The following is a 130915-nucleotide window of genomic DNA, read 5'->3' as shown; positions in this document are numbered from 1 at the left end:
GGGAACACAAGCAGGGGGAGTGGGAGAGGGAGAAGCAGGCTTCCCGCCGAGCAGGGAGCCTGATGCGGGGCTCAATCCCAGGACCCTGGGACCACGACCCGAGCCGAAGGCAGACACTTAACGACTGAGCCACCCAGGCGCCCCAGCTACCGGGGACCTGTCGAATCCTGCATTTTAAAACTTTCTTGGAAAATGTCACCGTAATGGCTGTGCCTTATATTTTTCTTGATTTCTAGCCTTCTTTATTGGCTTTCAGATTGCCAGGATTGGGACTTGAAAGTAAGCGACCTTTTGGTGGTGATGGTGATGGTGGGGGTGGTTCCGCCAGAGCGAGCTGTTAAGATGGTAGAAATGGCTGCATTTTCCTTAATAGCGTCATCTGTGTGGCACAGAGGGACTTGGGAAAGGTCCGGGTCCGCTGTCCCCGTGCGCTCCCTCGGTGCCGCCGCGTTCTGGCAGCGTGGCGTGTGCTGACCAGGTTCGAGTCTTCTGCTGTGTGACCAGATTACTGCACCCTGTTTCATCTGAAGATGGGGCATTTAGCTACTTCATGGGGTGGTTGTGTGGATGAAGCAGAGAATGTGCATAGGTTCCCCCCCCCCGCCCCACCCCCAGCACCGTGGGGATGGTAGTGAGCTCTTCAGGGGCAGAAATAGGGGTGGTCTGTTTTTGTTCCCTTAATGTTCCTAACTTTTTTTGGTACTTTTTTATATAAACCATGCTGGAATGCAGTTCAGTTTATTTTAGTCTGAAGTTTATTTCTGCTTTCAACACCATGTCCTTAGAAGATGTTAATTAGGTACTAAGCAAAAAAAAAAAAAAAAAAAGTGGGGGATGAGGTTCCAGGGTCAAATAAATTTTGCAAATAACAAAGACTGAAAACTTCTGTCTTAAAGGAACTATTTAATTGTACTTGATCCAGTGATTTTTGAGGCGTCACTTTGCAGTAGAATGGCCCCATCTCCCAGGATGCCAGTTTGGAAGTGAGAACTTGCAGAGTCTGAGCAGCGGTCCCACCCCGCTGCCCCTGCCCACCCCACCCCTTCACAGGGCAGCAGGGTCCGCCTCTCCTCCTTGCCCCCCCCCCCCCAACGGCAGTGCTGTCCCTGCTGCATTCCTGATCCCCGCCCCTCCGTGTCCCCACTGGGTCGCTTACATCTTTGCCTTTCTCCCAGGGCGGTTTTGTGAGCATTTTCACATGCATGAGTTTTCCACATCTAAGAGTTTTCCCCCCTTCCCTCAATCCCACTTCTCTTTCAGACGCCACCCTCTGCCTCCCCTCCCCCAACTCAAGGGCCTTGGCTCTGATGGGGAATGGGAGTTGGTCCGTTTTTTTGCTCTCTACACCCGCTGGCCCTAGTTTCCGGCCTCACCAAACTGCTGACGTGGGGCTGTGAGTTCCCCGCCACCACCGCCAACTGGCCCCACGGCACTCATCTCGGGGGGCTCCTCGCCTGGCCGCCTCCGCTGCCTTCTTGGGGGCTCCTCTGCCTCTCTCATCCCTTCGGTGTTGCTTTCCTCCATCTGCATTTTCTCTCAGGGTCATTCTCTTCAGTCCCACAGTTTACTCACCACTGAACTCAACTGACTCCTGAACTTGTCCACTTTCAACTCCCGTCAGCACCCATAAACCCTTTCTTCACTCCTTCCACTAACTTTTTAAGTCATGCTGGTATTATAATTCATCCAGAGAATTATGGGTGAGAAATACGGCTGTCATGCCTGATTTTTCTCTTCCTTAACACCTAATACTCGAACTTGTCACTAAGGTCTATCAATTATGCCTCCTTAATTGCCCAAATCTACCTGCTTTTCTCTCCTTCCAGTCTCCCACCCCAGTCCAGGCAGTAGCTTCTCCCATTGACCACCTTGCCTTTAATTTTGTTCCCTTCCAGTTCATTCTCTGTACTAGACTTTTAAAGCATAAACCTGTTCTGTGACTCTCCAGCTAAAAACCAGCCAGTGTCTTAAAGTCTAAATTCTAAGCTTATATATAGGGTCCTTTATGAGCTGACCTCTACCATGTTACGTTTTATGTTCTATGTTAACATATTCTGTAGTTGTCTCTTATTGGTGGCCTGTTGCCTTCTAGTATGTTCTCTCCTCCACAAAACAAAGTCCAGTCTTCCTGCCCGTTCTTCAGGGCTTTCTTTTCTGGAAAACTTTCACTGGTCTTCCCAATCGGAGCACCTCCACCACTTTGTGCTGGTAGCAAGCATTTACCGAATGAATACTGTGTTCCTGGCGCTGAGTAAAAGCACCGAGGACACAGTGGAGAAGAAGGCAGGCAGGATCTGTAGAGTCAAGACTTGCCTCGTTTCCCCAGAATAGCAGGCACTACCCGAGGGAAGAGATGTCTAGGTGGAGTCTCAAAAGCACTTGTCACTTGAGAGCTAAATATCACCTGTGACTGAAGCGTGACAACTGCTGAAAGGCTGTATGAGGTTATTTTGATCTGAGAAATGTTTCTGCTACTTTTAGCTCTGTTCCTAGATATAACTGGAGCATATTCCTTCAAGCAGCTATTAACTTTTCATAAATTATACACTTGAATTTTTAGAACCGGTTTAAGGCTTTGTTGTTGTTGATCTCCATTTTCAGTGACTAACAGTTCTCAGGTAACTGTTTTAACTGCTTTTAAATTAACCTTAGCTATGCTTGCTTCCAGGACCCGTATGGTGTAGCAGTGGGTGGGACAGTGGGCCACTGCTTATGCACTGGATTGGCAGTGATTGGAGGAAGAATGATCGCACAAAAAATCTCTGTCAGAACTGGTAAGTCTTTGGGGTTTTTTTCTTTTTTTAAAATTTCATTATTATTTCTTTTTAAGTAGGCTCCACACCCAGCATGGAGCCCAAGTCAGGGCTTGAACTCACCCTGAGATCAAGAGGTGAGCTGAGTTCAAGAATCAGATGCTTAACTGACAGAGCCATCCAGGCACCCCTTTTATTTTTTAAATTACAAAGAAAATACCATTTGTTTCAACTTCGAGAATTACTAAGAGATTAGAGAAAGGGGAGTTCGTTCTAAGTTTTTACTTCTGGAGTACACTTGGTCTCTGCAGTGATCTCTTAGAGGTCTAGTTCATTGCTGCTGCTATTGCAAACATGGACTGTTTTTCACATGCATAGATGTTAGTAAAATACAAATTCATCTAAAAGCCTTGCTGGATTTATAGTCGCTTTTTATCAGTGTATTTAAGTAAAAAAAAATCATCACGTTGGAAATAAAATTTCTGGCCTTAAAAGTGCGTTTTGTAAGATGGGGATCTGTAGGTGGAGACCGTTTATGGATTCCACTGAAAATTTCCTGTGTAGCTGGGAGGGCCTAAAAATGGAATAAAAAAGTCTCTTGTCAGAGGCTGTTGAACATTCTTTTTAATAACTGGGTTTTAAGAGGAGTTATAGTTCTATTGTTGCTTGTCAGCACTGTCTCAATTTTAATATAATTCTGTCATTTCTTGAAACAGCGCTGGAGAAGCAATGGATTATTACTGTACAGTCAAGTGTATTAAGTATTCTTTGCTGTGGAAGAGGGGTTTGAGTGTTTCTAAATTTCTTTTCAAGGTTAGCTCACCAGATTGGAAGAATAATGGGCAATCTCTTCGCTCCCTCATAGAGGAAGTTTGCCTTATTTCACTTTTTTTCTCTTCTCTTACAGTGACAATCATAGGAGGCATCGTATTTTTGGCGTTTGCATTTTCTGCACTGTTTATAAGTCCCGATTCTGGTTTTTAACAAGCCGTTTGCTCATTTGTATTTCGTTAAGATAGGTAACTCTTGTGTTTATATATACATAGTGTACATTGTAACTAAAAGTGACAGAAAAGACTGTATTTTGTAGCATTGATTTGCGAGTTTGACCCATAATGAAAGTATTATGTCCAGAAGAAATAATCATTTATTCTTTTGCAACATGGATTTTTAAAAGAAACCTGATATCCAAGTGTGGATTTTTCTTTTCTCCAGCACAATTATGTTAGTATGATCACTGTTTTTTTCTTTTAGTATTTGTGGGGTTTTTTTGGTGGGAGAGGGTATATACATAGAACCACTGTACAGTGGGGTCTAGCCTTGATTTTCTTTCAGCACTGACCTCTTTAATGAGGAAGATATATTTTCTCCTGGATTTGCCTTAAAATTTTTCTTGGGGGTGGAATGATTTTTTAGCTTTTAAAATATTAAGCCAGAAAGCAGTGTAATCACAAGTCTTTAAAAAAAAAATTTTTTTTTTTTAAAGAATAATGTATTACTGTTATAACATGACGGGAATTGTTTGCCAGGTCCATTCTCCCTCCCTTTTTTTTTTTTTTTAAATTGGGTAAGAAACCCAATATAAAAACAGTCAATATTTGACAATGTGGAATTACTAAATTAAAAGAGAATACTATGAGTGTATTCATATTTTTTCTATATTGAATAAACCATGTAACATAGATACAGTGTAAATAAAAGTGGTATGACCAGAGCTTGTTTTCCCTTGTGCATTTTATAAGTGAGTTTGTAACAATAATTTACCAAAGTAGTATTAATATTTATAGACCAGTTTCTAAAGTTGATGTTAAAAAACAGGAGCCAGGCATCTTCTAAAGCCTGTCTTACTTTAACCCTCAGACAGCTCTGGGACACAGTAGGTACTAACAAGGTTTAAAAAAAAAGTTTTATGGTAGAGCAGTGCATCAAACCACACAGTTTCATTCTAGAACCCATAACCACCGATCATGATAAGGCTACCTCATTTTATCACACTAACTTCAGTAATCACGGTCCTGTCTATTCAACTATTTTATCCAACAGCATCACTGCTTCTCCCAGCCTGCTATGTTCTGTTCCCACGTGCAGTAATTCTATTTAATAGTCTCTTAAAAGTAGCAACAGCACATATTGATGAAAAAGTGATTTTGGGAAACTTTTAAGGAGTTCTCTAGCCACCATAACAAGTGCAGTTACAGGGCAGTAAATACAGTGCCCAGTGTGAAAATAAAACACTTCAGAGAAATTTCAGGCTAAGACCCCAGACTACACCATTACTCCCCTAATATAGAGCCAACAAGTAATTACATCTTTTGCAAGAACAGAGAGGATAATTCCTTGTTTCGAAAGTAGCTGGTCCCATCACAGCCCGGACTCAGCAGTGCAGACAGCCTGGCCCAAGAACGAGCTGATACTTGAGTAGCAGCATAGCTTTCTGAGGCACCACAATCTTGTATCAGGGCAGAACTACTCACAGAACTTGGTAGCTCAGACTTGAAGCTACAAGGTAAAAACTGCTAATACTGTTAGACTGCATTGCTGAATAAAAGAAAAGAAAATGTCATTGTTATTGATTTTAAAATATTTAATAGTCTTCCTTTAAAATCCAAAATAATGTGATTCTTACAAGTTATGTGCCACATAAAGCAGGTGTTATTTTTTGAGAAATGCAGGTGATACCGAAAAACATAGCACTGAGGTATTTTTTTTATTTTTAAAATTGAATAAGGAAACAAAGTCTGGATCTAATTTTACATTTACAAAAGAAAAAAACCACCAATGCTACTGCTTGGCTCTTCTGCTATGATTTTAGGTTCTGAATACAATTACAAAAGTCTATGGGAAAGAGCATTATAATTATAGTACATGTAGTTTTAAAAAACTGTGCACATCATAACCTGGAGAAATGATCATACACCAAGAGGCCTGAGTGGAGGTAGGCTAATAAAACATTTACCTCTTCTCAAAGGACAGCTCTGAAAAACAAGTGTAACCAATTGTAACACCAATTTGAAGTGGCAATCAATAGTTAAGTTGGTAACAGAATGATTCACATTTTATATAATATTGTACTTCCAAACATAACTCATACAAATCATCAGAGAACCTAATGTAGCACCGTGGAAACCATTCATTATCCCCTCGTGCTTCTCTGCAATTTAGGATTTGGGCAGAAAACAATACCTAGGAAATGTCAGTCTCATTTTTGTAAATCAGTTTGGATTTCAGTTAAATGTTTGCTTTGGGAAAGTAGGTATTCTTAAGATCTTAGCCATTTATAGCTCTACCCTTCTGGAAGTGAAGAACAATGGGCTACATCTAATTTTTACTTGAAACCAAGAGCCAAGCAGGAAGGACAGCAATGTCAAGAGTAACACACCAAGAAACCACACAGAACATTAGGAAGAATTTGGTGTATGTTTTTACAGCTAATAACTGATGTTAACATAAATTGACAAAGATAGAACTTTTTTTGCACTAACTGGTTTCAATACAGCACTGAATGTGACTCATCTTTGGGCTTCAATCTCTACATAGAGTGAGTGTCAGCAAGTGCCATACTGAGGCCCTTCCCCAACTTACGCCCTAGTAAAAGAGATTTCAAAATCATTCTAGAATGGTCTAAGAATTACAGCTGTTCTGGCTGACATGAAGGGAAAAAAAAAAAAAAGGACATTTCCTGGCCAACTGGTTTTGCTTGATTGTCTAGTTACATAATGCGTCCGTCTACGGCTAATCTAGCTTTCCCTCCATTTTAACTCTTCGGCCCTGGCACAGCCACTGCCAGCAGTGAATCTGCACGGTACAGACCGACTCAAAACACACATACAGTATCTGAACGTCATTTTTAAAGCGATGTCACAGTTTGTTTCCTCAGAAATTTAAAAGCATACATTTGAAAACACATTTTCAATGTGACCCTCAGAGTTAACACTTTTTACCTCAGTTAAATCCAACTTGTGGTTGACTTGCTTTCATTACCATTCTTGAAGGGGTCCCAAAAGCTAGACAGGGTACCCTGCCCCTCCACTCGGGGAGCCCCTAACATGGAGAACTGTGTTCCAATGCATACTAGGGAAGAAACAGCCTCCGAATTTCTAGGCTTCAAATGCTCAAACACTACTTCCAGTGGACAGTGCCGTGTATGAAGGATTTTTGTTTTTAAAGGACCAAGCAACAGTCACTACATAAAAATGGCCAACATTTTTTGTTAGAATACAGTGCACATACATTGTTCCACCTATATTTAAGGACTTTAAATGGACTGTAATATGGATATGATGGTGATGGCCATGAGAAGATGCTGATCGTCTTACTGACATTTCCCCAAACGGGCAAAACACAGGCACTGTGTGCCATCGGTTGTGTCATACTGGCCTTTGGCTGCGCTGGGGAAGTAATCATATAAAAAGTACCCATAAAATAGAAAAGGCAGCAAGTGAAACTAGAAAAAGGTTGGAGCTATACAGAGCAGATTCGGAAGGAGTTACCTTTATTCTTTCTTAATTGAGTTGAGAACAGGCGGGAAGTGCAAGGGCATCTGGCTTTGGGCCCTCCACTGCCGTTCTGAAGTAACACAGATTTGGATTGGCCCAGGGAGAGTCCTCATGAGGGCCTGAGACTGCGCCCCACATAAGAAGAGTCAGTTCTTTACATAAAAGATTACGAAGCAAAACAAAACAAAACCACAAATTAAATACATGACACTGTGAAATCACTTTGATGAGAAAACAACACAAAGATATTTTAAAATATAAATAAATACATTTAGCCATTTTCATTCAAGAAATCCAGAGAACTGCTTTCAAAGCAAATGCGTCTTTAAAATCACTTTCTGAATTCTTCCATAAATACTCACTATTTTGATTGTCACTTAATGCAGCACCTCAGTGTTTGCTGGTGGTGGTGATGGAATTCCACTTAAACAGTCTCTTCATAAACTAGATCCTATTTCACTAAAGACCGTTTCCCTAGGAAAACCCAGTCAGCTTACAAAATATTGTTAAATACTCAAAGCAGAACCTGCAAAGTATTATTTTATTTATGAAAAACAAGGAATGTAGTGTTAAATTACGACAAGGGGAAAAATATGCAAAAACAGTCACATGGAAAGAAAGTTTTAATTTTTAAATGTCCACGTTTGCTTAATTTCTTGTGAGCTGTTCAATACTGCTTTAAATATCCTGAATTAATAACTATACCAACAAAATGCATCCCCAGTGTTTCCACAGGAGACATATTTAAAATAAGACCAAATTATACTTTTCTTCAACCGAAGTAGTCTTTTTCTCAGTCCTTTTTGTGCAAAAATATTACAAGAGCAATTCAAATGGAAACGCTGAAATGACATGCCAACATTTCAGAGCACATTTAAAACACCCAGAATAATTCTTGAAATTTTTATCGTATTCTAAAATATTACTACCAATCACTTTTAGGTTAGTTCTATACATCTATTCACACTGATGCAATTTTCCTAGACCTCTGAAAATAAACAGGCTCATTGGTCTCTTTTGGTGTCCACACAATAGGCAAGATAGGTTTACAATAGTGTCGAAATGGAACTAGGCATCTACAATCTCCTGACTCCAGCACATTCAAAACCAAAGTCAAAATTCATTTGGCTACCTTGAAATCACTCCCATAAACCTGCTACGGTTCACTGGATCTAAACATTTCTCAGAAATGTGTCATTTTTAAATTTCACCTAAGTGATGATTTGGGGATCCTTTAGAAATGGTAATGCCTAAGATAATAAACTTTATCAAAATGAAGAGTTGCAATAAAGTGCTTGTTAATTTCAAAATGATGCTTTCAGACTGTGGTACGTTATTTGAAGAGTGTGTGCTCGTCCTACAGAAAGGATCCCCGGGCGTGAGAGGTGGGTCCTCTCACCGGTCTCCGAAAGCAGCACTATCTTTTGGTAGGCTGGCAATAGGCACGTTACCCATGCGGATGAGGCTCCTACTAGTGCTATGGCAGAAGGGGGAGTAAATTAGAAAAGTGGGAGGCATGTGGAGGGTTCCTACATATTCATAGTTATATACAAATATATTAAATATGCTATAAAAATAGTCGACTCTTTTCCTTTGCATTTATTTCAGAAGCTCCTTTCAGAGGAATGCTCACCCAACCCAAACAAACTTACAAGGGTCTCTCTCTCCAATTGCTAGTAAAATGGCAAGTGCCTTTGTGCTGTTTCTTTTCCACCATTTGGAAATTCCAATCCGCTTACTCCTGGCTAGACTCACTCAGCAATAGTAAAGTAATATCCAGTGTTTATACCTTACAACATCGACTCCCAAGGGACGAAGAGTAGGGTCACAGATATTGGAAAGATTATAGATAGACTTGAATGAGTTTTACACAAATGTTCACCAACAAACTTTCGCTCAGCAAAGAACCAGAGAAAAAGGGAGAAATGAGCAATACTAGAGTAAAATGCTATTTGCATTCCACCTTAAAAAAAAAAAAAAAAAAAGGTTTACCTCACTGTAGTGGAAACATCAGAAAACAAGTTGAGTTAATACCCAGTTTAAAATAATTTTCACCTGTGTGGAGCCAGAGAAAGAGTACTACTTGAAGGGGCCCCTTTCTAAGGCTTCTCGAACAAAGATTCCCCTCCCTTCAGCACGATGCCCTGCACAGGGCTGCACTCCTCCACACCCTGAACTAACTGCAAGCAGACCACTTTAAGGCAATGACCAAAAACTCTAGTGCTTCGGAAAAATCCAAATCACATTTTCACGATTCTGCACTGAGTATTCTATAACCAACTATTCAAAGTCACTGGCATCCTCTTATTTCTAGTACATTCCTAAACCAAATTTAAGTGACAAAGCAGAGCATGGGATGCAAATGACCCCCTCAGCTTAGGACAAAGTTTGGAGACTGAAAGGTAGTATTTGCTCACGTGCGATCCCCATCCCTCATACTTGCTTTTTCTCCAATATATTCTATCCAAAAATCGGAGTAACTTTTGAGTGTCTAGGTTCTGGTTTGACACCACTCTTAGCAGCAACCTGATTGATCCTCGCAGTCCTCACTTGAGTTGTCCAAAGCAGGGTGACTGCAGAGCAGCTAACATTTCCCCATGGCTTCAACAGTTTCTTACCTAAAAAGTGCCACCCAGAATAAAACGTTTTTAAGAAAAATCGAATCTCTCTGAGAGTACAGCAGAGGGAAGAATCTAATGACTTTTAAGTAGCTGAAAGGTGTCTCTATTTGGTATTTTTTCATTACGCAGATTTGGGATTTTAAGGAACAACTTTGGCTACAGAAATGAAGAACAGGCGACTGCCGAATCTTCATCAGACGTTCGCTCAAGTCTCAATGATGGGGGGTGCAGGGGAGGGAAGGGACCGCTCTGCAACCCAAGTTCAAGGAAAGCAGGAGGAAAACAGAAGGAGCTGAGGCGGCTGATGCTCACTAGCTCTTCGACAACACCTATTGACAGCAGAGGGAAAGCAGCTGGCTGTTCCTTTAGACAATCCATTCTAAGGGCAAAAATGAGCTGTGAGGAACAACAGGAATTCTAAAACATTTTATCTAATTCTCCTTCCCAAATGTTGACAAGGATGGAAAATATTGAAGGAACTGGTAGAGGAGACTGTGAATAGTCTACAGATTTACCTGGTGGCTTGTCTTATGCTTTGCCTTTGTTAACCTAAGTACACAGTACTCACAGTTGACCATCTTTCCGTGTAAGTATGGTTATTTAGAGCATAAATCTTAATCTAACAGTTCTTCGTATCTTGCTACCCATACCACTAGATATTGCCAGTAAACAAATGAGGCACAACTCAGATATATATGGAATGGCATAAGGTTGAGAAAGGCAATTTGAAAGGGGAGAAAATTAATACTGTTGCCATATTCTACAACATCAAGTTCATCTATGTGTACCTATGCTCAAGTTACACACACACACTGACAACTATTCTTGACATTCATGAGAAAGTCAGAAATCTCTTCATCCAGATCATTTAGCTAGAAGAGGAGCTTCTTGATATGTTAATTATTGATTGGTATCTAGTGACACTTCTTTTGTAGAAGGGTAGGTACCAACTTTCTTTGGTTATTTTCTTTTTCAATATAACTTTCTAATTTAAGTGTGGCCAAGTACAGTTGTCTACAGAAAGACAAAGTATATCCCTTCGGGATGAGAGCAAAGTGGAGGACAGAAAAGTCTTAAAGAACTGAGCTTAAGAGCAATTCTGTAGTAGGTTATTTTCATTGCTCAAAACCTTCTTCTGTTTAACAGCCTCAGTTCTGTTATACATTTTCTTTTAAGGTCAATTTTGATATATTACAGCTTGCTATCCTCCCTTTCCTCAGTAATAATTTTTGATATTCTAATAAGGTATTTCCATTAATTTTCCTTTGCTCTATAGTTGTAAATTTATTTATTAGTACCATAAAAATCTATAAAATGTTTTATGTAATTTCTGTTGGAATTTATTACCTTTAGAATCTAATATTGCCAAATGAAATCTTAGTTCATGTTCAGAAAGCATGTGAGTTACAATATTCTAGTGTTATAGTGAAGGCAAAGCCAATTCCTACCCTTTCTTTTTTCTTTGTAGGAATATAAAGATCATATTGAGAAAATATTTACAGGTAATTCTTAACTGACTGTTTAGCTTGAAAGGAAGATGTTGATTTAGGAAAACAATTTTGTGATCACACCAATGACTCTGATAGTGTTAGGATGTCACCTTTTTTTTCCCTAAGTTACTTGTACCTCTAGTCCAAGAGACTCAAAGTAGTCTTCCTGGGAACTTAGGAGAATCATAATGGCACTGACACCCACATGCTGTTAAAAATGTACTAAGGTTTCAAAACTGCTACTGAAACCAGACAATGAGTTTAAGATGGTGAGTTATCACCTGAATCAAAATCAAGGCACTATGGGTTTTTTTTTTTTCTCTCAAATAACCCTGAATCATTTCTGACTAAAAGAAGCATTGAAATTGTGAAGGATAATAAAAAGATTCCAACAAATCCTAGAAGTTAAAATTCCCACCAGTGAGAATGTTAAAAAGTGCCTAAAATCTTTTGTGTGCAAATTTTACTCCTATAACTGGAACATTCTTGAAATGACTTTCAGGCTTATTGAAAGCCGTTTACACAACTATTTCCAACTATGAACTATATCAAAATATGCGACCAAAACTTCCAACCATCTAAAATAAAGCAGTGCAAATCCTATTTTCAAACATAAATGAAAAATAATGAAATGAGGGATATTTCTGAGTAACTTGAAAATCCTGTTGCTTCAATAATTTAACCTGGAAAAAAATATCCATTCCCAGCAGCACATCATACCTCACTGAACAAACTGTGACATCACAGCCAAAGTATGAACAAAAAGCCTTGTGCCCCGGAAAAGTGAATAGAACACTACCGTGTTGTAAACAAAAGGGGAAACAGAACGTACTAGTTTGCACATGGTGTCAATCTAAGGAAATACACCTAGGAGTAGATAACGCTTTCATGCAGCTTACAAAATGTTTTGCTCTCTCTCCTTTTATCTAGACATATACATAATTTTTTACAGCATCTGTACATAGAGAATTTGAACGACACAACATTCTGAAATTAATTACTATCCAATCATTATCTGAAAAGGGAGAGGGAATGGGGAAGGGGGCCTATTGGGTCTACCGGACCCTGTCTTCATGGCATCATTGTAAGCCACCCCTGACATGACAGTGGTGTGGCCTCTGTAACACTTGAAAACAGGCACAGGACCACTAAAAGTTACTAACATTGTTAGTGCCTTTCTGATTGACTGGAGGCCATGTTTCATAGCTGAGCTTCTTAACATTTGGCAATATACTCTTTCCATCGAAAAAATAGCTGGGCAAGTAAAACACTGTCAGAATTGACTATGGCCCCGTGATCATCTCCTGCTGGCTGGTATTTCATGTACATCTGTAGCACTAGGCAGCATTTTCCCTGCTAACTAATTCCAGAAACTACAACACTCAGCACTGCATCTTGTGAAACTGCTGGAACGTTTCCTTCTAGCCTCAGATCATCTGAGCAACTGCTATGGACAACCCCTACCTCCCCTGAGGTCAGAGAGGAGTCGTGTGTGCTACTGTGGTTGAACCTTGGAAGGATCGGTCAAACTGTCAGTCCTGGGCCGACTCAGCTGCTGCTGTTGCGGAGACTGGTGGTGCTGGTGATGTGACTGAGAGAAAGTGCTCTGTTGTAGTGGGAAGGCAGCAGAGAGGATAAGCGGAGTTGAAGGATTCCCGTGGAGCAACCTTGAAGTCTAAAAGACAAATGCATTATGCAACACTGCTTTACCCCTGTTACACTGTCTACATCAAGATTTACTCAAGTTTTTACTCTAGATAGGGACAGAATCCTTAGATTCCACATAATCTACATCTTTTATCTTCTCATTTAAAAGTAGTATTTGGAAAATGTTTATGAAGTTTCCCTTCTTTTTGAAAATATAGCAGAATTTTTTTTGTTTATTTATTTTTTAAGGAATCTGAGCTAGAGATTTCTTGGTATAGAAAGCAATCTATGTCTTGAGACAAACCATACGTACTCTTTCCTTTTACAGATCCTAAAGGCCACAATTTTAAACAGACAGTAAAATGTAAGCATAGCTGAGAACACATGAAACACAAATACTCTGAAGTCAAACAGACAATGCCTCCTGCCCAGGCTCATTCCGTTGGGTAGAGCAGCACTTCAGTAGCCAAGAGCATGGGCCACTGGGTTCAAACTCTAGCTAAGCCATTTCCCAGACTGTGTGACTTGTTCCAACTATTTACTTCTCTGGGACTCAGTTTCTCCATTTACAAAATGAAGACAAAGTGCCTCCACACTGGGATTTTATGAAGATTAAATATTAACATTAATATTATTATTTAGAAGTACCACAAAAATGAGGGCAAAGCTAGAGACAAGTCCTATATATGTAGCAGTGTGGTGTAAAAAACCAAACCAAGCCAAACAAGGGCACAGGACGTGAATCCAGAAGCCCAGAAGCCCTGGATTTGAGCTGTGCTTTGCCATTTACCACCTGTGTGACCCTGGGCAAGTCTCACTGTCATTGAGCCTGTTTCTTTCACCTGATTCTGATTTCTGGTGATACAAAGAAAGTGAATTTTTACAATGAATGTTTTTCCTCACTGCTGACAACACAACTTGATGCAGGGCTCATAATCAAAACATGGGGCTGTGATAGCCAATCTTTGCAAACGTACAGAAAGGGCACACGCACACGCGCACCCACATAAAAATACACACACAAGGACAGATCCTTGAGCCTTAAGCTTTGCCAAAGACCTGGAAAAACTTCTTTTTCTGTCACTTAGGAAAAGCTTTTGTAACATAAAGAACTCAGGATATTTGTGAGCCTTACAGGATTACAACAGAGGCATATTTTGGAACTAGATGTTATATAATCAGAAAGCCAAACTGTATATTAACTATCTACAAAGAAGTGTATTTCTAAACGATATTATCCATCTTCTTTCCTCAGGGGTCCCATGTCTGTGGAATTATTTTTTCAGAAGTGAGGGAGAAGAGAGTGCTTGTTTTTTTAAGGGCCCTTATTCCCTGATTTAGAAGATTAAGATCTTAAGGCAAGTTCTCTCCTTTTTTAAGGTTTTGCTCAATTCTCATTGAGTATTATAATGAGATAATAGTTTATAACCTATTATAAATTCTTGTTATTAATTCATTTATAACAACAGCTAACCTAGCTGCAACATAGGCTTCAGGTCTAAGATGCTGTCAGTGGGACTCTCAGAGGTATTTAGGCAACTAACCTGTTTTAGTTTTCCGTTATCACCAAGTTAAGAGCTCTATCTGCACCATAACACTAAGGGTGATAAGTTAATGACGTATTTATGCCTGAGTATACAGTCTAATACTGAAATTTTTTTATTATTTTTTAAAGATTTTATTTATTCATTTGAGATACAGAGAGAGAGAGAGCATGAGCAGGGGTAGAGGGAGAAGGAGAAGCAGGTTCCCTGCTGAGCCAGGAGCCCGATGTGGGGCTCCATCCCAGAACCCTGGGATCATAACCTGAGCTAAAGGCAGACACTTAACCATCTGAGCCACCCAGGCGCCCCTAACACTGAATTTTCTAATCATACCATCTGTTGTGTAACTCTTACAACTGATTATATGATATGTATGTGGCTGGTGTACATGGAATGGTCTCCAAATAACTCCAGGCTAGCCTGTATTCAAAATTGCTTCCTGTAGACCAGAAGGGAAAAATCTGGATTTCCAGATGTCATAACCTGCTACTGTGCACTCCAGTGAGGGTACTAAGGTCCAGAAATGTATCCTGCTGAATTCCTAGCTGAGGATCCCAACCTAGGTAACTTTCTTCTGTATCCTTTAAGTAGATCCAGTCTACTGAGATATGGGAGATATGTGATGAAATATGTGTCTGCATTCTGGCTAATCTGAGGGTTTACTCCATTAATCAAGACAGGGCTCATAAATGATAGCTAGTTCCGTGCCTTGTAACTATGTTCAGTGATTTACACGCATTGTTTACCCATGAGGTATGAACTATTAGCACCTCCATATGAGAGATGAAGAAACTGAATTTTAGTAAGTAACCTGCCAAAGATCACACAGTATGTGGTAGAGCAGTGACTCGATCTCAGGGCAGCCTGACTTTGGAGCCCATGCTCTCACCCATGACAATACACAGCCCGCCACAGTAGTTCTCCTCTGACATTAACTTTTAACCAAACAATCATTATAAAATTTAATGCAACACAATAATTTAAGATAACGCTATAACTAATTTGTCCAAAAATTCCTTTTGATACCCCTGCCCTGTAGGAGCGTGCATTTGATGGGCCACTGCAAGGAAGACAGGGTTTGAATTCCAGAAACTCCAGTCAGAGAGAGCTGTATATAAAGTACCTTGCTGTGGACTGCAAGTAGCTACTTATTCTATCCAGTAGTTCAGATAACTGGGTATGTCGGTGGCAGAGCTGAAAGTCTTCCAAAGACCAAACAAGGGAAGAAAAACCAGCTAACCGGGACAAACGTTCTGCCCTTCCAGAAATTTAACTTGCACAACAAGCTTTTATGGATTTTTTTTTTTTTTTTTTTTTTTTGATGCCTAATTTCACTACATCAAAGGAAATGGGCTGGAGAGAGCTGCCCCCGGGGGAGAAGTACCTGCAGAAACTGCTGCGGTGGCTGGGTCAGCGGAGCCTGAGGCGGCTGCTGAACTGAAGGGAGCTGCTGTTCCCGGGAGCTCTGCGGCGGCCGCGTGACTGACGGTGCCTGGGACGGCTGCTGTTGCGGGGCAAAGGTAGGGTAGGCGGTCACCACCGGACCCATGAGCATTGTGCTAGGTACCATGACCGCCCCACAAGCTACAGGAGCAGTTACTAATTTGGTCACAAGTTGCTGACCTTGAGAAAATCTGTGAAGAGGAAAGAAAGAGAAGAAGGGGAGTCAGAAGTACAAGGTATACATTACAAAAGGCAGTGGGCTGGACACTTCTCTAAGATAACACCCAGTGGTATTGCTGGTTTAGTTTTTAAAAGCGGCACTATTTTAATATTCCCACCAGCAGTGTATGTTGCAATTTCTCCGTATCTTCACCAACACTACTTTCTTTCTGTTTCTTTTATAATAGCCATCCTGATGGGTGTGATGTGGTAGCTCATTGTGGTTTTGGTCCGCATTTCCCTAATGATAGGTGATGTTGAGCATCTTTTCATTTGCTTATTGACCATTTGTATATCTTCTTTAGAAAAACATCTATTCAAGACCCTTGCGCATTTTTTAATCAGATTGTTTATTATTGACTTATAGGATTGTTTTATATAATCTGTATCAGATATATGTGATTTGCAGATAATTTCTCCCACTCTGTGCGTTTCTCTTTCCTTGTGCTGATAGTGTCCTTTGATATACAAAAGTTTTTTGTTTGTTTGTTTTTTAAAGATTTTATTTATTTGACAGAGAGAGAGAGAGAGATAATGAGAGCAGGAACACAAGCAGGGGGAGTGGGAGAGGGAGAAGCAGACTCCCCGCTGAGCAGGGAGCCCAATTCGGGACTCGATCCCAGGGCCCTGGGATCATGACCTGAGCTGAAGGCAGACGCTTAATGACTGAGCCATCCAGGCACCCCTATATACAAGTTTTTAATTTTGATGTCCAGTTTATCTATTTTTTCTTTAGTTGCCTGTATTTTCCAAGAAATCACTGCCAATCCAGTGTCATGAAACTTCCCCCGTTTTTTTCTAAGAGTTTCATAGTTGTAGCTCTTATGTTTAGTGCTTTAATCCATTCCGAGTTAATTTTTGTATGTGGTGAATGGTAAAGGTCCAGCTTCATTCTTTTGCATATGGATATCCAAAGAATTTATATTTTTGTTTGTGATTTCATTTTGCTACATACATTTTTGTTTTACTGGTATTCCCGAAGGAATCTTTAAAAACATGAAACATGAAACAAAATTGGAACGTACAGCTTTTAAAAACTGTTCCTCAAAAAATTAAATACAGAATTACCATGATCCACCAATTCCATTTCTGGATATATACTCAAAAAGAATTGAAAGCAGGATCTCAGATACTTGTACACTCATGTTCATAGCAACATGATCCACAATAGCCAAAAGATGGATGCAACCCAAGTGTCCATCAATGAACGAATAAACTGGTGTATTCACAATATGAATGTGTGAAATGTGAAACTGGTATATTCACACAATGAAGTATTATTCAGCCTTAAAAAGGAATAAAATTGAGGCACCTGGGTGGCTCAGTAGGTTAAGCATCCAACTCTTGATTTCGGCTCAGGTCATGATCTCAGGGTCCGGAGATCAAGCCCCACATTGGGCTCTGAACGTGGAGCCTGCTTAAGATTCTCTCCCTCTCCCTCTGTCCCTCCCCACTCTCACTCTCTAAATGAATGAATGAATGAACGAATGACTGAATAAATAAATACCTTAAAATAAAAGGAATAAAATTCTGACACATGCCACAACATGGACAGACCTTGAGAACACTGTGCCAAGTGAAATAAGCCAGTCACAAAAGACACACATATTATACAATTCCATTTGTATCTAGAGTAGTCAAATTCATAGACTTACGTGCTTAGAAAGCAGAATGGTGGCTTCCAGGACTTAGAGGGGAGGAGGAATGGGGAATTATTGTTCAATGGGCATGGAGTTTCAGTTTGGGACTAAGAAAAAAGTTCTGGAGATTGATGGTAGTGATGGTCCCAACAGTATAAATGTACTCAATGTCAATGAAATGCACATGTTGAAATAGGTTTTAACACGGTAAATTTCATGTATATTTTATCACGGGGGGGGGGGGGGGGGAGTTTTAAATCTGTTAAAAAATATCTTCTTTTTATAATATTCTAGGTACTTGGGGAGTCAGCTATATGTGGCATGTGTTCATTTTGCTAATCATGAATAAAGTTAAAGCTATCATAAGGGATTTTTAAAAACCTCTACGTTTTACAAGAAGATACTTACACTGCAAGTTGTATCTTATAAACATAATTCAAAATTAAATGACCTTCTAGCAGTGAATAAAAGTACCCTCAATTTATAAATTCATTGATATAGCACAGTACCCACTGTGTTAGAATTCACTAATATTCGCTCCCTCCCCACCTTCCTTCTTCTATCTTAATTAAAAAAATAACAAAAAATGGTAACTGTTCAGGGAACAATATTATTTCTATTTGCCTTTTCTGTGAGTTAGTTTCTAACACTGGCCATTACAGAGCTATGACTCCACTGTGAATGGAGCACAACATAACTGCAGTTATAAACTGTGTCAAGTACATAGTGGTGTTAAAGTTAGGAGAAATGCACTTTATTATTTATGTGGTCCAAAAGACAAAGTAAATCTATTTTTGAATCCACACCAAATCTTGAAAATAAAATAGGCTATTTTATACACTTCAGGACTGAATGCATTATTTAATGCAAAAAATATGTATAGAAGAATTTAAAAATTCACATATGAAGAATAATGCCCAAAGAAAAGTAACATTTACAAAGTGGCTTGGGCACAGAAATACTAAATGCTCATTTATCTGTAATCTTAAAAGAAACTGCCCCAACTGCTCACTGGTAAAATGTGATGAGAATACTTCATCCATCTCTGGCACCAAGAGACATTCTTCAGTCTACTTAATGCTTAACTTTCACTTCTGTGACTTTGTATATACTATTCCCTCTGTTTAGAACACCCTTCTGAGACTCCCTGTCACATGAAAAAGTCTAGCTCTTTAAGACTCAGGCCAAGGACCTCCTCTGTGAAACCTGGCCTTGACCACACTCCTCTCTTCACCTCTTTGCCTCAACCCATAAAACTGCTCACTTCCTTTTTTTAAAGACCTAGGAAGAAGTATTTATCATGCCAAATAATACTGATTTGTTTAACCTTCTACGGCTTACGAGTCTGATTATTCTCTTGGGACAAAGAATGTGCCATACTCACTTAAGTAGGCACTCCAATATTTGCTGAAATATGTATTTTCCCCTCAAAAAAAAAAAGAGGTCCACAAATAGTTGCTAAGTTGTATCCTCCAAAATGTACATCAGCATTCTAGATTAATGACGTCTTCCTCAGGTTTTAAAAGTAATCCTCTACATTTCTATGGAGCACATTCATAATACCTCCTTTTAGAATTCAGAGCGAAAAGTTGGACTTCACTTGAGGAACTGAGTTCCAAAGAGAAGCAATGAGTTCTCCATGCTCTCATTGCCTCTGTGATCCTGCAGCTTCTTTACTCTCTGGAAATTAATAGGATTTTAATAAAACCTACCAAGCAGTTTGATACAACAAAATTGTATTATAAAAGCAGTAGCCTACTTGTATTGCAGTAAAATAAGTAAAAACTAAAAAATTTTTAAAATACAAGTTTTAAGACCATAGAGATCCTGTAGTTGTTAAAAGCTTCCCAAAATATGAAATAATGGCATTTCTTCAGAATATTTGTTTCTATGTCAGCTATTTGGACTGCCCACTAAAATAAGTCATAAATGGTTGTTTTTCTAGAATGGCCCACAAAAGTTTAGTGTACTATAAATTTAAGCACTTGAGTTTTGAAATCAGATACCTAGGCTTAAATTTAGAAACTACTCATCACCCCCTTAACTACCTATAAGCCCCTAACCAAATTACTATAAACTCACTCTTTTCTTATCTGGGAAATAAAAGACCCAACACATATTTAAAAAAAAAAAGAAAGAAAGAATTAAATGAGATAGTGTATTTTGAGCACCTAGTACAGTACTCAACAAACTCAAGAAAGGTAAGTTACTTTTATTCCATAAGCTATATAAACTATGGTAGTATAAACCTTAATCACGGTTACTGGATGAAAACTCATCAACATCTGTATTAAAACAAAGTTTCACAGTCATACAAAGCCTGTCCTAAAACTCCTGTAACAGTATGCTATGGATATTGGATTCTATAATATTTGGTAGAACATTTTTGGACAGGAATTCTTTTACTATAACGTCCTTAAACAATGGACATATTCTGCATTTTTCTTTTCCCATTTGAGAGAGCGAGAAAGAGAAAAAAAGCAAGAGAGAGCACAAGCAGGGAGGAGAGGGAGAAGCAGGCTCCCCACTGAGCAGGGAGCCCAATGTGGGGCTCAATCCCAGGACCCTGGGATCACGACCCAAGCCGAAGGCAGATGCTTAACCAACTGAGCCACCCAGACACCCTTCTGCATTTTTATTTCTAATTCAAGAATGCTGGCGGGAGTTAGCTACAAACTAAAATCATATTTTTAAAAATCAAATTACTGTTTAATTAATCAATTTTTACAGCTTTGGAATGACTACCGAAATATGACAACCACCTGATCTGTCTGTCCTGAGTGAACGTAGTTACTGCAGCACTCTGGGTACTGTTCTGTGGCATGCTAGACGGAATCTGGACCATGCTTCCAGCTGCCGGCTGCGAGATCACCATAGTGTTATACAGTGGGGCTGTGAGAGTGCTCTGTGTCTGACTGGGAAGAGATGTTTGTTGACTGTGCCCACTCAGTACATTTTGTTGACTCTGCTAGAAAACAGAAGATATTACAGATGAATTAAATGAAAAAAATTTTTTTCAGGAAATATGCATCCACTATTCATCACTCTAACAATAGTTGACGTGACCAAAAAAGAAGCAGGACATTACTCTGGGAGAAATCTAACTACAAAGGAAAAAGATTTGTAGTAATTGCGAATGAATCAGTCTTCAATATATTGCTGGAATATAAGCTATGAACTTTAGAACTTCTGTTAAATGCCCAAAGTGAGTGACTGACATTAGACATCTTTATAGATTTCACTTGAAGTCTTGGGATTTACAGTCACCGATATATACCAATTACCTGCATCAAATTTCCTGAAATTTACATGAAATTTCCTAGAATACTGACTAAACTATCACTATCGTTAACAGTTTATTCTTCACATATAGTAACATGTTTCCTGGTCAGTCTCTTTTGTAAGTCAAACCTTTTTAACATACAGAAGTACTCTGCATGTTCATTTTAAATGAACTGCAAAATTTTTAAATGTCGGGATACTGAAAGCATTTATAACATTAGCAATTTAACAATTTTGCACAAAATATTTTAATGGTCACCCTCAAAACTAAACTTCTGATTATTACTATTCAAGGTTAAAATATGGAATTTTCTACAATAGTATACATTTCAATCACTCAACACTCCAGAGCCCACCGCACTTAATACTGTTACCTGACTTGATGTACTCTGTAAAGTCTGCTGTGGTATCATATGCTGAGTTGTGCCAATGTGTCCAGTATTCATTCCACTTTGAATTTGGTTAGTTTGAACGACCTGTCCCTGCATATTTATAGGTGTGAGTTGCTGGATGTTAGATGAATTTCCAGAAGAAAGTTGAACAGAACCAAAACTCAAACCAGGGGTTGACTGTTGTAAAAACATCTGTAAAAATAAAGATTACATTAAAATGAGCTTTGTAGATTAAAAACAAAGAAGAATGAGAGCAATTTAAAAAAAGAAAGCAAAAACAAGCTACAAATTAAGTTTAAAAAGCAAGTAACAGGATGGCTAAGTCATTCTGAGTGAACAATTAGCAATAAACAATTACTGGATAAAATATAATTCTTATTTGTTCTTCCAGTCATCCTAACCTTATCATGTTTCCAACTGTCAGAAAAAGGGTGATAAATTTCAAAACCTCTACTTGTTTGAATATTTTACATGTTGGGCATTGTTTGTTCTACCAGCTAGCATTACTCAAACTCAAGTGCTACTCAAAGGTCTGTGGACTGGCAGTTCTGCATCACTCATTGTTTATAATGTATGGATTAGATAGAAGTAGCTTTTTTTTTTTTTTTCCACTTAAAGTTTCCCTTCTCCAAAATCTTAGTCTCTTCTGAGAGATACAATTTTAGTGGCCCCGTCCACTGATCAAATAAGACTAATTCGAATCATATCTACTGGAAGTTTACTAAAACAATGATTGATGATTGATTTATAAACTCTGTACCTACATATACCTAAAAGTCTATAATAAAATACTGTATTATCGGTTTAAGTTTACTAAAAATTAGACTGCTAAAAGAGGACTCTAATCTGGAGAAACAAGGATTTTGATGGAAATACTCTTAGGAATGAATCAGACTGTAAATGCAATCATACTGAGTAGGTAATCAATGAGTATTTACTGAACTAAACTGATGAAATGTTAGCTCTTGCTTCTCATTTTTAATTAAGAAAAGTCAATTTTCCTAAGAAACCAAAATGTGAACGACATATTTTGCTTGTATTCAAATATAATAGCTTACCTGCAGCCCTTGACCATGGACCATTTGAAGTTGTTCTTGAATTTTTCTTAGTTCTTCTTGTTGTCGATGAATATTTGCCTCTATCATCCGTGTCCGTTGCTCTAATTGGTCTTTTAGATGCTGCATGGCTCCTAATTGAGCTGAAAACTGAAACTGAAGTACCATGTATGGGAAAAGTGTAACATATTTTAGAATCACTTTACTCTTCATAATTATGCAATGTGAAAAATAAGCAGTATATATCATGAGCTAAGAATGTTATGCCAGTTTTCAATGTATTGCCTCTCAGCTCCTAATTCACCCACCTTTGCTTGGCTTTGTGCTACTGGAGCTGGACCCTATAAATATTTCTCCTTTGTCAGCAGACACAAACTTAGTCATGTCAGTAGATGGAGCTGGAGGGATACTGCAAAAGGAGGTGGCTTTCCAGCAAGTCTTACTGGCATCCTTATGGGAAGCTCCCCTGCAAATTTTGCTGGTACCCCAGCAGGTGGCTTCCTGCTCTCCAGCCCTGGTCTGTGGCACCTCAGTGAACCTCTCTCTCATCCAGTGGCTGCAGCCACACCAGCCCCAATGGGAACTGAGTTTCAACCTGGCCTGGAGGAAGAAGAGTTTAGGAGGGCTGGGGGAGTTTTCCAAGTTGCTCCTTCTTTGCATACTATACTCTCCCTCTCACAGTTAGTGGATGCTCTCTACATCCATTATCCCTGTATTATTTAGGATTCCCTGTTAATAACTTTATTATTACCCCTATTTCAAATTTCTGATATTATTTCTGACTTCTGACCAGATCTTGACTGATTTCAAGTACACATTGGCATTCGAAGACCAGAGCTCAGTTGGTTAAGCCTGCAACTCTTGATTTTGGCTCAGGTCATAGTCTCCAGGTCCTGAGATTGAGCCCTGCATCAGGCTCTGCACTCAACACAAAGTCTGCTTGAGATTCTCTTTCTCTCTCTCCCTCTGCCCCACCCCTGCCCACTTGCTCTCTCTAAAATAAATAATAACAATAACAACAAAAAGACCAGAGCTTATATTGTGGCTCTACCATTTCCTAGAACAAGTTACTTAATTTCTATCATTTAATAAATGAAAAAGTAGCCTGCTCCTAGAGTTATTCATATCAAATTCTGTCATCCTTAGAATGTCTTCTTTGTACACATCATTAGAAGGTTATAAAAATCTAACAGATAACTAACCATATTTTTAATCATATTTTCAACTGAAACTGTTCTCAAACAAGCATGAAATGTAGGCTTTTAAAGACTAAGCAATTATGAATGAATAAATGCATACATGAATGAAAACAGTTATTCTACTTCCAGGATTTTCAATCTTATTTCACGGTTTCACTTGAGTCATAAACAGCTTCTATTTACTACTGCTTGAAATTTAGCCACACTTAGTGATTCATTACTTAAGTGTATACATGCTCATTTAATTATTTCCATGAATATTTAGCACAGGATATAGTATAGCAGAAAGAATTCCAATTTATTGGAAATGTGTCTTAATCTTAAAATAGTCCTACAGGGGCGCCTGGGTGGCTCAGTCAATTAAGTGTCTGCCTTTGGCTCAGGTCAAGATCCCAGGATTCTGGGATTGAGCCCCACACTGGGTTCCCTGCTCAGCAGGGAGTCTGCTTTTCCCACTGTCTCTGCTCCTCCCTGCAACTCATAATCTCTCTCAAATAAATAAAATCTAAAAAAAAAAAAAAAGTCTCCTATAGTGAACTACATCTAAAAGTGAGCAATGCCCTCCCAAAAGCTTTTTTTCTCTATCTTCAAAAGTTTCTGTTGAGGATACTGAATATAACCTTTCAAAAAGTATAGAACTCTGACTTCTGAAGTTAACAATCATCAGATCATATATTAGATTACACTAAGTATGAGAACACATTACAAATTTTGTACCTCAGCTCCCTCATGTCCTTAAAAAATATTCAAAGTGTTGTATTTTATCCTAACAAAAGTTATTTATACCTTTGGGTAAACATTACATTGTCATCACTTAAAGGATTTCTACTAAATGCAAATAACAGATACAAATACAGAAGGCAGAATAACAGGAAATAAAATTATAGAACTAAGAGCCAAGTATTTGGCTTTATCACTCAATGAAATATGATATCTGAATACTTACTAACATTTTTGACATAGTAGATGTTAATTTCATGAAAATATCCCTTTAAAATGTTAATACTCATTCAGTATCTTGAGATTAGTAAACTAATAATTGAAAGTATGTCTAATATTTACATTAAAAAATCTGTTAACCTTCAGAACAAATGTTGATAAAAACTATTACAACTACAGGTAATATTTAAGCACCTTACATGATCATTTGTTGCTGGAAGTAAAGATTATGATGTTTGGGTAATTTACAACATTGTCAATATGCTTGTACAGGTGTCAGATAATGGCTAAAATTATGTATGTATAATTTAAATAATAACCATATAAGACAAAGGTATTTTTAGAAAACCATTTTTACCTATTGTTAACTATCATATTTGAAATACTGCTAAGTCAAGGTATACTGAACTAAACAAAACAGTTTGGATTATTTTTACCACTACCTAGTATTTTTTAATGTGTTTGAGGCTCTGAATGAATGCAGAGTCATAAATTCCAAATTGGGAAGTTATAATCAAAAGTTAACTTAGTGTCACTTTTGTTAACACCTCTCCTTTCTCCTGCTAATGTCTGTATTTAGGACTCAGCCCAAGCAACAATTCTTCCAGAAAGTTTTCCTTCACTTAGGCTGAATTAGGGGCCCATCTAAACTGCTCACATATCAGCCTATATACATTGAGCCTATATACCTTGAGCACAGACTATATAATACCGCATTGTAGTTCTAGGTCATTCCTTCTAGATGTAATAAAGTCTCATAGTTTACATGTATTTGTATTGCCGGCACCTGTAATAACTCAAGTATCTCAATAAATGTCCCATATATGAATGAATGAATATATGAATAAAATTACTTGATTCTTCCAATATTCACAGGAAGAACAAAAAGAAGAGCTATATTTCATCTTTAATAGCTTTCTGTCTGCAGTGTCTCTCAGTTGGGGGTGTTATAGCATATAAACCGGGATAATTCTTTGTTGTGCAAAACTGTCATGCATCCTGAAAGACAACTAGCATCCCTGGCCCTTGCCTATTAAGGGCCAGTGATACTCCACAATCACTGACAATCAAAAATATCCCCCAGAGATTATAAATGCCAACAGGTGAGATTCACCGCACTAAAAGTATGTATTTTTAAAAATCTCTATTAGCTTAAAACAATTTATCATTTTAAAATACTCAACTCAAACAAACAAACAAAAAATACCTGGGACATGCCTTGTGGAATTGGTAAATTTGCAGCTTGAGACATCACTGGCTGTGTTAACAATTGACCAACAGACTGGGAATTTATGGACTAGGAAGCAAAATAAAAAATAACACTGGAGTGATGATTATCCCCAACCATAAGTACTTCCACCAGAAATTCCACCATGATATCTTTATAACTGAACTACAATTTGCCTCATAACATTTTTAGCTGAGTACAGGCAGGCATGTCTCCCCCTCTACACTGGACATGCCTTATTCCCTACTTATCCTTTTATCTTCGAAGTCATCTGCCACATTACCTTGCATGGGCTCTCAATAAAAGCTAAATGGACATAACTGAAAGTGACTGGTATTTGAAATTGGATATGAAATGGCTCTAAATTAATAACTTTCCTTAATTAAAAGAAATATCTAACATTTTACCTGAAAAATAATCAAAAGGAATTATGTCTGAGAACTACTTCACAAAAAAGGAAAGATCTCGAGTGTTATTTATCAACAGCTATTTTGATCTTTATAGAAAGGGGTAATGAATTAATGAATTTTTAAAGATTTACATGATCTCCCCCCCTTTTAATAAATCTTTATTCAGAAGAATACTACCTAGATAAAGTTTACCTGACTACTAAATGATGCCCTCCTTGGCGCCATCTTTTCATGAGCTGGTAAATGTGGTCTGGGAGGAGTGCTAGTGTCCGTTGGGATCTTTGTTGGTGTTGCTGAGGTTCGTCAACAAAAATGAAATAGTGTTAGTACTTTATAAAATATAATTTGCAAAGATTAATCTCAAAATGGATTTCAATGAATAAAAATAATCTTTTAATTATTTTTCTAAATTATTTCATAAAAGTGAAGTCTATGACAATAAGAGGATTCATTTTAATTCTTTCTTAAGGACAAAGAAAATATCTGAAATAAGAAAACGTCAAATTTAAAAGTGGTTACTACTCCTAGAGATCAATAGTAAAAAAAAAACTAATAACTCAATTTAAAAATGGCCTACAGACTTGAAAAGACATTTCTCCAAGAAGATACACAAATGGCCACCTAGAATATGAAAAAATGTTCAAGGTCACTCATCATCAGGGAAATGCAAATCAAAACCACAATGGGACACAACTTCACACCTGACAAGATGGCTATTATCAAAAAAACAAGGAGTGTTGCTGAGAATGTAAAGAAATTGGAACCCTTCCACACAAAATTGGTGCGGATATGAAATGGTGTAGCCACTGTGGGAAACCATAATGGAGGTTTCTAAAAAAATTAAAAACAGAATTACCACATGTGATCCAGCAATTCCACTTCTGGGTATTTATCCAAAAGAATTGAAATCAGGATCTCAGAGAGATATTAGCACTACTATGGTCACTGCAGCACTATTCTTAATATCCAAGATGTGGAACAACCAAAATGTCTACTGACAGATGAATGGAAAAACAAAATGTGGTAATATGTATACAATGAAATACTATTCCACCTTTAAAAAGAATGAAATTTTGTGAGATACGACAACATGGATTAATCCTGAGGACATTATGCTATGTAAAAAAAGCCAATGATGGAAAGACAAGTACTGCATGACTCCCTTGTATGAGGTATCTAAAATAGAGAAATTCATTGAATCTGAGTAGACTGGTGATTGACAAGGGCTGGGGAGACAGAGGAAAATAAGGAGTTAATAATCAATGGGCATAACATTTCCATTAAATACGACGAAAAAGCTCTAGAGATCTGCACAACATTGTACCTATAGCCAACAATGATGTATTGTAAGCTTAAAAATTTAACAGGATAGATCTCATTTGAAGTATTCTTACCACAGTAAAATAAAATGTATAAAAAGAGACATAGCTACAAGGGGGAAACTTTTTCCCCTAATATTTAAGAAATTTTATGTTTAACACTTCTTTAATGGTCTACCCATGGTGTTGAGTGGTTCCAACAACCTCCTTTTTCCTTACACAGATATAATACCCTGGGAAGTGAAACTGCTAAACCCTTTAAACAAAAAAAGGTTACTAATTGAATGATAATTATGCAAGTCTTCATTGAAAATAAGAACTAAAAATAACTTTCAGGAGATAGTCCAAGATAGCGGAGGAGTAGGAAACCTTAGTTTTTGTCTGGCCCCAAGAATTCAGCTAGACAGCTATCAAATCATTCTGGACACCTGTGAACTCAAGTGGAGATCTAAGAAAAGAATAGCTGCAACTCTACAAATAGAAAAGCGACCACTTTCTGTAAGATAGGAGGTGCAGAGAAGTGAATCTGAGGCCATATGTCTGAAGATTAACTGCGGGGGAGGGAGCCTCCATAAGCCGGATACTGGAAAGTGACATAGCAGTGGAGCGCAAAATCAGAACTTTTTAGAAGTCTGCTCAGGTGAGAGATGTCCCTGCATGAAAGGTGCTCAGGTGGCAAAGCAGGGCAGAAAACTAAGTGAGACAGTGTGGTCTCAGGATCCCCAGGGTCACAGGAAGACTGGGAGTGCCTGAGTGCGGCGGAGTTCCCAGGCATCAGAGCAGGGAAGCCGGCTGTAATCACTGAGCCCAGGAATTGGTTCCCAGCTTGTTGTGCTATATACTACAAACCGGGGCACAGCAGAACCCCTGCAAGACCCCCCACCCCCACCCCAGGAGGATCGGCGTGAGTGTGCGCTGCAGGAGTCTTCACGGTTTGGAGACTCGAAATGGGGTCACGTGACCAAGATAGAACTGCTGGGTCATAGGCCAGGTGAGCACGGAGTGCAGCCGGAGACAAGAGAGACCGTAGTGATTGACTGCTTTTCCCTGAGGGTGCACTGAGGAGTGGGGCGCCGAGTTCTTGGCTCCGCTGGACATTGGGAAGCTGCCACTGCAGCGCGGAAATCCTTCAGGGAATAAAAGCCACAGGAGCAATCAGGTGCAGGTTACTTAGCCTGGCCCCCTGGCAAGGACAGTGCAATTCCTCCTGGGGCAAAGACACTTGAGAATCAACGCAACATGCCCCTCCCCCAGAAGATCAGCAAGACCAAGTTTACCGTTCATAGAGAACTGCAAAACTCAAGCACTAGGGGAAAACAGTTGATAGAATTAAAGGTCTTTCCCCACGATTCTTTCGTCTTTCAATTTTAATTTTTTCCTCTGTTTTCAACCAATTTCTTACTTTATGAACTTTAAAAAATTTTTTTAATTTTCACTTTTACATTTTATCCTTCCATTGTACTTAATTTTATTTTTGTATATATATAAAAGTTTTTCTCTTTGCAATTTTGGGTTGCAGTTTCTTTTAACAAACAGACCAAAATACACCCAAAATCTAGTGTATGGATCTGTTCTCTTCACCTGTCTGATCATATTCTCTCTCTTTTTTTTTTTTGTTAAAGTCTTTAATTTTCATCTTTACAGTTACATTCTATCCTTTCAATGTATTTAATTTTATTTTTGTGTAAGGTTTTCTTTCTTTACAATAACGAAATGTAGTTTCCTTTTAACAAACTGACCAAAATACACTCAGGATATAGTGTATTGCTCTGTTCTGTTCTGTTCACCTGTTTACATTCCTTTGTTTTTTGTCTTTTAATTTTCAATTTTACAGTTACACTCTATCCTTTCATTGTACTTAATTTTATTTTTGTACATATGGTTTTCTTTTTCTTTACAATTTTGGGATCTGGTTTTCTAACAAACAGACCAAAATACACACAGCATCCAGTGTATTGCTCTTTTCTGTTCACCTGTCTGATTACAGTATTTTTTTTTTTTTTAAATTCAGTTTTGGGTCTTTTCTGATTTGTTTAGTGTATATTTCTCTGGAGTCATTGTTGCCATTTTAGTATTTTGTTCTCTCATTCACCTACTCTCTGGATAGAATGACAAGATAGAAAAACTCACCTCAAAAAAGAGAACAACAGGCAGTATTGACTACCAGGGACCTAATCAGTATGGATATAAAAGTAAGATGTTGGAAATACAGTTCAGAATAACGATTATAAAGATACTATCTGGGCTTGGAAAAAACATAGAAGACACAAGAGAATCTCCTTCTGGATAAATAAAAAAACTAAATCCCTTTCTGGAGAAATAAAAGAACTAAAATCTAATCAAGTCAAAATAAAAAAGGCTATTAATGAGATGCAATAAAAAATGGAGGCCCTAACTGCTAGGATGAGGCAGAAGAGAATAAATGATACAGAAGACAATATGATCAAGTATAAAGAAGCTGAGAAAGAGATAAACAACTACTGGATCATGAGGGGAGAATTCAAGAGATAAATGATACCATAAAATGAAATAATATTAGAGTAATTGGGATCCCAAAAGAAGAAGATGGGGTGCGGGGGGGCACAGAAGGTATAATGGAGCAAATTATAGTGGAGAACAGGGCAGATACAATAGATTGGCAGCAGACCTATCCACAGAGACATGACAGGCCAGAAAGAACTGGCATAATACATTCAGGGTGCAAAATGAGAAAAATATGCAGCCAAGAATACATTATCCAGCTAGGATGTCATTCAAAATAGAAGGAGAGATAAAAAGCTTCCAGAACAAACAGAAACTAAAAGAATTTGTGATCATTAAACCAGCCCTGCAAGAAAAATTAGAAGGGATCCTTTGAGCGAAGACAGAACTCAAAAGTAACATAGACCACAAAGGAACAGAGATACAGTAACAGTAACTTTATAGGTAATAAAATGGCACTAAATTTGTATCTTTCAATAGTTACTCTGAAGGTAAATGGGCTAAATGCCCCAATCAAAAGACATATAAGGTATCAGACTGGATAAAAAAGCAAAACCCATGGATATGCTGTCTGCAAGAGACTCATTTTAGACCCAAAGACACCTCCAGATTGAAAGTAGGGGGAGGGGTGTAAAACCATTTATCATGCTAATGGACATCAAAAGAAAGCTGGGGTGGCAATCCTTATATCAGACAAATTAGATTTTAAACCAAAGACTATAGTAAGAGATGAGGAAGGACACTGTATCATACTTAAAGGGTCTATCCAACAAGAAGATCTAACAATTGTAAATATTTATGCCCTTAACATGGGAGTAGCCAATCATATAAACCAATTAATAACAAAATTAAAGAAACATATCAGTAACAATACAATAATAGTAGGGGACTTTAACATCCCCCCCACTGCAATGGACACAATATCTAAGCAGAAGATCAACAAGGAAACAAGGGCATGGAATGACACACTGGACCAGATGGACTTCACAGATATATTCACAGCATTCCATCCTAAAGCAAGAGAATACATTCTTCTCGAGTGCACATGGTAACATTCTCCAGAATAGATCACATCCTGGGTTACAAATCAGGACTCAACTGGTACCAAAAGACTGAGATCATTCCCTGCATATTTTTGGACCACAGTGCTTTGAAACTGGAACTTAATCACAAGAGGAAAATTGGAAATAACCTGATCAAATACATGGAGGCTAATGACCATCCTACTAAAGAATGAATGGGTCAACCAGGAAATTAAGGAAGAAAAAAAATTCAAGGAAACAAATGAAAATGAAAACACAACTGTTCAAAACCTTTGGTAGGCAGGAAAGGCAGCCCTAATTCGGAAATATATAGCATTACAAGCCTCTCTCAAGAAAAAAGAAAGGTCTCAAATACACAACCTAATCTTATACCTAAAGGAGCTGGAGAAAGAACAGCAAATAATGCCTAAACACAGCAGGAGGAGAGAAATAATAAAGATTGAGCAGATATCAATGAAACAGAAACCAAAAGAACAGTAGAACAGACCAACGAAACTAGGAGCTGGTTCTGTGAAAGAATTAATAAGACTGATAAACCCCTGGCCAGACTTATCCAAAAGAAAAGAGTAAGGACCCAAAGAAACCATGAATGAAAGAGAAGAGATTACAACAAACACCGAAGAAATACAAACAATTATAACATATCATGAGCAACTATATGCCAACAAATCAGACAATCTGGAAGAAATGGATGCATTCCCAGAGACGTATAAACTACCAAAACTGAAACAGAAAGAAACAGAAAACCTGAACGGACCCATAACCAGCAAGGAAATTGAAGCAGTAATCAAAAATCTCCCAACACACGAGAGTCCAGGGCTGGATGGCTTCCCAGAGGAACTCTACCAAACATTTAAAGAAGAATTAATACCTATTCTGAAGATGTTTCAAAAAATCAAAATGGAAGAAGGAAAACTTCCAAACTCTTTCTATGAGGCCAGCATTACCTTGATCCCAAAACCAACAAAGACCCCACCAAAAAGGAGAATTACAGACCAATATCCCTGATGAACATGGATGCCAAAAATCTCACCAAGATACTAGGCAATAGGATCCAATAGTACGTTAAAAGGATTATTCACCACGACCAAGTGGGATTTATTCCTGAGCTGCAAGGTTGGTTCAACATCTGCAAATCAATCAATGTGATACACCACATTAATAAAAGAAAGGACAAGAACCATATGATCCTCTCAATAGATGCAGAAAAAGCATTGGACAAAGTACTGCATCCTTTCTTGATTAAAACTCTTCACAGTGTAGGGACAGAGGCAACATACTTCAATATCATAAAAGCCATATGCGAAAAGCCCACAGCGAATATCATTCTCAATGGGGAAAAACTGAGCGCTTTTCCCTTAAGGTCAGGAACACGGCACGGATGTCCACTCTCACCACTGTTGTTCAGCATAGTACTAGAAATCCTAGCCTCAGCAATCAGACAACAACAATGTCTTTTATTCAGAAATAAAAGGCATCTGAAATTGGCAAAGAAGTCAAACTCTCACTCTTCACAGATGACATGATACTCTGTGGAAAACCCAAAAGACTCCACCCCAAAATTGCCAGAACTCATACAGGAATTCAGCAAAGTGGCAGGATATAAAATCGATGCTCAGAAATCAGTTGCATCTCTATACACCAACAATGAGACCGAAGAAAGAATTTAAGGAGTCAATCCCATTTACAACTGCACCAAAAACCGTAAGATACCTAGGAATAAACCTAACCCAAGAGGCAAAGGATCTGTACTCAGAAACTATAGAACACTCATGAAAGAAATTGAGGAAGACACAATGAAATGGAAAAACATTCCATGCTCATGGATTAGAAGGACAAATATTGTTAAAATGTCTATGCTACCTAGAGCAATCTACACATTCAATGCAATCAATATCAAAATACCATCAACTTTTTTCACAGAGCTGGAACAAATAATCCTAAAATTTGTATGGAACCAGAAAAGACCCCAAATAGCCAAAGGAATGTTGAAAAAGAAAACCAAAGCTGGTGGTATCACAATTCCAGACTTCAAGCTCTACTACAAAGGTAAAATCATCAAGACAGTATGTTACTTGCACAAAAACAGACACAGAGATCAATGGAACAGAATAGAGACCCCAGAAATGGACCCTCAACTCTATGGTCAACTAATCTTCAACAAGGCAGGAAAGAATATCCAATGGAAAAAAGTCTCTTCAACAAATGGTATTGGACAGCCACATGCAGAAGAATGAAACTGGACCATTTTCTTACACCATACACAAAAATAGACTCAAAATGGATGAAAGACCTAAATGAGAGACAGGAATGTATCAAACTCCTACAACAGAACATAGGCAGCAACCTCTGTGACCTCGGCCACAGCAACTTCTTGCTAGACATGTCTCCAAAGGCAAAGAAAACAAAGGCAAAAATGAAATATTGAGACTTCATCAAGATAAAAAGCTTTTGCACAACAAAGGAAACAGTCGACAAAATCAAAAGACAACTGACAGAATGGGAGAAATTATTTCCAAATGTCTTATTAGGTAAAGGGTTGTCTCCAAAATCGATAAAGAACTTATCAAACTCAACACCCAAAGAACAAATAATCCAATCAAGAAATGGGCAGAAGACATGAACAGACATTTCTCCAAAGAAGAGATCAAATGGCTAACAGACACATGAAAAAGTGCTCCACATCACTTGGCATCAGGGAAATCCAAATCAAAACCACAATGAGATACCACCTCACACACTAGTCAGAATGGCTAAAATTAACAAGTCAGGAAATGACAGATGTTGGTGAGGATATGGAAAAAGGGGAATCCTCTTACAATGTTGGTGGACATGCAAGGTGGTGCAGCCACTCTGGAAAACAGGATGTACATTCCTCAAAAAGTTGAAAATGGAGCAACCCTACAACCTAGCAACTGCACTACTGGTTATTTACCCCAAAGATACAAATGTAGTGATCTGAAGGGGCACCTACACCCCAATGTTTATAGCAGCAATGTCCACAATAGCCAAACTATGGAAAGAGCCCAGATGTCCATCAATAGATGAATGGATAAAGAAGATGTGGTGTATATATACAATAGAATACTACTCAGCCATAAAAAAAAATGAAATCTTGCCATTTGCAATGACATGGATGGAACTAGAGGGTATTATACTAAGTGAAATAAGTCAGTCAGAGAAAGACAATTATCATATGATCTCACTCATGTGGAATTTAAGAAACAAAACAGAGCATAGGGGAATGGAGGGAAAAATAAAACAAGACAAAATCAGAGAGAGACAAATCATTTGAGACTTAATTATAGGAAACGAACTGAGGGTTGCTGGAGGGGAGGGGGGTGGAGGGATGGGGTAACTGGGTGATGGACATTAAGGAGGGCATGTGATGTAATGAGCACTGGGTACTGACCTCTACCTCTGAAACTAATAATACATTATGTTAATTAACTGAATTTAAATAAAAATTACAAAAACAATAAATAAATGTTACATTATGTTAATTAACTGAATTTAAATAAAAATTACAAAAACAATAAATAGAATTAAAAAAAATTAGCATTGTTGCAAAGGAAATAAAAACTAATCTGGGAAAAAAAAAAACTTTCAGGAAGCAACCTTAAAACGGGCACCTGGGTGACTCAGTCGGTTTCAGTTAAGCATCTGCCTTCTGCTCAGATCATGATCTCAGGGTCCTGGGATCAAGCCACTCATCAGGCTCCCTGCTCAGTGGGGAATCTGCTTCTCCATCTCCCTCTGCCCCCACCCCCCAACTGGCTCACTCCCTTTCTCTCTCTCAAATAAAATCTTAAAAAAAAAAAAAAAAAGCCAGCTTAAAGAACAGACTGGTTCTACCGTAAAAAAGGAATAAACAGTTTTTTTTTTTTTAAGGGATGATTAAAAGCAACTTAATAATACCAACACTACTACCTAAATATTTTATACACTACTTTATAAACTTAATTCTTTGTTAAATGTGAGCAACATGGCTTTTGCTCATTGGAAAGGTTAGTATATTTCAGAAATGTAAAAATTTATCATTTTGAAGTAGCATTTCACCCATCTTCCCACCCACCTCCCCTCTGGCAACGAACCATTCTGTTTTCTGTATTTAAGAGTCTGGTTTTTTTGTCTTTTTCTTTGTTCATTTGTTTCTTAAATTGGTGAAGGGATTAAGAGTACACTTATCATCGTGATGAGCACTATGTATAGAATTGTTAAGTCATTATATTGCACACCTGACGCTAACGCTGTATGTTATACTTCAACTAAAAAAAATAAAAAACTTAAAAACAGTGTTTCTAACTTTTTAAAGTAAGCAGTACTACAGTAAACCTTTTCATGTAAAAAAATAAAGTAGCATTTGATGAAAAATGCTGATACCAGTAACATAATTTAGAAGCACTCTCGAGAGAAAGTGCTTTCAAGCTAGGGTACTCACAGGAAGGGTCTGAGACTGCCGTGTGAGATGATTTTCTTGAACTCCGGGAGGAAGCAGAAGGTGTTGGGCTGTGATCAAACCTTTCCAAAGCTTCCTTGAGACTGACTGTGTTTATACGATTATCAGACCCAGAATCTTGGCTCTAAGGAGACAGAGTAAAATAAATGTTTTCTTGTGGTTCAGTTCAGAGATCCCAAATTAGCGATATAGCCTGCTAACCCTTCTTCCCCAAAATCAGTTTTAACCCACAACAAGGCAAAGGTACCTGTGTAATATTTACCTGTATAATATTAGGTAAGGAAATAAAAATTTCTTTTCTATAGCCAGAAAACATTGGCTTCATTCTCTATTTACAGAAACAGATGCAAAAGAATGAAGCTGGACTCTTAGTTTATACCATATACAAAGATTAAGTCAAATGGATCAAAGACCTAAACATAAGAACTAAAACTATAGAACTTTTAGAAGAAAAGGGGAAAAGCTTTATGACACTGGATCGGGCAATGACTTCTTGGATGTGACACTGAAAGCAAAGGCAGCAAAAGTGCAGCAAACAACACTATAAACAGTGGAAAGGCAGCCCACAGGATGGGAGATAACATTTGCAAACCGCATATCTGATAAGGGATTAACACCCAGAATATATAAAGAATCCAATTTAAAAACAGACAAAAGTCTTGCATATATAAATGGCCAATAAAACACATTGAAAACATCCTCAATGTCAGTAATCATTAGGGAAATGCATATCAAAGCTATGAGATACACCACTTCAAACCCATCAGGATGACTATTACTTAAAACAAAACAAAAAAAAAACAGAAAAATCACCAGGGTTGACAAGGATAAATTGGAACTTTTGTACACTCCTGGTAGGAATATAAAATAGTGAACCTACTATAGAAAACAGTATGATGGTTCCTCAAAAAATTAAATATAAAATTACTACATGATCCAGTAATTCCATTTCTAGGTAAATACTCAAAAGAATTGAAAGCAGAGACTCAAACAAGCATTTGTACACCCATGTTCATAGCAGCATGATTCACAATAGCCAAAAGATGTATGAAACCCAAGTGTCCATCACTTGATGAATGGATAAACAAAATGCGGTATAACCATACAATGGAATATTACTCTAGTATCCATAATCAGCAAAATCTCCTACTCTCAACCTCACCTCTGAACATCCATTTGCTGGCTTGCTCTAAAACCCAGATGTCTCCCGAAAATACCACTTCCTTACAGGTCTTTTAAGTGGTGGCTATTTTCTATCTCACAACCTTCAGAGCCCTGCTCTCTGGAGAGGAACAAAAGTCCTTCTACTGCTCTTTCCAGAACTTTTCCCTTTCCTCTTTCCCAAAACTCACAGCCAGAATCTCACATTATCACTATATGACTATCTCTCCTTGTTATAATAAGTCATCTACTGACCTTGTAGCCACTCCTCACTAAGCACCTGAATTCAAATTTCTGCTCCTGGCTCAGTCCCTCACTAATTCTTACTTCCATAGTTACCAATATCAGTTCAACATCATGACTTCTCTCTTCCTTGATGCCTTGATCTTGATTTCCACCTGTCCTCACTCATTCTTAGTCATACCCTAGACTTTGTCATTACCAGTAAGAATAAACCTTCCATAATCTCAATTTCAAACACTTTCCTCTCTGACCAGCATTTTCCATATTTCCTACTCATTTCTCTTTAGTTTCCCAACTCCAATAATCCTTTAGTAGAACATAAAAATACACTGATTCTACCACATTTTCACAATCACTCTCTCATTTTATGTCTTCTCTCCCTTCTTTACCCAGCTTAAATTCATGGTTAATCATAAGCACACCCTTGTGGGTATCATCAACTATCCTGCTCCTATCTCCCTTCACCACACTACCTTGGAAAAATCCCAATGCTCGTTAAACCAAATTTTTAATCTATTCAGAACATGGCTGAAGAAATACAACATGGTGACTGTTCTCTCTTTAAATTAATGGCCAAGAACCTCAAGCGGGCCCTTAATCCTTCCTGCTAGACTAGAATTACCTTGTCTGTTCACTTTCCTACTTTCCTAGAAAACAATTTAATCCTTGCTCCCCTCTTCTCAAACCTCCAGAACAAGTCCTCTCCTAACCCCACTCTTACTGGTTACTCTGCTTCCTGTTTCACTAGAGAGTGCTGCTGTAAGCTCCTATCATTATATCAGTCTACCTAGCAGCATCTGTACTCATATATTCTGCCTTTCTTCATGTCACCACAGATCAGGGATCAGCAGACACTCTCTGTGATGGTCAGAGTCGATACCATAGACGTTGAGGGCCACACACTCTCTGCTACAACTATTCAACTCTGCTGTTGCAGCACAAGAGCAACCACAGGCTATATATAAACAATTGAGTGTGTCACAAACATTATCCTTCTTTGGATTTTTTTCAATCACTTAAAAACATGTGGAAAACATATTTTTAGCTTGTGGGGGTTACAAAACCAGGCAGAGGACCAGATTTGGCCTAAAGCTCACAGTTTGCCAAACTCCTCTGTCACTGAATAATTTTTCCACTAGCTAAGCCCTATCTGTCCACTATGGACAGGGTCCCATCCTCTCTCATCTGTTCAAGAACACTGCTCTAGCATTTCTACCTCTATCTCGATCAGTAATTCTTCTCTTTCCAGCAGACCTTTCTCATCAGTATACAAACATGCTATAATTTCTCCCACCTTCAAAAGCAAAAACTTCTTTTAAGCCTACTTCTTCCTACTACTGCACCACTCCACTCTTTTTTGTAGGAAAACCTTCCCTACTCGCTGTCTCTAATTCCCCTTGTCGGATGTGATGTGAGGGCGATCTGGCTGTGACATCTGTCACCCCATTGATCGCCAGGTTTGATTCGGCTGATCTGGCTGGCTAGGCGGTGTCCCCTTCCTCCCTCACCGCTCCATGTGCATCCCTCCCGAAGCTGCGCGCTCGGTCGAAGAGGACGACCTTCCCCGATAGAGGAGGACCGTTCTTCGGTCAAGGGTATACGAGTAGCTGCGCTCCCCTGCTAGAACCTCCAAACAAGCTCTAATTCCCCTTGTCCCAGAAAATTCTCTCTTAAGCCCACCCTAATCAGGCTTTCACTCATATTACTATTCCATCCAATCTGCTCTTATTGATCAACGAATGCATGTTGTTAAACTCAGTGCTCACTTCTCAGTGCTCTTCTAATTTAATCTACTGTAGCCGAATATGACAAAGCTAATTGTTCACTCCTCATGGACATGCTTTTTCCTGGCTTCTAGGACAACTCAGTTTCCTGGTTTTATTCATACCTCACTGGGTATTTCCCTTGAGTCTCCTTCACGTCTTAATGATGGATTGTCCCAGTACTTAGCCCTTCATCATCCCCTCTCTCTCTCTCTCCATTCATTTCCTGGTGATCACATTTAGATTCATGACCTTAAAATCCATCCGCGCATTAAAAGTTTCTCAAAAATATACCTCTAACCTAATCTCCAGGAGGACTGTGGTAGTAAAAGTAAACACAGCTAAAGTAGACATAAGCAGAGTATATTTCGGAAGTAAGGCTAGTTGAATTTGCTAAGGATTGGTCACTGGCGTAAGAGAAAACAAAGCAAGGAGGAATGACCTCTGCATTACTTTAATTTATATAACTGTCCTCCCTCATTTCAAGGAACCCTAGATTTAAGCACTTTTCTCAGAAAATGTATTTTACTAAAACATACTGGATCTTCTTCCACTAAGCATACAAAGCCTCTTCGAAAAAATTCTTTCACGTGGGATCCATGATTGCAGAGAACTTCTCTGGGTTATTCACCAATGTATTCTGAGCATCTAGAGCCATGTCCAGGAAGTACTGGTTTGTGGAAAAACTTAATGATATCTCCCATATTGACCCTGGCAATGCTGCCTATTTAATTCATTTTTTATACAGATTCTTGATTCTTTTCATTCCACTTATTTTCTGCACGTCAAAAATAACTGTTATAGGCAACTTCTGACATAGCCCCCAATGATCCCCGCTTCCTGGTATTCACCACCTTGTATAATCCCTCCCCTATAGTAGAGGCTGAACCTAGTGATTTGCTTCTAATGAACAGAATCGATAGAAGTGATGGGATATTACTTCTGTGAATAGGTTACAAAAGACTCCGACTTTCATCTTGCTGTTGGTGTCTCTCCCCGGATCTTCTTACCTACTTGCTTGGATGGAAACAGCTACCTGGAAAGGAACTGAAGGCTGTCTCTGGCCACTAGCCAGCAAGAAATCAAGGCCCTCAGTCCAACTATTGCTGAGGAACCCCATCCTTCCAACAAGCACTGAGGAAGCTTAGAAACAGATTCTGCCCCAGTGGAACCTTCAGTTGACTGTGGCCCCCACTGACACCTTGATTACAGCCTTGTGAGAGACCCTGGGCTGACCCCTTGATTGCAGTCAATGACCAATTCTAAGCAGAGGGCCCATCTAAACTGTGCCTAGATCTCTGACCCACAGAAACTATGAGATAATAAATGTGTATTATTTTATATCATTAAGTTTTGTTACACAGCAACAGGTAACTAATATACTATACTTCCACCTGGAAGTTTCAAGCCATGTGTCTTTAGGGGAGATCCCCCCACCAAAGACTCAGTTTCAACATTTTCAAAACAGGGATATTACCCATGAGATAAGGATGTCTGAGGAATAAATGACACTTCACACTTCATATAAAGAACTTGCCAGAGCCTTGCACATCGCAGGCAATTAGTAAATGGTAGTTTGAATCTGAGATCATATGTCTCTCACTAAATAGGAGGCCCTTCAAATCTTTTTTGAAGCAGATAAGGTTTTAAAATATTAAATTTAAAAATAAAGGGGCGCCTGGGTGACTCAGTCAGTTAAGCGTCTGCCTTCGGCTCAGGTCATGATCCCAGAGTCCTGGGATCAAGCCCCACGTCGGGCTACATGCTCAGCAGGAAGCCTGCTTCTCCCTCTCCCTCTGCTGCTGCTCCCCCTGCTTGTGCTCTCTCTCTGTCTGACAAATAAATAAATAAAATATTTTTTAAAAAATAAAAAATAAAATAAAAATAAATAGTAAAATATAATTTATAACCCTGTCACAAGTGAGGCAATGAAATATTTGAAAAATACTTTTCCTATAAATTATTGAGTCTTGCCTTTCATTGGGAAGAAATAATTTTTTTTAAAACTCTAAGATACATACTTTGTCAGCAGCTGTCTCAGGAAGAGACTCTTCAATGCCAAGTTCTCGTCGTCTTTCAGCCCTAACTTCTGCATAACTACAAATGGAAAAAAAACAGAATTTTCATGCTTAATCATTCATTTAAAATACTGCAGAGATGTGTTCTGTGTTTGATATATGTCTTACTTGTTCATCATGGATTCCAGACTATTTGCTATGCACTACACAAACTTAGAACACATCTATAGTGTTCTATCTTAATCTAGGTATCCCAAAAGTTTTATATGCTACAGTAAATGATCTTTGACTACACAGTACTTAAGAGGACTTAAACAAAGGAAAAGTATGCTTATCTACTCCAGTGCTCCTTTTACATGATCGACTTTGGTACATAAAACACAGTCACAGCTTCTGCTCTAAACCATGATGTTTATGTCAAGAATTATATATGTATATGTACCTGCATTCTATTTCCATATAATGCCTGTAAGTAAATCTAATAATGCATTGAAAACATGTATCAAAAATTAGGAAAAAGATCACTGTAGCTCTTAACAAGTCATGCCTAAAAATTACATTGCCAAACTCACTATCAGTGTTTCTATAATTCAGAAATGGTGTAAAAGAATTATTACCTTACTACAGTGTGAGTACAAACAATAAACTCTGGCCTTGAATTCCACTGATGATAAGTGATGTAATAATGAGTCTGAAGCCAAATCCACTGTTGTCCCTTGGTGAGGAACCTATAATAACATGATTTGCCTTTCCCATATTGCATTACTAAGAAGAAAAGAGAAAAATATTTATTGATTCATATCATTAGTTATGAATCTGGTTTTTAGCCAAAGCTATAATTTACATTTAAATCTATATACATAATTCTTCTGGCTTTTCAATAACATATTATCAGTTATAAGAAAATGTTATTCTATAGAGATAGCTTAAGGTCCCAAGCAATTAACATATCTTCCACAGTGCCCAACTTAGAATCAGTGATTGCTAATCTCAGATACTTTTCACACACGATACATTTCCAAATACTTAAGAATGAAGTAGTCACGTATTGACTTCCTCCTACTAACAAGAACTGAGGATAACAGAATAAATAATCACATTTGAGGTTTTTTTTCCCACAGGTACCCTGGCAGGGACTGCATCTTTGGAGCATTTAATTCAAAACTTTAATGAAAATCAGAGTAAGTTAATTGTTTAAAGTAACTGGTAAGTACAGTGTTACCGAAAACATTCTCTGTAGATTATAAGTTCTGAAGTCTTATAACATATTAAGTAAAAAAAGAGTTCTGTAGTTAAATTAATTTGGGAAACAGTGTTAAACAGTTTTACTTGTCTTTCTTTTCAAAACTATGAGTATGCTAATTTATGTCATGATTCTGGGGGTGAGGAGGTGGTAGGGATTGATTACGAAGTGTTTCCCAGGTTTCCTTGACCATAAAATCTGTTTTTAATGGACTGGCATTCTGTGAAACAAACCTTAGGAAATGCTGGTCAGGAATCAATCTCTCTCTGTCTCTCTTCATGAGGAAACCAAGGTCTACAAACTCAATTGCTTGTCCAAAATTACCCAGCTAGTCAGAGAAGTGTACGATCTTGTCAGTACATCACAGAGCTTAGTGCTCCTATCACTTGGAGTGAATGCTTTTTTTTTTGTGCTGAAATAACTTTACTCTGAACTCTTCCATTTAGTTGATGCTGTCACATGGTTTATTTTTCATATAGAGGCTTACTAGACCAGCCTAAGACATCGTGAAAGTATCTTAAATATCTAATTAAGCTTTAGAGGATACTTCAAGAGGATAGGATTTGGGGAGGAGAATCGGAGAAGCAAATAAAATATCATTAAAACAAACTTCTGAAACAAAGAAAGAATAGCATGTGGTAAAGGGTCTAGATTCTAATCCTGTCTCTGCCACCCATGAGTTGTGGGATTGAGATTAAATTACTTGGCCTTACTGTGCCTCAGTTTACTCATGGAGATAATGCTGGTGATGAATAATGGAGATAATGTGCATAAATCGTTTAGAATAGTGTCAGCCAGGCACAAAGAGATGCTATTGTTCCTGCTGCTAATAACCATAACAGCAGGTAACATTAAGTACTCACTATGGGCTTTCTAAGAGTTTCTTTAAATGTGCACCTGCCTCCTGGGCAGACTTACATGCCTGGATATCAAAACTTATTAAATAGTGTTATATTTTGACATATACAATTTTCAAAGGAATCTACTTTTCTTACTCTGGATACAGAACTTACACACTTCAAAAACAAGGTTCATTATATATTATAAACCTGTACCTACTATTATAGATTAAAATATGTAAAACAGGAACAAGTTTAAGTTTGATCTAGGATTCCTACTGGTTTGGTTATAAAGTAAAATCTTCCAAAAAAGACAATCTTCCAGTATTTTTCAGAAATACAAAAATGGTTACAAGTCTGCATTTTATCACCTTCTATTAACACACTCGTTATTTACTTGACTAAAAGCAGTTATTATCACCAGAAATATTAAAATCTACTTACAGTGCTCATGACACTTTGCCAAATTTTCTAGGTCATCCACATGATAGTAATCATAGCCTGATGTTCCCAGAACTTCAAATGGCAAATATCCTATTATAGGTGGTGCCCTAAATTACATATAAAACAATCAATATTATAACTTTTCCCACAATAAGAAATACCTCAACTAGAAATCAGTTTTGGGGGGCACCTGGGTGGCTCAGCTGGTTGAGTGTCAGACTCTTGGTTTCAGCTCAGGTCATAATCTCAGGGTCGTGGGATCGAGCCCTGTGTCTTCGGGCTCCACAACTCTCTGGGGTGTCTGCTTGAGATGCTTTCTCTCCTTCTGCCTCCACCACCGCCCCCCTCAACTTGCACACACATGTGCACGCTCTCTCTCAAATAAATAAATTTAAAATATATATATATATCTTGGGGTGCCTGGGTGGCTCAGTCGGTTAAGAATCTGCCTTTGGCTCAGGTCATGATCCCGGAGTCCTGGGATCAAGCCTGCGGTTGGGCTCCTTGCTTAGCGGGGAGCCTGCTTCTCCCTCTCCCTCTGACCCTCCCCCCTGCTTGTGCTTTCGCTCCATCTCTCTCTCAGATGAATAAATTAAAAAAAAAAAAAAACTTTAAAAAATAAATCTTAGAAAAATCAGTTTTGGGAAGAATCTTTGGTTTTTGAAAAATGGATAATGGATTTGAACATGTGATTAGAAAACGTTTGTCACTAAAACCCATTAATTACATGACTTTTAGCTTTAAATGGAATTTAAAATGAAGTTACCTGTGATCTAGAAATAGGAACTTCCATTCTAAACTATGTCTAGATGTAAACTCTTCATTAGGTTCTTCAACAGTGCACATTTCCTACAAGCAAATTAATAATTAAAATTTAGAAATACTGTTCTGTGCCCTTAGAAGAATCCTAAATATTATTAGCCATGAAAGTCATTATTAATTTTTCCCTAATTTATTTTCTAATCACATTTTAATATTCTAGTATTAAAGAATGTGGCAATAAACAGATGCAGAATTCTGGGGGAGTATTTCTCACTCAACATATTTCTCTATTCACTCACATGCGTATAAAACCCTAATTCTAAATTCAGATCTCTCTCCTGAATTACAGTTCTATATTTCTGTCCAGATGTCCCCATGCATCACAAACTCAGTATGTCCTAAAATGAACTAAGTGCTTTACTCCTCATACTCACACAGTTCTGCCTCTTGTTACTGGAGGCATACCTGGTATTGTGCCATCAGTCTAGAAATCTGATAGTCACAAGACAATCTCATTTTCCCTTTTAAAAACCATCTAAATGGCTGTTACCAAATCGTTTCAATTTCACCTTCTAAGTTTAAAAAAAAAAAAAATCTATTTGATCCCATCCCTCTTCAGGGTCTTATTAGACTCTAGACTTGCCATCACTGGCTCACATTATTCCCATAGCTTCTCCCCAGACAAGTCTCCCTGTTCTTTAACTCATCTTCTATCCTGGCCACAGTTACCTTCTAATACACAAGTAAGATTATGACTTCCCTGCTTAAAACCTTCATGATTTCTCATTTGGTTTGGATAAGGTTTAAACTCTTAGCATGGAGAAACAACAAAGAAACACATTTCTGGACTCTGCTTGCTTTTCTAACCTCATCTCCCACCATCCCTACCCCCTCCACACACAGTAACCCTAGACCCTAGTCATACTCAGCAATGTATTCCAACCTCCTCTGTGTCCTTGAATGACCTTCTATAGCACAATGTAGTGAATTAAAAGCTTGGGCTTTTGAGAGAATGGGAATTATAATTAATCCCAGTTCTACCACTTAACAGCTGCAACTTTGGCACTTCCCAAAGCCTCAGTTTCCTTAATAATAAATATATATTATAATATATAAATAATAAAATGAGGATCATACTAGCAACTATCTTATAAAGTTATTACAAGAATTAAATGAGATAATACATGTGAATTATGCAGCGATCAGCAAATGTTAGCCCTTGCTATCATTTCCTAAGAACAGAACAAGCAGAGCAAGACTGGATTAAGATCCTCGAACTGCTATTTCAGTATTTTGTCCTAGAATATGGTATCTCCCTAAATTTAAAATCTTAGCCTGGCTTATTTCAAGCCACTTTCTAGTGGTTGAACTGTTTTCCCACTTGTCTACTAATCATCTACTTCTTGGGCCCCAGGGAATAAAATAAATTATCTAACTGAATTTTAAAATTGAAGAAGTAAATTATATGCAATAAAAGGCCACTTGCATATTTCAAAAGAAAATTTCAAAAGCAATCTTTAAAAATTACCTAGATTTTTGGCCTTTCCCCTTTAATGTAGATTGTGAACTATACAAAAGTACTCTAAAATTTTGCACAAAAGCAGGACAGGGGTGATACATAACCACTGGCTAACTGCAAAGGAGATATATTTTAAAATGAGTTATAATTTAATGAGTGCCTTGATAACTCATTTCCTTCAAAATAAAATAAGACGAAATCAGAGAGGGAGAGAAACCGTAAGAAACTCTTAACTCTAGGAAACAAACTGAGGGTTGCTGGAGGGCCGGGGGGCTGGGGAATGGGGTAACAGGGTGATGGGCATTAAGGAGGACACTTGATGTAATGAGCACTGGGTGTTACATGCAACTGATGAATCACTAAACTCTACCTCTGAAACTAATAATACAGTATATGTTAATTAGCTGATTTTAAATTAAAAAATTATCATGACCAGGTATATTTAATGACTCATGATCATTACGCTTTAATGTTTGTAAGAAATATCAGTTATTCTGGAAACAACAAAAAAATTACATAAAGATAGTTCTCATAATATGAGGTGAAATCCTCTTTGGAAAATAAAATTAGAAACATACCTTGATGAATTGAGGTGTAGCTAACCTCACAGTAGCTACAAAACAAACTCTATCATCATAAGAAGGTCTGTGTGTGCGTTGTATAGTTCCTTCAAAACCATTGTGTGCTGAAGTGGATACTAAAACAATAAGGAAATACGTATCATCAGTTACTCCAGTAAAATCTAGTTATTGATGTTCAAACATCTGTGTCTTTAAGAGTTTAAAGAAATACCAAGTTAAAATTCACTATATTTTTAACTCACCACTGTTTAAAGATTTGAAATTTCCTATGAATTTTACATATTCATAGGTAGACGGCTCCTTTGGGTCTATTGTTCCTCGAAGCATATGACAACAGAATTCTAACTGATTTTTTGCTGAAATGAGAAAAAAATGTGGTTTATCATAATGAATGATCTATAAGATGATAAAAGTTGTGTAAGTTTATAATCACTATTTTCTCCAACAGAAGTCCTCAAGGACATTTTATTTAGTCCATAAAAGTAGAATATCTTTAGGAGATGATCTCACCTTGTTCTTAACAGAGAAGACAGATCTTCTGATACAAGCAACTGTATGTTTCCCCACTTTTATCTGTCCTTCCTTCTCATTCTTCACTCTAATGTCAAAGAAAGGTTTTGCTTCCCATTACAAAGCTAATGCTTCTCTCTACTTGAAACAACCTTTCCTACCTTCTCTAGGACTAGGGGCACACCACTGTCATTCATTCCTCTAGAATCCATACATTCTCTTCTTTGGGCCCTTACTTTCCAATTTTAAATTTGTCCAGGTCTTTCCATCTTAAACAAAGAGTTTTGTATGCTATTCTTTTTAGTATCATAGATCTTCCTTTTTATTATGTACTCTAGTTTTCATAGATTCATCTCCCTTAACTTCATGAAATGTGGTGTTAGTCCTTACACTTCTGAAGAAATCTGTCTTCTGAAGATCACCAACATTTGTATTGTTAACTTAAATGATCTTTCCTTGTTGTTTCTACCTCTTTAAAACTTATTACATCTTCATCCCCATAACATGAAACTTACCTTCCTACCTTATTGACTATTTCTATAAACCCTCAGTCAATCTATTTTCAAACTATGGGCATTCGCAAATGTTCTTTTTAGGGGCGCCTGGGTGGCTCAGTCAGTTAAGCATCTGCCTTCAGCTCGGCTCGTGATCCCAGGGTCCTGGGATCGAGCTCCACGTCGGGCTCCTTGCTCAGCGGGAAGCCTGCTTCTCCCTCTCCCTCTGCCTGCCGCTCCCCCTGCTTGTGCTCTCTCTCACTCTCTCTCTGTGTCAAATAAATAAAATCTTAAAAAAAAAAAAAGTTCTCTGTATCTTTTACTATCCCTTATAAACGTATTGGCATTGGTAAATTTATTTACTCCTAAATCTCTCTCCCTAACATTTTATGTAAGACCAAATCTCATATCACTATTTGCTTTAGGACATTTCTACTTGATTGTCCCACCAAGTAACTTAAACTCAAAATATCTGGAAGTGAACTTATCCCTCTTTCTTCTAAGCCAGCTGTTCTCCTTTGTCCTATGTGTGTTATCTCCCCAGTTAAAAACCCTATCAATTTGGTCTCTTCTCTACCTAACATATGCCCCAAAACTAATCTGTCTCCAGAACCTGCTATTTATTTCACCAAGGAAGCTCTCATTAGCCATTTTTTCCAACTGAGCTTCCAATACCACTAATTTAGTAGACAAATTACCCTGCATCCAGGTAACTGCAAAATGTATTTTTTAAGCTTCTACACTCCTGCCGCTCAAATTCAATCTTGCCTACTACTCTTAGGCTAGTATTACCTTCATCATTATTTCAGCACTCAAGGACTAGTAACACCTCTTTTCGCTCACAGCATCAAACTCATACTCTTCTGTCATTACCATGAATGGCTTTATTATCGAACTCAACAGATTCAAAATCTAACTACTTTCTTCCTAAAACCTTCCCCAGTGATGATCCCTGGCCACTTGGTCACCTGTGCCCAATACCAAGTCCTCTTGAGTTTATCTACTCAACACTCATTTATATACATCCTTCCACCCTTAACTTCTATTGCTATTCTTACCTCCAGTCTGGTCCTTTCAAAATTTTCCACCTGAGATATATTTTTTTCACACCACTTTTTTTCAAATCCCCTTTCACTGGCTCCTCACTATGTAAAAAATAAAAATCAAACTCCTTAGGATGAACTATTAAGCCCAATTTCCTTCTCTGGACACAAATCATACCACGTGTACTACCCACCCCACCTTCATTATGGCCCAAATAACCAGCTTACAGAATCCTGAATTTTCTAAGCAATTTCCCATTATATATCACGTTACTCCTTTGGCATGAACACCTTTTTTCTGGGGAAATAAATTTATTTTGTATATTAATTGTTTAACTAGGGGTCAGGAAGTCATTTAATTAAAGCTTTTCTCTATCAAAAAGTACTGTTGCCAACCTCACCTCTGATCTTGGAAGCAGAAGTCTAAGAGCTGTCTTTCTGCCAGAGGCTTGCTTGCATTCAGGTCTCCAGCCAATTCTGCTCTTATGAAGGCCTCTAATGTGGACCTTTTCGCCTCTGTCCACCTACTGCTATGTCCCAGGGTTCCAGCTTTCTTCTCTTTGCTCTATACGTTTACCTCAAGCAATGCCATTCAATCCACAACGTCAAGCACTATTTATAGACATATAACTGGCCTCTATATCCAGCCCAGGTCTCTTTCCTGGAATGGTCTATTGGTCAATGTCATAAGAACTTGATTTTTTTAATAACTTAATTTTTAAGCAATTATAAATAGGCTTCAAATGGATTCTCCTTGTCTCTAGTTCTTCTCGACTCCTGACAGACTATCCATTCTTAACAACGAGAGACATTCATACATAGTTACACATAAATGTATGTGTGTGTGTCTCTATTCTTGGACAGTTAGTATGCTACAGAATTTCAGGGTTCAAAATACAAATAATTTTTAAAATGATGAATCAATATTACCAGAAAAGTCAAATATTCGAAATGAAAAAAAGTGATTAAACACTAAACAGTGTTAAAACAATTTCAGATTAAACAAGGGTTAATTTAGTGGAGAAAATGAGACATTCAGGTCAAATTAATTTGTCAAATGAATCTAAGAGAAATGTCTGATTATACCATAGTATTTTGTACTTCTTGAAGGCAAGGACTATTTTTCACTATTCTTGGCACTCTTATGATATAGCACAAGTTCCAGGCATATTAAATATATCCAATAAATGATAACTTAATTCTGTTTAATAAAGCAATTTCCTTTACTTAATAATATTTTGAAATACATAAGTTATTTTTTTCTATAGTTTCAATGTTCAATTGGTTAGTGATGGTGAAAATGAGAATATCTTAATTTTCTCTCATTTCATTCAAAAAGATTTTTTCTTAATTAATACATTGCCAAGTTCCATTTTTGTGTAAAATACATTTTTATGGCAAAACCATTATAACAAAAAAGATGGGCTTTCAATATACCCTGAGAGTATGGTCATAATTCTAATGTGGTCATAATTCATTAGATATATATAAATATTTAAAAAGGATCTAATAGGGTATATGGAATGATGCTATTTGTTAATATGGTTTGACACACCTGTGTTTGTTACAAACGTACAAAAGTAAAGGAAAATGCAACCAAATACATTTAACTTTTTTGCTTGATGGTGACTACTTACATTTTAAATATTCAGGGGTTAATGAATCACTTTCCAGCAGATGCGCAGAGAGTATTTTATAAACCTCTGAATGTTCCCCCTCTGGGATAAAATTAAATATACTTTGATCCACAAGATCAGACTGAAAAAGAAATTTTTAAAAAATAAAATAATTTTAGTGATTCAAGATACATGTATTTTAAAAGTGTATCACAGGGTGCCTGGGTGGCTCAGTCGGTTAAGCATCTGCCTTCGGCTCAGGTCATGATCCCAGGGTCCTGGGATAGAGTCCCACATTGGGCTTCCTGCTCAGCAGGGAGTCTGCTTCTCCCTCTCCCTCTGCCACTCCCCCTCCCCTTGTGCTCGCTCGCTCTCTCTCTCTCTGTCAAATGAATAAATAAAATCTTATTTAAAAAAGGGAAAAAAATAAAAGCATATCATCATTCTTAAAACATCACATGAGCATATGGCTTTCAATTATCTATAAAAACTGACAAATGCCAAGTTATCGAGCACAACTCAAAAAACAAGAGAAGGTGGAAGAAGGTTAACATGACCTCCATGCCTCTGATACTAGTGTCATCAGATCTATGATCAGTACGACTGTGAAAGTCTGCTAAATTATTTGGAAAGGCAAGTTTCACCAAATGTGAATTTACTATATAACAGGACTAAGAGAGTTTATTAGAAAAATCTTTGGCTACAAGATACAGCCTTACCATATATCCAAACCTCTAGTAAATTATGGCGGTATATACTATAACAAAGGACCAAAGCATTAGCCACTGGCTAAGTGAAGAGGAGATCTGATTGGGTGTTATTTCAATTGTCCAGTGTGTCCTTTCTTTTTTATTTCATTTTTCCAGCCATCTATCCTGTATCCCATTGTCAAAAAGCCTTGCTTTTAGATAACAAAAGAGGCAAGTAGTATGTTAAGCATTACAATCCTTGCTAAAAATATGGCTTTAACCATGGTTTAGTAACCAACATTCATTTGACAAACATCAGGTTATCCATGATGTGCCATGGCTGCGGAATCAAAAATGACAAGGGGTGCCTGGGTGGTTCAGTCAGTTAAGTGTCTACCTTTGGCTCCGGTCATGATCTCAGGGTCCCAGGATTGAGTCCTGAGTCGGACTCCATGCTCAGCAGGGAGTCTGCTTCTCCCTCTCCCTCAGCCTCTTCCCCACTCATGCACAAGTGCACTCTCTCTCTCTCAGATAAATAAAAATAACATAATAATAATAAAAAAAGAACCACTGACAAAACTTCAGTGACTTCACATTTCCTACCAAATCTAGTACATTCTACTTGGTTTCTCTACATTTTCAAACTGCCCCATGGAATTCTGGGAACAGTGAAGTGGCATCTCAAAAACTGTGGAGGAAGGGGTGGAGGGTAAGGGAAGTGAGAAGGTGTTGTGAAGGCCGGGCTAAGGGTCTTTCCCCCTGCATTCAACCAAAGCACTTCCATTGTTTCTATTTTAAACACTGTAAAGATTTTGTTAAAAGCAAAACAAACAAACAAAAAACCCCCAAAGAACAATAAAGAACAACCATGGGGGCTAGTGGGAGGTAAGAAAGGGGTGTTTTACTACTCTCCACACAAGCCATACATTCACATTCTTTCTTTTCTCTAGCCTTCCTCGTCTACCCCATGAAGTAGAATATCCTCCCCCCTCTTTCCACAGATTTGTACCCTCTAACCTTTCAAAGTTCAGTTCAAATGATTTCCTTTCTTGCCCTTTGCAACGATGTGGTTGGAACTAGAGGGGATTATGCTAAGTGAAATAGGTCAGTCAGAGAAAGACAATTATCATATGATTTCAGTCATGTAGAATTTAAGAAACAAAACAGATGAACATAGGGGAAGGGAAGGAAAAATAAAATAAGATAAAAATTGAGAGGGAGGCAAACCATAAGAGATGCTGAATTCTAGGAAACAAACTGAGGATTGCTGGAGGGGAGGTGGGTGGGGGGAATGGGATAACTGGGGGATGGGCATTAAGAGGGCACTTGATATAATGAGCTCTGGGTGTTATACGCAACTCTGAATCATTAAATTCTACCTCCGAAACAAATTTTTAAAAAAGCATTCTCTTTAACACCATAATCCACAGTAAAAATAAAATTCCTTTAGTATTTATTACTCATATCATTCATTTTCAATAAAAAATACTTGTTATATTTCAATGCCTATGCCCTGCTACCCCATGAGTGAACAAAAGGGCCCTATCTCTTACACCTTCATCTCCTGTCCTTCAAATCAAGGCACATTAGACTACGCTTTGCATATAACAGTAAAATATTTTGGATTAAGGAGTTATTTGATAAAGGTTTTAGGGATAACCATATCAAAAATATATCTGTATTTTAATGAGATTTTGCTGAAAGTCTGAAAAACCTCTAGAAGTAATGAACTAAAAATTCAAGCATGAATAAGAACAAAAGCTAGAAAACTACTTTTGTTTTCTATAAATATAAAAATATATAAATCTATAATCTATATATATAGAGATATAATCTATAAATATAAAAATAAAATATCAGTAATATAAGCATTGATACTAATATAAAAAATTGTCTTAACAGAAAAATAAGACACCAATTTGAAAAGCTAAAGCTTTCATTTTGGAAATGATTATAGTTTTCTATTATTTATTCTTATCTATAATTTCTTCTACTATTTCAGTAAATTATGATTTAATCCATGTTACCCTTACAGGAGGTTTCATATTCATAGAGAAAATATGAAAGACTAGTAGAGAGTGGTATGGTCAGAGGCGATCCTTCCCCACCACTCTGCTTCCCCTGACACTTGATAATCTGAAATGTCAGAGTTAGCAGGCAACTAATTAATGTGTCAAACTTTCCTTTAACCACTACACTTAAAATCTCTAAATGAAGCTGATCATACTTGATGTTGGCAAACCATCCACTCAGTTCCCAAACACAATTCAAAGGAAAGAAAATAAAATGGTAGCTATCTAGATCCTTCTATCTCTCTCAATCATTTTCATGAAGAAGAAATATAAAACCTGCTGTTTATAATGTGACATAAACCAATAGTTTTCTATTTTCATTCTTCCCTTTTCTTAAACTGGAAGTTTGTGCCTCTTAATCCCCTTCTCCTATTTCATCCATCCTCCCGCTCCCCCATCTCCTCTGGCACCACTAGTTTGTTCTCTGTGCTTAAGAGTCTGTTGGGGTTTTTTATTCATTCGTTTTATTTTTCAGATTCCACATGTAAGTGAAACTATCTGGTATTTATCTTTCTCTATCTGACTTATTTCACTTAGTAAATACCCTCTAGTTCCATCCGTGTTGTTGCAAAGGGCAAGATCTCATTCTTTTTTTATGGCTGAGTAGTATTCCATTACACACACACACACACACACACACACACACACACACACCACACCATCTGTATCCATTCATCTATTGATGAACACTTGGGTTGCTTCCATATCTTAGCTATTATAAATAATGCTGAAATAAAAACAGGGGTACATACATCTTTCTGAATTAGTGTTTGTGTTTTCTTTGGGTAAATACCCAGGAGTGCAATTACTGGATCATACAGGCCTTTTTGTTTTTTTCTACAGTAGGTCAATGTGACCATTTATTGGAAACTATTCACTCTTACCAATTTCCTTTTCTTTCAGGTAGACAACCAACAGTTAAATTACTGCTGTTAGTTTGGAAATATAAACACAAGTTGCTTAAAAAGGACTAAAAGCTCCTCTGGAAAAAAATGTCAAATATATGTTAGATACAACCACCGTGTTCCTTTTGTACAGGCATAAGGAACAAAACTTTTGGCTCTATCAAATAAGCTTTCAAAATCATCATATGACTATTCAAAAAAATTCTAAATTGTATTTCTGTATACTATATTTATACCAAAGTCTGCACTGACTTTCTTAAAACACACATGTTTGTACTTCCCAACTAACAAGAAGAGCAGGAAAGGAAAGGAAAAGTATCTTCAGAGCAGCACTCTTACTCTTAGACTCTGTTACACTGTAACACAGTTAATCACCCCCGATATTACATGTGATTACAAGCGTAATATATCCTCTCTCAGGAACACATTTAAGCAAGTGTGAGGAAATCAATCTTAATTTGTCAAATGTTACCAATTTTAAGTTCCCAGTAAAGAGATCTTTTTGTGTTGGCACTTTCACTAAATTCTTGCATAATTAAGTCCTATTTTTCTGGGTAGATGTCTGCTGATAACACAAACGCAGGTTGGGCTAAGGAGGTCTAAAATCCCTTCTGATGCTGAGGTTTTATGACCCTATGATTTTGTTACAGAACGTCAGACCAAGAGGGGGAAAAAATAATAAAATTCCTTCTCCTGATTATTAGCCACAAATAAGTTAAAATGTGCCTAAGTTAATTTCGTAAGTATGAAGTGACAAAGTTAAGAAAAATATTTTTTGCAGGACCTAAAGTATCAGTTTTATAATTTCATAGTCAGAATTTAAAAATTTTAAGTCCTATTGACAATGGCAAATTTTAATTTCTCAAGAGAATTGAATTATAAACACTAAAGCCTAACTTGGGGATTTGCTAATGTTTCTTTCCTTTCAGGCAACAGCCAAAATTCTATTTTAGACAAAAAAGGTTTGCATATTAAAACAAAAAGAAATTATTTTAAACTATTTGTTACAGTTAATTTTTACTGACAACTCAAAATAGAAAAGCACATATTGTTTTCTTTTATTATGCATAATCCTAAACAAGTGTTATTTCATTTTCTCAAAAGACACTTGTGCTTATGTTTTCAAACCATTAAATAACATAAAATTCAGCAATGTCAGTGGTATGAGGCTAAGTATCCAAAGTAACCGGAGAAAAGCAAAAAACTGTTTTTAAAAAGCTACTATTAACTCAGAACGAAATGAAATGGATCTACTGGATCAGCAGCAATCTTCTCTACCAAAAAATTCACCTGCCAGTCTATAAGCTTTGGCTGACACAACTAAAAAGATCCAGAAGATGTGAATAACAGAGGAAACTCGGTATGGGGCATATGGGAACTCTCTGTACTATCTTTTTCATTTTTCTGTAAATCTAAAAATAGCCTAAAATTAAAAGTTAAAAAAAAAAAAAAACCCAGGAGGGAATCTGAAGCAAAGAGGGTTTTCGTTAAGGGGGAAAACATTAATGATTGAACACTTAAATCCCAACTAGACCTACTGTAGAATCTGGTCGTTTAAGTGTGGAGTTTATTCTTTTGGTAACGTAGAAAGTAGCAGAATAATCAGAGGAAGGGAGATAGCGCTTTTCACTATCTCTTGAAAGAAACCTTTACAGAAGAGTTTACTTTGTAGTGTTATTAGTCTTCAAAAGATGGGCAATTTAAGAATATTTATAAGTAACTTCAGAATATTTATACTACAAGCCCTATCTTAGGTAAGAACAATTACATTTCTTAAACAATTACATTTTAAATAAAAACTTCAAATTTATAAAAACTGTCAACTGTAGCACAGCACCTAGCATACAGTGGGACACAGAGTATTCAATAAATATATGTTTAATAAAACAGCAAACAACAAAATATAATTCAGGTATTCACCATCCTAATCAAAATTACATAATAGAATTCTTTTCTAATTCTGTACTCTTTTAGTCATATTGAAAACAAATTGAATATGGTTATAAAACTCTCATTTCTAGCACAGAGCACAAAAAATCTGTATCTATGATTTTTAGTGTGTTATTCTAAGTTATTCTTTTGAGAAAATTATTTGAGTTCCTCCAAAAGGAGCAAATACCTCCCTAGAAAATTAGTTATTCTCAAGATATTTCCAGTGATTTAACAACACTGTCACCAGGCTGTTTAAAAAGGAAACACTGAAAACAGCATTAGAATCAGGAGGGCAGAGGTTAGATACAGTGGCAGTTAAATATTAGTTACTGCCAAACAGGGAGACATGGTTAGAGCTCTCGTCCCCCTCTAGCCAATGTTCCACACTGCTCTGGAGGTCCTCTTCCTCATGCTTTAGAACATTTAAAATAGGCATTAGATAAGAAAGAGATCACAGGATACTTACTGGTAAATGTTCAAGTAATGAAGTTATACTCTCAGACACATATATTATGCTTCCATCTGTCATGATTGCTAAAAAAAAACCATCAAGAGCCTGAAATTAAACATAATGGTCAGTTAAGTGAAAAGAAAAAATGTACAGGACAGAAAAGAAAAAAATCTAATTAAATGACAAAGGACTTAATGTGGAATTTCCAGAGCACTGACAAATGCTAGCTTTTCCCTTTACAATACTTAGTACATATCTTTGCGCATTCTTAAATGCTTCTGGAAAAAAAAAATCACACTATGGTCATACATGGGATAGCTGGCTTCTAAAACCTAGATACCTAATGTTCTACCATTATCATATGTATATTATATGAAAATTGCCGTATCTGAAGCACAAATGACATCAATGCTATGTCTGACACACGAAAACACATTTCCACCTTTTGGATATATTAACAAAAAGGTGTTTGACTGAAGCTTAAGGAGATACATGGGGGATAAAGTGAAAGGGAAATTAAGCTGAAAAAGTATGCGGGGGTCAGATCATGAAAGGCCTTGAATACCAGGTCAAGACATAAGGACTTTGTTCAAAAGTAGTCTAGAAACAGTATGTACATGCATTTAGAAGAAATAGAATTAAGTTAGGAAAATCTCAGAGGTTTTTGGAAGAGTCAGGGAGGTTAGTGAAAATCTGAATGAAATTAGTAGCAGTAAGAACAGAGAAAGACTTAGGCAAGCATTGAGAAATAGGAAGTTAGAGTTCAGGAGAGAAGCTGGTACAGGGAATACAATACTTAATAATGAAGCAATCCTGTACTTTATATTTTATAAAGTATTTTCACTTGAGAACCCTAGGCACAGAGGTGACAGCTGAAGAAATACGATCTGCAAAAGACAGAAACATGTCACAGAAAATCCTTAGAGTAATTATCTACACATGGCGACGAGGAGGAGAACAAGGGCCAGAGAAAATGACAGAGAATATAGAAAACACTGTTGTCAAGGAAGGCAATGGAAGAGAAAATGACAAGGTGAGTGAGGAGGAAGAGGGATGGTTCACTGTAAAATGAGATCAAATAGGATAAGGACTAAGAAAATGAGAAGTGAATTTTGGTGACTTTAAAGAGTTATGTCAGGGGCGCCTGGGTGGCTCAGTCGGATAAGCGACTGCCTTCAGCTCAGGTCATGATCCCAGGGTCCTGGGATCGAGCCCCGCATTGGGCTCCCTGCTCGGCAGGAAGCCTGCTTCTCTCTCTCCCAGTCACCCTGCTTGTGTTCCCTCTCTCGCTGTCTCTCTCTCTCTCTGTCAATTAAATAAATAAATAAAATCTTTATAAAAAAAAAAAAGAGTTATGTCAGTAGTAAGGTGAATCAGACTACAATGAGTTTAGAGAAAAGTGAATAATCAGGCGATTATAAACTACTCCTTTATGAACTTCAGAGGGAAGAAAGAACTTCAGAAGAAGTTCTAAGGGGACCGAGTATCAAGGGAAGTAACAAGTATATACACAGGCTGAAGGAAAAGAAGACCCAGTGAAAAAGATGCTAAAGATATACAGCAGAAAAGATACACCATAAGAGAGAGGAGTTCCTCTTTGCCTATCAAAACAGTTATCATGCTAAACTTAAATTTCTTTTTAATTATAGGGCTCTCTCAAAGGATATCAATTGCTGGTAAGAACCATCTATATCTTCTTCAACACTGTATCTATAGCACTTAGCATAATATGTGGCACGCAGTAGATAAAAAATATCTGTAGTATATAACGTATGGACCTGAGAGTTAGAGCAATCTCCCTCTACTTCTAAATAACTGTTGAAGAATTGTTGAATATATGGAAAAAGGCACCCTCCACCTCCTCTCACCTTCTATAGGGGGACAGATCTGGATGTCAGAAAGAACTTATTTTGAGTAGATGCCTATCTTCTAGAATGGCTCATAAAAATACATTCTTGACTGAGGGTGTGTGTGTGTGTGAGAGAGAGAGAGAGAGAGAGAGAGAGAGAAAGAAAGAAAGAGAGAGAGCCTTGTAATTTAAGAAAATTCAAGGGGTACCTGGGTAGCTCAGTCAGTTAAGAGTCTGACTCTTAATTTCAGTTCAGGTCATGATCTCGGGGTTGTGAGATCGAGGCCTGTGTCAGGCTCTGCACTCAGCAGGGAGTCTACTTGAGGTTCTCTCTCTCTCGCTCTCTCCCTCTCTCTCCCTCCCTCTCGCTCCCACCCTGCACATGTGCGTGCTGGCTCTCTCTCTCTAAAGTCAATAAATAAATCTTAAAAAAAGAAAAAAGAAATAAAGAAAATTCATGAAATTATTTTTACAAAAACTCCTTAGTACAATAATGCCAGTATTATTATTTCATAATGAATGGGGTCAAAATGATATTAAGAAAAACATGCTTCATATGAAGCTAGATTGTGTTATCTTTGAAAGCTAGTTAATATTTACTATGGTGATCTGTATTTGCTCTTAGGATATTTGCTAGAAATTGAGTGAAGCTCTCTTCTGTGAAGAGAATGAACTGAAATCAGAACTCTTAATAACATAAGCCCATTGCCAGAACCAGAGCCTGCCCTTTCATCTTCGACACAGGCAAAGACTAAGGAGAGAAAAGCCTCCACCAACATACCACAAAAGTCTTAACACAAGAAAGGATCCAGGGCCTGGGACTTCTTTTGATTGAAAGGATGTAATTTCCGAGCACAGTGGATGGGTACACTAAAAACTAAAAGGGTCTTGAGGAGGCCCCTAAGGAGGAAGACTGGAGAGATATGGAAGAGAAAGTAAGACAGGGAAGGACATCCTATTCCCAAGACTGAAGCCTGTGAAGCTTATCCCTTTCCCCACACTGTATGATAAAATGGAAAGAGTTCATTAGTTAAAACTGTTTGTCTTTGATGATGGTGGTAGAGTAGGAGGACCCTAGGCTCACCTTATCCCCAAATACAACTTGATAACTAACAAATCATCCTAAATACCCCAGAAATCCATCTGAAGACTGGCAGAGCAAACTCTACAACTAAAGGGAGAGAAGAAGCCACACTGAAGAAGGTAGGAAAATGCAGAGAGGCAGTGAAAAAGATGGGCTGCTGCAGTGGGGAGGGAGCCCCAGTAGCAGAGACTGGCAAAAGACAGACTAGCACACAGGGGAGTCAAAGGGAAAACAAATCCCCCATAGCAACTGGGCTTGGAAAGCAAGAGGGGCGAAATTTCATGAGTTCTGGCAATCAGCAGGGCTTAATGCCTGGAGTTCTAAAGATCGGCAGGTTTGGCTCAGGGAGAGCCCAGGGTCATTGAGGAAGAAGGCAGGGCAAACCTGTGGACACACAGTGTGGAAACAGTGATCTGAAGAGCACCTGGGGCACAAAGTGGGGAGGTTATTTGCTCATCTCAGAGTGTATCCCAGAGAGACCCCACCAGGAACAAAGCGCTGGTAGGCACCATTTCCCTCTCCCACCCCTCAGCCTAAGCACACAGCCATCTGCGGGAACAAGCGCAGCCTCCACACTCGCTACCTAACTTGCTGACACCAAGCCCCACCCTCCTGTGCTCCAGAAGAACCACCCTTCCCAGTCACATTTGTGTGAGTCCAAGGGTGATGGCCCCCCCGACCGCTCCAGAAAACCTGCCCAAACCCTTGCGCACACCACCTCTCCCAACCCAAGAGTCTTACAGGGCCTCAGTCCACTGGTGGTGGTGATAGGTCTCATTTCACAACAGGTGAAGAGAGCCTCTGCAGACAACGGGCCTGAAGGATAAAGTGGCCAGGACACAACAGCAGAGCACACACAGCACACATTAGAGATACTCCTGGAAGCGCCAGGCTCTGGAGAAGAGGTGACACTACCCAGGAGGGCACTACAAAACCTCTTCTTCATAAGGCCATTACCCTCAAGAACAGGAGATGAAGCTGACTTTCCTAACACAAAGAAGCAGGCAGAGACTTAGATAAAATGAGAAGGCAGAGGAATTTGTCCCAAATGAAATAAAAGGACAAAGCCACAGACAGAGATCCAAGTAAAACAGATATAAATAACATGCCTGATAGAAAATTTTAAAGTAATGATCCTAAATACATTTACCGGACTTGAGAAAAGAGTGGAAGACATCAGCGAGACCCTCAACACAGAGATAAGGAATACACAGAAGAGATAAAGAGCTCAGTGAACAAAATGAGAAATACATCTGATGGAATGAACAGTAGAATGGAAGAAGCAGAAGAATGGATTAATAACCTACAAGACAGAGTAATGGGAATTAATCAAGCTGAAAAAAAGAGAGAAAAAAGAAAAACACAAAATGAGAATAGACTTAGGAAACTCAGTGACTCCATCAAACACAGTACCATTCATATTATAGGAGTCCCAGAAGAAGAGGAGAGAGAAAAGGGGGCAGAAAATTTATTTGAAGAGATAACAGCTGAAAACTTCCCAAATCTGGGGAAGAAAACAGATATCCAGACCCAAGAGGCACAGAGAACCCCCAACAAAATAAAAAAAAGCAAATCCACACCAAGACACACTGTAATTAAAATGGCAAAATATAGTGATAAAGAAAAAAATTTAAAAGTAGCAAGACAAGACAGTTATATACAAGGGAAACCCCATTAGACTAGCGGGGGATTTTTCAACAGAAAATTTCCAAGCCAGAAGGGAGTGGGCATGATATATTCAAAGTACTGAATGGGAAAAATCTGCAGCCAAGAATACTTTAGCCAACAAGGCTATCATTCAGAACAGAAGGAGAGAGAAAGAATTTCCCAGACGGAAAAAAAAGGTTTTCCCAGACAAACGAAACTAAAGGAGTTCATGACCACTAAACCAGCCCTGCAGGAAATATTAAAGGGGATTCTTTGAGTGGAAAAGAGAGACCAAAAGTGACAGTGTGAAGAAAGAAAACACAAGAGCAATAAAAATGAATATTTCTGTAAAATATCAGTCAAGGAACTTACAAAATAAGAGGATGTGAAATATGACACCATATACCTAAAACATGGGGAGGAGAGGTGTAAAGAATGGGTTCAAACTTAAGCAACCATCAACTTAATATAGACTGCTATAAGCAGAAGATGTTATATACAAACCTAATGATAACCACAGATCAAAAACCACTAATAAATATGCAAAGAATAAAGAGAAATACATCCAAATATATCACTAATGAAAACCAGCAAACCATCAAAAAGACAAGAAAGGATCAGAGAAAATCTTCAGAAACAACCACAAAACAGGTAATAAAATGGCAATCAATACATATCCATCGATAATTACTTTGAATGTAAATGGACTAAATGATCCAATCAAAAGACAAAGAGTGACAGGATGGATAAAAAAACAAGACCCATCTATATGCTGATTATAAGAGACTCATTTTAGACTCAAAGACACCTGCAGATTGAAAGTGAGGGGATGGCGAAATATTTATCATGCAAACATATGTCAAAAAAGAGGCAAACCAAGAAAAAAAGACTCTTAACTACAGAGAACAAACTGACAGTTACTGGAGGGGAGGTAGGGGGGTTGCGGAGGGTGGGTGCTAAACACATGATGGGCAATAAGAAGGGCACTTGTGATGACCACCGAGTGTTGTATGTAAGTGATGAGTAACTAAATTCTACACCTGAAACTAATATTGCACTATATGTTAACTAGCTGGAATTTAAATAAAAACTTGGAAGAAAAAAAAAGAAAGCCAGAATAGCAATACTTATATAAGACAAATTAGACTTTAAAACAAAGACAGGGGCAGCTTCCAAGATGGTGGAGGAGTAGGAAACCTTAATTTCATCTGGTCCCAGGAATTCAGCTAGATAGCTATCAAACCATTCTGAACACCTGCAAACTCAACTGGAGATCTAAGAAAAGAATAGCTACAACTCCAGGAATAGAAAAGCAACCACTTTCTGTAAAGTAGGAGGTGCAGAGAAGTGAATCTGAGGTGATATATGGGAAGACAGACTGCAGGGGGAGAGAGCCTCTGTCAGCCAGCTACCAGCAAGTGATAGAGCAGCGGAGCACAAAATCAGAACTTTTAGAAGTGTGCTCTGCTGAAGGACTTCGCTCAGGCGACTAACCAGGGGGTGGAACCCTTGCTGGGGCAGTGTGGTCTCAGGATGCTCAGGGGTCACAGGAAGACTGCAGGTGTCTGAGCGCAGCAGAGCTCCCAGGTATCAGAGCGGGGAAGCCGGCCACAAAGAGTGAGCCCAGGAGTGGGTTCTCCGCTCAGGGGTGCCACAAACCATGATCCGGGGCACAGCTGGGCCCCTGCCAACAAATGGCAGAACTGTGGTGAGACCCCCCTCTTCCTCTCCCAGGAGGAGCGGTGCAGGAGCCTGCCACAGGAGTCTGCTGGGTTTGGAGACTCCAAATGGGGTCCTGTGCCAGAGACAGAAACAACTCGGCCACAGGCCAGGTGAGCACAGAGTGCAGCCAGCCGAAGACTAGGGAAACAGGAGTGATTGACTGCTTTTGTCTGAGGGCGCACTGAGAAGTGGGGCCCCGAGCTCTAGGCTCCAGGGAGAGATGAGGAGGCCGCCATTTTCATTCTCATCCCCTAAAGTTGCAGGGAAAGCCTTCAAGGAACAACAGCCACATAGAGCAAACCCGAGCACATTACTTAGCCCGGCCCCTGGCAAGGGCGGGGCGATTCGGCCTCCGGCAAAGACATTTGAGAGTCAATGCAACAGGTCCCTCCCCCGGAAGAACATCATCCAGCCAAGACCTAGTTTACCGATCAATGAGAACTGCACAACTCCAGCACAAGGGGAATACAGCACACAGAACTCATGGCTTTTTTCTCATGATTCTTTAGTCTTTCAACTTTAATTTTTTAAATTTTCTTTATTTTTCTTCTTCTTTAAAACTTTTCTTCTTTCCTTTTTCAACCAACTTATTTCATCAACCTTTTTAAAAAACCTTTTAATTTTCATTTTTACAGTCACATTCTAGCCTTTCATTGTATTTAACCTTATTTTTGTATATATAGAAGTTTTTCTTTCTTTAAAATCTTGGGATGCAGTTTCTTCTAATAGAACAAAATACACCCAAACTAGTGTATGGCTCTATTCACCTGCCTGATCATATTCTCATTTTTCTTCTTCCCTTTTTTTTTTAATTTTCACCTTTACATTTACATTCTATCTTCTCAATGTAGTTTTATTTTTGTATATATAAGTTTCTCTTTCTTTACAATTTTGAGATGTGGTTTCCTCTAAAAAACTGACCAAAATACTCTCAGGAGATAGTATATTGCTCTCTTCTGTTCACCTGTCTTGTTTATATTCTTTCCTTTTTTTTTTTAATTGTTGTTGGTTTTTTTCTCTTTGTTTTTTCTTGTTTTTTAATTTCCATTTTTACAGTTACATTCTATCCATTCACTGTATTTAATTTTATTATTGTACATATACAAGTTTTTCTTTTGTTACAATTTTGGGATCTAGTTTTCTAAGAAAACAGACCAAACTACACACAGAATCCAGCATATTGCTCTATTTGGCTCACCTGTCTGATTATATCCTCCACCCCACCCCCTCTGGTTTTGGGTCTCTTCTGATTTGTTTAGTGTATATTTCTCTGGGGTTGTTGTTGCCCTTTCAATATTTTGTTCTCTTGTTCATCAGTTCTCTGGACAGAATGACAAAACAGAAAAACTCACCTCAACAAAGAGAACAAGAGGCAGTACTGACTGCCAGGAACCTAATAAATATGGACATGAGTAAGATGTCAGAACTAGAGTTATTCAGAATAACGATTATAAAGAAACTAGCTAGGCTTGAGACACTAGAGAATCCCTTTCTGGAGAAATAAAAGAACTGAAATCTAGCCAAGTTAAAATCAAAAAGGCTATCACAAATGCAATAAAAAATGGAAGCTCTAACTGCTAGGATAAATGAGGCACAAAAGAGAATTAGTGATATAGAAGACCAAACAATGGAGAATAAAGAAGCTGAGAAAAAGAGATAAACTACTGGATCACAAGGGAAGAATTCGAGAGATAAATGATAACATAAAGTGAAACAATATTAGAATAATTGGGATCCCAGAAGAAGAGGGGAGAGAGAGAGGGGCAGAAGGTATATTGGAGCAAATTATAGCAGAGAACTTCCATAATTTGAGGAAGGGAACAGGCATCATAATCCAGGAGGCACAGAGAATCACCTCAAAATCAATAAAAATAGGTCAACACCTGAAAGCAGCTTGGACAGAAGTCTGTAACCTACAAAGGTAGAAACATTAGATTGGCAGCAGACCTATCCATGGAGACCTGGCAGGCCAGAAAGTACAGGCATGATAAATTCGAGGTGCTAAATGAGAAAAATATGCAACCAAGAATACTTTATCCAGCTAGGATGTCATTCAAAATAGAAGGAGAGATAAAAAGCTTCCAGGACAAATAGAAACTAAAAGAATTTGCAATCACTAAATCAACCCTGCAAGAAATATTGAAAGAGATCCTCTAAGAAAAGAGAGAGCCTAAAAGTAACACAGACCAGAAAGGAGTAACAGTCACCTTACAGGCAATACAATGGCACTAAATTCATCTTTCAATAGTTACCCCGATTGTAAATGGGCTAAATGCCCCAATCAAAAGACACAGGGTATCAGATTGGATAAAAAAGCAAGACCCATGGATATGCTGTCTGCATAAGACTCATTTTAGACCCAAAGACACCTCCAGATTGAAAGTGAGGGGGTGGAAAAATATTTACCATGCTAAATGGACACCAAAAGAAAGCTGGGGTGGCAATCCTTATATGAGACAAATTAGATTTTAAACCAAAGACTGTAATAAAAAATGAGAAAGGAGACTGTATCATACTTAAAGGGTCTATCCAACAAGAGCTAACAACTGTAAATATTTATGCCATTAACATGGGAGCAGCCAATTATAGAAGCCAATTAATAACAAAATCAAAGAAACACATCAACAACAATACAATAATAGTAGGGGATTTTAACACCCCGCTCACTGAAATGGACAGATCATCTAAGCAAAAGATCAACAAGGAAACAAGGGCTTTGAATGACACACACACTGGACCAGATGGACTTCACCGATATATTCAGAGCATTCCATCCTAAAGCAACAGAATACACATTCTTCTCGAGTGCACATGGAACATTCTCTAGAATCGATCATATCCTGGGTCACAAATCAGGTCTCCACCAGAACCAAAAGACTGAGATCATTCCCTGTATATTTTCGGACCACAATGCTTTGAAACTGGAACTCAACCACAAGAGGAAAGTTGGAAAGAACTCAAATACATGGAGGCTAACGACCATCCTACTAAAGAATGAATGGGTCAACCAGGAAATTAAAAAAGAATTTAAAAAAATTCATGGAAACAAATGAAAATGAAAACCCAATTGTTCGAAATCTTTGGGATGCAGGAAAGACAGTCCTAAGAGGAAAGTATATAGCAATACAAGCCTTTCTCAAGAAACAAGAAAGGTCTCAAATACACAACCCAGGGGCACCTGGGTGGCTCAGTCATTAAGTGTCTGCCTTCGGTTCAGGTCATGATCCCAGGGTCCTGGGATCCAGCCCCACACATCAGGCTCCCTGCTCCACAGGAAGCCTGCTTCTCCCTCTCCTACTCCCCCTGCTTGTGTTCCCTCTCTCGCTGTGTCTCTGTCAAATAAATAAATAAAATCTTAAAAAAAAAAAAAAATACACAACCCACCCCTATACCTAAAGGAGCTGGAGAAAGAACAGCAAATAATGCCTAAACACAGCAGGAGGAGAGAAATAATAAAGATTGAGCAGATATCAATGAAACAGAAACCAAAAGAACAGTAGAACAGACCAACGAAACTAGGAGCTGGTTCTGTGAAAGAATTAATAAGACTGATAAACCCCTGGCCAGACTTATCCAAAAGAAAAGAGTAAGGACCCAAAGAAACCATGAATGAAAGAGAAGAGATTACAACAAACACCGAAGAAATACAAACAATTATAACATATCATGAGCAACTATATGCCAACAAATCAGACAATCTGGAAGAAATGGATGCATTCCCAGAGACGTATAAACTACCAAAACTGAAACAGAAAGAAACAGAAAACCTGAACGGACCCATAACCAGCAAGGAAATTGAAGCAGTAATCAAAAATCTCCCAACACACGAGAGTCCAGGGCTGGATGGCTTCCCAGAGGAACTCTACCAAACATTTAAAGAAGAATTAATACCTATTCTGAAGATGTTTCAAAAAATCAAAATGGAAGAAGGAAAACTTCCAAACTCTTTCTATGAGGCCAGCATTACCTTGATCCCAAAACCAACAAAGACCCCACCAAAAAGGAGAATTACAGACCAATATCCCTGATGAACATGGATGCCAAAAATCTCACCAAGATACTAGGCAATAGGATCCAATAGTACGTTAAAAGGATTATTCACCACGACCAAGTGGGATTTATTCCTGAGCTGCAAGGTTGGTTCAACATCTGCAAATCAATCAATGTGATACACCACATTAATAAAAGAAAGGACAAGAACCATATGATCCTCTCAATAGATGCAGAAAAAGCATTGGACAAAGTACTGCATCCTTTCTTGATTAAAACTCTTCACAGTGTAGGGACAGAGGCAACATACTTCAATATCATAAAAGCCATATGCGAAAAGCCCACAGCGAATATCATTCTCAATGGGGAAAAACTGAGCGCTTTTCCCTTAAGGTCAGGAACACGGCACGGATGTCCACTCTCACCACTGTTGTTCAGCATAGTACTAGAAATCCTAGCCTCAGCAATCAGACAACAACAATGTCTTTTATTCAGAAATAAAAGGCATCTGAAATTGGCAAAGAAGTCAAACTCTCACTCTTCACAGATGACATGATACTCTGTGGAAAACCCAAAAGACTCCACCCCAAAATTGCCAGAACTCATACAGGAATTCAGCAAAGTGGCAGGATATAAAATCGATGCACAGAAATCAGTTGCATCTCTATACACCAACAATGAGACTGAAGAAAGAGAATTTAAGGAGTCAATCCCATTTACAATTGCACCAAAAACCATAAGATACCTGGGAATAAACCTAGAATATCCAATGGGAAACAGTCTCTTCAACAAATGCTGTTGGAAAAACTGGACAACAACATGCAAAAGAATGAAACCAGACCACTTTCTTACACCATACCCAAAAATAAATTTGAAATGGATTAAAGACGCAAATATGAGACCTGAAACCACAAAAACCCTAGAAGAGAGCATAGGTAGCAACTTCTCTGACATCAGCAATAGCAACTTTTTCTAGATAGGTCCCCTGAGGCAAGAGAAACAAAAGCAAAAATAAACTATTGTGACACACACACACACACACACACACGCAGAAATACACAATGAAATATTACTCAGCCATAAAAAAGAATGAAATCTTGCCATTTGCAACAACATGGATGGAGCTGCAGAGTATAATGCTAAGTGAAGTAAGTCAGTCAAAGACAAATAGCACATGATTTCACTGACATGTGGTATTTAAGAAACAAAACAAATGAGCAAAGGAGAAAAAATGAGACAGACCAAGAAACAGACTCTTGAGAACAAACTGATGGTTACCAGAGGAGAGGTGGGTAGGGGGATGGGTTAAACAGGTGACAGCGACTAAGGAGTACACTTGTGATGAGTAATAGGTGATGTATGCAATTCCTGAATCACTATATTGTACACCTGAAACTAATACAACACTATATGTTAACTAACTGGAATTAAAATAAAAACTTAAAATGGAAGTTCTAGAGAAAGGGACAGTACCTTTTTATGGATCTGTATCTAAGATAAGGCTGACAGGGCACTAGCCCTTCCCTTGTAAATTACTGGAGAGAGTGGCCAGCTGCCAAGGGGAATGAGCTACATACTAGGAAATTACTTCACACAGATAAAACTTTGTAGAAAGATCTGATGAGGATAAATCGTCCTGATTTCCCTGACTACTCTCAAGCTACCCCCTTCTCTCCCAAGGATAAAAAGGAATATTCCTCAGGCAACAAAGATAAAAGGGAGCCAGACAGGTGGCAGTGGAGGAAAGGTGAGAAAGAACCAAGACATAAATTGTAAGTTTCCCAGTTCTTTCATTAATTAGCTACCTGACCTTGGACAAGCTGCAACTTCTCTGGGCCTCATCCATAAAATGAGCTGAATGATTTAATACCTTCTACTATCAGCTCTAATATTCCAAGATAGAGCCTATATTTAAAATTCTGCTGAAAATGGTATCAGGACTGCCTATCCGTAATCTGATCAACGCAAATGGCCAACAATAACACAACTAGGTTAGTTGGATCAAGGTTGTAATATATACACACATTTATACATATCCTCCTCCTATCTTGTGCATATCTTGGCATATTAATGTTAGAATATATATAATATATAGCAGCTAATATATAGTAGTAGATATATTGTATATGTAGTTAATATATAGAATATATAGGGCACCTGGGTGGCTCAGTTGGTTAAGCGACTGCCTTCAGCTCAGGTCATGATCCTGGAGTCCCGGGATCGAGTCCCGCATCGGGCTCCCTGCTCAGCAGGGAGTCTGCTTCTCCCTCTGACCCTCCACCCTCTCATGCTCTATCTCATTCTCTCTCTCAAATAAATAAATAAATAAATAAAAATTTTTAAAAAACATGGTTTTAAAAAAAAAAAATATATATATATATATAGAATATATAATAGTTGTTAATATTCATTAAAATGCAAAAATGTCCTCAACATATTAATAAATAAATAAATGTAACACTTTTTAGGAATGTAATCTTAAAAGCTGTAAGGATAATAAGACAATTTATATTTCCAAAATTTTTAATATGTTCAAGTTTTCTCTGTTGCATATTACAATGTTCTAATCCCTAGATTTATTTATTTTTTATAGTTATCTACGTATGTACTACCTGTGTCTTGACAAATAGTAAAAAAAAAAATTTGAAGACAATCCTTCTCTGTTTAGCCTATTAGTGAATTTGCCTTCATTAAGGTATTAAGAAATAAGTGAAGATATTATACAAATCTGTGAATTTATAAGAAATTTTTCACACCAATAAAGCAGAGCGGGTAGTTTATGATTAACATGTAAGATCTTATTAAACCACTGCACTGAGATTATAATCATAAAATAAAAATTAAGGAGTGATTAAATGAGCTATTTCCTTTCTCCGTTTAGACATTAGTTTGTGTGTATTCTTTCATAAATACATTACTTATATCTAACAAGATAATTTTTGACAACGTCAATGAGTTTAGTGATGAGGAGATGATCAGAAGGCTATTATAGACCACTCTTTTATGAACTTTAGAAGTAATAAAATAATTTTGTTATAGAAGAACACTTACCTTTTAGAGGAAAAAACCTTAAAATCAGAAACTATTATTTGGTTTATAACTAAAGCGTCCACTAATTTAAAGAGCTAATTGCTGGTTTTTAAGCTAAAAGGTCTGTTCTTTGGCTAGCTTTCACTAGTTTCATGAGTAGCAGTGTGCACAGAGGCGCAGGCCATGGAAATCAGAGGCTGCAGGGAATCCTAGCTGAGCTACTTACTCTGTTACTTTGGGTAACATAATCCCTTTGTTCCTCGATTTCCTCATCCAAGGAAAGTAAGAAAGGGATACTAACAGAATCTACTTCATAAGATTATTGTGAGCATTCACTGAGTTAATATGTGAAAAGCGCTCAGTTATTTTTCAGATTTTAAGCACAGCTATAAATATATATATAGTCCAACAAATTTTCATATGGTAACATTTCTGCTGAATATGTATTTAATCATCCAGCAATAAACTGTTCCATCTAAAGTATCAACAGAAAAATAACTCGTTAATTTGCAAAATACTTTATGTTGCTTTAGACTTTAGTTGATATACAAAGACACTTGCTATATGGTCATTACACATACATACATGACACAGATAAATGCTTACAGTCTAAAATAATATATCCAAACAAACAGGGTAAGAGATGTAAATTATTTAACAACCTCTAACACCCCTACCTCGACTGCCTTCCTCAGCTCTATGTCTGCTTTGTTAAGTGTTTATTTTTCTTATCCTTAACTGTTACTGCCAACGTATACCACCTCTGTTCCCTAAGTTTTTTTGGAAATTTGATACTGATCTGTGTATTTTGTGTACAGAGATGATACCTATATTATTCTACAAAGGAAACGATTAAAAAGTAGAAAAGTAAAATTGATAGATATGTGTGACTCAAAATTTTTGTGAATTTTATAATTGACTGTATGAGGTATTAAGGGTTTTCAATTATAAGCAAGCATGTTCTGAATTGTTTTCAAAAATAATTTTGTTACAGAACATTTCCTTTTAAAAGTTTCTACTTGAATTAAGAAGGGTTGCCTTTCAATGTATATTTCAATGGTTTAGTATTTTCAAAATACTTCATTTATTATCATTTTATATTTGTATTTAGGTGAATTTCAATTTGTTAAAAAAGATCCTTGGGGAGCACCAGGGTGGCTCAATCTGCCTTCGGCTCAGATCATGATCCCAGGATCCTGGGTTCAAGCCCCACATCGGGCTCCCTGCTCTGTGGGAAGCCTGCTTCTCTCCCTCTCCCACTCCCCCTGCTTGTGTTCCCTCTCTTGCTGTCTCTCTCTCTCTCTAATAAATAAATAAATAAAAATCTTTAAAGATTTATTTTTAAGTAATCTCTACACCTAACATGGGGCTCAAACTCATGACCCTGAGATCAAGAGTCGCATGCTTTACTGACTGAGCCAGCCAGGTGCCCCTCCATAAATAATATTTAACATGTGATGAATAAAATACATTATTCTTCATTTGAATGTTGTTAGTGGCCTCAGGTAAAGAACTTGATAGCTATAGGTTTCTGACTTTTATTAAGCCTCTCAAAAATCATATAATACTAAAAAATATGAAAATTTAACATTACCTTACCACATAGTACTATTTACTTATAATAATTTTAATTGAAGATATAGTTTATTGATTTACAATGAATCAAGACTTTTCAATATTAAATTAATATTGTTAAAACCATACTAAAATTCGTCACCTCAACGATATCTTTTTCAAGGAAAATAAAACTTTTCAAAAATCAAATGTAGACATACCTCTAACATTAATTGTGTAAATTCTTCATTACTAAGGAATGTAGGTTTCCAGTCCTGTCGAATTTCACTGGCATCTGACTGTGCAGTGATTTCTGTAAAGATTATTTGACACATTAGTGGCATACTCCAAACACAGGGTAGGGGTAAGCGGTGGTACCAAAGTCCAACAAGTTGCCTTCTCTCCTCCCTATTTAAGATGAGAACCACAGGCAATAACATTCATTGGTTTAGGTAGGTATCAGGAGGCGCAGGCTTGGGTATGATGAAATACATGGACTAATGTGGCAAGTTACCTCCTTGGATTTCGTCTCTTGGAAATAACCAGTCTCTGGTTTTTCTTTGGGGAGCTTTGACAGCCTGTATTGCTGAAAGCCTGAGACTGCTTCCTGCTTGACATAATGACCAAATAAGAACCAGAACAAGCATATTAGTATCAAGCATTAGAAAGAAATTCTTTCTTCTCATCCTTCTCTTGACATTCAAATGGTGGAATGTAGCAAGCGCAGTCGTAAGGACATGACTCTGGAGGAAAGGAGCCAAGGAGGTCAGTCAGTCAGTCTGCTTTTAACTAAGACGACTTTAGGCTTGCCTAGTACCAGGCAGAAAGATGCCTTCCAATCTGAGGTGCTCTATTCTGAACTAATCAAGGACACTAAAATTTGGGGAAAAACTTTAAAGTAATAATCCCAGAGTGATTTTGCTTAGTGTCCTCTTGAATGTTTTCTTAGTGGTAGGGAACTGGTCAAAAATCTGGAAATCCCTGGCTTGGAGCACATTTTAACAAAATTATTAGTTTATTTTGCAACATTTTTCTAATGGATTTAGTTACAAGAAAGCTATTTATAAATGATGAAACATGAACTATTAGGTAATAAATATTTTTTCCATTTTTAAATGTAGACATATTCAACCAGGCAAAATAAAAATCTATAACATAGATTTTACTTTACAAAATATATTCTACTTTGCAGTGAAAAGTAGGGACTAATAAGCTGTTTTGATTTTGTATTACCAGATATGTAAACACAGGATATTAAATTGTCACCCAACATTTGGCATATTGGAAATGCCTGTACTACAATATGATGAGTAACTAAGAAGTCTAGCTACTAATTCTGTGGAATATAGTCATGCTTTTCAAATTCACACCAATTATATACACTGAGAAAAAGAATTTAAATCCACAAGCAAATCCATCAAGTTTAGTTACACAGGCTTAGAGCACTAATAAAAGTATTTAAGAACTCCCTTTCAATTTAAGGTAAATTTTTCTTTTGTGAGAATTATATACCCAATTTTGAAAACAAAACAAAACAAAACAAAACAATACAACTGACCTACTTAAATGCCAGAATTAATCCTCTATTATCAGGGGCAAATGCATTAATACGATTTCATTTCATTCAGCAATCATTTATTGAACTGCAATGTCTGAGGGGATTGAGTGTGCTAACAAGGGACACTAAGGTTAGTGAGAATACTATTTGCAGAGGTAAAATGTAATGATAATGGTGACAATAAAAATGAAGACAAGTGATTTTGACACATTTACAGAAGAATCAACAGAATTTGGCAACTGTGATACAGTACTAAGAAAGGTGAAAAAAATCTGAAAGTCTTTTCAGGCTTGAGTCCTAGGGCCTGAAAGGGTACTGTTGTAAAAATGTAAAAAGGAAGTTGAGAGAAAGAAGTGACTTGACAAAAATGAAAATGAATTCACAGTTTCAGGTGCACAGAGTTTGAGCATGCAAAAGAAAGATCTAGAAGTTATCTGGAAACAAAAGACTGACAAGTTTGCATCTAAAAATACAGATATGGTAGTTTAATAGAGAGGCAATAGTTGAAGCTATGGAATGAGATAACCAAGGAAAAGAGTCTAGAGAAAGCAAAAGCACAAAAGATATCTGGGGGGAAAACAGAAAGAGTTCAGTTAGGAATGGGAGGTGAAAGAAGAAGTGCAGTATAACACAGGCCAAGGGGGGAAAAAAGCCAGTGGCGGATGGATTAAAATTTCCAGTGCAGGGGCACCTGGGTGGCTCAACGGGTTAAGCATCGGACTCCTGATTTCAGCTCAGGTCATGATCTCAGGATCCTAGGATCGAGCCCCGAATCTGGCTCCATGCTAAGCATGGAGCTTGCTTGGGATTCTCTCTCTCCCTCTGTGCCTCCCCCCCATTCACACACTCTCTCTCTGCAATAAATAAATAAATCCTTTAAAAAAAATTTCCAGTGCATTAGGTATAAGAAAAAGCTATTGCTATTGTTTGATTGGCAGCAGAACAGGTGGGGCTGCTGGCATTTGTGAAATTAACAAAAATAATTTCAAAGAGGTGGTGGAGCATAAACCAGCCTGGTAATGCATGACTCAGTAAGCCCTGGAGGAGTGAATAAAAGTACTAGTTACAAATTCTCCTTCGGAGAAGTTTTGCGGTTTCATTTGCATCTGGAAAAGGAAAGGTCCTTCTACAAGTTTTTCATCTATTATCTCTGTTACCAAAATACTCAATGTTCTTTAAATTGTTCATGACTCATTTAGTCAAAATGATTTTCTTCAATTAATAATCACTTTATTTTATAAAGTGTTTATTTCCTAGACATACACTGAAATCATCTTTTAAAATGGCATACAAGGCCCTCATGATGCAGTTCTTGCCTTTCTTTGAAATATACCCATAAGTTTCCAACTCAACTATGCTCCAAATACACTGAACCCTGCTTTTCCGCTTTTGCACACACTATTTCCTATTTCCTCCAGGTGAAATGCTGTTCTCCTTATTTAATCTAAAAGGAGGACTCAGCTGAAAAATCAACCATTTTTAAGGCTTTCCTGACACATTTTTTCCCTCTGTGCTCTCACGGCAAGTTTATGGTTTACAAACACTACTCATGTTTTAAGTATCTGCACTGTAAATTAGCTGTTTACATGTTTGTCTTCCTTGGCTTGAGTTAACTGAGGGCCAGGACTGCTACTCTGCACCCCAAGAATATAGGATTTAGTAGGCACTAAATAAATGTTTGTTGAATGAAATAAAGAACATCTCAGGAAACCTTTAAAAAGGCAATTGATTTCTTTCTCTCAAAAAAAGGTGAGGAAGCATCCAATTTTAAGAATCACTGTCAAGATTCTATCACATTATGCTTTAAGGGAGACTCTGTTATTTAAAAAATCCGTCTTATAAAGTTAAAATTTTACCTTTATGTTTTCGTAAAAAATCAATGCTCTTCTGCAGAACAGTAGATTTGTCCATCTTCCTAGCATTACCAGGAAGCATGGATCCCAGTTCTTTAATGAGAACATTAAATTGATCTCTACGTTTCTTTTCAGATTTGTTTCTAGATACTCTGATGGAAAAAAAAAATTAAGCAGCTTTCAAACAATCCATTTGATTACACACATAGTTTAATACAATGCTCACTTTGGATACAACTACATACCATGTACTTCCATCAATATAGGTGGTAATAAGTATTTATCCACGGGTTACCAACAATGTACAGTTAATTTTCTTCTCAGCTTATCAGTGAAGAACTTACATATTAAGCATTTGGGAAACATGTTCTTAGGAAAATGCCAGTAAGACAAACCTCATTCAAATCTCAGGTTTTATTTAATCTAATATTTACCAGGAATATGTATTTTCCTTATTAGGTTATTATGAATATTACTGAGATACATTTGTGGAACTGCATATAATGTATAAATACAAATTATTCAAAATTACTAGTTAGGAGAAAGTTACCCATCTCCTGTAAGTTTTAAATTACAAACAAATCTAAAAATGAAAATCTCTCTACCCTCAGGCTTATCCATATAGTCTTCCTCTTTATTCCTGTATGCCAGGCTCCAGCACGGAGCTATAACCATTTGTTTGCATATCTCTCTCTCTCCATTAGGCTGTGTACACCTTGATAACAGAGCCCCAATTTTTTCATCTAAGTACTTAAGGGTAACAACTAACAAACAGTAAGCACTCAAAATATGCATGCCAAATGAATAATGAGTACTGTTGTATGTGAAGCAGCTAACCAGTAAACAAATACCAAGTGGCACCAAGACCTTCAGACAGTAAATACAATTATTTATATAGTAATTAATCATTCTATAATACCTCTAATTGTCTACTTTGTGAAGTTAGATTTTCTAATTCAGTTTTTGTTTAAGCAATGTATACTCATTTCCCAAAAGGTCAGAGGATAATTTTATTTATTTTTTGGTTTTCAGTAACAAAGAAGCATTTATTCTATATTAGTACTGGGAAAAAATACAATGGTTCAAACCTCTTAAGAAACATAATAGATACTAAAATCACTCCTTCATCAAACAGTGAGTGCTTGCTATAATAACAGAGACTATGCTAATAAAGGCTAGGGATACTGGGAAAAGACAAGCTCTTTCAAGAAATTTATCCAATTCCTACGGAAATTCAGAGGAACCAGAGATGGCATTCTCATGCACTGAACTGAGTCACGAAGGCTGAGTGAGAAAAGGACAGTAGTGGAGTGTATGCAAGGCACCGCAGGTACAGGAAACTTGTACAGGAATGAAAACCTATCACAAGTAGTTCAATCTCGCTAACATGGCCAATGAGTAGGCTTTCTGTGCCCCAGTATGCTAGAGCTGGGGGGGGAGGAGGTGGGAGACATAAATGCTGGAAAAAATCATGAAGTTTTTATGTTACATAAAAGGATTTTAATTTAATTCTGAAAGTCATGGGAAGGCACTGAAATGTTTTAAAGCAAAAAAGTGATGGGAACAGAACTGCTTGTTAATAAGGCCATTCTGGCATCAGAGTGATGAAAGGATCAATGCTTGGTGAAACAAATTCATTTAGCAAATACTCTTGAAAACTTACTGTATGGCAAACAAGCCTGGACACCACATGACCATTTAGGAGGCAAGTGCAACATCCTAGCCTATAAACCATGGCAGTGTCAGTGTTAACAGAGTAGTGTGGGTTTGAGGGTTAAGACACAGAACTATCCGTTTTAGGTAAATCAGACCTGGTTTGCAGTGGGAAGCAAAAGGGAAACCTAAGAGGATTCCCAAGTTACTGATAATGCTGTTTATTAATGTGAAATAAAAACATGTGATACCGGTTTTGGTGGACAGATGGCTTGGAGAGAATTTAGATACAATGAAATTGCCTGTTTCACATTTTAAAAGATACACACAAGAGGCTTAGATATGCAGATCTAGTTATATTCCTCTATAAAAGAGTAAGAAATAAGCATTTGAGAATTAGCATGTATGAAGTATCTGAACACATGAATTGGGATAAAAATAAAAGTCAATACTCACTGCATACTACTGATGTGCTAGGCACTACTACAAGCACTTATGAAATCTCATTTATTCCTATGAGGTAGATTTTCTTACCACTTTTCATTTTACAGATGACAACTCAGGCACAAAGGAGAACATGCCCAGTGCCAAACAGCTACCATGAAGTAATAATTCAAATCAGCCATTTTTATTCCAGGGGAAGAAAACATACAGAAATCACATATTGCCAACTCTATCACTGGATCACAACCACTAAAGCCAACTTCACTTCATATTACATTTAGTCTGGAACTTCTCAGCCCTTGTGATGACTTCACTGAGAACAGGCCACAGATGTTTCATTTTGAGGATGGGTATAAAACCCCCTTTGTTCTTGATTCAACACTAAGGTACTTGAACTCATCATTGTTTTAGTCAGAGCTCACTGTGGTCCTCCTTAATTCTGACAGTATAGTGAGGTTCTTTCTTTTTCTCCAATGTCTTCCAGAGCCACAGTATTTCTGGTTCCCTAAAAACATTATCAAACTTTCAGAGTCTTCAAAAATAGAATACACTTAGCTTACCTTATCCATCTATAAACTTGGCCTTTAAGACTGTCCAAGTCAATTCCTTACAGTTCTACCTCTTCATTCAGGCAAGACTGAAGAACTTTCCTTCACCAGATTGAAGTTAAGGGATAAGGGGTTGTCCTACATATTTTTAGCTTCAAATCCAGGTCTTTTTATTTCCTTGAATACATTGTATAGTTTTCCTCAAAATCTTCTTAGATATATTTTAATCATTCATTAAAGTATTCAGCAACTTACCTGGTTATTGTATTTTTCATATCCCAGCCCCCCCCCCATTTTTTTGCTAAATACAGACATGTAAGAACTATTACTTATTACATGTTTATATTTGTTATCTGTGTATAATACAACAACCACTACCCTTGTCTAAGCACCCACATAGTTCAACACAGCTGGAAAAAAAAAAACCCAGAAAGTGTTTACTACTCATTCTGAGGGACTATAAACTTTGCTATAATGCTACCTGGACCCTCCCCCTCCTGATACTCTAATTAACTGCCAACACTCCTATTTAAGGTAGAAGCCCTCATCAGTACCACCATGGCTCTAGATCCCATTCCCTCACCTACTTGAGGATACCTCTCCAACAAGTCTTCCCTCCCTTTTCCCACTGTCTACTTTCCCTTCTATGGGAGAATGGAGGCATGTGGAGGTCACAGGGGCCTAGCCTGAAAGAACTCCCAATCGCCAAAGCTGAAACAATTTGAGCAACAAACTAAGAGAGCAGTGGAGTATATAACCTAGAGTATAAAATAAACACATGAGTCCATACAGACATAAAAAAATGGGAAACAATGTTTTTACAGAAATATTCCAAATGTGTGTAGATACCCCCTCCTATGGGAGGTGGAGCTTAATTCCCCCCATTCCTACTCTGAAGGTAGGCTACACTAAATAACTTGCTACCAAAGAACAGAGTAAGTCAAGCGGAAAAGTGGTGAATCTGGCAAACCCTACCTTAGCCGAGTGATGAAAGTTAACATCCTTAGTGATGTCTTACAGATATTATATACTCATAATATGTGATGAGATGAGCACTTTTACAGGATACTTTTATTTAAATTATAAACTGCATACTGATAATCTAAGCTTTTCCACCTTGCTAATACATCTAAGTTCTTAAGACAGACAGCTTTTGGAAATCACTGATTTATGATTTATTTACTTTTACATTTACTTATTTATTCATTTATTTACTATTTTACATCTCAAGTTGAACTACCTTTTTGCTTTGTCCTTGTCATCTTCTTCCACCAACCCATCAAAAATACTACCATCTTCTCTAAAAGAAAAAAGAAAGTGGATAGAGAAAATAAGAGCAAACTCATTAAGCAACAGCAATTCCAAAATGACATGTGAATCAAATCAGTTATATCCTAGGATTTTTTGTAGAGTTAAAGGACTGTACAAATTCAAACTCAATTAACTGCTAACCTGTTTTCTAACAAGTATTAGAAAATTAAAGTTTATCCATGTTTAATTACATTTTTTTAAAAGTTTATCACAAATGTGAATTTTAAAACTACTTATGTACTATATATATGACCTACTAAACCAGAATTTAGTTTAATCAGAGGTTAATACCTTGTTTCAAACTGTTAGTAATCAATGAAACCTACAGAAAGTCAGTGTATTTGTCATATAAGAGCACAGCTTAAAAAATTTATTTGAGACATTCATGTTATAAAACCAGAAATCATTCATAAACAGCACAGTATCTAGCATTTAACTTATATTAACACATTTCATTCATTACTAATTCATTTGACAAATATTTATTAATACTCATGTGCCAGGCTCTGTTCTGGACAAGATTACAGAGCATTAAAGCAGTTAATCAAACACAGAAATCCCTGCTCTCCTACAGCTTATTTTCTAGTAGAACGAAAAAAATCAAGAAGGGAATACATGATGGAAAGTTTTATATTTTTTAAAAAGGGGTGATTTTTTATTTACTGCGATGTTACTTTAATCCGAGTGGTTAGGGAAGGACCTGCTGAGGTGCGGACATTTAAACTGAGATCTAAGTGACAAGAGGGGTTGGTTATGGGAAGATCTGGGGGAATAGCATTCTAACAAATGAAATCAAGAGCACTGGTGGCTAACTCCTTAACCTAAGTAGCAATATTAAATAATTTCATATGAATTCATAAATTCACTATTCACTACTTTAACCACACCTTTCTGTGGCCTATAAAGGCATATATAGTGCCTGCTGGACCAACTGCTGAGAACATCTGCAAATCTTGTATTATAGAGCTCCATGTCTGGACTTTCAGGGTTCCATGTGTGCTCTGCAATTTATGAAAACTTTTGTATGTATATGCATGTTATTGAGGAGAGAGTCCATAACTTTCATGATATTCCCAGAGATAATGAACTCATATTAAGAGTCACTGCTTCTGTCTGAACACAGACGTTATCTCTAGATACCATATTGTCTAGAATGGGAATTGGCAATCATCGAGAAGCATAATACCACATATTTAATCTCTTAGGAGCACTGAAGGAACACCCTTTCTGAGGAGACAACTATACATAGAGCCCACCTGAAAATATGGCATAGCCCCAATCTATGGCAGTGCAGCAGGCAGGCCTCTCTAAGGAAACTCCTTGCCCCTTAGGTCTTAAGTTCTGGTAGAGTATATATCTTCACTGTTTATCTCACAGGAAAGGGAGATAGGCTGGCCCCAGACGTCAAAGGTCACTTCTGTATACAACTCTAGCTACAAAACTCTTAAAGAATCCCCTATGGAAGAATCACACAGTACACTACAATAAAAATAAAGGAACTTCAGTGTCAGACAGACCAACACAGGTCATAATTCCAGCTCAACACTTAATTATGTGCCCTTAAACAAGTTATTCAACCTCCCTGACCTATCATTTCCTCAGCTGTAAAATCTCATGGATTATTATGAGATTAAATGAAGTAACATATAAAAAGTACTTGACAACAAAGAGCTGTCAAAGAGTAAGAGCTTAAAATATGTTACTGTATTTCATCAAATTAAAAACACCATTGATCTTTATAAAGACTTATGAGTATTTTATATGCCACCAAGACGGAAAAAAAAATGCTACCAATTAAACTACGATAAGGCAACTGTAAGATGAAGCTCAGTGTCAGAGGTGTTAAAATGTAAACAAACAAACAAAAAAGTCTTAAAATCAAAGAAACAAGGTTTATCCTCCTCGTAAGAGTATGATTTAAAGACTATAATCTTAATAGGGGGGCCTGGGTGGCTCAGTCGTTAAGCGTCTGCCTTCGGCTCAGGTCATGATCCCAGGGTCCTGGGATCGAGCCCCGCATCGGGCTCCCTGCCCCACAGGAGGCCTGCTTCTCCCTCTCCTACTCCCCCTGCTTGTGTTCCCTCTCTCGCTGTCTCTCTCTCTCTGTCAAATAAATAAATAAAATCTTTTAAAAAATAAATAAATAAAAAAATAAAGACTATAATCTTAACTAATAAAATCCTAATTATAGTTACCACTTATCAATCACAAATGCTAAATGCTTAAAGGGATGGAGTTAGCACCAATAGATAAGGAGAAAAAAACAAGACATAAGGAGATAGAAGATTCCATAAGATGCCAAGGAAACATTTGCCACTGCCACAATTTCTTTCAGAGGAGCTCTGACCAAATACTCAAAATTACAGTTCAAGATCTGTTTAGGACACAAACCATATGCTGCTGACTTTGGCTATAGATAATATCAATATGTCTTACTATTACACTGTTTGCTCAATATGGAAATTGAATGTAATAGGAATTATGTTTAAACATGAAACTCCTTTTATCAGTTTGATACAGACCATTACTCTAATAATCAATTTTAAAATAGCTTTATAGGATTCAAAATAAAGCGTCTTTAAAAACATACCTGTCAACAATCGAGCTCATTTTACTACAGCTTACGGTAAACAACATAACATAATACGTTTTCGTCTTGTGGTAGACATTTGTACTTCTCCTTGGGTGGAAGGAAAAATAAACAGTCATTAGTTTTCAAAAAATTTACTTCTGCAAACATAGTAATGTTGAGGAACACTGTAGGTTATCATAGAGAATTCAAATGTTTTGGTTTGTACCCAGGGCTGAAACATTATTTTCAAGCAAATAGCTGGGGCACATGTGAGGCTTCCTTCTAAAAAAGGAACACGGGGGGAAAAAATTGAGGATTCATTTTCTATTATAAAGTAATAAAAAAGGCTACTCTTAATATTTAGCATATATATTAATTAGAGCATGTAACTGTGAATAGGTTATAATTCAAAAAGGTATGTACACCCCTATGTTCATGCATCAGTATTTACAACAGCCAAGATAGAGAAACAACCTAGGGGCCTATCGATACAGATAAATGGATAAAGATGTGGTGTGAGTGTGTGTGTGTGTGTGTGTGTGTGTGTGTGTGTGTGTGTGTACAGTGAAATATTACTCAGCCATAAAAAAGAATGAAATCTTGCCAATCTTGACAACATGGATGAACCTAGAGGGTATCATGCTGGGTGAAATAAGTCAGACAAAGACAAATTCCGTATGATTACATTTATATGCGAAATCTAAAACACAAAACAAAACAGACTCATAAATACAAAGAATAAACTGGTAGTTGCCAGAAGGGAGGGAAGTGGGAGGATGAGTGAGCTAGGTGAAGGGAAGTAATGTGTACAAACTGCCAGTTACAAAATAAGTCATGGGAATAAAAAGTACAGCACAGGGGCGCCTGGGTGGCTCAGTCGTTAAGTGTCTGCCTTCGGCTCAGGTCATGATCCCAGGATCCTGGGATTGAGCCCCGCATCGGGCTCCCTGCTCAGTAGGAAGCCTGCTTCTCTCTCTCCCACTCCCCCTACTTGTGTTTCTTCTCTCACCATGTCTCTCCCTGTCAAATAAATAAATAAAATCTTAAAAAAAAAAAAAAAGTACAGCACAGGGAATATAGTCAATAATACTGTAATAACACTGTATGGTGACAGATGGTAACTACACTTATCATGGTGAGCATGTGTAATGTACAGAATTGCTCAGTCACTGTTTATACCTGAAACTAATATAACACTGTATGTCAACTATTCTTTAATTTAAAAAATGTAATCAACAACAAACATTTGTTGAAAGCCTATTTTCTATTAAATAGTAGGCTAAACTTTAGGGATACAAGGATAAAAGACACAGTCCCTAAAAATCTGCAATTGAATAGGGAGACAGATACCTAAATAATAATAATAAAAGAGAGGATATAGAGTATATAGAGGATATAAAGTATATAGAGAGGAGTCAAAGGAAATATTCTTGATGACAATGAGTTTGACAGGTAGTCTAGATTGTTACTAAAAATATGGTGCAAACTACTGGGTATTTACCCCAAAGATACAAATGTAGGGATCCGAAGGGGTACGTGTACCCCGATGTTTATAGCAGCAATGTCCACAATAGCCAAACTGTGGAAAGAGCCAAGATGTCCATCAACAGGTGAATGGATAAAGAAGATGTGGTATATATATACAATGGAATATGATGCAGCCATCAAAAGGAATGAGATCTTGCCATTTGCAACGATGTGGATGGAACTGGAGGGTATTATGCTGAGCGAAATAAGTCAAACAGAGAAAGACATGTATCATATGACCTCACTATGAGGAATTCTTAATCTCAGGAAACAAACTGAGGGTTGCTGGAGTGGGGGGTGGGGTGGGAGGGATGGGGTGACTGGGTGATAGACACTGGGGAGGGTATGTGCTCTGGTAAGCACTGTGAATTGTGCAAGACTGTTGAATCTCAGATCTGTACCTCTCAAACAAATAATGTGATATATGTTAAGAAAAAAAAAAAAAGAAGATAGCAGGAGGGGAAGAATGAAGGGGGAGAAATCGGAGGGGGAGACAAACCATGAGATACGATGGACTCTGAAAAACAAACTGAGGGTTCTAGAGGGGAGGGGGGTGGAAGGATGGGTTAGCTTGGTGGTGGGTATTAAAGAGGGCACGTTCTGCATGGAGCACTGGGTGTTATGCACAAACAATGAATCATGGAACACTACATCTAAAACTAATGATGTAATGTATGGTGATTAACATAACAATAAAATTTTTTTTTTTAAATTGGTGCAAAGACCATCAGCACTGGCATCATCTGAGGCCTTGTTAAAAGACAGTCCTACTGAATCAGAATCTACATTTTAACAAAGTCCCCATGTGATTTGTATGACCATTTGAGTATGAGAAAAATAGACTAGAGGACAAGAAAAGGTAGTATCTGAAAGGATGCGAAGCCACAAGAATGGCAATTTGTAAAGGCACAGGCCTTTATGAGACAAGGGAGCATCCTATTTGAGAAACTTAAGAGGTTTAGCATTTTCTTTAGAGAAAAATCTAGTCGTGTTACAAGTTAAACTTTAATTACTAGAGCATAAAATGAGAATAAGAGTGGATAGAAGGGTGAAGGCAAGACAAGTAGAAAAGAGCCTTACTGGGATGTGCCTGGCTGGCTCAGGCAGTACAGCATGCAACTCGGTCTAGGGGTTGTGGGTTCAAGCCCCACCTGGGTGTAGAGATTACTTGAAAAGAAAAGAGAAAAGCAAAGAAAAGGAGGGAGGGAAGAGCTTTTTTTATAAGGAGTCTCATATCCACACTGAAGGAATTAAGACTTAGTACTTTAAAAACGGAATCATAAGCCTAAAATTTGTCATCTTATATTCTATAGCTTTTCTAAAATGTAAGGCAGGTTTTATTCACACAAGATACTTATATCCTACAGTCGCGAATTAAATATTGAACAATCACCTTAATGCTAATAAAAACCCTAACAATTTTGAGGCATGAGATATTCACTATTTTCAAATGTACAGGCACGATGGAGCGAGCGAATGGTCCTTGCTCAATGATACTGTAGAGCCCATGTGGTTATGGCTACAGAAGTAAGAACGCAAAGGGCTAAGAGCTCTTAAAAGAAAATAAGTGGGAAGTCAGAGGTAAAAATAAAAAGAACTAACACTAGATAAGATACCGGTTTTGGGGGGTTTTTTTTGGTTTTTTAAAGATATTATTTATTTGACAGAGACACAGCGAGAGAGGAAACACAAGCAGGGGGAGTGGGAGAGGGAGAAGCAGGCTTCCCACTAAGCAGGGAGCCCGATGCGGGGCTCAATCCCAGGACTCTGGGATCATGACCTGAGCCGAAAGCAGACGCTTAACGGCTGAGCCACCCAGGCGCCCCTAAGATACCGGTTTTAAGTGTCTGGGTCAACATCAGCAGATGGAACATGGAATTACACAATTTGAGAGTTAGAAGAGACTTTAAAGATGACCTAAGCACAACAATCTGGTCTAAGAGACATGCCTATCATCACAGTAATAAAAGAGGCTGGTTCTGTTACAGAACAAAAAGAACAGTGCAAAGGTAACAGCAAAGTAAAGTTTCACTTTAAAGTAAAAAGGCCAGATCTGAGCCTTATGTGGCACCAAATATATGCTTCTTTAATTATCAAAAGGTAGAATATAGGACAAACTAGGAGAAAAAAAAAAAAAAAGATCCCAAGAATTAGGGTTTAGACTGTAGGAAGGGCCATCCTAACTGAACCCAAAATGGTTTAGAAGATACAGGCCAATGCTTTATTAGGCTATTTTACTAATGTTGTTAACAATATGCTTTCCAAACATTTACTGCGCTGCTAACTGAACAACTTAAGACTATATGTTTCTCTAACAGTCTAGTCGAAGATCTTTTTTTCTCCTTTCTAGCCAACTGACGGTATATTTACGGGAAAGGGAAGGGAAGAAGTGAAATAGACCCAACTAAGTACTCTAGAGCCAACTGTAAGGAGTTTCCTCTTCACTTCTTTAAATGGTGCCAAATTAATTTTCTCAAAACACAATGGTAATGGGGGAACAGCCAAAAGGTCTTGTTTTGGAACTACCCTAGGCCTCACATTTTCAGTACCAAAAAAAAACTATCCAGAGTCACATTTCCCATGCTATGGATTCTAAGCATTCAGTTTTAAAAAAATAAGTGATGTCCCTGTACACAGCATGGAATTTCAAGTATATAATCCAATACAGGTCAAATTTTATTATTAAATTAAATAATAATGTCGGGCGCCTGGGTGGCTCAGTTGGTTAAGCGACTGCCTTCGGCTCAGGTCATGATCCTGGAGTCCCGGGATCGAGTCCCGCATCGGGCTCCCTGCTCAGCGGGGGGTCTGCTTCTCCCTCTGACCCTCTTCCCTCTTGTGCTCTCATTCTCTCTCTCAAATAAATAAATAAAATCTTTAAAAAAAAAAATTAAATAATAATGTCTTTTTTCTTGGGGGCTCAGGTCATGATCTCGGGGTCGTGGGATGGAGTCCCACATAGGGCTCCATGCTCAGCACGGAGTCTGCTTGTCCCTCTGCCCCTCCCCCTGCTTATGCACATGCTCTCTCCCTCCCTCTCTAATAAATAAATTCTTTAAAAATCTTCTTTCTTAAATACTGACATTACTAGGCCAGCATGGTATACAATAATGTCTTTGAAAGGATCAGTTGCAGTTACTAGAATCCAAAGTTCACAAATTAAATTACCAAGGATCAAGTTTCAGCTAGGAATCAACCACTCCTTTACATAAGCAACTTGAGCTCTAAGTCACTCAGTGATGACTTCCCAGCTTTCCAGTGATATTACTATTTTATGATGTAAAGGGCAAGAATGGCAGAAGTCTTTTATAAATATCATTTTAAAAACAAGCTTTAAAAAATATTTATGAGGGACCCCTGGGTGGCTCAGTCAGCTAAGCGTCTGCCTTCACTCAGGTCATGATCCCAGGAGTCCTGCATGGGGCTCCCTGCTCACCGGGGAGCCCGCTACTCCCTCTGTCTGCTGCTCCCCCTGCTCGTGCTCTCTTGCTCTCTCTCTGATAAATAAAATCTTTAAAATATATATATATTTTAAAAATATTTATGAAATGGGCAGATATTAATAACTAAGAAACTTTATAAAACATTCAAACTTCGCCAAATACAGAAGCAGATATGTTTTTAATTCAGTATGCAACATTAAACATAATTAACAGAAAATCTCAGTGCCTGGAAATCCATCTTTGGAAAAGAACCCTTATATATAAAACAACACATTCTATATTAAAAATAAACTGTGCAGTATCTAATGACATGATACTAGTCCTCTGAATCCCATCTGCTGTCACCTCTCAAGGCTTTCCATTCCTACCTACATCACGAATTCCTCTCTTGATAACTGGATTTTTCTGATCAACATCTTAGTATTTTACCTTAAAAAACAAAACAAAACAACCCTTGACCCACCAACCCCCTTCAGGTACTACCTCTCCTTTTCTGCTCCTTCTCACAGGAAAACTGCATGGCAGAGTACAGTTGCTGTTTCAACATCTTTAATTCCATTCTCTCCCTTCCTTTAAAATTTAGTGTTTATTTTCACCAATGTATACATGTTCAAAGTCTAAAGTGTCCACAGAGTTTTACAAGACTTATTAAAAAATCAGAAGTCCTCTGTCCTCTGATCCCCATTTCCCACTTTCCACCACTTTCACCTCCTGAACTGTTTCTTCTGGCAGTCAATGCTCCAATATCCTTTATTTTGTTACTTCTTGATTCCTCCGTTTTAGGTAGGGTGCCTAACAGTCCTAATTTATTCAAGTTGTCCCAATGTAATTATTAAAATGTCTCCTTTTGCTCTCAAAAGAGTCTTATATTTCAGGCATAATCTACTGAACTGCACTAAGAAAAATAAGAATTTAGTTCTCTTTGACTCCCCCATCCTTACCTCATATACATGCATACTTGCCCAAATTGCCAGTATCATAATTTTGGCTAGGTGGTTATATTCAGAGTTAACATTACAGTGACTCTCTAAATGCAATTCACAGCTGAGTCATACAGCATACAATTGCCTCCCCTTTCTAAATAATTTTCCCTAGAGTTGATCATTGTTTTATTATTGACTTTTCTATAGACTTATCACCAATTCAGCCCCAAACTCTTCCCTGTCTAAATTTCCTCTTAATATCTTCAAACACACACATTCTACCAATTTAATCTCATAGCTATTTATCTTGGTAGCTTCTGACCTATTCCTGTTGGGACTGGATGCTCTCTATAACCAGCAACCAGTGATCAAAATCTCAGTTTTACTTTTCCACTCTTCCACTGAGTTTTTCATTTCTAATTTAATTGTTTTTCTTTCATGTTTCATGGATTTAGCATCTCCTCTTACCTCTCTGAAACTATTAAAGAATAGTTTTGTGTTTTAATTTTTACCTGCCTGCCTGGTCACCATTTCCCCTAACCTGGTATTTTCCTTTGGCATGGTATTTGGCTCTCACATAAGAGGTTTTCCTAAAATGTTTAGTGATCTCTGGTTACCAGCTCATTTAAGGGTGGGGTCTAAAAAGATCACTGAAGCTCTGTGTGATAGGGCTTGCTGACTATGAACTTTATTGCAGGGATACCATGGTGGTTAGAATATTTCTTTGGGGAAATTCTTTAAGTCTGTATCTTCAGCCCTTTTCTCTTAGGCTGGTTACAATTTCCAGAAAAGAATCTTCTAAACTACTGACTGAAAATTATAAAAAAATGGTAGCCTCGGTTCTTAATCCCCCTATTTTCAATATGGTACTCCCATTCTCAACCACATTTGGTGCATCTCTATTTTATCCTTGGTAGAGAATAAATCTTTAGCCTTCTGCTAAGATAGGGATGGGGTAGTTGCCTGGCATTCCAAGGTCAAGAAAAGGATCTATGATTAGTCCCACTCTTACTCCTTTGCAGAAGTAAAGTGTGCTCTCAATTCCTGACATTTTAGAGGTTCTATAGTGCCAAAAAAGTTTGTTTCTCATCATTCTCACAGCTGGCTCAGGATTCTAAGATCCATAAGATAGACATCACACTTCCTTTTGCTTTTCAGCTTCCAAAATTTTGTTGTAATTGTTTCTTCTCTTCTCTTTGTTCTTGTGAAGTTATGTCTTTTGTTAAAAAAAAAAAAAAATCCTTCTACTTTAGCTTTAATGGAGTTTCAAGAAGAAATAGAATTGTATTTTTTGCCATCTTTAACTGGAAATTCCCCATTTTTCTCTTCATCAATTTTAATCAGGCTTTCACCCTCACACACTCCCACTGAGATTGTTCACTCTTTTTAGAGTTATAAAAGACATTCATGTTACCAAATCTAATGGCTCCTTCACTCTCTATTTTACCTCTTGGTAACATATGATGTAACTGATCACCTCTGCATTAATTACTTTTCTTTTTTTACCTTCTGTGACAGAACATTATCCTGATTTTTTACACATCTCATTGGCTGTTCCTTCTCCTCTGATTAATACTGGCATGTCCTAAGGCTAAATCCTTCTTAATCTATGTACACTTCCTAGATAATTTCATCCAGACATACTCCTCTAAGTATCTCCCTATACCAATAAATCCCAAATCCACACCCCTAGACCAAATTCTCAACCTCAGAGTCTTATATCCAACTACCTTTGATATTTCTACAGATTCTACAGGTGTCTAAAATATTATACAGCAAAAGAGAACACTTGACTTTCTTACAGAGAAAGCACTCTTACAGAGTACTCTCTTTCAGAGCATTCTTTAATTCTGCTAATTTACAGAATTTGCTTCTCTCCCAGTTTTCTTCTCCAACCTAAATTCCATATACTCTTCCCCTCATCTATTATACTCCAGTCACATTTTCTCTTTCTGTTCCTCAAGTATTCCATGGTCATTTTTGTTTATTGCCTGTTAATCTCCTCTCTCAGATCTTCATAGGGCTGGCACATTCTTGCCATTCAGATCTTAACTGAAATATTCTTCTTCAATGAGAGCTTTCAAATATTTCATATTTCTTTCAATAATGAAGGCAGTCACCAGTCTCTATCACATTATCCATTTTAATTCTCTGCATTGAACAACAAATGTTTCATTGGTTTATTATTTGTCCTCCCTCCCTTTAGAATGCAATCCTAATGAGAGCAGGGACAACTTCTGTCTTGTTCACCACTGTATTCTCAGTATCTAAAGTAGCATCAAGTATTTGGAATAAATTAATACAACAGGAAAATTTTTAAAATAAAACATTCCTCAAATTAGTATGTCAAAATAAGTTTATGGATTCATTTATATATTTTGCTGGAAATACACTCTAAGATACCTTTTCATTACCTTTTGTATTTTTTGGATCTTTTGAACTGATTCTTCAGAAAACTATAGATTCAATGTATTCTTCTATATGGCTGACCATCACTCTCAGAATTCTGTTTAAACAACAAAAAAATTTATTAGATTTACTTAACTTATATAAAAGTTTATCATGAAAAAGTTTTAAAGTAATTTTTAAACAAAATTTAGAACTTAGTCACAAAGTGTACATAACAAACGTTAAACTCTACAAATTGTTTCTGAGACACAAAAACTTAAAGAATGAAAACAATTAATTCTACTATAGAAGTTAAAACACAAAGGTATAAATATAACTACAAAAATACATTAATAAGATACACAATAAAAAGATGTAATTTGTGATGTCGATAACAAAGTGTGAAAGGGAGAGACATGTAAGAGAGTTATGAAGCACCATCAATTTAATATAGATTGTCAAAACCATAAGATGTTTTATGTAAGACCTATGGTTAAGCACAAAGAAAACATCTATGGAGGATACACAAAAGGAAATGAGAGAGGAATCAAAGCATGTCACACGCACACAAAAAAAACCCCAAAAAACCCAAGAACAAAAACAAGAAAAACAAACAAAGACAATAGGAGGAACAAAGTGACAAAAAACTACAAGACAGTCAAAAACAAATAACAAAATGGACACAGTAAGTCTTCCCTATCAGTAATTACTTTAAATATAAAAGGACTAAAGTCAGCAATCAAAAGAGTAGCTAAATGGATCAGAAAAAGTAAGATCCAACTATTTCCTGTCTACAACAGAGTCAACTCTAGATTTAAAGACATACAGAGGATGAAAGTAAAAGTGAAAAGATATTCTATGCAAATGTAACCAAAAGAGAGCAGGAGTGGCCATACTTCTATCCAACAAAATAAACTTTAAGTCAAAAACTGACAAGAGGCAAAAAAAGGACATTATATAATGATAAAAGGGTCAATTCATCAGGAAGATGTAAGAATGATATATACACCCAACATGAGAACATCCAAATATTTGAAACAAATACTGATGGAACTGAAGAGTGAAACAGATAGCAACACAATAATAATAGAGATTTCAATACCCCAGTATCAAAAAGGATAAAATATCTAGACAGAGTATCAATAAGGAAACAGGCAACTTGAATAACATTACAGACCAAATCAACTTGATAGACATATACAGAACATTCCACCCAACAGCAGCAGAATACACATTCTTCTTAACTGCACATGGAACATTCTCCAGGACATACCACATTTTAGGTCACAAAATAAGTCTTAACAAATTTAAGAAGACTGAAATCATACCAACTATCTTTTCTGCCAACAATGGAATGAAACTAGCAATCGATAACAAGGAGAACTGAAAAATTCACAAATGCATGAAAATTAAACAACACACACCCTTAAGCAGTGGATCAAAGAAGAAATCAAAAGGGAAATTAGAAACTTGGAGACAAACAAAAACATAACACATCAAAACTTATGGGATGCAGCAAAAACAGTACTAACAGGGAAGTTTATAGTGGTAAATACTACATTAAAAAAGAAAAAATATCTTGGGGGCACCTGGGTGGCACAGTCAGTTAAGCATCCAACTCTTGGTTTCAGTTCAGGTTATGATCTCAGGGTCATGAAATCAAGCCCAGCATTGGGCTCCATGCTCAGCACGGAGTCTGCTTGAGATTCTCTCTAACCCCTCTGCCCCTTCCCCCAGCCCCACTCTCAATTAAAAATAAATAAATAAATCTCATAAATAAAACAGAATCCAGTTCTAAAAAAAAAAAAAAAAGAAGAAATCTCAAAAATGAACCCTAACTTTACACCTCAAGGAACCAGAGAAAGAGCAAACAAGCCCAAAGTTAGCAGAAGGAAGGAAATAATAAAGACTAAAGTAGCAGATGTAAACAAAACAGAGGATTAACAATAGGAAAAAAATTAAAAAAGGAGTTTTTAGAAAAGATCAACAAAATTGAGAAACCTTTAACTAGACTAAGAAAAACAGGAGAGAAAACTCAAATCAGAAGTAAAAGATGTTGGGCGCCTGGGTGGCTCAGATGGTTAAGCGTCTGCCTTCGGCTCAGGTCATGATCTCAGGGTCCTGGGATCGAGTCCCGCATCGGGCTCCCTGCTCCTTGGGAGCCTGCTCCTCCCTCTGCCTCTCTCTCTCTCATGAATAAATAAATAAAATCTTTAAAAAAAAAAAAAGAAGTGAAAGATGCAGGGACGCCTGGGTGGCTCAGGAGGTTAAGTGCCTGCCTTCGGCTGGGGTCATGATCCCAGGGTCCTGGGATCAAGTCCCATGTCAGGCTCTTTGCTCAGCGGGGAGCCTGCTTCTCCCTCTGCCTGCTGCTCCCCCTGCTTGTGCTCTCCCTCTCTCTCTCTCTGACAAATAAAAAAATCTTAAAAAAAAAAGTGAAAGATGCAGTACTACAACTGACACCACAGAAATACAAAGATTCATAAGAGACTACTTACTATGAACAATTAGACACCAACAAATTAGATAGCCTAGAAGAAATAAATTCTTAGAAATACACAACCTACCAAGACTGAGTCATAAAGAAGTAGAAAATCTGCACACACCTGTATGACTAGTAAGGATACTGAGTAATCAAAAACCTCTCAACAAAGAAAAGCCCAGGACCAAACAGATTCAATGGAAAATTCTACCAAACATGTAAAGAAGAATTAATTAACATCAATCTTTCCCAAACTCTTAGAAAAAATTGAAGAGGGAACACATCCAAACTCATTTTATGAAGCCAACATCACCTTGATACCAAAGCCAGAGAGACTCTGCAAGTAAAGAAAACTACAGGTCAATATCCCTAATGAATATAGACGCAAAAATCCTCAACAATATACTAACAAACTAACAAACCAAACCCAAGAGCATATTAAAAGGGTAATACACCACGACCAAGTGGGATTTATCCCTGGGGTACAAGCATGTTTCAACATACAATAATCAATCAATATGATACAGCAAATCAACAAAACAAAGCATAAAAATCACATGAATTTGTCAATGCAGAACAAGCATTTGACATAATTCAACACCCTTTCATGATAAAAAGCACACAATAAACTGGAACAAATAAAATTTCTCAAGATAACAAAGGCCATATATGAAAAGCCCCAAGCTAACATCATGATCAACAGTGAAAAACTGAAAGCTTTCCCTCTAAGATGAGGAACAAGGCAAGGATGCCCACTCTTACCACTTGTATTCAACACTGTACTGGAAATTCTAGCTAGAGTAATTAGGTAAGAAAAAAAAGGCTTACACAAATCAGAAAGTAAGAAGTAAAATTATCCCTGTTCACAGATGACATGATCTTATATGCAGAAAACCTTAAAGATTCCACAAAAAAAACCATTAGAACTAACAAATGTCAAAGTTGCAAAACACAAGATCAACACACAAAAATCAGGTGCACTTCTATATACACTAACAATAAACAATCTGAAAAGGAAATTTAAAAAAAATGTCATTTACAATAGCATCAAAAAGAATAAAATAATTAGTAACAAACCTAACGAAAAAGGCAAAAGACTTGTACACTGAAAACTATAAAATAGTTTTCTGAAATAAGAAATAAGACACAAGGGGCGCCTGGGTGGCTCAGTTGGTTGGGCGACTGCCTTCGGCTCAGGTCATGATCCCAGGGTCCTGGGATCGAGTCCCACCTCAGGCTCCCCTTGCTCTGCGGTGAGCCTGCTTCTCCCTCTGCCTCTGCCTGCTTGTGCTCTCTCTCTCTCTGTGTCAAATAAATAAATAAAATCTTTAAAAAAAAAAAAAAGAAATAAGACACAAATAAATGGAGGGAAGTTTACAGTGGACATACAAAGGATGTTTATAGAAGATTTAGTATCATTAAAATTGTCCATATTACCCAATGTCATCTACAGATTCAATGTAATCTCTATCAAAATCCCAATGGCATTCTTTGCAGAAACTGAAAAAAAAATCCTAAAATTCATATGGAACAACAAAGGATCTCAACTAGTCAAAAACAATATTGAGAAAAAAGAACAAAGCTGAAGGCCTCACACTTCCTAACCTGTAAACGTATTACAAAGCTACAGTAATCAAATGGTATGAAGTGGCATAAAAACGAACACATTGACCAAGAGTAAAGAAAAGAGAGCCCAGAAATAAACCTAGGCATATATGGTCAAATGATCTTCAACAAGTGTGCCAAGACTCCATAATCAGAAAGCATAATATCTTTAACAAACAGTGCTGGGAAAACAGTATATCCACATGCAAAAAAAGACTGAAACTGGATGGACCCTACCTTACACCATACACAAAAACCAAATCAATATGGATTAAAGACTTAAATGTAAGACTTGAAACTATAAAACTCCTAGAGGAAAACAAAAGGGAAATTTTCAGGACACAGGATTTGGAAATCATATCTTGGATATGACACCAAAAGGAAAGGAAACAAAAGCAAAAACTGACAAGTGGGACTCCTTCAAGTTAAACAACTTACGCGCAGCAGAAGAAACAAGAGTGAAAAGGTAATCTATGGAATGGGAGAAAGTATCTGATAACCATGTATATCTGATTAGGGATTAATATCCAAAATATATAAGAAACCCCTACAACTTAGCAAAACAACAACAAAACCCATAAATAACCCAATTTTTTAAAAAAAGGCAAATGACTTAAACATTTCTCCTAAGACATACAAATGGCCAACAGATATATGAAAAGATGCTCAAAATCCTTAATCATAAGAGAAATGCAAATCAAAACCACAATGAGATATCATAGCATCCCTGTTAAAATGGCCATTATAAAAACAACAAAAATATAGAAAACAGAAATAAATAAGTTTGGCAAGGATGTAGAAAAATTGGTACTTTGTTCATGGTGGGTAGGAATGTAAAATAGTGCCACCACTATGGAAAACAGCAAAGAAAATTCTCAAAAAACTAAAAATACAACTATCATATAATCCAGGAATTCCACTTCTGGGTACTTATGCAAAAGGAATGAGAACAGGATCTCAAAGAGATCACTGTACTCCTATATGTTCACTGCAGCATATTCACAATAGCCAAGAGGTGGAAACAACCTAACCAGTCCTTGGACAAATAAATGGATAAAGGAATGGTATATACATACAATGGAATATTATTTAGTTCTGAAAAAGAAGGAAATCCTTTCATACTTAACAACATGGATGAATCTTGAGGACTTTATGCTAAGTGAAATAAGCCAGTCACATTAGAACAAATAATGCATGATTCCACTTAACATGAGGTGTCTAAAGTAGTGAAACTGATAGAAGCAGAAAGTAGAATGGTGGTTGTCAGGGGCTTGGGGGAGGGGGAAATCAGGAACTGCTGTTCAATGGATACAGAGCTTCATAGTCATGCAAGATGAAAAAGTTTCAGAGATCTGCTATACAACAATGTACAAAGAGTTAACAGCACTATACACACTTAAAATTTTAAGAGAGCAGATTTCATATATGGTCTTTTCTCCCCATCCATTTAATCTATATATGTCTTTATATTTACAGTGGGTTTCTTGTAGACAACATATAGTTGGATCTTGTTTCTTAATCCACTCTGACAATCTGTCATTGAATTGGTACATTAGGCTGATACTCAAAGTGATTATTGATATAGTTGGACTAATAGCTACCATATTGATTACTGCTTCTACTTGTTGCCCTTGTTCTTTGTTCCCATTTTTGTCTTCCACTCTGTCTTTTGCCGTTTTCAGCATCTTATATGATTTTCTGAGCAGTTTACAGGATTCCTATTCTCTCCTTCCTTAGCATATTGGTTACGTTTCTTTTTCTTTACCTTTTTTTAGTGGTTTAGTGGTTTTCACTTTTTTAGGTGGTTACCCTAGAGTTTACAATATCATTTTTGAAGTTTTTTTTCTTTTATATATAGATATATTTTTTAAGTAACCTCTACCCTCAACATGGGGCTCAAACTCATGACTAGGCGCCCCTATAATATACATTTACAACTAATCCAAGTTCACTTTCAAATAAACTATACCACTTGACAAGTAGTATACCTTATAATAACCAAATAATCCTAATTCCTCTCTCCTATCCCTTGTATTGTCATTCATTTCACTTATACATAAGCATGTACGTATGTGTGTGTGTGTGTGTATATATATATATACACATACACAAGTATATACAAATTCATTATTGCTATTACTATGAACAAACTGTTATGTGAGGTCAATTAAGAATAAAAATAGAAGTTTATTGTTATTATTTTACCTTTACTTACTCCTTCTTCAATGCTCTATCTTATTTTACAAACTTCCAAGTTTCCAACCTATTCCATTTTCCTTCTCTCTAAAGAACTTCTTTTAATATTTCCTGCAAGGCAGGTCTACTACCAACAAATTCCCTCAATTTGTTTGAGAAAGTCTTTATTTCTTCTTCATTTTTCAAGAGTAATTTCACAGGAAAAAGAATTCTAGGTTGGTGAGTTTTTCTCTCAATACTTTAAATATTTCACTCTACTTTCTTCTTACTTGCACAGTTTCTGAGGGGAAGTCAAATGTAATTCTTTGTTCTTCTATAGGTAAGGTGTTTTCTTCCTCTAGCATCTTTCAGGATTTTTTTTCTTCCTACCTGATTTTCTATAGTTTGAAAATGATACGCCTAGGTGTTGTTTTGGGGGGGTACTTATCCTTCTTGGTGGTCTCTGAACTGGATCTGTGATTTGGGGTCTGACATTAACTTGGGGAAATTCTCAGTCATTATTATTTCAAAAGTTTCCCCTTTCTCCTGGTATTCCCATTACACACATGTTACAACTTTCATAGTTGTCCCACAGTCCCTGGATATTCCGTTCTTTTCGGTCTTTGTCCTCTTTGTTTTTCATTTTCAAGGATTCTACGACGATATCCTCTAGCTCAGAGGTTCTTTACTCACGTGTCCGGTCTACTAATAAGCCCATCAAAGGTATTCTTAATTTCTGGTACAGTGTTTAACTCCTTATCTACCTTTTTAGGATTTCCATCTCTCCACTTACACTGCCCGCCTGTTCTTGCACATTGTCTATTTTATCCATTAGATCCCTGAGCACATTAAATAGTTTAACTTTAAATTCCTGATCTGATAGCTCCAACATCCTTGTGCCATGTCTGGTTCTGATATTTGCTCTTTCCCCTCAAATTGTGTTGTCTTTTGGTATGCCTCGTAATTTTTTCTTGATTGCTGGACATGATGCACTAGGTAAAAGGAACTGCAATAAACAGGCCATTAGTAATGTGGTGGTGGGGTGTGGAGGCGAGAGGGGAAGCATTCTATAGTCCCATGATTAGGTCTCAATCTTTCAGTAAGCCTGTGCATCTGGACTGTGAAGTTCATCAATGTTTCTCAGGTTTTTTTCTCCCTCCTTAAACATGGTTAGAGTAGGTAGGCATTTGGTATTTCCCTTCTTCCAGATGAGTTAGACTCCCGTTAACTAGTTTCCCCTGAGAGTGGGTCTTGTTAAGAACACAGCACTCTGGTGTATTTCAAAATGGTTCTTTTTCCCTTACCCCTGCTGGAAGCAAGAGGAGATATTTCTGATATTCACTGTGGGAACCTGGTTGAGCTCTTAGAGGTAAATCTCACAATATTGTTGAGGCCCCCAATGATTGGGTCCCTTTGGAGTTTTCAATCATCAAAGTCATATATAGTGAGCCTCCAGCAACTTGTCAATTACAGTTCTGGTTCTGCACTGGTTTCTGAGGTGGTTCCAGCTCCTTAGTCTCTGTTCTAAGAAGCTGTGACTTCCTGTATTTACCTGACTCTCTAATCTTAGGGAGATTGCCCTGTGATCAAATTTTCCCTGTGCCCCCCGCCTTTTTTATGCATCTAAGAATTGATTTTTTCTGACCATTCACCTTTTTACTTGTTAGGACAAAGTGGTGACTTTGTTATTTGTTTTCTTTTTTCCGTATAATCTTTTTAAACCCTAAAAGTTAGTGTCACTTTAATAAAATAATTTTAATGTTTAAATCACCAAGTGTATTTTTACCTAGGAACTTTAAAGTAAAAAAAAAAAATTTATGACAGACTCAATTTTTTTCAATTTTTATTACAGTAAAAAAATTACAGAAAAATAAAGGTACAATAGATTAAGGCTGTCAATTACTCATTTTAAGTCAGTAAGTATTTAAGAATCAAGAGAAGTTCAAGCTCTATGTTAGAGATTATAGGTACTAAATAAATTTAAGTAACTAGTTAACAACAAGGAATTTCTTAGGCTTTTTCCTGTAATAGACCATGGTACAAATTAATGACATTATCTAAAGCATTATAACACCAACTGTACAGAGGCTGCCACAGTATTTACTATTTAATAGTTTTCCTGTGAATTAGTTCTCAATAGTTCAAATGCTTGCTTTAAGAATGCCAATGAACATATATGAATTACTTTCACGGAAGTCTCTGCCTCAGCTAATATAAAAATGGTCACGACTCAATAGTGACTGATAATCATCTTTACATAATATTTATTAAAGAGTCAACTATTCACATATAGCTGGTTCATATTTGGTTTCTCCCACTGTCTCCCTACTTTCTGTGTGTGTGTGTGTGTGTGTGTTTGCACACACACGTGCATACTTTAGTTTTCATTTTCACCTTCAAGAAGGAAAATGAGGGTGAATTTTACTCAAATTTTTTGGTGCTGTAAACTTCAGGAACCTGTCAGTTATCAATGTTCTTTCACTGACAAGGAGAATTAGGAATTACTGTGTTCTTACTATTTTTCATTGTAGAAGTGGAATATCACTATAACATTCTCATTGACAATATTCTTCTAAATCACGAGTTTCTTCAAATCAGGAGTAATAATTTACTTATTTATCTATTACTAGGACCTGTCAGAGTATTCGACAAATCCTATTTCTCAACTGGCACTGGTGAATAACTGAATTAAATGAGACCAATTCAACCTTGCCACAAAATTAGTGCAAAACTTTACAGTCAAGTTTGCTTCTGACCCACCCAATGACCATTCTAAATTTTTTTATTTTTTTAAAGATTTTATTTATTTATTTGACAGAGAGGGAATGACAGAGAGAGGGCATGAGAGGGAGTAGGGTCAGAGGGAGAAGCCAACTTCCCACTGAGCAGGGAGCCCAATGTGGGACTCAATCCCAGGACTCTAGGATCATGATGTGAACCAAAGGCAGTCACCCAACCAACTGAGCCACCCAGGTGCCCCATTCTAAATTTTTTTGAATAAAGAATATAATTGTATATGCAAAATAACAGCAACAAAAAAGGATATTTTTTAATAGCAAAAGATGTATTTTTGAGAAAAGGCGATTTTTGATAACAAAACAATACTCTGGGAAATTGAAGGAATCAAAAATAAGTGGTCTGAGTCAAAAGCACCAGAGCAACAGGACTGAGTTCCTAAAATGTGCATGAAACAAAATTCAGAAGCCAGATCCCTGTGTCCTAGTTAGTTTTAAGTACTTTGGGATAGTGCTACCCAGTCAGAATTACAGCAGCTAATAAACAGCATGCTGGAGGAGTCAGTATAAAACTTAAGATCTACGGAATTTAGAAAGGCATGGATGGAAATCTCTGGAAAATAACTAAACCACCCTAAGCCTCAGAATTCTTAGCTAAGAGGGTTCTTGTGAAGAATAAAAGATATAAAGAATAGGGATACCTATTTTTATTAACAAAATAAACACAAATGGCAACTCCCCCTTGGGAAAAAACAAACGGCTTAAACATTTGCAGCATGACAAAGGGTTAGTATCTTTACCACATAAGGATATTTAGAAGTTATTCAGAAAAATGTTAAAATCCAACCCCCCCACCCCCGAACCCTCCACCTTAGGCTTTCAATGGATTCACCAAAGCAGCTTTACCCAACCTGGGCCCCAGGATCATCTCAGATGCCCAGTGAAGAGAATTCCCAGGAAGGCTCAGCTGCCTCTCAAACTATCTCCGAAGTATTAATAAAGAACCTTAGTAAATTGACTCTCAACCCCAGTATCAAACTCCCTTCCCCTCTACCAGAATATCTACCCCAACAGCAGGACAGAGAGAAGAAACCACAGGGGCTTGTTGACCGCATCCTCAGCAGCAGGAGGAGGGGTGGAATAAGGACTTTGATAACTGCTTGGAAAGAAAGGATGGAAAGGATGATGCGACTGATTCAATACCAGCACTACCTCAACCAGTGGTCCATGCTTCAAAAAAATCTACAGCAGAAGGAAACTGAGTCTGAATCAAGAGTGGAAAGATTTAGACGAAGCCGTCATCACTGCCTGCATCATAAAGATCTTTCTGAGGACGCCAGCATGGAGAATAATTATGACACAGAGCCTTTGTAAACATAAACTTTATTCTTGTACTGTTTCTTCTTGCTAGTAATTTTAGGATCATTATGCAGCAGAGCTTACGAAAGCTGCTCTATGTTAGGACAAACTGCATAATATTTTACTAATCTATGATATAAGCTCTGTCTTTTTTTGTATTTTTTCTACCTTGATACCAGTAATTTGTGAGGAATCCTGTAGTTTGCATCTGAATGACCTTAATATACTTCCACGTTTTGATTTGACCTAAGGAAGCTCTAATAGGTTTTGAATGTGGCCTGTGTGTTTGAGAAGCCTGAAGTCATTAAGATAAAACCTAGCATCAAAAACTGGAAGCTAAGTAACTTGTGCAGAAGGAATACACAGAAAACTTTGGGTGGTTTGGTTAGAGCATAATTAGGGCTGAGTGCACAGGCTAAATTTTCTGGTTTTCAAAAACTGAATTGTAATAAAAATTTTTTGATGTGCTATTTCAATTTTCAGTAGCAAATGTGTGTGTAGAGGATCTTATTAAAATCGAGACTTATTTGAAAAAAATAAAAATAAAATCCAACCCCCCAAAATGAGCAAAAAGTATAACCAAATGAGGCACAAAGAAAACAAATGGCTAATAAATATAAAATTATTCCTGGCTAGATATCAAAGAAGCTTTGTTATAAGTATTAGTGATTCCTTAAAAATTATACTTCATATAGTTATCATTCAGCAAATATTTACTGAGCACCAATATAAGTGTCCAACACTATGCTAATGGTAGTTTTAAAATGGCAAAACAGTCATATCAACTGCATTTGAGGCACTTCCCAAAGGCATGCACAAAATGCTCTGTGAATACATAAGAGGGACACAGAGTCGTTGAGGAAGCCTCCTGGAAGAAGTAATCCCTAAGTTGAGATCTTTAGGAGGAATAAAATTCACCAGGCCAAGAGACAGAGAACTGTGATGCCAAAAGAACAGTAAATGCAAAGGTCTGGACACATAAGCAAGAACTATAATTTTAGGGTACTCTAAGTAGTTCAGCATGATTAGAGCAAAAACCAAGGACAGGGTGGGGTAAAAACTGGGGGTCAGAGATAAGAATGATGAGGTGTGTATATCATGAAAGGCCACATGAAGGTTAAAAAAAAAATCACCTGCCCTTCAACGGCAACATGAAAACACTGAAGTAGCTTTAAGCAGGGAAGTAACATTAATAGTCTTGTTCTTTTGAAATATCATTCTGGCTACAATATAAAGAATGGAATGAAGAAGGCAAGACTAGAGTTAGGGAGACTAAGAGAAGAAGGTTATTATAATAATTCAGGCAAAATAATATAGAGGCAGAGGTTATATAAAGAAATATAAGAATTTTAATAAATAAGGGTACTGGATCGCTCAGTCGGTTAAGTGTCTGACTTCAACTTAGGTCCCGGGATCGAGCCTCAGATCGGGCTCCTCACTCAGTGGGGAGTCTACTTGTCTCTCTCCCTCTGCCCCAGCCCCCACTTGCATGCGTTCACTCACGCTCTCTCTAAATAAATAAATGAAATCTTTAAAAAAAAAAAAGAATTTTAATAAATGCTAAGATGACTAGACAGAACTTGTGATTAGTTATCAGAAGAAGTATGGTTCAGGAAGCAGTTGAGAGTATCACCCAAATTTTGGCTTGGACATCTCTGTGGGTTGGATAGGAAACACAGGAAGAATAAGCTGGAGAAAAAATGAGAGCTAATAATGACACTGAAAGCAGTGGCTACTATTTATTGAACACTTAGTATGTGCCCAGCATTCCTCAAAGTCTTCTCTCATTTAAGACTCTCAACAATCGGATGAGGTAAGCTCTATTATTATCTCCATTTTACTGATGAGGAAACTGAAAAACAAAGAGTATAGGTAAGCTAAGGAAGGTCATCAATAAAGCTGAGATCTGAATGCTGATAGTTTAGCTTGAACTATACTCTTTATCACTGTTACAGATACCTCACAAATACTTTAGATGATGGATTCAGTTTTAGACATGTTGTGTTTAAGATATCTAAGGGATATGCAAGAGGAAAAACATCCAGTAGATGGTTAGAAGTGAGCTTGGCATTCAAGAAAGAACTGGATGAAGATGTAAAGTGGGAGTCATCAACATAAATATATAAAGACAGTGATGGGATTTTCTAGGAAAAACATATAAGAAAAAGAAAGGCTAAGATTGAAACTTGATGAAAAATTAGTATTTTAGAAACCAGAAGACAACTAATAAAATGGGAAGGAGGCAGAGCAAGAAACTTAAAGAAATGAGCTCTGCCTATACTCTAAAAACTATAAAACATTAATGAAAGAATTGAAGATGACACAAACAAATGGAATGATATTCCATGATCATGGGTTGGAAGAATTAATATTGTTAAAATGTCTGTACTACCCATAGCAATCTACAGATTCAGTTTAATACCCATCAAAATATCAGCAGTATTTTTCACAAAACTAGAACAAATAATGCCAACATTTGTATGGAACCACAAAAGACTCCAAATAGCCAGAGCAATCTTGAGAAAAGAACAAAGCTGGAGGTATCATAATCATAGATTTCAAGATATATTACAAAGCTATAGTTATCCAAACAATATGGTACCAACACAAAGACAGACAAAGAGATCAATGGAACAGAATGGAGAACACAGAAATAAACCCACGCATATATGGTCAATTAATCTATAACAAAGGAGGAGAGAATATAGACAGTGTCTTCAATAGATGGTACTGGGACATGGAATATTACTCAGCCATAAGAAAGATCTTGCTATTTGTGACAACATGGATGGACCAAGAAGGCATTAAACTAAGTGAAATAAGTCAGACAAATACCATATGATTTCACTTATATATGGAATCTTAAAAAAACAAATGGACAAATAAAAAGAACAGAAACAGACCCATAAATACAAAGAACTGGTGGTTGCCAAAGGTGGAGGGAGGGGAGTCAAGGGATGGGCAAAATGGGGGCAGGGGAGTGGGAGATACAGGCTTCCAGTTACAGAATGAATATAAGTCATGGGAATAAAAGGCACAGTACAGAAAATATAGTCAATGGTATTATAATAGTGTTGTATGGTGACAAATGGTAGTTACTCTTCTGGTGAGCACAGCATAATGTATAGAGTTGTCCAATCACAATGCTGTACACCTGAAACTAATGTAACACTGTGTGTCAACCATACTTCAATAAAACAAAAATTTTTAAGTAATTTAAACAAGAATTAAACAAATAAAAAAAGAAATGGGCTCTGAAAACAGACTTCCTGGGTATGCATTATAGCTCAGTCCCTTTATTAGCTGTGGGTCTCAGACTAGTCACTTCATCTTTATGCATCATTTTTTCATTTTTAAAATGGATATAATAGTAGGTACATGCAGTTGTTCTGAGGATTAAATATGTTACATGTTTGGGATAGTACACAGAAAACAGCAAATGAATCTTAAATATGATTGGTGTTAATAGTATCAACTAGATGGCAAAGGATCAAAGAGAAGAAAGCCAAGAAGGATTAGCTGTCACTAAAATTAAAGGAAAAGAGTGTTTTGAGAAGTTGACAATGTTAATATTGCAGTGCAGACAAGATAATGACTGTAAAATGTCCATTGTATTTAATAACAAAGAATTTGATACCTTTGGTGAAGGAGCTATGAAACAGACACTGAGCACTGCTTTAAGACAGTAAATTAGAAATCCCTTTCTTAAAGTTTGGTGAGAAAAAGTTTAGTGAGATGTATCAATAGCTTGAAAATATTTATACCCTTTGACCCAGTAATTTTACTTTGAGAAAAAAGGAAACAATCAGAGGTGTAGCCAAAGTTTTATATTCATTGTACTATTGTGCACAATCTAGTAAAGTTAGAAAGAATTTAAGCATCTAATAGCAGTAACATTGGCATCAAGATATAGCAAATATAAGTAGAAATAAGCCAAAAGTAAAACTGTAGTTACTCCTAAGTAGCTTATGAATTTTTAATTTTTTTTTTTAAAGATTTTATTTATTTATTCATGAGAGACAGAGAGAGCGAGAGAGAGAGGCAGAGGGAGAAGCAGGCTCCCAAGGAGCAGGGAGCCCGATGTGGGACCCGATCCCAGGACCCTGGGATCATGACCTGAGCCGAAGGCAGACGCTTAACCATCTGAGCCACCCAGGCGCCCTGAATTTTTAATTTTTTTAGTATGTTCTAAAATTTCTCACATGAACATGCACTATTATTTCAGAAAAACTTAAGTGTTGCCTTTTTCTCTTTCTTTTAATTGTCCAACATTAGAGCCCTAGCTATACATAAGGAACATAAAATTACATGTTTATCCATTCCAGAAAACAAAATATGAGTAACAAAATAACATGTTACTGCTACAAAATAAGAGTAACAGAGGCTATTTTCCTATGTACTGTTGACATAATTTAAAGAAAAAACTCTTAATTTCATCTAATTATCAATAATCTTTAAATTATTAATCTAAAATGATTAAATCAGGAACCTGCATTTAAAAACTGGAAACTACAATAAATCTTTTTCTAACCTAATAACCTACTGACCCATTGACCTACTTTGGAATTTAGTTTAGTTAAATCTGATATCACAGATTATTTCTGGAACTGATGGATCTATTAACATTAATTAAAAGTAGTGCTGAAATTTAATTGACTGGTATAATACAAAACCCAAGCATCAATCCTCAACTTCGTTTACCATCATTTATGAAAAATTCTAACTTGCTTCTGCAGAACGCTAATGTTTGTATTATAACTAAAGAGATAATTATTCCTAAGAAAACAATTTTAACTTATAAAGAAAGATTCAAATATTTTTTGTTTAACGTATGACTAAAGATGAAATTAAATAGTTCTTAACTTACTCAATACTAAATGGGAACATTAGCCTACCCCTACCTACAATGGATGTAAAATATTAGCAAGATGAAAAACATTCTTAACTCTATGTATAGGAGTTTCCAAAATTAACTGAAACTGCTCACAGTAAGAACAATAAACACACCCCAAACCAAACTTTTATGAACCAGACAAAATTCTGGCTCAAGACAAACAACAAATGGCCAGAACTCTCGTCTTTCCAAGGTCTAAATGTGAAGTATTTTTGAAGCCTCATTAAATAAACAAACACTAAAAAATTAGTACAACTTTCTTAGTAGGACACAAGACTATTCCAATGATTCAACTAATGTATTTCTTTTTTTTTTTTCCCAACTAATGTATTTCTTCAAATAATGCCTGAGGTCCCAATTCATGTAATGGACTGATCTTGTCCACAGAATACAGGAGCACCTTATTCCTTTTTCAGAGATGAGAATGATACCTGAGCCTGTCCCCAGCCTCCACTGAGTCCCACAGAAGATCTGAAGGTGCAGAGCTGAAGCCTGAGTCTCAGAGTCAATTACACACTGAACCAGGTACCATAACCCTGAAGCTACACTCCACCCCCCACCCCCCACCCCCCCCCCCCCCCCCCCCCCCCCGGCCCCCGGCCTTTTTACTAGGCTCAGCAGGAAGAAAGAGGCGGCCCTGTGGTAGGCAAAATAATGGCGCCACTAAAAGGATCATGCCCTAATCCCTGGAGTCTGTAAAATGTCACTTTACATGGCAAAAAGGGACTTTGCAGATGTGATTAAGGTTAAAGATCTTGAGATGGGGAGATTATCCTGAATCATCTGTGGGTATAGCGCAATTATGCGAGTCTTTAAAAGTAGAGGACCTTTCAGATACATGCACCCTTATGTTTACAGCAGCATTATTTACAATAGCCAAATTATGGAAGCAGCCCAAGTGTCCATTCATAGATGAATAGATAAAGAAAATGTAGTATATCTGTATGTATGTATATGTACACACACACACACACACACACACAGGAATATTATTCAGCCATAAAAAAGAATGAAATCTTGCCATTTACAACAACATGGATGGAGCTACAGAGTATAATGCAAAGCAAAGTCAGTCAGTCAGAGAAAGACAAATAAATACCATATGATTTCACTCATATGTGGAAACAAAACAAATGAGCAAAGGGAAAAGGGGGGGGGAAGAGGGCGGGGGGCGGGGGGAAGGAAAGAGAGACAAACAAGAAACAGATCCTTAACTCTAGAGAACAAACTGATGGTTAGCAGGGGGGAGGTGGGGTGGAGATGGGTGAAATAGGCAAAGGGGATTAAGGAGTGCACTTGTGATGATGAGCACAGGTTGTTGTAGGGAAGTCTTGAATCACTCTATTGTACACCTGAAACTACTGTAACACTGTATGTTAACTAAACTGGAAATAAATTGAAAAAAATTAAAAAAAAAAAAACAACAGAGACCTTTCCGGGTTGTGGTCAGAAAGATTATGAAACAGAAGGGCCAGAAAGATACAATGTTGTTGGTTTTGAAGGCAGAAGAAAGGGGCCATAAGACAAGGAATGTGAGGCCTCAAGAAGCTTGAAAACATAATAAACAGATTCTCCTCTGAAGAGAGAAAGGAATTTTCCAGAAAGGAATGCACCACTGCTGACACCTTGAATTTAGCCCAGTGAGACCCATGTGGCACTTCTGAGCTTCAGGACTGACTATAAGATAATACAGTTTTATTGTTTTATGCCATTAAGTGGTAATTTGTAGGACAGCAACAGAAACTTAATGCAAGTCCAAATATCTCTGGCTGCTCTGGATAAATTTGCCTTTCTCAAATCTCTCTCCCTCAATATTTACAGTAACTTGCCTTGGAAACAATCAAGACTAATCCCATTATGCCCTACTTTCCTTTTATATCAGTCACCAAGAGAGGCCCAAGACCCCCCCCCACACACACACACACCATCACCTGGATTCTTGTCCTTATATACTCTTTATATCCCTACATTGATCCCTTTTCCTTTCCTTTCCCAATTTCCAAACTCCTTTAACTGTGTTCTCTGGAACTCACGGTGATATCATTAACAAAATCTCCTATTTCCTCAATTTGTTGCTGCACGAATTCTTGCTTCACCTTTCTTGCACCAAATGAAACCCCACTCTCCTCTAGAAGTTCTGCTCTAACTCCAGTCCTTTCAATGACAGCTATTTCCTTCTCCCATGTCACAAATGACTAGGTCCCGGCGGCGAGGCAGACCTCCTTGTTCCTCACTGTCGTTGCGGAATTATTCCCCTTCCTCCCCTCCCTAAAATATCCAGTTTTGAACTCATGCCTCCAGATGATATCAGCTACTACCCTCTCCGTGTTATAATCATTCATAAACTCCCAGAACAAGGCCTCTTGTTCCCCCAGGGTTGTTACTCTCTTTAATACCTCTTCTGTCGTTGTTTTTGAATTTTAATATCTGTAACAATGATCCTCTCAACATGTTGGCCAGTCAGTTCCTTCACTTCCTCCCCTCCAAAATCCTGTGTACCATCCTACTTCCCACTCATTCCCCTGAATTATTCTAGAACTCACCATTAGAAATAATCACATGCCTCTAGATATTCTCTATTTCAAACACTGATCCCTCTATAGCTCACACAAGCAGAGATAGCTAGCATGTGATCTGCTTGATTCAAAAACCACAAAAAAACAGATTTTTTTTTTTAATTGGCAGTACAGCTCTAATTTATTTATTTATGCCTATGACTTTTTTTTTCCCCCCAACCTGTCCTAGCCTCCTAATCTTTGCTAGGCCCTCACAATTTCTCATCCCAGGAAAGGCACAAAGGAACAAGGCAAGTTTATCTGAGATGGTCAGGGAATATCAGAGACAGAAATGCTTTTTCTTTTTTGTGTTTGTCTAAATGCCTTCCTTTTTGCCACTGAATCCTTTGTACATTTATTATGGATAAGCCACTCCATGAGACATTCTTCAGCAAAATGCAATGATTGCTTACAACTCTATACAGCTCAAGTCATACTGATAATAAAAACTTCTTATAATTCCAACTTACAGCATTTATTAATACAGGCACAAATAATACAAATACTGAAGAACATGTGGAGGGGAAACCAAGGCTTCTGAAGGTCACTTCTCTTGCCACATTGCACGGTAGTGATTTTCCTTTCCAGCTTCATTCTATTTCTCTAGCCTCATCCCCCATTCCACCCTCACTGTAGACATACTCCTTACTCTCAACCACAATGAACTTCTCTCACCATTCCCATGAGGTAGTAAGCAAAGACCCCTGGGTAAACAAAGGTCCATTCATCAGTGCCTAACATATTACCAACACAAAAAAACTTAAATAAACTAGAATTAACATTCACAGGAAATCACACTGTCATTCACATCAGGATTCAATTAATCAGTATGCAAAATTCATGTTGTTAGTGAAAAACTAAACGGATGTACCATGTATTAGTCTCCTATGGCTTCTAAAACACATTACCACAAACTTAATGGAATGAAAAAAAACCACAAATTTATTCTCTCCCAGTTCTGCAGATCTGAGTCCAATACAGGTCTCACTGGGCTAAACTCAGAGGGTCAGCAGGGCTATGTTCCTCTCAGGAAACTTTAGCAAAAAATGTTTGCTTGCCTTTACAACCTTCTCAAGGCTGCTCACCTTCCTTGGCTTATGGCTCCCCTCCTCAATCTTCAAAACCAGCAGCAGGCCATATGCTTCTCAAGCTGCCATCTCTTCTGCCTCCCTTTTCCCTTACAAAGACCCTAGTAATTGATCACATTGGGCCCACCCAGATAATCCAAGATAAACTTCCCAACTGTAATTCCTCTTTGCCACTTAACGTAACACAGTGACAAGGTTCTGGGAATTAGGGCATGGACATCTTGAAGGACCATTGTTCTGCCTATCACATTCCATGACCAAAGAAGTCTCTCTTTGGTGAAGACAAAATTAAGTTATCTTTGGGGAAGATAATACATTAAAGAATAATTTGATCTATCAATAGATAGGGACGCCTGGGTGGCTCAGTTGGTTAAGCGTCTGCCTTTGGCTCAGGTCATGATCCCAGGGTCCTGGGATCAAGTCCCACATCGGGCTCCCTGCTCAGCGAGGAGCCTGCTTCTCCCTCTGCCTGCCACTCCCGCTGCTTGTGCTTTCTCTCCCTCTCCCTAATAAATAAAATCTCTAAAAAAAAAAAAAAAAATAGATAAACGACTACACCACCATGCCAAGTAGTTTGTAACCTTTTTTTTTGTTGTTGTATTATATTATTAAAGTATTGTAACTTCTGAGCTATCTTTTCATGTTTCTTCAAGGGAACTGAAAAATAATGTGCATGGTATTTCATGTTCCAGGAGTTCAACTGCAACTTTCAAGTCTAACGTTATTGCTATATGGCCCCAAGAGGCTCTATGTCTGTTTTTTTCTGAATGGCAAAAGTTATTTTAATGTCCAAAAGAATATGAAAGCATACTTTCCCTTTTGGACAACTAATTCATGTGTTATACTGCATTAAAAAAAAAAGACATAGGGCGCCTGGGTGGCTCAGTTGGTTAAGCGACTGCCTTCGGCTCAGGTCATGATCCTGGAGTCCCGGGATCGAGTCCCACATCAGGCTCCCTGCTCCGCGGGGAGTCTGCTTCTCCCTCTGACCCTCCTCCCTCTCATGCTCTCTGTCTCTCATTCTCTCTGTCTCAAATAAATAAATAAAATCTTTAAAAAAAAAAAAAAGACATAATTGCATTAAAAAAAGACATAATTTTATAAGTGTCAAACAGATGTCCAAAGATTAATTAAATCCAATACTTCATGGATTGGCCTGTTTTAAAAAAGATAAGTGTATGTAAATTTCTTTCTTCCCCGCAAGATTTTATCTATTTATTTGACAGAGCAAGCGAGCGAGTGAGGGAAGGAGCAGAACGACAAAATATCCAAGCAGACTCCTGCTGAGCATGGAGCCTGATGCAGGGCTCGATCCCTTGACCCATGAGATCAGGACCTGAGCCAAAACCAAAAGTCAGTCGCTTAACCAACTGAGTCACCCAGGCACCCCTGGGTGTATGTAAATTTCTGAGATGGATCTGAGGAGGAGGGAGAAGGGAGGGAGGGAGAGGAATGGAGAGGAAAGGGAGGGTGAAAATGAATGAATAAATTACATCAACCTAGAAGTACAGAATTTCATTAGTGATAAAAAATCTCCAGGGACCTGTTAGGAATCTGATTATTAAGTAGTATTATGAAAATATTAGGCTTAGGGCTAGCTCATGAAATATTTAATAACAAAACTAGTATGTACAAATACGGTAACAATGCTTTGACATATTATATACTTCATCAATGAGGCCACCAGACCCATGTAAAATGCCACTAAAAATCTATCAATTTTTAAGGCCACAAGTATTCCTCTAATTTTTTGCAGTATAATTACTTTATAAAACAGGCAGTTGTTTTGACCTATTAAAACTTGGGTAAACTGCCAGGTTGCTTTTGTGTAGCCAAGTAGGCGAGGCAAGTTCACAACCATCTGAAAACTAGTTCAAATATGTTTAGATGCATCCTGAACCACAGATTATTCAGAAACTACCATACAGCATTTCTTCACTAAAATAATCATTATATCCACACATTAAGATAAAATTTACTCCCTTTACATTGTAAGATTTTGCAGTATGAATCATATATATGCTATCCATTTCCACTTTTCTGTCTTATCCCTATTTACTTTCAAAACTTTAAAATAAATATATGTGGGTCTCACAATTGACTATTAACTATTTTTTAAACCTGATTAAACTGATTTTTTCTTTTTAAGATTTTATTTATTTATTTGACAAAGAGAGACACAGCGAAAGAGGGAACACAAGCAAGGGGAGCAGAGCAGGGAGCCGGATGCAGGGCTCGATCCCAGGACCCTGGGATCATGACCTGAGCCAAAGGCAGACGCTTAACGACTGATCCACCCAGGTGCCCGATTAAACTGATTCAAACTGACTGCCGAATCCTCACCTGAAATGCTAAAGTCTTAGAAAATGGCAGATCAAGACACTATCTGAATCTGTGGAATAGGAAGGGAGATGGGGCTCATATTGCACAGACAAATCTTCCCAGTAGCATGCAAGTAGGAGTAATTAAGGACAAAATAGGATGTGTGAGTGGCACACTAATTAACAGCCAGAAGGCCTATCACCAGGTTTCACAAAGTGCAACCTGGATTTGAGAAGTATTACAGAACAGAGACATACCCTTGATACAGAAGACACAGGATTTGAGATTTCTATTGATTTATGTCTGCTATTGAGCCCAGACAGTGAATTTGTATTTCATATATTGTATTTTTTGGTTCTGAAATTTCCATTTCATTCTTTTACATGGTTTCTATTTTTCAGAGGAGAACTATGCTTCCATTCATTTCAAGAATGTTCACTTTTACTTCAAGGAGCACAGATATAACAGGTGCTTTAAAGTCTTTTTCTAAAAACTCCATCACTGGATCATCTCAGGTTTGGCATCTATTTATTATCTTTTCCCTTAAAAAGTGGTCAGATTTTCCTGTTTCTTGGGATGTTAAGTAATTCTGGATTATATCCTAGACATTCCGAATATTAGGTTATAAAATTCCAGATTCTATTAACCCCTTCTGAATAATTTGATTTTTTTTACTGAAGTTTACTGTAAGTCTGTATTGCCTTCTGTGGGTGGTCAGTTCAGTTTTTAAAGCCTTTACTTTTACTTTACTGACATAAAGCCTTTACTTTTACACTATATTATTTGGGTTTATCCTTTATATGAAACACTAAGAGGCAAGTCTGGATCTGAATAGTGGTTTATAACATAGTTCAGTTCTCTAAGTCTTTGCTGTGTTTCTTTGGGTCTGTTCTGTGCATGTATAGCTCACGAGTAAGGTAGGACCTTTGTGAGTTCATACTCACAATTAGGGAATCTCCTCTCAGCTCTCTTCTCCCTGAGATTTTCCCAGCATGCTCCAGTTTCCAGCAGCCCCTTTCCCAATTCCTCTGGCCAGAGAAATTATTTTCTCTCAGAGTTTTAAGTGCTAGTGCTGCCGTGGCAGTGCAATTTTAGAAGTGGAGACAGTCTTAGGGCAAGTTGGATAGAGAAAAAGGAAAATAAGGGGACCCCTCTTCCTTATTTTCTGGCTAGAAATGGGGGTTTCTCTTGAACTTTTTGCTAACTGCTACACCCACTGTGCAGTTCCACAATTCAGCCCACCATTTTGTCAAAGCTGGGTCATGGAAAGAAAAAACTGATAAACTCACAATTATACAGGCTACCCTTCAAATTATGACTTCCCTTCTCAATTTGCCTGTTACTAATTTTCAGTCTTCAAATAGTTGGTTTTTGTATTTCATTAGGAGTTTCTAGTTCTAAATCAGTTGGGAGAATTAGGCTTACTCCAACTTGGGTCTACCCACTGTATTATATCCATGTCCCAACAGACTTTTCACCTAGTGGCTTTAGTAGTCATTGACTGATCATTATCTAGATCCATTATTTCATTAGAAGCTGCACTGTGGTGACTTTCTAAACCTATTATTTTCTCAGCATTTCTTACCAGCTACGATTCTTCTATAAAGGTAAACTTCCTTCTTAACTATTTGGTTATCCTGGAATAGAATCTGTGTAGAAAAACATTAAATGGGTGATTCTTTCATTTACAAATGATTTTCAGAGTAATGACCTGATACCTGTGAGAATTTTTTTTCAAATATTACGATAAACTTCTGGAATCTTATGTATTTGTGTATCAACCTACTGTAGTCATTACATTTTTTAAAACCCATTTTTTATGAAAATTTTCAAACACACACAAAAGTAAAAAGAATAATATAATTATTAACCCACATATTGCCTATTTTCAACAATTATCAAATCATGGCCAATCTGGTTACATCTAAAATGCCCCTTCTCCCTTCCTTCCCACCCTCCTTTGCATTAGTAAAAGCAAGCCCCCAAAACTGTATCATTGCATCTGTATGAATGCAATTCAATGTAATATAAATTACAAGGACTAATAAAAAACGTAACCACAATATCATTATCCTACCTTAAAAAGTTAACAGATGTGTAAGACCTCCACACACAAAATTCTGAGAGAAATTTTAAAAAGCCTAACTATATCAAGGTACTACCATAGTTAAGGTATTGAAACTCTCAATATTGAAAGATGTTTAATATATCTAATATGATCTACAGATTTCACATTAAGCTAGTCAATAATAATACTAAATAATATTAAACTTGCTTACTATTTTTTTAAACTTGCTTACTATAAAGCAGATTATCTATTTAGGAAAACTGACAGGTTGAATATAAAATTTTTATTGAAATTCAAAGGACCAATAAAAACCAAGGCAACTGTGAAGAACACAATTGGAGGATTTATTTTTTATTTTTTTTATTTTTTATTTATTTATTTGAGACAGAGAGAATGAGAGAGAAAGAGAGAGCACATGAGAGGGGGGAGGGTCAGAGGCAGAAGCAGGCTCCCTGCTGAGCAGGAAGCCCAATGCGGGACTCGATCCAGGGACTCGATCCAGGGACTCCAGGATCATGACCTGAGCCGAAGGCAGTCGCTTAACCAACTGAGCCACCCAGGCGCCCCCACAATTGGAGGATTTAAAGCTACAGTAATTAGAAGAGTATGGCACTGGCACAACAACAGCCCAATGGAACAGAAGAGTCCAAAAATAGACCCATGAATAAACACTCACCTGAATTACAACAAAGGCACTAGTGTATTACTATAGGGAAAGGATAGTCTTTTCAATAAATAATGTTTGACAAAATGGGTTTCCATATGAAAAATAAAATGCACCAGGAACCTTATCATATACCATGCATAAACCTAAATGTAAAGGTTAAAACAATCAAGTTTATAAGAGAAAACATACAAGAATACCTTCTTGGCTTTGGGATAGACAAAGATTTCTTAAAACACAAAAAGCACCAACCATAAAAGAACAGTTTGGTAAGATGGACTTTATTAAATTTAAGAAATTTTCTTAATAAAGACACACTATTAAAAGAGTAAAGAAGTAGGACAGATATCGTCAATACTTAATCCAACAAAAAACTTATCCTAGAAATAAAGAACTCCTACCAATCCATAAGATAGACAACTCAACAGAAAAATGGTCAAATGACATGAATAGGCATTTCTCAAAAGAGGATATCCAAATGGTCAATAGCATATAAATATGTGCTAAATCTTTAAAGTTAGCAAGGAATTACAAATTAAAACTCCAATAATTTTTCACCACATATACAGCAAAGAAGCTACTATTAAAAAACACTAATAATTTTAAGTGTTGGTGAAGATGTAGAGCAGTGAGAACCGTTGTACACTGTTGGTAGGTATAAACTGATTCAACCACTTTCAAAAACTAGGGGCATCTACTAAAGCTAAACAGCGAAATACCATGATCAACAATTTCACTCTTAGATATTTACTCAAAAAAACTGCATGCATATGTGCACCAAAAGACATGCTCAAGAATATTCACAGCAGCATTGTTTGTAATAGCCAAAAACTGATAATGATCCAAATGTTCACCAACAATAAAATGGATAAACTGTGGCAATATACAATGAAGTATTACAAAGCAATGAAAAGGAATAAATTAATGTCATATGAATCATCATGCGTGACTCACATAAACAAGATGTTGATCAAAAAAGATAGTCAAAAGATGTTTAAAAATAGACAATACTAATTAGACAATACTAATGAATAGTAAATACAGTGAGAATAATAGTTACCTTTGGAAATGTGTGTTGACTGTCAGGGGGCATGAAGGAGGCTCCTGGATTGATGAAAATATTCTATCTCTTGATCTTGGTATTGGTTAAACGGGTGTTGACTTCATAAAATTTCATCAAAAGGATATTCAAGATTTATCCACTTTATAAAAAGCATGGTTTAATTCAATGCAAAAAGTTTTAAAAGTTAGCAATACTATACCAGTCCCTTAATTTTTAAATTTTTAACTTTTTGGTTATTTTACTTGGTAAAATTCAAGTCTAGGAAAACTACATTTCTATTATCAGTTTGCTTAATTGGATACTAAAAGTCATATTTACTTCCTTTTTCAGTACAATTACTGAAGAATTATCTTGGTACATGGATCCTTCCCAAATTATGAAGGCAATAGAAAGTCTAGGCTGAAGTTAGACCCGTCCCATTATTTACAATCTAAAAATTCTAAAATGGCTTTTTTTTCTTCAGAGATAATGTGCGCGGGCAAGTGGAGGGAGGCAGAGGGAGATGGGGAAAGAATCCTCAAGCAGACTCCCATTGGAGCACGGAGCCCAATGTCGGGCTCAATCCCAGAACCCTGAGACCATGATCTGAGCCAACACCAAGAGTTGGACGCCCAACTGACTGAACCACCCAGGTGCCCCTATTGATCAATTTTTCTATATTAAGTTCCAAATCCTTAGTTTCCATAATTTGTATTTGGCCAAAAAAAAAAAAAAGAGGTAAGAAAACTTAAGACTCTGAGGCTTAGCAGCAGTTTTAGCTAGAATTGAATAGCAAATCAAGGCAAGGTGTTAGCATAAGGCTGTTGTGAAAATGAAATAAATTACTAAATGTAGAATGCTTACAATATAATGTCTGGCACTAAATAAAAAGCTCAAAAAGGTCATCAATTATTACTACCAGTTTGAGAAATACTATAATAGATCCTAACTCTTGAATTTCCTTCAAAATATAATAAATTTAAGGTCAAAATATAATAAATGTAAGACAGTAAAACCAGATCTACTTTTAAAAACCAAGCATATTTATGGAGCTAAGGGAACACAATAGATTTTTAATAAAACAAGCTATAGTGAACATTAAAGAAAAGTAGCAGGCAGAAGAAAATTTAACGCATTATACCTAAGATTTTTTTGAAGTTCTAAATTCTACCAATTGGTATTTAACTATGATGTTGTGATTGAAAAAACTGATGAGATAATCAGCAAGAATACTTCTAATATAAAGACTTTGTCTTTGCATACCAGTTTTTACATTTGCAAAGTTCTATTTCATTTTATCTCCACATTACTATAAAATAACTTAATTTTATAAAATATTTAGAAGTCAAACTTATTAAATCCAGTAAAGAATCATATAGAACAGAGTATCTGCACTGACGACCACAAATTAATCATAAACCACCCAACAAACAAATACTGTTCAGAATAGTACCAACATGTAAACAGAGTATGTGTGAAAGCACTTTGAAAAAAGTACAAGCACTGTAAGTGTATTATTAATGAAAGTAAATAGTAATTTAAAAGCAACAGTATTTGGACATAATCTCTAGGTCTTTTGATAACTGCTAATGGCATTTCTTTAAACTTTCTACTTGGAAATACTTTCAAACTTTCAGAAAAGCGTACAAATAGTTAAAAAAAAACTCCTATGTATATTTTATCCAGATTTATCAATTAACATTCGCATTTTTTATCATATATGGATAAACATTTGCTGAACCATTTGAGAATAAGTTGTATATATCATACCCTTTTACCCCTAAATACATCAACATATGCCTCTTAAGAACAAAGACATTCCTTTAAATAGCCATAATATAGTTACTAACTTCAGGAAATTTATTATACAAAATTTTTATTTAATGTCTATTTTCCAATTTTTTTTTTTTTTTTTAACTGAGCATATGAAGTCCTCTAAGGCTTTCCTCCTCCTCCAATACAGGATCTGTCCGATTAGCTTTCCGATCTCCACAGATTCCTTTAATCTGGAATAGTTTTCCTCAACTAAATGCCATTTAAACTATCTGATCTTTACAAGGTGTTCTGCAGGATAATATTTTAAAAGCTGGGTTCTTGAGCAAACTATACAGGAAGGTTCATTTAAAAAAGAGATTCAGTGGATAAGTTGGGGAAGTGTCAGAGGACTTAGATGAGAATATATGAATCTTCCTATCTAATACTAGCTTTTAGTACATTTTAAAGCTTTATAAGAAGGAGGCTTCTAAGTTTCTTTGAGATTGGTAATTTTTGAATTAGTGGTTTATCCTGTCTCTTAAGATTTCAAAAAATAACAATATATAATCAACTTAGACAAATAAATCTGGCCAATGATCTGATGGCTATCTACAAAGAATAGATCCAGAGAAAATTACTGTTTTCATCAAAATTCTCTCCTAGTTTTTTTTTTGTTTTTAAATTCTCTCCTACAGTTAACAAAAAACACCCAGCCCCAATAAGCAAACCTTTATAGAAACTAGAATTATTGTGATCATACATACATATAATAGGTACCAGAGCTACAACAGATCTTGTTCTTCACTCAACACTGACTGTGTGCCAACCATGTGTCAGGCCTACAATAGCTATGGAGGCATCCATTGTTTAAAAAACAGGCCTGGTATCTACCCTTAGGAAACTTGTAATTTAGTAAACCCAAGACTCTTGCTTTCAGAGAGGAATGGTATTATTTTTCCCTATTTGAAGATGAAGCTACTAGCACTCAACCTATAAATACTTCTCCAACCATGAAGAGCATAGGTCAGCTAACTTATTCTGTAAAAGGTTACACAGTAAATACTTTTGGCTTTCTGGACCCTAAGGTCTCTGATGCAACTACTGTACTTAAATTAACTCTGCCACTAGAACATGAAAACAGCCATACACAATATGTAAAAAAAAAAAAAGAATGGCTGTGTTACAATTAAGCTTTATTCACAGATGCTGAAATATGAATTTCATATCATTTTCACGTCACAAAATAGTATTCTTTTGAGATTTTCTTTTCCTCTAATCATTTCAAAATTTAAACACTATTCTTAGCTCACAGGTCATAGAAAAACAAGCAACAGGCTGGATTTGGTATTTTGCAGACTCCTGATAGACTTGCTTATAAGCTGGAGCTGCAGTGAGTGACTGGCCCTTCTTTACCTCATTAACTAATTCTTTATCGCTACACTTAAAATATAACAGGAAATAATTCTTATTTTATTTTTCAGTCATTTGCAAATCACCTTCATCTCAGAAAAAGATGTTATAAATCTAACTTCTGAGTAGTAACTGAAAAATTTTAAGAATTAGTGAAAATACTTTATATCTCCATATCAATTATCTTACCAATCAATAAGTCTTTACTCCTCAAAAAATTAAAATTCTAAAGACAAATTAAGGCTATCAAAACAAGTAGCAGATCATGCTCTAAATATTTTTATAATACTTTGTCCTATGCTTCTTGCCAGGAGAGTGCAAACCTCACTATATCCAATAATTTTGAATTACGCAGAAAAAAAGAAAAAGAAAGAACACGGCATATTTCTGAGCTCAAAATGAAAACTGAAGGTATCTAGTGAAACTCACCAAGTTCTAAAGATTCATCTAAGAAGAATGCAGAATTTTCCAAAGGCATCTTAAACTGTGACAGAATCAGCTTCTAAGTTTCAGCGGCTTTACAGGAAAAAATAAAATAAAAATACTGTAAAACAAGGGCAGCTGTGGAGATGTTAGCCAAAGTCTAAGCAACAGAATCTCTGGTAATTTTTTTCCATGCATGTATACAGCATTAATTGGGGCCTCCTATGTGCCAGGAACTGGGGATGAAGCAATGAACATGTCAGATCCCATCAACCCCTGTGGGAGCTCACTATGTAGGGCAACTCCAAATGGGATGAAAGGCTTTAAGAATCATGATGTTGTGAGGGGAAAGCATGGCAGAAATACAAACCAGTCTGGTGGGAATTGGTTAGGAATGGTCTCCTAAAGGAGGGGCATTTAATGTAAGCATGAATAGGATCTAGCCAGATAAAGCAAGGCAGGAGGGAAAAGAAAGTGTTTCATCCAAAGTGAACAGCATGTTCAAACGGCCAGATATGAGAGAGAATATGGCATTTGTGTGGAAGTAAAATAAGTGCAGTGTGGCTGCTCAGAGTAAGAAACGAGATAGAAAGAACGTTCTCTGAGAGGAGATAGATAAGGTAGGAAACAGGTGTGGCAATTTGCCTTGAGTCACAGAGTCACATGGGGTAAAAGGCAGAGCCCATTTTAAACCCTCATCACCTGACTGCAATATACCACCCATCCTGAAGTTCTTCCAGCCCACTAGCCTCAAGGGTTCTGACGGGGGCCCTTGGGAAGGAAGCTGAGGAAAAAATCCTTGTGGAGGATGATCCTTTTAGGGAGCTTTTGCAAGGGCCTGAGGAAAGACTGCCTTGGGCCAACAGCCAGCCTCCCTATGAATGAACTGGACAACTAACCATCAAGAAATCCCCCTGCAGAATGATGGGAAAGAAGTCAGTCTCAGCATCATTCTTTTTTTTTTTTTAAGATTTTATTTATTTATTTATTTGAGAGACAGAGAGAGAGCGAACATGAACAGGGGGAGAGGGAGAAGAGGACTCCCTGCTGAGCAGGGAGCACAACATCCTTAATTACTAACAGTTACCAAGCACTTTACTATGTGTGAAGCTCTGTTATAAGTGATTTACGTATGTATTAACTAACTCAATCCTCACGTCCCTATGAAGTAGGTACTTTTATGACCCTGTATTTCCAGTATGATTTTATGAAACTATCCAATCATGGCCATTAATTCTTATTAACAATTAAAGTTAAAATGATCAGAAACATTAACATTTCTCACCACAATATTAAAAGCATTTTCATTACCCTTCTACCAGAGAAGTACCATTTTAAATATCAATTAACAAAAATAAAAGACATTAATTTGGTTATTTTTTTTTTAAACTAGCAGTTCTATTAGGGAAAGAGTTTGGGAAATCCTGTTCTTATTCATTCACTCACTATGGTATGTTCTACATATCCAGTGGTAAGAAAAACACACCAAGTTCCTGCCCTCATGGAGTTTTAGGCATTGAAATACAATGATGTTTGACACTCCTGGGCAATTACATTTTTGCAACATATCCTAAGTTTTTTTGAATGAATGAAGAACCAACAACCACACAGACAAAATCTGATGCAACAGAAGAGAATCAAAACTTGAGGGAAGTGGATTGTGAGTAAAAATATACACATGTTAAAAGAGGGAGAGAGAGAATAAGAAACTGTTCCACTGAGGAGTATACTCAGGAAGAATGAAAAAGAATCCTCACTCAAAGAGAGCATAGAGAAATAGTAATAATCAGTGCACAGTGATAAAGGTCCTTAAGGAAGTTAACAGTAATGAAAATAAAATGTATATGAATATTATGCAGCATTAGACTCAAGACTATAATCTAGTGATGAAAGATTAAACCTTAATCCAGCAGTCTTCACACTGGGGACCAGATGGTTTTAAGGGAATCAATTTCCAGATCCTTAATTTCCAGAATTACCAACCACTTACTAGAATTAATATCAAGGTCAGAGCATTATACTTGTTTCTCCTTTCCTACACTCTACATTTCCTACACTCTACATTTTATAATCCTCATTCTTCCAGTTCACAAGAGAAAGATCTCTCAAACATCTAACATCTCACTACAATGCATTTCCTTGAATTGTAAAAACATCCAAAACACCAAAGAAGTAATTTGAAATACTGATATCAGGGGAACACCCTTAATGGAAGCACCATATTTCTAAGGTGGTTTTGTCTTTCCCTATACCTTACACTTCTGTTAATGATAATACCTGACATTAAAAAGGAGGTATTTTGGCCCAAATGGGCTGCTACAACTTTGGGAGGTGAGAATAAGAAAAACTTTTGATTAAGAAGCTCACATGAGAGAGAATCCAATGAAAACAGTGATGATAAATATTGAAGTGTTATAATTTAGTTCATCCACGTAAAAAGCTTATGACTAGACTCCTTATATAACTTATCTAGAATTATTTAGAATTCAAGATCTGGAAAGCATCTTGAATTAGAATTCAAGATCTGTACTTTCACCATTTTCCAAAAAACGACAAAGAAATCAATACACTCTGTCAGCCACCTGTGTTTTTTATCTGTGAACTGAAGATACTTTACATGGATTTAACGAGTTGAAAAGAGCACTTATCGAAAGAAAAGAAAAAGAGAGCTCTTACTTCTGTCAAATCAACAGCATGTTTTTTTTTTTTTTTTAAAGATTTTATTTATTTGACAGAGAAAGGCACAGCGAGAGAGGGAACACAAGCAGGGGGAGTGGGAGAGGGAGAAGCAGGCTTCCCGCTGAGCAGGGAGCCCAACGTGGGGCTCGATCCCAGGACTCTGGGATCATGACCCGAGCCGAAGGCAGACGCTTAACCGACTGAGCCACCCAGGCGCCCCTCAACAGCATGTTTTCAAGTAAAAGTAGCAAACACCAAAGTTAGTGTTTTATATTCTTTATTGAGAAACAGTTTTATTAACTTTTGTTGAAAGAATACTGGACACAGTAAATCCTTTTTTTTTTTTTTTTTTTAAGATTTTATTTATTTGACAGAGAGACACAGCGAGAGAGGAAACACAAGCAGGGGGAGTGGGAGAGGGAGAAGCAGGCTTCCCGCCCGATGTGGGGCTCTATCCCAGGACCGTGGGACCATGACCTAAGCCGAAGGCAGACACTTAAGGACTGTGCCACCCAGGCGCCCCCATATTTTTTTTCTAATCTGGACAAGCCTTCATACTGTCACATATCAACCAATTCTTTGCTCAGTTTTTCATCCCTATGTGAACTTATTAGATACACATTAATTTATCAGGAATATGCTGTATATTCTATTATAAATGATATACTTAATAAAAAGTTATCAATAATCTTTTGTAAACCTCATAATATCCTAATATCTTTTCTTTTTATTATTAATTTCCACAAAAACCAGTCTCATTCTAACATAAGTAATATTCATCCGTGGATACATAAATTCCATGAAAAGAGAATCCCCTCTAAAGAGATGCATGTTTTTTTTATGTTTAAAAAGAGATTCATGTTGTTTTTATGTTTAAAAACTATTTAATAAGCAAAATCAAGAATATATTTATATCATAATCATAGTAATTATAATTTAGAAGAAAATTCTTTCTTTAACACTTAGACCATTATGGTAAAGTTAATAAACATTTTAAATTTCAATTTACATTCATATTTTTGATGCCCAGAAACACTTTTCAAGTGCTGAAAAAAAAAGAACTGCCAACCCAGAATCCTGTATCCAGACAAAATTTGCTTCAGGAAAGAGAGGGAAATTAAAACACCCACAAATGAAGGAAAACTAAGGAAATCTGTCACCAGTAGACCTACCCTAGAACAATAGCTACAGGAGGTTCTTCAAACATAAAAAAAAAGATAAAAGGAGTACTGGAAAATCAGGAAGAATGGAAAGAATAGAATACAGGTAAATACAATAGACTTTCCTTCTCTTATATTATTTTTGATGGCTTAAGCAAAAATGATGACACTGTGTGATATGGTTCTCAAAATATGCAGAAAAAATATAAAAGGCAATATATTAGAAATGGAGGGGGGATAAAGGGACTTAACAACCAGCAGGCTACAATAAATTATGTATACATAAAATAATATCTAGAGCAACCACAAAAAAGCTATTCAAAGAGATACAATCAAAACATGATAGATCAATCAAGATGGAATCCCAAAAGTTCAACTAACCCACAGGTTTCTTTCTTTGTTCTTCTACTACTACTACTACCACTACTAAAAAGGTAGTTAAAGCACAAGATATTCTATTCCCAAGCAGGATGGGTGCCCATCCTCTAGGGGTAGAATTTTGAAAGCACCTATCAGCTTTGACATTACTCTCATACATTGCTGGTGGGAGTTTAAGTTGGTACAAATTTAGAACAATATATCAGTATCTTAACAAAATTACAAATGTCTAACCCTTTGGTCCAGCAATATAGTGGGTTATAATCAACATTTTAAAAATAAAACAGGATAAGGAAAAAAAGTTAAAATATAAGACTCCGAGTAATGGTAAGGGTACTTCCCAAAACTTTCGTTTCAGATATGTTTATGAGTATGTATGTGTGTACACACACACACACACGGTTATAAAATAAAATATATTTATTATAGGTTGTGGCCAAACAAATTTAGAAGCCATTGTTTCAGCTCAAAAAAGACAGCCTTGGGGCACCTGGGTGGCTCAGTCCTTAAGTGTCTGCCTTCGGCTCGGGTCATGATCCCAGGGTCCTGGGATCAAGCCCTGCATCCGGCTCCCTGCTTTGCAGGAAGTCTGCTTCTCCCTCTCCCACTCCCCCTGCTGTGTTCCCTCTCTCGCTGTGTGTCTCTGTCAAATAAATAAAATCTTAAAAAAAAAAAAAAAAAAGCCTTGGGCAAAGGTACAAGCTGACACTTGGGAAGAAAGGGTTCATGCCAGGATATGAAGAAGTTAAAGGGAAGTAAGGCATATAAGGAGACAAAGTAAACACAAGCCAGTACATTAACAAGCTATATAGAGCCATGAGAAAACTTGGATTGTTCAGGGTGAATACATGGGAGAAGAGGAAAGGAGAGAATTTATCTGACCAAAGAGACAGAAGAATCCAGCAAAGCTGTCCCATGGGTGTTAATTTTTAAACAGAATTCCAAGTATTTCTTGTTTTCCTCAATGACATTATTTTCTTTGTTAACTTTTATAAAGCAAATTTTAAATTATCTATGTGGCTTACATTTGTGGTTCACATTATATTTCTCTAAGACAATGCTGGTTTGGACCTGAAGAGCTATTTTTCTCTTTGCATTCATCTGCTGATTTGTCAAAGGGATGTGAGACATCTTCCACTGTCATTTTTCTTCTCTTAACCATTTTGGACAGAAATGAAAAGTTCTGAATTCTCAACTGCATTCAATGAAAATTAAAAGGGAGCCTACAAAGGATGGTGTGTCTTCAGGCTTCTTTTATAACTTGCTGAAATATGATGCAATAACTTGGGTAATACAAAAAAATTAAAATAAAAACTGAAAAAATGACAATTTCCCCCCATATTCTATCATGCAATGTGATTCCACCATTCTGATATTTTTCATATCTTTTTAGGAGAGATGGAAATAGCTGATGAGTCATAATGAAATAAATCTTAGAATGATGAAATAATAAATGTTTAAATATAAATGAATATAATGCAAGACAGAATAAGTTCTAGTCAACTTAAAAACAGTAAATTTTGCCTTTCTTCTTTGGAAGACCTCTAAGAAAGAGTAACACTCAGGAAATACTAGTCCTTACAAATAGCTAGAAATGCTATTTAAAAAAGTATAAAATTAAAGCCAATGGATATTGATGATATATTAAGGACCAATCAAAAATTGGTAAATAAAAGAGAATTAATCATGCACTTCTCTTGCCTGTCCTGTCAAACCATATCTCAAGGTAGCCAAAGAGACCTAACTGGTGAGAGGGCTAGTCCTTCAAAGAATTTCAGCTAATAAGAACAAAAGAAATGACACAAATAGATGGGCAATAATCATGAAGATTTTAAACAATTAGGAGAAAAAGTGATAGTGAATTTCACAATGGATCATAGTGTCACCAACTGCATGCACTAATCAAACTTAGCATCTCCAAAAGTGAGACAACCAAATATTAAGTACCTCCTGATGTAATATGTAATACATAGTACTATTTATAAAATATTCTTGTTGAAAAAGAGTCAAAATAGGATCAAACCTTTAGATCATATATTCTTTTTTTTTTTTAACATTTTTCTTTTCTTTTTTTTTTAAAGATTTTATTTGACAGAGAGAGCACAAGCAGAAGGAGAGAGAGGGAGAAGCAGGCTCCCTGCTGAGCAGGGAGCCTGATGTGGGACTCGATCCCAGAACCCTGGGATCATGACCTGGGCCGAAGGCAGCCGCTTAACCGAGTGAGGCGTCCCTAGATCCTATATTAACTGGAGCAATATCACACTCAACAGGTAAAAAGATCTTAAATAATAAATTAAAACAGTTTCTTACCCTCCAAAGCAAAACACTATGATCTGTCCCCTGGGTCTCAGGAGCTGGATAATTAAAAAAAAAAAAAAAAAATTCTAAAAAGGCCCTTTTAAAGGGACAATAATGAAAAAAGAAAACAAAAAGTTAATAAACACTGCTTTGGATCAAACTTCCGGTTTACATTAATACTGGAAGAAAATAAATAAAATGACATCAGGAAAAAGCAATCAGACAAATCCAGAATGTGAAATATTCTATAGAACAATTGATCCAGTTCCTTCAACATGGAGGGAAAAAAGGTAAAGGCAGGGGGAGGAGAGGGCCCATTTGTTGTTCTAAAATTTAAAAAGACTCAAAGTGTTTAGTTTTAGAAATATACTTAGAAATACTTACAGATCAATGACACATGGAATATGCTTCAAGAAAATATTAGGAAAGAAGTGAGAGTATAGATGAAAAAAGACCCAATTATTAAAGCTGGGTGACACAGTTCCATCTGTCATTTCATTATTCTATTCTGTATACTGTTGTATAGTTTAAAATATTCCATTTAAACAAAATCATGAATTATTTGAGGAAGATTTTACTTTCTTAAGAAATTAGAGAAAAAAAAATTAGAGAACTATATATACACAATAAAAAACAGCAGCTAAAAAAAGAACATAATAAGTATATCAATTAGCCCTGGAAGAATCAGATTATTTAGGGTACAGAAGAAAAGTCAAAAACAAAACAAAATCTCAAGACATTCCTGAATAAACTGCACTGCGTGAAACAAAACCAGGATGCTATATATTTAACAAACAATAATACAGATTTTGCTACACCAATAACTGTTATAAATGCTTTACAAATATAAACTCCTTTACCCACAAACTAGTTATTATCTTCATTTTGGTCACATTAAGTGACCTAAGATTATTAACTGGTGGAGCTGGGATCTAAACCCAAACAGTCTGGCAGTCTGGTTCTATTGCATAAGCTTGTAACTACTCTACCATGTTGCCTTTTGAAATGATACAAGCAGAAAATAAATAAAGCTACTGGAGTATTAACAATGTGTTTACAGACATTCACAGAAAGGCAGAAAGATATAGTTGAAGCAATCTGTCAGGATACATAATAAAAAAGAAGAGGTAGAAAACATGAGAAGAGATGAAAGATGTAAAATCAATCCAGAAAGCCAACATTCTATTGGCAGGCATTTCAAAATGAGAGATCACAGAAAACCAAGAAATATTACCAAAGAAATAACAAAAGAACATTTCCCACCTGAAGGAAGACACATGCATTTTAACCACAAAGGGCCCACCAACTCCAGAGAATCCAGTGAGGACAAAAATAATTCACACCTAGACAAATAACTAAGATTCCAGAACTACAAAGATAAGATACTGAAGCTTCCAAAGAGAGAGGAAAGGAGTCCTTTAGAAAGTAACAAGTCTCAGAACAACATCAGACTTCTTACCATCTTGACCCAGAGAAAATAGAGCAAAACCCTCAGGGTCTGAGGGAAAATTAATCTGAATCTAAATTTCTACACCCAGCCAAACTATCAAGCAATTATGAGCCAGGCCAAAGCCGTTTGAAGACAGCAAGAATTTAGAACCTTGTACACTGAATTTAATTATAAGTACCTTGGATACAGAAGTTAATTTAGGATACATTCCAGCAAGAGGGAGAATGCCATGAAAGAGACGTATGTGGGATATAAGAAACAGTAAATCTAACCCAGAATGCAGGAATACCTTTGAATGAAAGATATACAGACTTCCAAACCTATCAAGACTAAAGCAGGCAGGAGGAAGGCTCTAAAAGAGATGTCTCTAGGACAACTAGAGATTCCATCCAACAAATAAAAGATATTATGATTCAAAGCAGGAAACATGTAAGGATATGGTGAAGGTATCGTTTTCTCTATCAAGGAAAAACACAAAGATGATAATGGCAGAAGATGAACAATATAAAGCAAACTAATAATATAAAGTCAGATTATAAAGCAAACTAGTAGTATGATTTTCAAAAACTTACTATTTGTAAGTAAAGATAGTCAATCTAACATAGATATCAAATATTTTATTTTTTGAGTTCCATTAGCATCATGACCTTGTACCCACTGAGAACAAAATTAACCCTAGCTCAATAATTAACTACAGCTTACTGTATTTAAAATCAACCTGACAAGCCTGAATTCTTCTCATTACAAAACAGAACATAAATGTTACATTATAAATCTACCCAAATACAAAAGATAGGAATGGAAATGAAGGAGCAGAAGACACAAGATGAAGAAAGGGATAAAAGTCCTGATGTCCTTTTTTATTATTAAATATTTTATTTTTAAGTAATCTCTACACCCCATATGGGGCTCGAAATCACAACCTGCAAGAGTCACATGCTCTACCAACTGAGCCAGCCAGGTACCCCAGAAGTCCTAGTGTTCTTATCTTACATAGTAGGGATTTAAAATACAGTATCTAGGGCGCCTGGGTGGCTCAGTTGGTTAAGCAACTGCCTTCGGCTCAGGTCATGATCCTGGAGTCCCAGGATCGAGTCCCGCATTGGGCTACCTGCTCAGCGGGGAGTCTGCTTCTCCCTCTCCCGCTCCCCCCTCTTGTGCTCTTTCTCTCTCTCACTCTCTCTCTCAAATAAATAAAATCTTAAAAAAATAAAATAAAATAAAATACAGTATCTAAGGAATTCAAATATTTTATTTACAGTTGCAAAAATAATAAAAGAACTAAATATAGTAAGTTTTAAACTTTGGAATACAGAGAGAAAAGAGAAGATTAAAGACAGTTTAAATAAGCTAAATCCTCATCTTTTTTTAGCAGGAAGTGAAGAGACACAACTGAAAGTTAATTAATCAAGAAATAAAAGCAGATCCCAAAGGAAGAAAAGCCCAGGACCACATGGCTTCACAAAAAATTCTCTAAAGCATTTAAAGATCCTCCTCAAACTCTTCCAAAGAATTAAAGAGGAGGCAACATTTCCAAACCCCTTCTATGAGGTCAGCATTACCCTGACACCAAAACCAAAAAAAGACACAACAAGAAAATTACAGAGTAATATCCCTGATGAATACGGATGTAAAAATCCTCAACAAAATACTAAGAAACCAAATTCAACAGCACATTAAAAGGATTATGTACTATGATCAAGTGGTATGTATACCTAGAATGCAAGGATGGTTCAACATATGAAAATATATCAGTATAATACACATTAAGAGAATGAAGGGGAAAACACACATGAACATCTCAAGTGATGCAGAAAAAGCATCCAACAAAATTATCCTTTCCCAATAAAAACACTCAGTAAGCCAGGAATAGAACTACCTCAACATAATAGAGGCCTAATATGAAATGTCCATGGCTAACATCATACTCAACAATGAAAAACTGAAAGCTTTTCCTCTAAGATTAGGAACAAGGCATCCCTTCTATTCAACACAGTGCTGGAAGTCCTAGCTAGAGCAATTAGGCAAGAAAAGAAATAAAAGGCATCTAAATAGGGAAGGAAAAAATAAAAATTTATGTCTTTTCACAGTAACATATATGTACAAAACCCTAATGATCCTACACCCACCAGAAAACTGCTAAAACCAATAAATGATTTCAGCAAAGCTGCATAATATAAAATTGAAAAAAATCAGTTAGTTATGTTCTTACACACTACAATGAGCAATTTGAAAATTGGAAATTAAGAAAGCAACTACATTTACAATAGCATCAAAACAAATAAAATACTTAAGAAATAAACTTAACCCAACTTGGTGAAAAACTTGTACACTGAAAACTACAAAATACAGCTGAAAGAAATCAAAAATACAAATAAATGGAAAGATACTCTAAATATTTATGAATTGCTTCCTATGACTAGTGGCTACCATAGTTCAGCACTGTTATGGTACTTCCATCGCCACAGAAAGTACTATAAAACAAGCCTGGTAGAAATTATAGTGTAACAAAACTAGAAAATTAACAATAAAAAATTTTAAAAGGCTCTCTACCTTGTAAATTATGTGTCTGTTTTCGTTTTCTATTTTTCATATTCCTTACTATTTCTTTGTTGCTATACTGTGTGTTTATTGAGTGCAAAGTATATTTTGTCTATAAAGTTTCTTCCCATTTACCAAAGTAAGTTTTATTCTGACTCATCTGCCCTTTCCATGTTACTTTTCTGTTTACTTTTTTGGCAGTTTTACTTAAAGCCTGTGCCAATTTTTTTTTTTTTAATTCTAATTTCACATCACTTTTTTTAATAGGAACTTGCATTAGTTTCCTAGGGCTGCCAAAACTAAGGACTACAAACTGGGTGGCTTAAAACAACATATACTTATTCTCTCACAGATGAGGTATATGCCTTCTATACCCAATTTGTTGAGAGTTTTTATCTTGAAAGAATGTTTAACTTTATCAAATGCTTTTCCTGTATCTATTCAATAATAATCGTGATTTCTATCTTTCGTTCTATTAATGTTGTGTATCGCCTTCACGGACTTGTGTATGTTGAATCATTTTTTTTCTTAAGATTTTACTTATTTTCTTGACAGAGACACAGTGAAAGAGGGAACACAAGCAGGGGGAGGGGGAGAGGGAGAACAGGCTTCCCGCTGAGCAGGGAGCCCAATGCGGGGCTTGACCCCAGGACCCCGGGATCACGACCTGAGCCGAAGGCAGACGCCTAACCGAGCCACCCAGGCGCCCCCGTTGAATCATTCTTGTACCCCAAGGATATATCCCACTTGAAGATGGTATACGAACCTCTTAATGTGCCACTGAATTCAGTTTGCTAGGATTCTGTTGAGAATTTTTGCATCTATATTCCTCAAGAATATTGGGTTTTCTTGTAGTATCCTAATCCAGCTTTGGTATCAGGATAATGCTTGTCTTACGAGTTTTGGAGTGCTCACTCCTTCCTCTTCTATTTTTTGAAAGAGTGTTAAGACTGGTGCTAATTATTCTTCAAATATTTGGTAGAACACACCAGTGAAACCTGATCCTGGGGTTTTCTTTTTTTTTTTTTTTTAAGATTTTATTTATTTGCGAGAGAGAATGAGAGATAGAGAGCATGAGAGGGAGGAGGGTCAGAGGGAGAAGCAGACTCCCTGCCGAGCAGGGAGCCCGATGCGGGACTCGATCCTGGGACTCCAGGATCATGACCTGAGCCGAAGGCAGTCGCTTAGCCAACTGAGCCACCCAGGCGCCCCTGGGGTTTTCTTTATTGGCAGGTTTTTGATTATGATTTCAGTCTCCCTACTTTCTACTTCATGATTCAATCTTAGTAGGTTTTATGTTTCTAGGAACTTACCTATTTCTTCTAGGCTAACTGATTTGTTGGCATATAATTGTTCATAGTAGGCTCATGATCCTTTCCATTTCTGTTGTATCAGTTGTAATGTTTCATTTCTGATTTTGAGTCTTTTTTTTCTTAGTCTAGCTAAAGGTCTGTCAAGTCTATCTTTTCAAAAAATCAGCTATTAGTTTCCCTCATCTTTTATATTGCTGTCCCAGTCTCTAGTTCATTTCTCTCTGCTCTCAACTTTGTTTTCTTCCTTCTGCTAACTTTGGGCCTAGTGTGTTCTTTTTCTAGTTCCCTGAAGTGTAATTATGTTGTTTGTGTTTCTTAATCTAAGGTATTTATGACTATGAACTTCCCTATTAAAACTGCTTTTGCTACATCCCATGTGTTTTGGTGTGTTTCCATTTTTAAGGGATACAGTTTACTCTTGAACACCACAGATTTGAATTGCACAGGTCCATTTACACATGGGTTTATATATATATACACATACATATATACACACACACATATATATAGTACTATAAATTTTCCATATAATTTTCTTAACATTTTTTCTCTAGCTTACTTTATTGTAATATAGTATATAACACACAAAACATACAAAATGTTTACTTTAATTTTATTGTTGTTAGTCACCATACAGTACATCATTAGTTTTTGATGTAATGACCCATGATTCATTGTTTTCGTATAATACCCAGTGCTCCATGCAATACGTGCCCTCCTTAATCTATACCTTCAAAGCCATCCCGATCAAAATTCCAATGACATTTTTCCAAGTGCTGGAACAAACAATCCTAAAATTTGTATGGAATCAGAAAAGACCCCGAATCACCAAGGAAATGTTGAAAAGGAAAAACAAAGCTGGGAGGATCATGCTGCCTGATTTCAAGCTGTATTACAAAACCGTGATTGCTAAGACAAAATATGTTTTAATCAACTGCTTATGTTGACCGGAAGGTTTCTTTTTGGTCAACAGTAGGCTATTAGTAATGTTTTTAGGAAGCCTAAAGTCATACCTGGATTTTGGACTATGCGGGATTTTCGACCCTGTGTTGTTCAAGGATCAACTGTATTTTGATTTCTCTTTTACTTTCTTTAACCCATTGATTGTTCAGGTGGGTGTTATTTCCACACAACTGTGAATTTTCCAGTTTTCCTCCTGTTGTTTCTGATTTTATTCCACCGTAGTTGGAAAAGATACTTGATATGAAATTAATCTTCCTACATTTGCTAAGGCTTATTTTGTGACTTAAGATATGCTCTAAAGAGTGTTTCATGTACACCTGAGAAAAATGTGTATCCTGTTGCTGTTGGGTGGAATGTTCTGTTCTACGTGTAAGGTATATTTCATGTCCAGTGTTTCCTTATTTTGTGTCAAGATGATCTAGCCACTGTTGAAAGTGGGGTATCGAAGTCCCCTACTATTATTGGATTGCTATTTCTCCCTTGATTATCTGTTATTTTCTTAGTATGTTTAGATG

The 130915-nt window shown here is 37.0% G+C and overlaps 3 protein-coding genes across 4 annotated transcripts in view; 2 read left to right on the top strand and 1 right to left on the bottom strand.

The window, feature by feature from the left end:
• Window positions 1–4461, top strand: part of TMEM165 (transmembrane protein 165) — a 25105-nt gene extending 20644 nt beyond the window's left edge. The window contains exons 5-6 of the mRNA XM_021701595.2: window positions 2669–2774; window positions 3661–4461. Of these exons, the coding sequence (XP_021557270.1) occupies window positions 2669–2774; window positions 3661–3737 (183 nt within the window). The 3' untranslated portion in view covers window positions 3738–4461. The remainder of the gene's footprint in view (window positions 1–2668; window positions 2775–3660) is intronic.
• Window positions 4462–12810: 8349 nt separating this feature from the next.
• On the bottom strand, window positions 12811–80825 carry CLOCK (clock circadian regulator). Of its 2 annotated transcripts, none has more exons than XM_044912719.1 (20): window positions 80779–80825; window positions 78118–78177; window positions 74236–74384; window positions 71043–71134; window positions 55961–56050; window positions 49918–50038; window positions 46476–46589; window positions 46231–46349; window positions 44138–44220; window positions 43372–43478; window positions 41463–41610; window positions 40849–40924; window positions 35643–35784; window positions 26551–26651; window positions 25928–26017; window positions 22586–22738; window positions 21510–21719; window positions 20616–20821; window positions 15936–16185; window positions 12811–13035 (listed from the first exon to the last, which is right to left on the bottom strand). In XM_044912719.1, the coding sequence occupies exons 1-20, from the start codon at window positions 80823–80825 to the stop codon at window positions 12856–12858; spliced, it is 2538 nt and encodes an 845-aa protein (XP_044768654.1). In that variant the 3' UTR covers window positions 12811–12855. The 2 variants fall into 2 exon arrangements, with proteins under 2 accessions (XP_044768654.1, XP_021557233.1); XM_021701558.1 differs by having other exon boundaries at window positions 20616–20818.
• An 18095-nt stretch (window positions 80826–98920) lies between these two features.
• On the top strand, window positions 98921–99412 carry DPPA3 (developmental pluripotency associated 3). Its single transcript, XM_021701625.1, has one exon. The coding sequence runs from the start codon at window positions 98921–98923 to the stop codon at window positions 99410–99412; it is 492 nt and encodes a 163-aa protein (XP_021557300.1).
• Window positions 99413–130915: the final 31503 nt, after the last annotated feature.

The sequence above is a fragment of the Neomonachus schauinslandi genome, chromosome 2 (genome assembly GCF_002201575.2).
Source record: "Neomonachus schauinslandi chromosome 2, ASM220157v2, whole genome shotgun sequence".
In the NCBI taxonomy this organism is placed as follows: domain Eukaryota; kingdom Metazoa; phylum Chordata; class Mammalia; order Carnivora; family Phocidae; genus Neomonachus; species Neomonachus schauinslandi.
This window is presented reverse-complemented; position numbering and strand designations above follow the sequence as displayed.

What these genes read in the sequence shown, in the direction of transcription:
- CLOCK (XM_044912719.1), bottom strand. Translation starts at nt 80,825, where the DNA reads ATGTTGTTTACCGTAAGCTGTAGTAAAATGAGCTCGATTGTTGACAG. An exon ending in TTTCAAATCTTTAAACAGTG is followed by an intron (nt 46,350 to 46,475) that starts GTGAGTTAAAAA and finishes TTATTGTTTTAG; the next exon opens with TATCCACTTCAGCACACAAT. An exon ending in ACTCAGGACAGACAGATCAG is followed by an intron (nt 16,186 to 20,615) that starts GTGGTTGTCATA and finishes TCCTCTTCACAG; the next exon opens with ATTTTCTCAAGGTCAGCAAC.
- DPPA3 (XM_021701625.1), top strand. Translation starts at nt 98,921, where the DNA reads ATGGATTCACCAAAGCAGCTTTACCCAACCTGGGCCCCAGGATCATCT.